General features: G+C 33.7%; 3 protein-coding genes and 1 pseudogene across 7 annotated transcripts; 1 reads left to right on the top strand and 3 right to left on the bottom strand.

Annotated features, from left to right (window-relative positions):
* Positions 1–37,736: 37,736 nt before the first annotated feature.
* On the bottom strand, positions 37,737–46,730 carry LOC107914252 (serine/threonine-protein phosphatase 5). 5 transcript variants are annotated; one of them, XM_041103109.1, is made up of 14 exons: positions 46,574–46,730; positions 46,008–46,156; positions 45,634–45,803; positions 45,480–45,551; positions 44,317–44,467; positions 41,833–41,941; positions 41,636–41,753; positions 41,166–41,313; positions 40,525–40,773; positions 39,729–39,854; positions 39,508–39,608; positions 38,407–38,481; positions 38,215–38,295; positions 37,737–38,041 (listed from the first exon to the last, which is right to left on the bottom strand). In XM_041103109.1, the coding sequence occupies exons 2-13, from the start codon at positions 46,084–46,086 to the stop codon at positions 38,236–38,238; spliced, it is 1,458 nt and encodes a 485-aa protein (XP_040959043.1). In that variant the 5' UTR covers positions 46,087–46,156; positions 46,574–46,730; the 3' UTR covers positions 37,737–38,041; positions 38,215–38,235. The 5 variants fall into 5 exon arrangements, with proteins under 5 accessions (XP_040959043.1, XP_016698599.2, XP_016698600.2 ...); XM_016843110.2 differs by having other exon boundaries at positions 37,737–37,962; XM_016843111.2 differs by having other exon boundaries at positions 37,737–37,954.
* A 15,274-nt stretch (positions 46,731–62,004) lies between these two features.
* Positions 62,005–83,635, bottom strand: LOC107914250 (callose synthase 7-like). Its single transcript, XM_016843104.2, is given in 43 exon segments — positions 62,005–62,396; positions 63,303–63,488; positions 63,940–63,990; positions 64,099–64,896; positions 65,275–65,504; positions 65,576–65,688; positions 65,884–65,967; positions 66,101–66,219; positions 66,293–66,415; positions 67,537–67,657; positions 67,751–67,901; positions 68,042–68,110; positions 68,220–68,318; positions 68,391–68,500; positions 69,055–69,206; positions 69,296–69,395; positions 69,889–69,992; positions 70,102–70,225; positions 70,376–70,539; positions 70,629–70,710; positions 70,800–70,894; positions 71,176–71,280; positions 71,503–71,589; positions 71,692–71,741; positions 71,847–71,928; positions 73,800–73,860; positions 73,973–74,025; positions 74,183–74,514; positions 74,775–74,892; positions 75,002–75,124; positions 75,623–75,643; positions 75,646–75,709; positions 75,786–75,862; positions 75,961–76,092; positions 76,654–76,777; positions 76,917–77,011; positions 77,142–77,231; positions 78,602–78,730; positions 78,821–78,931; positions 79,032–79,119; positions 79,211–79,323; positions 80,862–80,962; positions 83,054–83,635. Coding segments are annotated over 43 exon segments (5,670 nt in total). The 5' UTR covers positions 83,256–83,635; the 3' UTR covers positions 62,005–62,159.
* Positions 83,636–135,313: 51,678 nt separating this feature from the next.
* On the top strand, positions 135,314–136,944 carry LOC107914247 (hypersensitive-induced response protein-like protein 1). The gene is made up of 6 exons (XM_016843102.2): positions 135,314–135,419; positions 135,488–135,712; positions 135,781–135,901; positions 136,010–136,101; positions 136,212–136,308; positions 136,436–136,944. The coding sequence occupies exons 2-6, from the start codon at positions 135,524–135,526 to the stop codon at positions 136,795–136,797; spliced, it is 861 nt and encodes a 286-aa protein (XP_016698591.1). The 5' UTR covers positions 135,314–135,419; positions 135,488–135,523; the 3' UTR covers positions 136,798–136,944.
* On the bottom strand, positions 136,923–138,815 carry LOC107914249 (probable auxin efflux carrier component 8; annotated as a pseudogene).
* Positions 138,816–144,179: the final 5,364 nt, after the last annotated feature.

Genomic DNA, 144,179 nt, shown 5'->3' with positions numbered 1-144,179 from the left:
AGCAGCCCAATTTCGCCCGGCCCAAACGGCCCAGACCCAAACCAACCATGGCCTAACTTAAAACAATTTCAACAAAAATTAAAAAAACCTAACCCTAGGGCGCCGCATGCTAGGACCTGTTGCCACCGCCCTTGTCCCATCGCCGCACGTCCCATCTGCACCAGTGCCGTGTACCTGCTCCATCTGCAAAAGGAGAGAAAACACCAGGAATGAGAAAGAAAAATGAGAAAGAAAAACGATGTAATATGGCTATAAAGAGTTGAAAAACAGAGCAGATTGGGGGGATTTTCTTTGATTTTTCTTTTTCCTTTTCGGCAAAAGCCGACTTTACTGTAAAACAAGAAGAGTTTTCTCTTCTTTCGTTTGCTACGAACATTCAATAATAAAAAAGAAAAACAGAGCAGATTTGAGAGGATTTTATTTTCTTGTTTTGAATCTTTTTTCATTTTTTTCTATTTTATTTCATTTTTCCTTTTACATACTAAATAATAGAATAAAAAAGGGAAGAGGGACTCACCTAAAGGATCCCGCGGCCTCGGTGTCGGAAGCCCCCTTTCGTCGCCGGAATCGGGTTAAAAAGGGTGATGAACGGTCTCTTCTTTTGGGCTTTTTCAGGCTAAGAGGGCCTGGCCTTCGTGTGCGCTTTGAAATGGGGCTGAAACGCTCCTCTCGTGCAACGCCGGCCACCGTCCACGGTGGCGCTACGGCGGTGGCCACGACCGATAACCATGGCTGGATTACAGGCCTGAGAGAGAGAGCTTTTGCTCTCTGTTTGTTTTTTTTTTTAAAAATGAGTTGAACTGATTTTTTTGGGGTTTTTTTTAACATTTATACCAAATGAAAAACAACGTCGTTTCACCTGGGTGTCTCAGCGCCAAAACGGCGCCGTTTTGCGCGACCCGCGCGCGACCCGACCTATTACCAGGAGGATCCGCGTGTTTTCATTTGTTGGGCTATTTATGCCCGTAGTCCTCCCGAATTTTTGTTTGTTTTAGTTTAGTCCCTTTTTATCTTTATTGTGTTTTTAAATTTGGCCCTGTAATTTCGGCTTTGTTTCAATCTGGTCCTTTGAAGCTGTGCATTTTTGGAGGAGAAGGGAAAATTTCCCTTCCAGTCCCTCCTTGTTATTCATGCATTCAACATGGTCCTTCCTTTTACATTTATTTACAAATTTAGACCCCAAAATTTAATATTTTCTTCGATTTAGTCCTTTTCCTTGTTATTTTGGTTGTTTTCCCATTAGAATTAATCAATCTAATGCTATTATTAATAATAATTATTATTGTTATTATTTACTCATTTCTACCTTTTAATCTTAATTCTGTTATGTACATTAAATATATATATGTTTCTACAATATATATATACACATATTTTGCCAATATATATATACATACGTACATTTTTAAAGTTGTAAATATATTTTTATATTTCATTTTTTGTACATACATACACCTATATCCATATGAACATATACATATTTAAACACACTTCTATTTCATAATTTCAAAATATATATATATACGTATATCCCTACATATTTTTTATATACAGATCTATGTGTACGTACTTATGTATATATATAGATTTTTTTGTCATAATTTCAAATATATATATATTCTATATATTTCAAAATCTATATTTTTCTTACATATATTTTATATTTATAATTCATATACATATTTTCATGTATAATAGCTTTAGAATATATGTCCATACATGTTTTTCATATTTTCATAATTTTATACATATTTATATGTCTTTTATATTTTTTTTATATAATTTTGTTCATTTATTTATTTATTTAAATATCCATAATTATTTTTTTATGCTTTAGTTTTTATCTATTGTTATTTGTTATTGTGCCTACGTGATTGTTTTTTATTTATATATATTTATTTTTGCTCATATTATTTTTACTTGCACCATCGTAATAGTTATTCCATTATATATAATTTTTATCCAAATTCGAAAGGAAAATTTTTCTAAATACAAGTAATACTAGGTATTTGGAATCTTTGAGAGAATCGAGCCCTAACATATTGGGTTTCGATTTTCTTCGTTGAACCTAAATAATCGAGATTATTCTTTTAAAAATAATAATAATAAAAAGCTCATTATCGAAAATTCAATACGTTGTATCCTAGCGCATTGGATGTGACACGTTGTTTTCTCGAGACGAGAATTTTTCGAAATAAATGCAATATTCAATATTTAATATTTTGAGAAATTGTGCCCTAACGTATTGGGTTGCGATTTATTCATTTGATTTAAACAATTGAATATTCTTTTAAACTTTATTACACGAATCTTTTCTAACTCAAGTTTTAAACGATATCGGGAATTAAAAAAGGATCGTGTCCTAACTTACTGGTCGTGATCCCTTTTCTAATCCAAGATAGTTAAATATCTTTTAAATAAGCATTTTTTATTCGTGTATCGAGAATTCGAGACATTGTGTCCTAACTTATTGGATATGATTCTCTTTCTCGAATGACGTGAAATATGTTTCTTTTCCCAAAATTTTCAACGTTTTAATATAAGGATCGTATTTTTAAAATTCTTTAAAGTTTTCAGTTTTCGACATTAAGACATTAAGTAATCAACTAAGGTACCAATTTTGGGCGTATCGAGGGTGCTAATCCTTCCTCGTGCGTAACCGACTCCCGAACCCGTTTTCTAAATTTCGTGGACCAAAACCGTTGTTTTAATAAAATTAAACCGTTTATTAAAAACAACCATTTTTCGAGGTAATCCAATCACACCTCATAAAAAAGGATTGGTGGCGACTCCCATTTTTGTTTTCATTTTCCAAAACCCAAATTGACCCCGTTTTTCATCCAAAAAAATGGTGTCAACAGCTTGGCGACTCCACTGGGGACGAACACGAGAGTCAAGCCATGAGTTGATTACTTTTTGTCTTTTTGTCAAAAATCAAAAACCTAGTTTAAATATACGATCCTTTCATTGTATTTTTATCTTTATTATGATCTTCGTCATTGTGATTCATAATTGCTGTGTTTAAGTTCAGATTTATTTTTGCACATTGCATTGCATGACCGTTGGTCATACCCTTTTAAGTGGGAGTGAGAAGCTACGCCTTCGTGAGGTTTTCACCTCCGCATGGGATAGTGAATCGCTTTCGGGATACATCCGTACCTATGTCTTCGTGAGATTTTCATCTCCGCATGGCCATAGGGAAATGTATTCCCCTGAACTGAACTCAGTCCGTATGAGCCTATAATGGGTGAGGATCGAGGAATCTGCTGGTTCGGGTACCCTTACTTTAGAACCAACCCTCATATAGTAGACTTAGGAACTTAACCTAGGTAGAGCCACTCCAAACCCTTAGTATCTACCCGATTAGGTACTTTTTGTTTTCTGTGCTTGCTTATGTTTTGTACTAACCCTTCTTGTTGTGTTTTGATTATGATTGCATTACATTGCATTTGCATCTTAGGAAAGAGATATGGATTCAAATCCAATTACTAAATTAGAAAGCTTGTCATGGAATACGAATTCCTTGATAAAGTGGAAAACAATACGACTTCCCAAACATATTCTGAGAAACACAAGAATGGCGATGGAAGAGTTCGTGACCTTGCTTGGTGGCCTGGGGATTCGAGACGATTGTCCAAAAGCCTTCAACAAGCTGACGAGCCTTATGAAGATGGGCAGATGATGGATCGCGACCAAGATCAAGAAATGAGCTAGCAATGGCATCTATTGGTGAGATTACCTCAAACATGCGGATGAAGAAAAAATCGATGTTGTTTCTTGGAATATGAGGGTAAGGTCGTACATGTATCCGTTTTATGTAAGGGAATTTACTTTCTAGAAAAGTTTCCTAAATGTAATTGAATCAGAATCAATGTCTCTTTAGGCATTCATTTCATGCATCTGCATTACATTGCATCATATGCATTAGATTTTCACGAAGTGACCCTAATTATGTAAAATTATTTCAGCTAATCTGGAAAACCAATCAACCAAACATCCTTACGGTACTCGTCGCAAAGCCAAAGAAATGGATCAAAGATTAGAGAAACTGGAGCAAACGCAAAAAGAGATGCAAGACCAGTTACAGGTGCAAATGAAAGAACATATGGAAAAGATCCAGAAAGACATGGCACAAAAGATGAAGGAGTCTCAGGATGAACTAATGACTAAATTGACGCAATTAATAACCAAGGGAGTGGATAAAGGGAAAAATCCTGTGGTTTGCGATGAAGAAGGAAACAATGATGAGCCACTTTTTCTCCAGGATACATGCCTCCGTAAGCGCAAATTCAGATTGAACCACATCCACGAAGATCTTCTGTTTCGATTAGGCCTCAGCACTTTCAAGGTGACGCTTCAATACCGAAGAACCTTCAGGGCAGATCTGGTTCTAGTCCTGACGATAATCTGGTTGTCCCGGACTTCGATGAAGTAGCGGAGAAAGACAAGATGAAGGAGGAGTTGCCAAAGCAGTTTGAGGAGAAATAGAAATGGATTGAAGAGAAGTTTAGGGCGATAGAAAGTATCGACGGCTATCGGGGAATAGATGCGAAAGATCTGAGTTTAGTTCCGGATTTGGTGCTTCCTTACAAATTTAAGATGCCGGAATTCGAGAAATATAATGGGACCAGCTGCCCAGAAGCTCATATTACTATGTTCTGTAGGCGTATGGCCGGATACGTCAACAACGACCAACTGCTCATACACTGCTTTCAAGATAGCCTCACAGGGGCAGCGTCTAAGTGGTACAATCAATTGACGCGTATCCAGATTAGTTCTTGGAGGGATTTAGCACAAGCATTTATGAAACAATACAGTCATGTAGCTGATATGGTCCTTGACAGAATTACCCTTCAAAATATGAAGAAAAGCCTAATGAAAGTTTTAGGCAATACGCACAAAGGTGGAGGGAGGTCGCTATCCAAGTTCAGCCGCCACTCCTAGAGAAAGAAATGACGATGCTCTTCATCAACACATTGAAGGCCCTGTTCATCACCCACATGTTAGGAAGTGCTTCGAAGAGTTTTTCAGACATAGTCATGAGCGGTGAAATGATTGAAAGTGCCGTGAGAAGTGGAAAGATTGATGCTGGAGAAAATAATAGGAGGTCAGACTTAAAGAAGAAGGAAAATGAGGTGAGCAATGTGAACACCTACAACAAATCGATTACACAGCCAAGAAAGGTGATTACTAGTCAGCAAGGTTCATCTAGACAAGAATCGTATGTGAAGCAAGGCACTGAGAACCTTCAATTCACGCCAATTCCGATGTCATATAAGGAGTTGTATCAAAGCTTATTCAACGCACGTATTGTCGCCCCTCTCTACACGAAACCTCCACAGCCTCCGTACCCCAAATGGCACGATGCGAATGCACAATGCGAGTATCATGCGAGAAATACGGGGCATTCCATAGAAAACTGCATTGCCTTTAAGAAACTGGTTGAAAGGCTTATCAGTATGGGCATCGTTAAATTTGATGATTCCTCCACTGCGGAAAATCCATTACCCAATCATAATTGACGAGTGGAGTGAAAGCAATGCACAAGCAACTGAAGAAGGGATCTTATTAGATGTTCGCCCTTATAAACCTGGGAGTGTTCTAAAGAAACCTTTAGAGCTTACTCAGAGTAATATTCAAAACACACTTGTTGCTTTCAGCCTAGAGCAACAAGAAGTCTTTTGTGAAAAAGGCTTATGTTTGAACGTCATTATTTTAATGGAATGCATCTCTGCGATCTTTTGAACTAATATTTTTTCATTGATTATTCTTTTATTCTTCCATCCAAATCATTCTTTCATTCATAATCATACTGTGCAGATAATTATTCTTAAATTCATACATTCTTTATATATTATTTTGTACCTACAATAGGTCCCTGGATATCAACGACATGAATGACACTGCTACAGACTTAGAATCTCCTTTTGAGCGAGACATGTGTTTAGAGGGATCTCACGACTTTGAAGATGACACAGATCGTAGCTTATCTCCAAACTTGTTGAGGATGGTAGAACAAAAGGATAAACAGATCCTACCTCTCAGTGAATCATTAGAAATTGTGAGCTTGATGAAGACTAGAATTGACCTGCCTACAGAGACGAAAAATTCAAAGATGTCTTTGTATGATCATACCAGGGTATGCTTCGATTCTTATAATAAAACCTGCACAACAGCACGATGTCAGAAATTTACAGTGCGAACGATGTAATTCTTTGCCGGGGCAATACCGTTCTCGTCAATTCAGCATAGCTTTACCCGTTTGAAGTCGAGTTTCTATTCCTTCAAGATGTTGCTGGATTTTATCCCGATGGAAGAAGAAGATCAAAAGTTTCCAGTTGTAGTTTTGCCCTAAAAGGCTCTATAAAGGAAATTCGATATCAGAGAAGATCCTTTGAAGGGGATAACAAGGACTTGTCTAATCCCAAGAGTTTAGATCCGATTCAAAAAAACAAGGGAAAAGGAAAAGAAAAAAACAAAATCAAAATCAAAATGAAAAATAAAAAGAAAAAGAGAAATCAATCAAAGTCAAAATAAAAATATGAAAAACAAAGAAAAGAAAAGAAGAGGCCAAGGCGAAAAACCAAAAAGGGCGCTTTGTGACCAAAAGTGGTTTTGAGTTGAAAACCGAAAAAGGACGACTCAAATTTTGAGCACAATGGGGCATGGACATCACCATTATCGAAGACTTCTAATGGGCATTGTTTCATTTTGAGAGGCTACTTCATGAGCTAAAGGCATCGTATACCAATACAGAATTTCAGAGAAGAGAGTATTGGAGAATGCATTGAGGTTAAACAATAGCACGATAGCTGAAGTCTCAAATTAGCTCAGAAGTGGACACCACGATTCGTCACTGAAGTTCCTAGAGTTGAACATCAAAAATTGAAGGAAAATGACTGAGACTTACGAGGATCGACGTGAGAAATTACCATTTACCCTCATTGTTTGTCGAACATCGGTATTGGGGCAACACTTCTCTTTTTAGTTTACAGGATTGAGGTAGTTCTACCTATTAAAATCCCCTCGTTGCTTGTTGAAGGGATCCAATCGCAATGTGATCAGTTGGCCCTAGGAAAAGGGTTAAAAGCTATTCATCAGGGTCAGATGTACCATAAATAAATAATATGAGCCCATAATAAACATGCTCGTCTCAGAGAATTCCACAAGAGGGCTGGATGTTGAAAAAGATTCTTCCTTAACGAAAGGATTCTAAAGGGAAATGAATGCCAAACTAGGAAAGTCCCTATGTTGTAAAGAAGACCATTTTTAGAAGAGCACTGATCCTGAGTGAGATTGCTAATCCTATAAACTCGGATCCAGTCTAGAAACACTTCGTTTAAAGAAGAAGGAAGGACCAAGGAAAACCTGCAAAAGGGCACTTTGATTCAAAAAAAAAAAGAGGAAGAAGAAGAAGAAGATGAAAGAAATGAAAAATGAAAAAGTAAAAATGGAGAGGCTAAGGGGAAAACCCGCAAAGGGCACCTTAGGCCAAAGGGGATTTTAGTTGAAAACCCGAAAGAGGCGGCTCAAATACTGATCAAAATGGGGCATGAGGTGATATAAGCTGCTCAAGTTTTGTTCATATTGAGGCATGTGTTGATCTTGCCATGCCTGAATCAACAGGAAAGGATAGGCGACATCTTGGGGGCATCGACAGAGCATTGTAGATCTCCTAAACACATGTCCAACTCAAAAGGGTCTTCAGAAAGTTTGTATAGAGAAGTCCAAGCTGTGATATCTGGGGCACCCAATTCTCATGTTATTTGTTGTTCTTGGAATACTTTTTCTTTCTTTCCAAGATATACATTCCCAATTAATTCTTTTGTTGTCCTTCTTCACTATTTTCGATAATTTGTTCTTTCGAGCTATGCTCAGAACCAACTTTATTCTTATCCATTGTTATGACCTTTTTGCAAGCATTGGAATAATGATTAATGGACTAATAAAACTTTCACAAAGGAAGTTTTGCATATTACTCTGAAAAGTTTCTAAATAATACAGGAACCTGAAACAGGACTATTGTTTAGAACATGCCAAATTTGAAGGTTGGAAATTTGAGAAGGAAGAGTCTAAGTTTGGACTTTCTCTTTGGATTTTGATGACAAATGCATTGATTGAACAAAATGACAAGATGTCGTGTTGGTGGCAAAGCTTCAATGAGCCAACAAGCGATGTTTACCAGGCAAAAGGAAAAGGTCTTCTGGGAGAAGAAAATTTGCAATTGTGCATGAGCATTTGGTATGACACCTTGGGAATGAGGTAAATGACCAAAGAGTTTCACATTCAATATCATTGAATTGCGATAGGAGAAGATTGAGAAAAGCCATACCTTTCTACCATCGGGTTACAATGGGAGATTGATGGTACAAATTTTATGTCCCAGTGGATTAAACTTTGACGTGCACAGTGGGGGGCAATCAGATTAAGTGTTTCTTTGGATATGCTAGCCGAGCAAGAAGGCGGTGCAGCACGTCAGTGAATAAAGCCTTAATAAGCTTTTGTGTGATGATAAACTAAGCATTAAGGAATCATTTTCATGACATTTTGAATGTTATTCCTTCACATCTAGTTAGGAGTATTTGATTCATTTTGATCATGCCATCCTAATCATTAGGCATAATTAGGTTCATTATACAGGTCATGTTCCCTAGAGAACAGATCAGTGAAGACAGCAGATCTTGCCTTCCTGCGTTAACAGTGAAGCAGATCGAAAACAAGCTTTGCCTTCATTGGTTACAGTGGAGCTGGTTAAAGAAGTAGATCTTGCCTTCCTGCGTTAACAGCGAAGCAGATCGAAAACAAGCTTTGCCTTCATTGGTTACAGTGGAGCTGGTTAAAGACAAAAGATCTTGCCTTCCTACATTGACAGCGAAGCAGATTGAAGACACAAACCTTGCCTCTTTCGGTTGTGATAGAGCTGGTTGAAGACAAAAGATCTTGCCTTCCTGCATTGACAGTGAAGCAGGTCGAAGACACAAACCTTGCCTCTCTCGGTTGTAGTGGAGCTGGTTAAAGAAGCAGATCTTGCCTTCCTACATTAACAGCGAAGCAGATCGAAAACAAAGCCTTGCATCCATCGGTTGCAGTGGAGTAGATTGAAGCCAGAGATCTTATCTCCCTGAGATTGCAGCGGAGCAGATTAAAGACACTATCCTATTTCCCTAAAGTTACAGTGGAGTGGATTAAAATAAAGGATCTTATCTCTCTGAAGTTACAGCAGAGTAGATCGCATCAGGTCTTATCTCCTTGAGGTTACAGTGGAGTAGACCGAAGAATTTCAGATCTTATCTCCCTGAGGTTACAGTGGAGCAGATTGAAGCCAGAGATCTTATCTCCCTGAGATTGCAGCGGAGCAGATCAAAGACACTATCCTATCTCCCTGAAGTTACAGTGGAGCGGATTGAAATAAAAGATCTTATCTCTCTGAAGTTACAGCAGAGTAGATCGCATCAAATTAAAACCAAGGATCTTATCTCTCTGAAGTTACAGTAGAGCAGATCGCACCAGGTCTTATCTCCCTGAGGTTACAGTGGAGTAGACCGAAGACTTTCAGATCTTATCTCCCTGAGGTTACATCGGAGCAGATTGAAGACATAATCCTATCTCCCTGAAGTTACAGTGGAGCGGATTAAAATAAAGGATCTTATTTCTCTGAAGTTACAGCAGAGCAGATCGCACCAGGTCTTATCTCCCTGAGGTTACAGTGGAGTAGACCGAAGACTTTCAGATCTTATCTCCCTGAGATATCAGCGGAGCAGATTGAAGATAGTAACCCTATCTCCCTGAAATTACAGTGGAGCGGATTAAAATAAAAGATCTTATCTCTCTGAAGTTACAGTAGAGTAGATCACATCACATTGAAGCCAGTAATTCTATCTCCCTGGATAGCAGTGGAATAGATTGAAGATTGCAGATCTTGTCCCCCTACGTAATAGTGGAGCAGATCAAAGATGATGAATCTTATCTTCCCAAGATAGTAGGGAAGTAAATTTAAACCACGAATCTCGTCCCCCTGAAGTTACTGCAAAGAAGATTGAAGCTACAAGTCAAATCTCCCTAAAGTGCAGTGGAATGGATTGAAGCAACAAGACACAGTGGACTGGAGTGAAGCTACTTGAAGAAAAGCACCACGACAAGTCCAAAACAGGCGAGACCGGGCAAAATTGGCCTTTCTTGGTCTTTGCTCTATTCTCGTTACACAACAACGAGCAAAGAGGGGCAGCTGTAGCAGCCCAATTTCGCCCGGCCCAAACGGCCTAGACCCAAACCAACCATGGCCTAACTTAAAACAATTTCAGCAAAAATTAAAAAAACCTAACCCTAGGGCGCCGCATGCTAGGACCTGTTGCCACCGCCCTTGTCCCATCGCCGCACGTCCCATCTGCACCAGTGCCGTGTACCTACTCCATCTGCAAAAGGAGAGAAAACACCAGGAATGAGAAAGAAAAAGGAGAAAGAAAAACGATGTAATATGGCTATAAAGAGTTGAAAAACAGAGCAGATTGGGGGGATTTTCTTTGATTTTTCTTTTTCCTTTTCGGCAAAAGCCGACTTTACTGTAAAACAAGAAGAGTTTTCTCTTCTTTCGTTTGCTACGAACATTCAATAATAAAAAAGAAAAACAGAGCAGATTTGAGAGGATTTTATTTTCTTGTTTTGAATCTTTTTTCATTTTTTCTATTTTATTTCATTTTTCCTTTTACATACTAAATAATAGAATAAAAAAGGGAAGAGGGACTCACCTAAAGGATCCCGCGGCCTCGGTGTCGGAAGCCCCCTTTCGTCGCCGGAATCGGGTTAAAAAGGGTGATGAACGGTCTCTTCTTTTGGGCTTTTTCAGGCTAAGAGGGCCTGGCCTTCGTGTGCGCTTTGAAATGGGGCTGAAACGCTCCTCTCGTGCAACGCCGGCCACCGTCCACGGTGGCGCTACGGCGGTGGCCACGACCGATAACCATGGCTGGATTACAGGCCTGAGAGAGAGAGCTTTTGCTCTCTGTTTGTTTTTTTTTTAAAAATGAGTTGAACTGATTTTTTTGGGGTTTTTTTTTAACATTTATACCAAATGAAAAACAACGTCGTTTCACCTGGGTGTCTCAGCGCCAAAACGGCGCCGTTTTGCGCGACCCGCGCGCGACCCGACCTATTACCAGGAGGATCCGCGTGTTTTCATTTGTTGGGCTATTTATGCCCGTAGTCCTCCCGAATTTTTGTTTGTTTTAGTTTAGTCCCTTTTTATCTTTATTGTGTTTTTAAATTTGGCCCTGTAATTTCGGCTTTGTTTCAATCTGGTCCTTTGAAGCTGTGCATTTTTGGAGGAGAAGGGAAAATTTCCCTTCCAGTCCCTCCTTGTTATTCATGCATTCAACATGGTCCTTCCTTTTACATTTATTTACAAATTTAGACCCCAAAATTTAATATTTTCTTCGATTTAGTCCTTTTCCTTGTTATTTTGGTTGTTTTCCCATTAGAATTAATCAATCTAATGCTATTATTAATAATAATTATTATTGTTATTATTTACTCATTTCTACCTTTTAATCTTAATTCTGTTATGTACATTAAATATATATATGTTTCTACAATATATATATACACATATTTTGCCAATATATATATACATACGTACATTTTTAAAGTTGTAAATATATTTTTATATTTCATTTTTTGTACATACATACACCTATATCCATATGAACATATACATATTTAAACACACTTCTATTTCATAATTTCAAAATATATATATATACGTATATCCCTACATATTTTTTATATACAGATCTATGTGTACGTACTTATGTATATATATAGATTTTTTGTCATAATTTCAAATATATATATATTCTATATATTTCAAAATCTATATTTTTCTTACATATATTTTATATTTATAATTCATATACATATTTTCATGTATAATAGCTTTAGAATATATGTCCATACATGTTTTTCATATTTTCATAATTTTATACATATTTATATGTCTTTTATATTTTTTTATATAATTTTGTTCATTTATTTATTTATTTAAATATCCATAATTATTTTTTTATGCTTTAGTTTTTATCTATTGTTATTTGTTATTGTGCCTACGTGATTGTTTTTTATTTATATATATTTATTTTTGCTCATATTATTTTTACTTGCACCATCGTAATAGTTATTCCATTATATATAATTTTTATCCAAATTCGAAAGGAAAATTTTTCTAAATACAAGTAATACTAGGTATTTGGAATCTTTGAGAGAATCGAGCCCTAACATATTGGGTTTCGATTTTCTTCGTTGAACCTAAATAATCGAGATTATTCTTTTAAAAATAATAATAATAAAAAGCTCATTATCGAAAATTCAATACGTTGTATCCTAGCGCATTGGATGTGACACGTTGTTTTCTCGAGACGAGAATTTTTCGAAATAAATGCAATATTCAATATTTAATATTTTGAGAAATTGTGCCCTAACGTATTGGGTTGCGATTTATTCATTTGATTTAAACAATTGAATATTCTTTTAAACTTTATTACACGAATCTTTTCTAACTCAAGTTTTAAACGATATCGGGAATTAAAAAAGGATCGTGTCCTAACTTACTGGTCGTGATCCCTTTTCTAATCCAAGATAGTTAAATATCTTTTAAATAAGCATTTTTTATTCGTGTATCGAGAATTCGAGACATTGTGTCCTAACTTATTGGATATGATTCTCTTTCTCGAATGACGTGAAATATGTTTCTTTTCCCAAAATTTTCAACGTTTTAATATAAGGATCGTATTTTTAAAATTCTTTAAAGTTTTCAGTTTTCGACATTAAGACATTAAGTAATCAACTAAGGTACCAATTTTGGGCGTATCGAGGGTGCTAATCCTTCCTCGTGCGTAACCGACTCCCGAACCTGTTTTCTAAATTTCGTGGACCAAAACCGTTGTTTTAATAAAATTAAACCGTTTATTAAAAACAACCATTTTTCGAGGTAATCCAATCACACCTCATAAAAAAGGATTGGTGGCGACTCCCATTTTTGTTTTCATTTTCCAAAACCCAAATTGACCCCGTTTTTCATCCAAAAAAATGGTGTCAACAGAATATAATCAGTATTGCAAATACCGTCCTAAGTAAAAAGGTTTTCAAAATAATGCTTCACCACATTTGCCATCTAATGACTATCATAAGTGATTATCCCCAATTCATCTTCTAACTCATCAATGCGATTCGCCCTTCTCCTTTGAAAAGTAGAACTATGAAATAATTTTGTATTTTTATCTCATTCTTTAAGTCAAATTCATCCTTTCTCGTTGTTCCCAATATTTTTCTTCCTTTTCCATCTCTAAATTTAAATGGATTTTGCTATCAATAAGTTCTGCTAAGTTATTATATGTTCTATCCATACCATCCAACTCCTCAATTCTAGCAAGTAATTTTTTTGATAAGCCATTTCTAGATTTTTTTTTAATACCCAATGCCCATCTATTTAGTCATTTTCCAACAACTTAGAGCTTTTCTACTACCCCCCTTTGCAGCTTGACCATAACCGTTTAATTTCCTCATCACAAGACATCTCCATGGTCTACCAAGCCTCAAATCTGAATCCTTCGCTTCTTATACTAATTCCTTCGATCCTGGTTTGAAAAAAAAACAATGATCGGAAAAAAAGAGACAAATGTCGGCTCGTATACTCCGGGAAAAGCTCAACCCATTCCTTATTAGCAACTCCTCTATCAAGACGTTCTTTGATATTTGTTTCAGAAAGGTTACCTCACTCCCATGTAAACCATCTACCAACGGACCCCACGTCTTCTAGCTGACACTCACTCAAAACCAATCGGAACTCTTCCATTCTTTCCTCATCATGTGGCAGTCCACCTTCTTTTTCAAATAATAAAAAAATCTCATTAAAATCACCACAAACCAACCAAGGCATTAGTTGTTCACCACCAAGCCTTCTCAGAATATCACATGCCCCGCTTCTTGCTTGAGTCTCTAGAGCACCATAAAATCCAGTCAATCTCCAAATTGCCCCAACTTCTTTATCATCGATACTCATGTTAATATGGTTTTTGGAAAAACTCTTCAAGGTTTTTGAAAGCTCACTCCTCCAACCAAGACTTAAACCACCCCGAGTTCTATTAGTTGGAACATCATTGCCACAAGAAAATCCACATCGATGTCGTACTTTTCTCATATGAGAATTGTCAAGTTTTGTCTCCATAAAGAAGGCCACCTAGGGATTGTACAACTTTAGCATATGCTGGAGTCTTTTAATGCCCCATGGATTCCCCAATCCACGGACGTTCCAACCTAAAATTTTTATTGCGTTCGGTCAGCTTGCCTATTGGTAGCCATTGATATCTGTTTAAAACTAGTTGTTCCTTGCTGTTCACCTTGTCCTTTAATTCCCTCATACGTATAACTTGGACGAGCCTAAATATTTGATCTATGACGTTTTTTCCTTCATTATTTTCGATTAAGAATTCTTCATTATCTTTCTCCATATCCTCTTTTCCTCAATATAATGCTCTTTTTCCTCTATCATAAGTCTAACTAGCTTCCAAATTAATTCCCCAAGTTTGAGTAATCAGCCCTTGATTCTGATGAATGACTATATCGTCCATACCCATCTTGTTTTGTTCCTTCCTTCCATTACTTAAAACATTCCCAAAGTTCCTCTCTATAGGTTCTTCTATTATCCACATGCTAGTGTCACGGGGCTAGACCTTTCGTCTAGTGTTTGAGTAAATGCTCTCTATTTCTCTTATTCACAAAGAATAATGAAACAATGAATGGAGTGAGTACAACTGAGGGGGAGGCTCTCTATTTATAGTTGAGCTCCCCCAAAACCGACGGTCAAGATACATTTACATCGGCGGATGAGATTTAACCATATCCCTTAATTTTAGGGATTTACAAGATAAACCTTATCAAATCTAATCTAATCTTTACAAGATATGATTCCCTCTATCTTCTAAGATTAGTTACCATATTAGCCTAAGTTGCCATCTCTTCATTATCGGGCCAACTAGGCTTCAATTTGACAGGCTTGTCCAATAGCTCTTTGAATCGGGCCAGTTCTCGTAGGTCAAATAATCCCCATCTAAGCAATAGACCTCCATTGGATGCATTTGGTGCGATGGTCACGAGCTTTGAATTGCGGCCCGTGCAATTCTCCCTCACCTATTCTCACAACGTCCTCGTTGTGACTTCCAAATGGCACTGACTTGATTCACCTCGGTCTCGTCTCGACGCCTTAGCCTTTCCCTTCTTTCGGGACTTTTGCTTTGGCTTACGTCGCTTCTTCACTCGAACCGTCCTACTCATTTGTACATCTTGATGACAAGAAGTTATGTCACTCTCTTGTCCACAATCTAACTTTGCTCGAACAAAATCCTTTTGATTCACCACACTTGGCTCCGCTTTGCCCACAGTCTCTCGGCCTCTTTGCTCAAGAACTTCGAAAGGGTTCGTACATTCTTGTCAATTCAACAAGTTAGAATGCAAAATACTATCACATTGTTCGGAATGTACCTTCGCATTTACTCTGGTCAACAGTCCCACATGCATCACTTCTTTTTCCTTGAAGTCCGATGCACCACCCACCTCTCTCATAGGTGGAAGCCTTGTCGATGACTCGGCCAACTCCGACGCTTCACTCAACTTGAGCCTCATTGGTCCCAGCTTCACTGCTTTCATCGCAACTCTTTCCTCTAAGTCCGATAACAAACTAACCTCTTCCTTGGGTGGAAGCCCCTCTGATGACTCACCTTTCTTTTGACTCCGGCTTGCTTTGGACAGTTCCGCAACTCATACGGACCACGACACAATAAGCACTTTACTAGCTTCTTTTTGCTCCTCTTTGCCCTCTTGGCTTCAGCTTTTCCCTTGCTCGAACCAAGCTTCTTGGGCTCCTTGTCTGCTCCATCGTTCCCTTCGATGATAAACTTCCTCAGACACTTTCGCAACCTATGTGGACCATGACATAAGAAGCACTCCACTGGCTTCTTCTCGCTTTCGGCCTCCTTGGCTTTGACATCCCTTGCGCTCGAACCAAGTACCAAAGCCTTACCCACCGGCTTCTCCTTAAGCGCGGATTTCTTCGGACATTTCTTTAACATGTATGGACCGTCGCAAAGAAAGCATTTCAACTTGTCCCTTTTTCTCTTGGGTTTCTTCTTCCCAACTCGTGGTTTCCCATTACCACCATTGACGCCGTTGCCATTGCCATCAACAATATCTTCCTTGTGATCCATTTCACATACGCCCTTTTACTCGGACTTGGAAGACCCAAGCTTGTCTTTCCCTAGACAAAGCTTGACCACGGACTCAACTACAGTCATGGCTTCCGACAGCTTTTGGACACCTCTTGGTTCCACCTCATGTCTGACCCATGGCTTCAATCCATTCTAAAAAGCAAGCAATGCCTCTCTTTTGGTCACCTCTGAAACTTGGAGCATGAGTTCTTTGAACTCTCGAACATATTCCCCCACTGTGCCCCGTTGCGTTATCCCTTGCAACTTTGCCCGAGCGTCTTCCTCAGCAAATTCTAGGTAAAACTGTCCTTTCAATTCGCATTGGAACTCTTTCCACGTCCCAATCTCACCTTGCCTTTTATCTATGGTCCTACCTCGCCACCATAAAAGCGCAATGTCAGTAAGAAACATTGAAGCAGTGTTTACCTTAACCGCATCATCCACGATGCCTTTGGCACAGAAGTAGTTTTCCATCCTCCATAAGAAATTGTCCACATCGTATGCAGACCTTGTCCCCACAAACTCTTTTGGCTTCGGGACATCCTCGTTACTGAGTGCTGCACTTGACACTCCCTTCCCCACGGCTGCTCGGCACAAGGCTAGCTCTCCCTCGAGCTCTTCTATTCTTGTGCTCAAAGACCTCGTCGTGGCCATTGTTTCCTCCTTCAAAGCCATCATCGTGGCCTCGAGAGCATCGTTCCTCTCCGTCAGCTTCTTCCTTTGGGAATCTAGCAACTCTCGCACGTTATCCCTTTGAGAAGTGAGACACGTGGTAACAAAGTCCCTCGACTGCTCCCTCAAGTAATCAATGCTTTCCCCAAGCGCATTACCCGACTCTTTTGCGTCCTCCATGGACTCCTCAAGTTTACCTACGCGTTCCTCAACAGCCGACAACATCTCTCTCAAAGATTTCCTCGCCCACCTTTGTTCGAACTCTTCTCTTGACATCCCAACGGTGCCTTTGAACCAACAACTCGAATATTACTTGGTTCAAACCTTGCTCGGATACCACTTGTCACGGGGCTAGACCTTTCGTCTCGCAATTCGTGCGGCCTTAGGCGATCCGTTCGTCCAAACTCGCCCAAGTCAGCCTTAACTCAAGTGAGGATTCTTTTAGAACTCCTCCAAGGCACCAATTGAAGAGTGGAAGCGATTTATGCCAAAAGAAGAACAACAGAAAGAACGCTCGCAAAGTGTTTGAGTAAATGTTCTATATTTCTCTTATTCACAAAGAATAATGAAATAATGAATGGAGTGAGTACAACTGAGGGGGAGGCTCTCTATTTATAGTTGAGTTCCCCCAAAACCGACGGTCAAGATACATTTACATCGACGGATGACATTTAACCATATTCCTTAATTTTACGGATTTACAAGATAAGCCTTATCAAATCTAATCTAATCTTTACAAGATATGATTCCCTCTATCTTCTAATATTAGTTACCATATTAGCCTAAGTTGCCATCTCTTCATTATCGGGCCAACTAGGCTTCAATCTAACAGGCTTGTCTAATAGCTCTTTGAATCGGGCCAGTTCTCGTAGGCCAAATGATCCCCATCTAAGCAATAGACCTCCATTGGATGCATTTGGTGCGATGGTCACGGGCTTTGAACTGTAGCCCGTGACACTAGGTGTACCAACAACTCTCCTTAGTTTTGCTCATAACGTAATATCCTACCCATATTCAACCTCTTTTAACCCTAAATCCATCCTTTTTTGACAAAACCTGTCTCTATGTCCCAATAAACCATAAAGTAAACAAAATAAAGATAGCTTCCCGTATTTAAAATTCACATAAATCGGATCAGAGTGGGGAATTAAAATTTTATTTTTCCTTTTAAGTGGCTTCCTGATATCAAGTTGTACCCTAATACGCATAAAATTCCTATATCCTTAAAAAACTTGTTTTGTATCATGTTCCAAAAATTTACCCACAAAGTTCCCCAATTGTTTGGCCACCTGATCCGAAGAAGAACCCGAAGGGAGATCATGAACGTGTACCCAAAAATCAGAGCAAATCAATGGTATAGAGGTTGGATCCTCCCCAACCTTGAGTTTATGCAATAGAATAAGGTGGTTATTAAAAGTCCAGGGTATACCACTCATCACACGCTCCAGATCCACCTCATAAAAAATCTAAACATGTACCTTTTTTCACCTAGGTCAAATATTTGTATTCCCCCCAATGGATACCATAAATTTTCCATTGCATTTTTAGTGTCGAGAAATTGACCACGCTTGCTGTAAGACAATGGGCCACTAAACACAAATCATACACCGATGTTTGTGGTTGACCTTCTAACTCAAATTGCACTCATTCCTCCTCTTCCTCACCTAGACTTAAGTCAGCTAGTTCTTTTTCCATAATTGCTACTTGATTATGTCCTGACCAGGCTTTAAGATTTTTTTCAGAGAATAAATCAGTAATCATACCCCACCTAAAGAACAAGGAGCCTGCGATAGCAACAGCTTTATCCAAGGATTCCAACTCAGACCGCAAGGCCAATAAACCCACAGAAGCGAACTTGTTGATAGATGAAAAAAACCAGCTTCAATTAACAAAGGATAGAATTTATCAAGAATCAAAGAAGTCGCAGACAAGAAGACCAATCGTGAATCCTAGAAAAATTCTAAACAAAAGACGTGTTACATAGAGAGCAGGCCCCAGGATAGACTTTCTTATCACTTAATAGAGGATAAATTGTATTTTATTTTTATTTTATTTTATTTTATTTAAGATTATATTGTCTTTGTCAAACAATCTAATTATATTCAGTATTTATTTTTAATTAATATACCAAACAAAATTTATAACTTAAATTCAAACATAATTTTTTGATACTTATTTTCTCAACACTTAAAATTTCAATTTATCAAACATAGCCTTACTAGATAGTGGATAGGGTTGGACTATGAGTTTCAAAATTTTTTAAAGAGAAAAAGCATATTCAAAAGCCGAATAATCAAACTTTTGGATAGATTTATAATTAAATGAAAAATAAAAATAAGAAGGTAATTAGGGTTAATGATGAGAGATATATTTGGATGGTATTGAAAAAGTATTGTTTTAGGGTTGAACTGTCTTATGATAATTTAAACTCATAATAAACCTTATAAAATTTCTTGGCCCTTAATGGATACATGTGAGTTGTGATACGAGTGTAAACAGCACCCTTGCACCGGCTTACTCTAATCAATTAACTAATTAATTTTAAACTATTATTATATTGACATTAATAATTTATCCTTACTACTTCTGTTTAAAAAAAAAATTACAAAATGCTAACATTATCCTTCCACTTAAGGTTAATTAAGTAATTGAGATTTGAGCCCCAACTACACTTTCAATTCACCTTATTCCTTAGTTGTACATACTTAATTCTTTCTTTTTTTGTTAAAATATTTTATTAGTCCCTATACTTCTTCAAATTTTGAGATTTAGTCCTTGTACTTTAAAAGTTAAAAAAAATTCAATCCTCTTACTTTTTCTATTAAAATCTTAGTCCAACCATTATCGTTGTCAGTAATTTCGGTCAAAATTTGTCAACTTAACATATTTATTTTCTATCAATAATATAGCACATCATATGACAACAATCTAGCCAACATGCTAAATCGACAAATTTTGACAAAAAATGTTAACAACATTAATGATTGGATTGAAATTTTTATATCACAAAAGTAAGAGGACTTAAATTTTGACATTTTAAGTATAGGAATTAAATCTCGAATTTTGTCAAAGTACAAGGACTAACAACAATTTTTAACCCTTATTTTTTTACAAGGTTTAAATTTGCCAAAGACCCTTACACTCTTCTAAAGTTTAAAATTTAGTCTATATACTTTAATTAATCTGAGATATTGAGTCCTTATACCTTTTTTATATTTGAAAATATTGGTCCCTCTATCAGTTTTGTCGTTAGAATGGTTGATTTTGTTGTAATAAAAAAGGTAAAACAACTCTTTTAGCCCTCATTATTTACAATTTTGTGTCAATTAGGTCCTTCCTTTTTAAAAGTATATAAGCAATTACAAAAAAAGTTTTAAAAGTTAAATGTTTTTCTTTTTTACTTTCAATAAAAATATAAAAGAATTTTAAAAATATTTAATTTTATTAAAAATAATTTAAAATAAATGAAAAATATAAAAATTTCCAAAACTTTTTTTTTAAAAAAAAGATCTGTTCTTTAGTTAGACCTACCATGTGTTGGGCTATGTCCTGGGTCCAAATTTTTTTCAAGCCCAATCCCATTTTCGGCTCACACAAAAAACCAATTCCACTATTTATAAAATAATAAAAATATATTTTAATATTAATATTTTATATTTTATAATTTAATTTAATTTTTAAATATTTAATTATTAAATTGAATTCGAGTCAAGCTGGGCTAGACAAGCTACCTAGTCCATTGATAAATATATTTATATACTCCATGAATAGTAATAAGGTCTATCCAAACTTTGAACTATTTGTTCGGTCCATATTAAATTAAATTTCAACATATTTTTTTTTAGTTTCAATCAAATTAATAATATTTCAAAACTATTTTTATGTAAATTTAATTATAAGGTATATAAAATGTTAGTATAAAATAATTTTTAAATAATGATACAAACTCTAAATCGATTCAAATCAAATTTAATATATATATTTTTCAAAAAGAAACTATATTAAAATAATTATATATATATATATATAAAAACCCCATTTTGGCAAAATACAAAGGGAATAAATTAAGTCTAGAAATTTTCGTATGGTGTATTTTGAACAAAAATTTTACACTATATTTAATTTAATTCAAATCGATTTATAGTTTGTGTCATTATTTAAAAATTATTTCATAGTAATATTTTATATATTTTATAATTAAATTTACATAAATATTTTTAATATATAATTAATTTGATTGGAAATAAAAAAAATACTTGTTCAAATTTGATTTAATGGATGGAATGAATAGCTAAAAATTTGGAGAGACCTTATTCCCATTCATAGGGTAAATTAATTGACATGTCTACGAGTTGGGTAACCCGCCCGACCTAACTTGGGTCAAGCATAGACAAAGGTTTTTATATCCTAGGCTAGGTTGAAAATTGGCTGGGCTTGAAATTTTTTAGACCCAAGCCACAACTCGAGCCATGGACAAGTGTAAGTGGCTAACTTTTTTTTTGAATTTTTGGTGGAATTTTTATATTTTTCATATATATTTTTTAAGAAAAAAATAATCTTAAAGAGTATTTAGTTCGTCACTAAATTTTATATTTTTATTTAAAATACAAAAAAAAACTTTGAAAATATTTTTTAATTGTTTATGTACTTTTAAAAAGCAAGAACCAAATTGACACAAAACTTTAAATAATAGGGGCTAAAGGAATTGTTTTACCTTTTTATAACAACCAAATCGACCATCCTAATGGCAAAACTAACGGAGGGGCCAAAATTTTCAAATAAAAAAATATAGGGACTCAATGTCTCAAAAAATTATAAAAACTAAATTTTAAATTTCAGAATAGTACAGTCACCTTTGACTTATTCAAACCTTTTTACAATCAAATTGCATAGTATTTTATATTTGTTATAAAATAAAGATAGAGAGAGAGTAAAGAACAAAGAAAATACGGGAAGTAATAGAGAATGTATTTTATTGATTAATGAGATGATTACAATGCTTCTTCAAAGCCTCTATTTATAGGCATAAGAAATATAGATAAAGTAGAGATCTAATATTAATGACTATTAGAATTTAAAGTACATCAAAATTTATCTTAATCTTGATGGGCATCTAATTAATAAGATATTCATAACACTCCCCTTAGATGTCCATTGGTAGATAATGTGTCTCATTAAAATATTATTAAGAAAAATCATGTGGGATAAAAACCTAATGAAGGAAAAAGAGTACACAATCTTCTATTACAAGCTGCCTCGTTAAAAACCTTCACCAAGAAAACCCAATGGTCCAAAACATTAGTTAAAGGAAAATAGCACCACTTGTTTTTAGACTCCCCCTAATGGCAACATTACATTACATCTTTGAGTCGACGCATTCCAATCTTGTGCAGTAGTCTTTCAAATATTGAAGTTGACAATGCCTTAGTAAAAAGATCTGCTAAATTATCACTAAAACGAATTTGTTGAACATTTATATCACCTCTTTTCTCAAGATCATAGGTGAAGAATAATTTTGGTGAAATATGTTTCATTCTATCACCGTTGATGTAACCACCCTTCAATTGAGCTATACATGCTACATTATCCTCATATAAGATAGTTGGCATCCTTTCCTATAAAGGTAAATTACATATCTTCTAGATATGTTAGGTCAATAAATTTAGCCAAACACACTCTCAACTTGCCTCATGCATTGCAATTATTTCTGCATGATTTGAAGAAGTGACAACTAACATTTGCTTTGTAGAACGCCATGATATGGAAGTACCCTCACATGTAAATAAATATCCCGTTTGAGATCAACCTTTATATGGATCCAATAAATAACCAACATCAGCATAGCCAACTAATAGAGAGTTTGAATCATTTGAATAAAATAATCCAATATCAATGGTCCTTTTGAGATATACGAATACATGTTTAATTTCATTCCAGTGTCTATGTGCTGGAGAAGAACGAAATCTTGCTAACAAGTTTACAATGAAAGTTATATTAGGTCTTGTGTTGTTTGCAAGATACATCAATGCCATTTAGATATGGTACTTCAAGACCAGGAAAATTTTCATCATTCTCACCAGGACAAAATTCAATCTAACAATCATACAACCATCAAGGTACTCAATAGATGCGCTTTATCCATGTAAATTTTCTTTAAGATCTTTTTCGTATAAATTGACTGATGGACATGAATTCTATCTTTTAAATGCTCGATTTGCAGGCCAAGACAAAACATAATTTTTCAAAGATCTTTCATCTCAAATTCTTTCTTTAAATAATTTACTGCATTTTAAAGCTCTTCGGGAGTTCCAATAATATTTTGATCATCAACATAAACAATAGTTATCACAAAATCCAATCTAGACCTTTTTATACAAACACATGGACAAATTGGATCATTTTTATAACATTCTTTCAACAAATATTCACCAAGACGATTGTACCACATACATCCAGATTATTTTAATCCATATAAACTTTTCTTTAGTCTGATCAGGCAATTTTCTTGAGAAACTCTATATCCTTCTGAGATTTTAAATCCTTCAAAGATTTTCATATAAATTTCACTATCAAGTGTACCATACAAATAGTATGTGACAACATCCATTAGACGCATATCAAGTTTTTCACGTACTGCCATACTAATACGTAAATGTGATTGCATCCACCATAGAAGAATATGTCTCTTTGTAATCAATGTCTGGCCTTTGCGAAAATCCTTGTGCTACAAGTCGAGTTTTATATCTTACAACTTCATCAATTTCATTTCATTTTCGCACAAATACCCATTTATATCCTACCGACTTTACATATTTAGGTGTTTGGGCTACATGTCCGAAAACCTCACGTTTAGAAAGTGAATTCAATTTTGCTTGAATTGCATCATTTCATTTTGGCCATTCTTTTCTATTTTTACATTCTTCAATAGATTTAGACTCAAGATCCTCATTTTCTTTTGTTATTTCAATGACAACATTATAAGCAAAATTGTTGTCGACAACTACATTTTTTTTGGTTCCATCTTTTTCTCGTATTGACATAACTTATCGAGATCTCTTTATTTTCATCATTTTCATTTTTACTTTTAGATACATAAACCTCTTCTTGAGCTTTTTAATTAGTTATATCATGAGTCTCTCATAACTCTTGAAAACAATCTCCATCTAAAGAGCGAGACTTTCCATTGGGCTAAAAGGGCTTCTAAGTATTTCATTAGCTTTACTTGAAATTAATTGTTGTTTAAAAAAAGTATTTATAATGAAAGAAATTAACAAAGAACTTAAGAAAAACATTTCTTGTTTAATCTAAGAGATGCGCCTATGTGCAAACTCCAATTACCCAGCTTTTTGACATATTGAAGTCGGTCATGATGGGGCTTGTCCTAAAACACCCATTGTTGCTTTGCAAACAAATAAAAATAAAAATCCATTGTTATACGTCCTCTTTCTTATTTATAAGGTGAAACCAGCTTTTGGAGGGTTAAAAATAAAATTTGATCAAATTGCATAAAATTTTAAAGAGTTAAATTTACTATTTTTGGGTACTTCCCCTGCTGGTTTGCATGGTTGCATTGGCTACCCTAAATCTCCATTCTATTCTAACATACGTTGAAGATAAACTTCAAAGTGAGGTTAAGAAGAAGATAGCTCCGCATTCAAGTCCCCAAAAGCATTTTGAAACTAATAAAAACTACATTTGGTTATAGAAAACAATTATTATGCCAGCAAAGTGGAATTGCAGATAACTGAGTAAAAACATTTGAATTGATCTGCCAACAATGAAAGCCCATTCCTTTTCTCCTTTCCCTTTGTCGTTTCTAGATTAAAGAAACCATTTAAAATATTTACCCCTAAAACTGTTGTGTTTTATAAATAAACCCATTAAAATCAGCAAAACCCATAACTCTTCTGGCAAGTGGTCGCTGTGTGCAAAGTCTATACTCACCAAATTACATTGCAACATAAGTCTAAATTTTAGTTTTTAATAACAAATTTAGATATGCTTCCATTTGATATTAAAAAGATACAGACATGAACTGCACACAGGATTGCCACACAAAGATTCTCACACTACACCTTGACATTGCGGTGAAAAAAGAATTAAGACCTCGTTTTGTTGCTAGAAAACAATGGCAGTTTCTGTTTTTAAAGTATTAAAGCCAACTAGTTTATTATTTACGTTAAATTTGTTTTTTAAAATTTCAAATAAAAGAAATTTTAAATGGTGAATTTGACGATGCATTCCAATGTATTTGAAAACTAATTTCCTAAATTAATTATTTGTAAAAACAAACAAATAAATTTCAAGAATTGATATCTTTTGAAACTTGCTTTAGAATATCTAAATTTATGATATCCTAAAATCATAAATCCGCACTATTTAAGAGAAACCAGCTTATTTTAATTTATAATTATTTTCAATTTTTAAATAGAAGAAAAACATAAATTAAAAAAAATTAAGATATGTGAGAGTACTACAAATATACTTATAAAGTTAAAATATCCAATGTGAAATATTAGCTATAAATAAGAATATAATACAATTCACCAAAGGTAGTGTTTTTATATTGAAGCAAGAAAATATGGTTTAAAATACCTTTCCTTGGATCTGCAGAAGCTTAAGTGCCTGAAACCTGAAGCATAGTGGTTCTTTAGAAAGTAGAAACTCTAGACCAAAACCTCTACTATTCCAAAATCCCAGAATTGTTCAACAAAATATGGGTCGCTCTTGCTTTCTCTATTTACTCCTCCTTTCAATGCTTTTGCTTCTCTCCTTCTCTCAAGGTATTACTTTGTTTTCTTCTTTTCCTTTCAGAAATCTGCTTCTTCTTGGTGTATGTCTTTTTCTTTGATTTTATACTATCCTTTTTTGTTTTTTTTTTCCTTAGGATTCAGTATTAGAAAAATGATGGAGACTGTTGCGTTTGAAGAACCCACTGCTCAATTGGAGGTTGGTCTAATTTCTTTAATTTTTCAAGTCTAATTGTTAACAATTTTTAGGTGCTAAAATGGGTCTTTTTTTTTCTATGTTTGGATAGCAGGAAAACGCAGATACATCAGGGGAAATGATTGAAATCATGGATTATAAAGATCCAGGGCCAAATGTTAACCCCAGAGCTGGTTACATATTTAGCCCTCCTCCACAAGGCTAGTTCAGAGAATTCTACCCTTTTTTTTTTTTAGAAGCAAAAAAAGTGGTATGAGGTTTTCAGTATGTTGATGTGTTTTGTTTTGGTTAGAATTAAACTATTTATGGATCTTCCTATAAATGTAAGAAAATGCTTATGTTATGCTGTGTGTAGGAGCACTAATAGACATGAAAATGACATGCTTGATTAGATGAGTTAAGAATGCATGAGTTATATTTTTATTATAAGGAGAAGATAAGTTTTATTTCTTGATTGTATTATGTTAATTGCAGTTGCAAACATAAAAGAATTGTTTGACAGGAAATTATGAGTTTAAACCGAAGTGTTAATCCCTTGGAGTAGAGACAAGATAATGGGATTATGGGCACAATTTGGGTTTCGAATTTAAGAAAAAAATCACAATTTCCAATATAAAATGATTTGACTTTACTTATCTTCTTAAAATTCTCTCTCATGTGCATGCATGCCACCTTGAGGCGCAACCTGATTTTGTTTATGTTTTGTCCGTTCCTTAATTACTTGCTTTACATAGTAAACTAGATTTTATATTTTATATAAACAAGTTTAAAATTAAGATTTAGTAATTATGATAAATTTAATAAAATGAATTTATCTTATTTGTTTAATCTCTTTGGACGAATCGTTTGAAAGAATAATTGTAAGAACCAACTCCTGAAATTAAAATATCTATCTTTTTTACTTGTGAGTCAACATGCCCTTTAAAATTTTATGTTTTCAACTTTCTTCTTAGCTAATCAAGCGTGGATCCTAAAAACACCAAATCAACCTTTTAAATACACAATTTAATAAAAAATTTATTTTAAAGATTCTCTAAATTATTGTAACCACAGTAATTGAAATGAAAGTTTTTTTTTATTTGAGTAATCAAAATGAAAGTGTAAAAAAAGTTGGGTGACCAACTAGGTAGTTTATCCTTAAAATTTTAACTTAAGATACTTTTATATTTAAAACATAATAGATTATGGTGGATGTAAGGGTGTTTAAATATTATTAACAACCGGATTGAATTACAGTGGGTTTTTTTATTAAAATATTACAAAAAAATAAAAATAATATCAAAATAATATACAAAAAAGTTTATTTACTAAAATAATACAAAAAAAAGACAGCTGAATGGAGGGTCTGCCACAGGCGGCACCAATGGTGCCTGTGGCAGAGGCGGCAACAATGGTGCTTGTGGCAGAGGCGGCACCAACATGTTCGTATTTCAGTAATTTGTTCGTATTTTTTTTCCCTGATTTTATTACTTTAAAAAAATATACTATTTTCTAATTTATTATTTTACATTATTTTAGTACATTATGCTTGAAATGCATTCATTTAGTGTGTTTTTTATTGAAAGTAATAAAATCTGGGGAAAAAAATACGAACAAAGGGCCAAAATAAGGGTTTTTATAAAATTTTATTTAAAAAACACACTAAATGAATACATTTCAAACATAATGTACTAAAATAATGTAAAATAATAAAATTAGAAAATATTATATTTTTAAAAAGTAATAAAATCCGGAGAAAAAATACGAACAAAGGGCCGAAATAAGGGTTTTTTTAAATTTATTTAAAAAACACAGCAAATTAATACATTTCAAACATAATGTACTAAAATAATGTAAAATAATAAAATACGAAAATAATATATTTTTATTGAGAGTAATAAAATTTGGGAGAAAAAACAAATGGCCGAAATAAGGATTTTTTTTAATTTATTTAAAAAACACACTAAATGAATACATTTCAAACATAATGTACTAAAATAATGTAAAATAATAAAATTAGAAAATAGTATATTTTTTAAGTAATAAAATCCGGGGAAAAAAATAGGAACAAAGGGCTGAAATACGAACATTTTGGTGCCGCCTCTGCCACAGGCACCATTGGTGTCGCCTTTGCCACAGGCGCCATTGGTGCCGCCTGTGGCAGACCCTCCATTCAACTGTCTTTTTTTTTGTATTATTTTGGTAAATAAACTTTTTTGTATATTATTTTGATATTATTTTATTTTTTTGTAATATTTTAATAAAAAACCCAATTACCGCTAATTAAATTGATGGAATTGGTTTTCTTTCAAAAATAATGAATGGAACCAAAAAATTGAGCCAATTTTCAAATTAATAGAAATTTGTAACAAGCATAAAACATGAAAAATAATACAATAGTGATGTTGTTTTAGTTCAAAGAAGTTTAAAACATGGTAATCCTAAATTAAAAACATTACATAAAATTAACTCTTCTTAATTGTTATATCTTAATTTTAATTGAATTATTTTTTTTCTTTTTTGCTTTCGTCATTATATCACATTCTATTAGGTTCATATATATCCAGCTTATATTTATAATATATAGTATTTATTATTAATAATTTTGGTTAAACGGTTAATTTAGTTAATGAATTGTTTTTGAATCAAATTAATCGACAATTGAATTTTCACAAAACCTTTAACCAATCCCTAACTTAACTAATTTTAGAGATCAACCGATTAATTAAACTAATTCGATTTGTTCAGTTAATTTGATTTTAATCTATGTACACCCGAAAAAATAATGAAAAATATATTTATTAAACGTTTATAAAAATCAAATAAAGCTTTGACGGATGCCCACTAATTTAATTAGGAGATTTGAGTAATGTACAGATAAGAATAAATAAATCTACTATTTGTTTTTCTATATTACTAATTATTTGTATTTAAATAATATGTAATTTATACTAAAGAGTAATACTTTTAACTCTAAAATATGAAAATTTTATAAATATTAATTGTAATTAAATTATTTTTATAAATTATTTTCAAATATAATTATTTTAAATTTATTAACTTAAAAAAATATTAAATTAATTTTTTAATGAAAATATAATGATTTAATTGAAGGGTAATAATGTTATTTTATATGTGTTCATTTATATATTACTTCAATTTTTTTGAATTTTAAATTAATTTTGTCAGATGATGATGTTATTAGGCTTTGGCATATTCGTCTAGGGCATATGAGTGAGAACGGCATGGCGGAATTAAGAAAAAGAGGACTTCTTGATGGACAATGCATTAGCAAGCTGAAGTTCTATGACCACTGCATTTTTCGAAAGCAAAAGAGAGTTCAATTCACCAGATGAATCCATAACACAAAGGGAATGCTGAATTATATTCATTATGATCTTTGGGGACCATCCAGAGTGCCTTCAAGGTGTGACGCTAATTATATGCTGATGATCATTGATGATTTTTCCAGAAAGGTTTAGACATTCTTCCTAAAACAGAAAAGTGATGTGTTTTCCGCATTTAAGTCTTAGAAAACTATGATCAAGAAGTAGACAAAAAAATAGGTAAAACACCTCCGCACAGATAATGGCTTGGAATTTTGTTCTGATGAGTTTAATTGAATTGTGCAAATTAGAAGGAATCGTGAGACATTTGACAGTTCATTTTATTCCATAGCAAAACAACGTTGCAGAACGGATGAATAGAATAATCATGGAAGGTTCGATGTATGTTGTCGAATGCTTATTTACCGAATTCGTTTTGGACTGAAGTAACCTCTACTGCATGTTTTTTTATTAACCGGTCTCCATCCGTTGCCATTGAGAAAAAGACTCCACAAGAGGTATGGTCTGATAATCCTACTAATTATTCTGATTTGAAGATTTTTGGGTGTCTTGCGTATGCTCATGTTCATAATGAAAAATTGGAACCTAGATCCATTAAATGTGTTTTTCTTGGTTATAAGGCTGGTGTTAAAGGATATAAGTTATGGTGTCCTAAAAATAGAAAAGTTGTGATTAGAAAAGATGTTATTTTTTATGAAATTGCTATGTTACCTAACTTATCTCTTAAAAACTCTTTCAATAAATACCAGCAAAGTCCAACCACACATGTGAAGCAAGTGGAGCTTTAGATTGATCTAGGATCTACAATAGAGTCTACTTCTCAAGTTAAAACAGAAACTCAGAATAGAATTGCTTCTTCACCATAGTCAGCACCACAATATTCTATTGCCAAGAATAGACCTAGAAGAGAAATTAAACCTCAAAAAAGGCACGTCGAAGCTGATCTAGTTGCTTATGTTTTAAACGTGGCTGAAGATATAGATGCAAATTAAGAGCCATCTACTTATTCTGAAGTAGTAGCTGTAAAGATTCAGGAAAGTAGATGTTTTTCATGCAAGAAGAAATGAAATCTCTCCATAAGAATAAAACATGGAACCTAGTGAAGCTAATTAAGTGTAAAAAGGTTGTTCGTTGTAAATGGGTGTTCAAGAAAAAAGAAGGGACTCCAAGAGTTGAACAACCCAGATATAAAGGAAAGTTGGTTGCAAAAGGTTACAATCAGATTCCAGGCCTAGACTTCACAGATGTGTTTTCTCCAGTTGTAAAGCATAGTTCGATTCAAACCTTGTTTGGTACTGTGGTCATGTATAATTTAGAGCTTAAGCAGTTAGATGTAAAATCAACATTCTTGTATGAAGAACTTGAGAAAGATATTTACATGCAACAACCAGAGGATTTTACAATCTCAAAAAAAGAGGACTATGTTTGCTTGCTGAAAAAGTCCCTTTATGGCTTGAAACAGTCACCAAGGTAGTGGTACAAAAGGTTTGATTCTTTGTGACTACTCATGATTTCAAAAGAAACAGCTTTGATAGTTGTGTCTATTTTAAGAAAAACAACGATGGTTCTTTTGTGTATCTATTCCTCTATGTTGATGACATGTTGATAACAGCCAAAGATAAAGGAGAGATAAGAAAGGTTAAAGTTCAGCTTAGTAAAGAATTTGAATTAAAGGATTCGGGAGCAACAAAGAAGATACTTGGGATGGAGATTCTCAGAGATAGAAAAGCATGTAAATTGTGCCTAAGTCAGAAAGGGTACATTGAGAAAGTTCTTTGCAGGTTCAATATGTAGAATGCCAAGCATGTTAGTACTCCATTAGTAGCTTACTTTAGACTTTCATCGACTTTGTCTCCGCAATCAAATGATAAGATTGACTACATGTCACGTGTTTCATATTCTAGTACAGTGGGATCTCTTATGTATGTTATGGTTTGCTCACGTCCAGATTTATCATATACAGTTAGTGCAGTTAGTAGATACATGGAAAATCTCAGAAAAGAACACCGGAAAGCGGTTTAGTAGATTTTCAAATACTTACGAGGAACTACTGATGTTTGCTTACAGCTTGGAAAAACTAGAGATGGAGTCATTGTGTATGTTGATTCTGATTTTGCTGGAGACCATGATAAAAGAAAATCTCTCATAAGATATGTCTATACAATTGGGGGTTGCGCAATCAGTTGGAAAGCCACTTTGCAAAATACAGTTGCTTTGTCTACTACTGAAGCTGAGTACATGACGATTACTGAGGCTTTTAAAGAAGTTATATGGTTAAAGGGACTCTTTGGTGAACTCAGTAAGGACCTTCAAATAAGCATAGTATTTTGTGACAGTCAGAATGTCATCTTCCTTACTAAGGATCAAATGTTTCATGAGAGAACTAAGCACATTGATATTCGGTACCATTTTGTGCATGATATTATTGCTCATGATGATATTGTTGTGAGCAAAGTTAGTACTCATGAAAATACTGCAGATATGATGACAAAATCACTTCCTATAACCAAGTTTGAGCATTGTTTGGACTTGGTTAGTGTTCATTGTTGAAGAACACCCCTTAAAGGGTTTCATGGAAGAGGTGGAAAACTTGTTCGTTGAGAATTCGGGGTGAAAAACTTGTTCATTGAGAATTCATGTCAAGGTGGAGATTGTTAGAGTTGAGTAACTCGAATCCTTATTAAAATAAAATATAGTGGTAAAATAAAATAAAAGTAAAATCCTTATAGAACTATACTTCCTTTATTTTACAACCTTACTACACTTTATCTATTTGACATTGATTAGAATAATATTTTTTCAACCTATAAATAGATGTAGGCTAAACTCTTCTTGTATCATTGAATTCGACATTAGTAAATTTTTTTCTCCTCTGCCTGTGATTTTTTTTCCCGAAAGGGTTTCCATGTAATATCTATGTGTTCTTATTTTTCTTTCTTTTTGCTTTGCGATTGTTTTATATTGTTATTGTCGACGTTCAACTTTTACAGTCTTTATAATTTTTTATATTATTAATTAGTCCAAATAGTTAATATTGTTAACTTTTTTATTAAAACATTATGTAATTAAAACATTATGTACTTACATATAATTTGAATACTCTAAATCTTATAGACTAACACGTGGCTTCTCACTTCTTTTAGATTTGTATAATTTTTTAAAACATTATAAAGCAATGGTCAAATTTCAATTTTGGCCTCTAGACTATACTAAAACTTGAGATTTAATCTATATACTATAATTTTTTACATAATTTGCTCCCTTTACTTTTATAATATAATTAGTTAGTCCAAATAGTTAATATTGTTAATTATTTCAATCAAAATGCTGACATTAATTTTTCTTAAGAACACTATTTCAATAGGAAAAATAATTCATCATGACAATTTTGAATTGGTGTTTTTAAGAAAAATCCTAATTAGTAATTTTAATGTTGTTTTTTTATTGTTATATAACTATCAAGCGAATTTTCTTTTTAATTTCAAAATGTCACCCTGGAGAATGTAATAGTAGAATTTTAATAATGGTAACAACTGGACCTAAATTTTTAAATTCCAAAAGTAGAGGACTATATTCCTGAAAATAAAAATAGTGGATTAAATTATAAATGTACAAAATGTATAGGGCCTTGGAGAATATTTTAACATTTAATTTTTTACTCTATAATTCGATATAAACAAATAATCAACCCAACGTGAAGCGTAAGCTAGGAACTATACTAGTTTATCTCTATTACCAAGTTGACCTTTTGAGACATCAAACTCTGCCACAAATGCATTGAATTTTGACATTGTGTCAAGTGACCTAGGCCCTTCTAGCTATTAATGTAAGATTTTCAAGATCATGATATTATGCAAAATAAAACCTAATATTGCATAATTAATAATTCTTGGATCTTTAGAATGATATGATTTTCACAAATATTTACCTGGTGTGAAATTGGAGTTGGCTGTTGGATTTGACAAAAAGGAATACCCCCGACAAATTGATTTCTCCCTCTTAACCTTTTCCCTTATGTTACACTAACCCTAAGTGATGGAGGCTATAATTTTACTATAAGTTTTGTGTGTAATCCTAATAGATAGAGGAGGATCAATTTATAATGATCAACCCTTAATCTAGTACATCCATCAAGTAACCAAACAAATGAATAGGATTTAACTTTTATTAATGTAAAGGGTAAACTACACCTAAGGTTACTAAATTATTAGTAAGTTTACATTTTGGTCACTCAACTTCAAAATGTTACAAAATGGTCACTGAACTATTCAAAAGTTCTCATTTAAGTCACCGAACTATTCAAAAGTTTTTATTTAAGTCACTAGGTTATTAAGTTTTTTTTTTAAGTTTGGCTAGCGAGCTCCAAACGATGATTCAATAATTGCGATATGGTGGATCAGTACCCATCAATGAGTAGATGAACATACCTTAGATCCAAGTTAATCTAATGGTCAGTGTCAAAGATTAGATAAGAGAGTTGTTTGAATTTTGGTTCACAGATTTGTGGAATTCAAAGTTGTTTCATGAAAAAACTTAACCATAGAAGAGAAGAGGAATGAGAGCTTTTGATTGGAGTAGACAGTGCAAACAAAGAAGGCCATAATGCAACGATTTTGACAATCCAATGACTTAAATGAAAACTTTCGTATAGTTTAGTGACCATTTTGTAACTTTTTAAAGTTTAGTGACTAAAACGTAAACTTATTAATAATTTAGTGATCTTAGATGTAATTTACCCAAAAGCTAATAACTTAATCATTTTAAGTTGGCCCCTTGATTTTCAACTTAGCCTTACAATTAATAATCACACTTCTAACCTTAAAAAATAAATAGTAATTACAGTTCTCGGCTCTGGGCACATAGCTCTTTATGAATGTTCCTTCGATTTCACCTCCTTTTGGTACCCATCGAAGATTATAGGATGGAAAGCATAATGTGAAACGTACACTTAGTTGTTGTGGTTACAATTTCGCCCTAGGAAAATTTACACTCATAGGCCCATAGAAAGATGAGTGTTGTATATCAAGTAGGATCTGAACAATTTGTAGGTAGTAATCTCACATGTGAGGCAAATCTTCCAAAACTTTTGTAATCATCTTAAGTGCAATGCTAACCCAGATAGTTCAATCCTTAAAAAATATATATATTCTCTCCATGCTATATATGATTGAGATTGTATATATGCTTTCTTTTCTGAATGATCAAAGATCACAAGATGAGAAGAAGATTTTTTTTTTTAATTCAAAATTTTAAAAATGTTTTTATTTTTTATTTTTATAATTTATGTATTCTTTTTTTATTTTCTTTTAAGTTCTTTATAATTTTTTGAAATTTTTATTTTTCTTTTGAGTTTTTTTTAGAGTCAATACCAAATTAATCAAATGTGTAAATGTTGAGAGCTAGAATCAAGACTAAATTGATAAAATATGTAAATGTTGAAGGCTAAATTTTTTTATTATGCTAATTAAAAAAAGACCACATCATCTTTCCATTAATGATTTGACAGCGAAGTGACCAAAAAATTTAACATTAATAATGTTAGTATGAAATTGAAAATTTTGAACTTGGGTGGTCAAAACAAAAATATGTTAATACTTAGGTGCCCAATAGTGTAGCTTACCCTTTAATAATTAAATGGGAATTTGTCTAATTTATAATAAAAATTGATAAATTTAAAAATAATTGAGATAATAAAATAATATTTTAAAAGTAATAAAAAATAGTAAACAATTGATAGTAAAATACTAACTAATTGGATAAAATAAATAAATAAAACAAAAAAAATTAATTTATAAAAAAATCTACCATAAAATAATTTACATCATTGACAATTATAATATCTTTTTTCAAATAATTATTACATTATAATTATACTTAATATTCACATAATACTATTTGTTTGTTGATATGTTCATTTAAATCATTAAAGAAACAAAATCATAAAACAAATCTTTTAATTAACATTAATAAACAAAATTAATGACAATTCTAAGTTTATTATTAACATCAGTAAATTTATCAAATAATTTTTCCGCTACATTTGAAATGGTATTTTTTTTCCTTATATCAAGATTTTTATCAAAATGTTCATTAAACATCATAACTTGAAATTCAAAAACTACATTATAAAAATAATTTAGATCAATATGGAGAGCAATTGCAAAATTTTGACCTTTTTTGAAAAAAAAAATCTATGTTGGACCATTAGTTTAGGAACAAAGGTTCGATGTTGGGAAGATGCTTGGGTTCCAAAAGTAGAGCCGTTGATTTCCCTTGTTCCGAATATGGATAGACCAACAACTGATTGTAAACTTAGGGATATGGTTACAGATGATGGAGCATGGAATCTAGAGGCATTTCAGAATAGACTGCCAAAGGAAATCGTTCGAAAAATTGTAAACATACCTCCCCCACATCCTCTCGGGGGCTTAACAAAATCTTTTGGACTCAAACATCAAACGGGGATTTTCGATTAAGAGTGCATATCAAATGATGAAAGGAAAGATGTGGAATGTGCGGGATTATAGATGGAAAGTCATTTGGAAGTACTAGGTCCACATCGAGTTCGCTTCTTCTTATGGCTTGTACGCAAACAACGATTGCTTACTAATTTGGAATGTGTACGAAGAGGTATTGGTCAAAATACAGCATGCCTAGTATGCCATCATGAAACAGAAAATATTCTGCACGTCCTTCAAGATTGCCCGGCGACTAAAGAGGTGTGGGCGTACTTCGTTCCAAGAAACTGCCAATCCCAATTATTTTCGACTTCTCTCTTAGACTGCGTGAGGATAAATTTGAGGAACTCAGGGTCATTGTTGAGGAATGGGGCTCCTTGGCTTACGCTTTTTAGACTGTTAGCTTGACTCATATGGAAAAATAGGAATCTCTTTATTTTCCAAGGGTCATCTTGGAGTTGTTTGAAAACTATTAAAATGCAAAGTAATACAATATAGTATGAATCCATCTAGAGATTGTAATGTAGAATATGAGCATCTTTTAGGAAATAGTAGGAATGGCAGGGTAATGGATAGTTAAGAATTAGGTATTTAGTTAGTTAGGTTTTTTTCACCAAAAAATAATAATAATTTAGATAAAAAGTAAATTTTAATTATAAAATATCATAATATTACCAGGTCATTGATTGAAATGATCTGCACTTGTCATCCAAATATGACTCAGCAATTTCATTTGCAAAGAACCATGCTTTAATATTTTATTGCATTTGAGATATATCAACAATAAGATTAATATAAGTAATTATTAGTTGATGGGCGTAATATTTTAAAACACAATAATAAAATATTTATAATATTAAATCAATTAAATGGTATCGTGGTCATTGTTGATTTACTTTTTTTTTATAATGGATTTTATTTTACTTTTTTCTTATGATGAAAATAAAATCCATTAAATAATACAAAAAGATTTTTTTAGTAACTTTGTTTGATTAATACATTTTTTTAAATAAACTAACACAGCTACTTAGAATGCTAAAACTTAGTTTAATTACTATATAATTGTAACATTGATTAAGTTATAATAAAGTATAATTTAATATGGATTTAAAATCTAGTCAAATGATAATAAATGAAAACATTATTAATAAAATAAAATATTTATAGATATTTTCATTTTATGTCCTATTAGTCGGTCTACCAATTTAAAAAATTATGTAAAATAACTAATACTAAATTTTAACCGAACGATTTTTAGATCTTAATTTCTCATAGATATATGCTATTTGCCAAATTAAGATTTGTATTCAATCAAAATTATTATTTATTAATATAAAACCCCTTTAGTTTGTAAGATGTAAAATTTATCATTTCTTGAGTTTGAAAGTAGAAATTAGGAATAAATAAATAAAACTATAATCATAAGCAGTATTATAGCAAGAGTTAATATTATTTTTTTTATAACATTAATGTCATGCATTCAATTTCCATTAATTATAAGGAAAATCATTCTATTCAAAACAAAATATATTTAAAGTTAAAGATATATTTATTTAATTAAAATATTTAATTATAAAAAGAACATTTTTTTTAGTTTATTCAATTAAAATCAATAACTTTATAGATTTAAAACTTCAAGTAGAAATTTTGGAAGATATCACTATATTAATTTCATAATATATTTTGTTAATAATTAATGAATACGGTATTAAAAAATTATCGTATCTCCTTTTTTAAAAATATTTATTTCTTAATATTTTACTTTACTTGTTTACCCCACGACTATACTTAAATAAAAGAAAAACTCTACTGACAATATACCAAATATTTATTTCATGAAGATTAAAAAAAAACACTCTGTTATGTAACTTATGCCAAACAAAAATTATATAATATAATAATAGGAACATTAAAAAGAGAATTAAAATTTAATAAAATAAATGCACAATTATGGAATATTACACTGAGATAACATTGAAAAAAATGAACTAACATAAACCAACTTGATTGGACAAATATTAAAAGCCTATTTAAGTCTGCATGATTTGGGAAGCTTTCTAATTAAGAAGAAAACGGCAGCCAAGGGATTCAACAAGAAAAACTACACAAATTTATTGAAAAATTTCTAAGTATTTTAGGACACATGTATACAAAAATAGAGAGTTGTCTATTTTACAACGCGACCAGCAGAATCTTTGCCAATACCAGGAGATGTGTCTTCTTTCTTTTTCTTTTTTTTAATCTTACTGGCTTTTTTGCCCAACTTGAACTGGCCTTTGGATTGGATTAGATTAAAACCCCCAGCCTGAAATTCTTAAAAATAAAAAGAAACAATAACATAAAAAAACCATAACGGGCAGTTATCAACATTTACCACTTTGCCAGCTGCCCCCTGGACAGGAACAAACTTAGCATCAACCCGTGAACAGACATTGTATCCCAAAAAAAGATTCATACCACTGAGCAGTAGAGAAACATCGTATAGCGAACAATGGAGCTACAGAGCAGTATAGAGATTTTATAGCAAAAACCTAATTCATACGAGATTGGAGCATTACTACTCACAGAGAAAGATGTAGGGCATCACTATTGGAACATTCGGAGAAAGTTATTGGCATAAGCCATCGGTTTGACATCAGGGTGAGGCTGTGCAGCAAATCAGACATCGAAGCACGTCAGTCAAAGCTTTCATTCACGGTCTTTTTCTAGTAGGAAAACAATAGGTAAACAATAATAAAAGCAACACAAATTACTAACCACAGCTGAGAATGTAACAATATTTGGCTTTAAATCAGGGGCTTCGAACCGAATAAATGCACCCTTGTTACCCATCTGAAACAAACCGTCCAATGACTTGTATTAGACTATAAAATATTATATAAATACAACTTCCAACCTAATAATTCTGTTTCAACTTCAAACAGAATGATCAAAAGAAAGACCTAAAGGATAGTAAGTGTTGGAGGAGAGCACAGGTGAGGAGGCAGTGGAGTTGGAAAAGGCCAAATCTCATACAAAATTCTAACATTAAATTTTCTATAACAAATTATACTACTCTTAAAAGTAATATCCTATTGCTTCGACTCTTTATTTTAATTCAAATACCCATATCCGACACATCCAAACATTGGTATGAGATTATAACCCACCCAAGTCTCCCCAAATACAAGAAAAAGCTTTAAGAATATGGACATACCCACGTCATACACTCACACCCAATCCGAGTAACTTCAGTAACATAACCAAAATACTAGTGGAAACTTGATGTTCCACACACTATGCCTGAAACTATTTAATATTGCAGTGTGCTTGAAAATGACAGTAAACTACAGAATAAAATGGAGGAACTCATGAACTGGAGGACACACACATATTGCACTTGTGAAAGACCACATGCCTGAAACCATTCAATATTGCAGTGTACTTCAAAATGACCATAAAATGAAGAAACATGTGCACCGGACAACAAAGACACATTGCATTTGACAATGACTATGATGCAGGTTTCAAAGAACAGAAGCATACACATGCAGCTATCCCCAACCAATAAACCCAGACTGATAAGCTTCATACTTCCACCTCAATTGCTTTTCAATATTTGACCATAATCTGCCATTATCTTTCTGGTTCTCTAAAACAACTTGATCCAAGATTAAGAGAGGTACAAAAAGATGATGCAACTTATTATAGCAAACAATTGATACTAACTTGCTAATGATAAACAGTTAAATTAATCTAAAAACCAATTTTGCAATATGACAGACACAAGCAACTTTTTATGTACATTAATATCCATATGAGATTATTACACAAGACCAGAGGATAAAATTATGAAGTAGAAATTTGAGATTCAATTACCTGATCACAGTAATTTGGTGCAGAGAAAACAGTAATAAGTTTACCATCATGCTCAATCTCATAACCTTCATCTTTTACTTCATGAGATCGCACTACTAAATCTGCCAATTAAGCATAATATCACCAACATCAATTTCTTTCTTTCTCCCCCCTCACCTTTTCACTATAAAATAAAATAATATAAAACACATACACGCACACACAAACTATCAGATAAATACCTAGATTATTATCCTGCAAAAATCTCCTTGTCACATCTGCACCAAAAGAAAGACCCACTCCCCTCTTGCTGGGCCCTCGTCCTGGGTAAGGTTGTGGATCACTCCAAAGCAATTCACACATCAACCCTGACAAAATCAGCAAAGAACCATGAGACATAGAGTCAAAAGCGTAGTATTATTATTTAACACTACCTTTTTGCTCCTAAACTTGTTTCAACTTCTTCATACATAGCAATTTTAGATGACTGCTTTTTCATTTGCATTTTACATGTGAATTGGATTATTTATCAAGTATTATACTGATTACAAATGACAAAGTTACATATTAAAAATCATTATTTAGGTAGACTACACAGTAATAAAGTAAAATCATAATTTAATCCTAAAAAACTATTAGAAATAGAGAGCCAAAGTAATACGGAGTTTTAACCTTAACAAAAGTTTCATTCCCATTCAATTCAATCTAGAAGAAGAAAAATTTTCTCTCACTAAATTTTACTAGAATATTTTTTCTAAAGGTAGAAAGGATATCTAAGCTTAAAAAGGGCATCATAGTCTTCAAAAAAATTTCAGACCTCCTATGTCACAATTTTTATATTATATAGATAAAAATTTGGATTGTAGTGGAGAAACATCCATATCCAAACTAAAAAAGTGGATGAACAAATAAATGTTGACAACATAGTTGCAAAACTTTACCAGAAGAAAAATCAATAGTCAACGCATAATATATGAACTAGTACCAAGCATAACAGAATCTTCAGAAGTAAAGGAAAAACACAGTTTTCCAGTTTACCTTCCTCAGGAGGCTCACAAAATCGATCTATTGCTCTAATGTCAGAGAGTTTCACCCCATCAACACTGAAAAGGCCTCCATGAACGACAAAGACCTTCTGATTTATTACATGAGCCAAAGGCAAATAACAGAATACTTCCGCAAAGAGTTCCACAAATGTCTCACTCAGCTTGGACCTGACCTCACCCTCAAAACCGTAGATTTTGTTCATGCTCTTACTCTCATGATTCCCTCTAGCAAGGTAAATAGCTGAAAATTCCCAAGTTAGATGTAAAAAAAGTTAAACCAAGATTATATATATCATACTAATAGGTAACAAGTCCCGAAGATCAGTTTAGAGATCTTCCAATCAAGACCATCAATTTAGGGAGTGCCCTATCAAGAAGATTGATATAGGAGTCTCCGATCAAGATCATGAAGATCAATTTAGATAGAGATAACCTAAAAGAAGTGTTCAATAAAGCACCTTAATACTCCAATGACAATTTGGTTTAAGCACAAAAAAGAGAAAAGATGCATCTAAAATATTAGAAATTATCTGCAAAGGGACAAGGGGAGAGAAACAGGAAAAAAGGACCATGCAATTCATGTAAAGGCCAAGGAGGAAATGTGAGGCAGAGAATGACAGAAGTAGAGTTCACCTGATGGACACATGCACTTGAATGCAAATAGTGTGAGGATGACCTCCACAGAGAAAGATCCTCTATCAACAAAGTCACCATTAAAGAGATATGGATTCTCTTCAGAAGGGAGACCATTAAGCTCAAAAATATTTATCAGATCGTAGAACTACAAGAAAATGGAACAATAACACTTTAATAAACAAAAGCAACTAAAAGAAAGCAAAAGCATAAGCAATAAAATGAAGCATAGTAATTATTCCACAATGTTAGCTATATTATCATAGCTGTAAAATTTAGTTACTCAAGAAAGCATGATAGCTACCTGCATCTAACATTAATGGATGGCGACATTATATGCATCACCAAGTCTTAAAGTGCACTAAGTCCACTTTAGACTCTGTTAATTACCTTATTTGGCAAAAGCATATGAATCATGTGCAGTTGCTAGAGTTAGAGCTTTGATAATGATTACCAAGGCGTGAAATTACCTGACCATGCACGTCACCGCACACAGTTAAAAGACTGCCATCAGGAACATTAATATCTACAAGAGAGGGCAGAGCCTGCAACATTTCTCTCATTTGCAAGACAATCTGGAATGCATATCTGTACCAATAATATTATTTAGCAAAAAAGCTAGTAATATAGCAAGAACAGAATCCATAACTGCATTTACTAAACAAACCTTTTATGCAAACACTTTTGGTTCTTGAAGTCATCCATCATTTTCTTAACAAAGTCCAAAGTAACAACATCTCCCTCTATTTTTGCGCCTAAATATTGTGGCTCCACCTCTTTAACAAAAAAAAATAGCAATGTCATTAATGCACAAAAGACATTTATTTTTAAGATACTTTCAACAATTCAAGAGAGCAAGCTAAAATATTCAGTGCTTTCAAAACTGATGAGCAATTTACTTTCAAAGTTTTACAGAATGCTTTATCTGTATTTATATGAATGCTAATCAGTATAAGTTAAAAGCTTATATGCAGCTTACATATTAGAAAGTAAATGATAATGCATTAACCTCTTTCTGATGCAAGAATGAATTGCTACATTAAACTCCAAATTCTTTCAACATAAACCCATTCTATACACACTGTAAAAAGTAAATAGAATACTTACTCTCTCAGACATATGTACTGCACTTAGACATCCTCAAAGTCCTAAAATTGATCTTTTGATAATTGAGCATGTCATAGTTTTGAAAGCTTACAATTGTTCAAATTCCGTATTCAATTTATAATTTTTTTCAAGATCAATAACTATTCCCTATTACATTATAGAACTTATGCAACAATAGTCAGGAACAATATAGAAATAAACTAGCAGACAAGCCCCTTGCTAGATAAATGAACAACTCGGAATCAAATCCCATGTTCATTATGGGCTAAGGTTTTCAAATATAATCTACTATCACATCATCCAGCCACTGGTTCAGAGTTAAAACGAGGGAGAGATAAGAAGCAAAACTAAACAGAACATTTAATACTGTTATTGAGCTTAGTCTTTAAGCAAATTGGTGTCAGAACTTCTTGCCTAAACTAAACACTAAAGTAGAAAAAAAATCAGCACAGATATTATTCTGTAAAATATTACAGATGTAATAAATGGAAACATCCACTGCCAACCAGTCAGTATGTTACTAACATTTACGTACATTTTCACAGGGAAGAAAACCAGAAAAGTATTCCCAATTTCCCGTGCTTCAATGATTGCATCAAGGAATTCTAAGTAGTTGCACAAGATTTTTAATCTCTCCCTTCTGCCTTATGAAAATACAGGATAGCCGGTACCTTTTCAATTAATATTCTTTCTAAGTTCCTAGTGGAAATGTATCATCTTTTTAGTGAATTCGCCATCTTACTTCTGCAGATTGATTATTTAAACATGTGAGATTGACTTGTTCAGTACTTCAACATTTTACTTTGAGCTCAAACTATCAGATCTAAGTCAAGCATTTAACTCTTAAGTAAAGACACCACTACCAGTGGATTCACCCCACCACCATGTCCCTAGAACCACTAGCACTACTGCTTCCACACTTATGGCAACTGCTGCCCCACCATTTGTGACTAGCGCTGCCACAAATGCCACTGAAGCTGGGCGCACATGGAAAGTGAAATGGGACCTGTCCCTATCATGATGCAATATGTTAATATAAATGTTGATTAACAATATGGCAAGTTCCTCCACACACAAAAAGGACTTATCATTAAAGAAAAAATAACTAATCATATATAACTTGATATCATCACAAGATAACTCTCCCATGACTAATTTCCTTCCCTGTACATTACCAAAACATAAATCACACAAGTACAACCTAAAGTAGTAAATCAGGAAAACTATGATACTTGGAGAGTGATGATCATAAATTTCAAGAGGATTCAACTCAATGCCATATTTTATCAATGTGACCAAAAGACCACAATTTCATATAATAATAAAAAAATCAGCCTTGATACAACAAAACATTATCAAATATTTAAAACCCATTTCGCTTATCCATAAACAGATAATAAGGCTAGCAATGAAAGTTATATGAATTAACAGCTTTTGCAGTACAGTTACCTTTTACTATCTCAATTTTCCCACAATATATAACACATACCAGATGTATATAACATAGTGAATCAATCACCAAGATGATGACATGTTCCAGACTGAACAACATAAATAGTATTAGGTCACAAGCTGCATTGAAAAAATTTTAACTGCACTAACTGTTAGGCAATTCATTGCTTTATTTGTAAAGAACACTTCTTAGTTTCTCCCTAGGAAATATGATGTTGCAATAAGAGGATAAAAAGTAAAGTGATAACATCAGAAGGCACTGAAACTTAGCAAAAAAAAAGAGCTTAACTGCACATTATCTCACAAATTATACCAACAAATGACACAGAAAGATTCACAATTATTCCTAAATGATATTTTTCATTTCAAACAAACCAGGTTCCTTTTTTCTTAGAAGAAAAGAGAAACATACTATATGCCTCCTGCCCGTAGATATTTTGACATCCTATTAAAATTTTCAATCACCCATAGATGCAAACAAGAAATAGCAACTCTAATGAATATCATATTAATGTGGAAGACCATTTCTAGAAGACAAAAAAAACGTAAAGTTCGGAAATAAATGGTAGAAATAATGGGAAGAAGAAAATACTGATGGTGCGGTAATCTATGGAGTCAGCTACAGAACGCCTCTCCGACTCGGGTACAGAAATCGCTTCTTCAAATTTTAATTTCATTACCGCTTTCTCACACTCCTTTAATTTCTTGGTAGCATCAGGATCATTGGGACAAATCCTTTTGACCTGATTACAGAGGGAGGAAAATATATTTCAGACATCACAAACCATATGTCACATGTTAATGTAGAGCAATTATATGAATTTCATGGGAGAGGAAAAATAAGGCATCAACAATAGATGCAAAGTAAGCAAGGGGAATAAAGACAGAATAGAATCTATGGAAATAGGCATCACTAGCAAGAACCCTCCTCCAGGTCCTTAAATGAAATCAGCCAAAAAACCATATGTAACTTCTCTAGGCATAAATTTCACTAGAACAATCTTAGACGGGATGATGTAAGAAAGGTGGATCAATCTGCAATGAGTATTAATTGCAAAGGAACATGGCAGTATATCTCAGGTAAAACAAGAAATAACATCATAAGGCTTTCTCACTCAAAAGCAAATGTATGCATACATGCAGCTCATAAAATAGAGAACATGATAAGACTGGTAAAGTTACTCAAATCTAGAGTTACCAAGCACATCTCACCACCCCATTCAATCTCTAACACTAGACCAATCTTAGACAGGATGATGTAAGAAAGGTGGATCCATCTGCAATGAGTGTATTAATTGCATAGGAACATTGCAGTATATCTCAGGTAAAACAAGAAATAACTTCATAAGGTTTTCTCACTCAAAAGCAAATGTATGAATACATGCAACTCATAAAATAGAAAACATAATAAGACTGGTGAAGTTATCTCAAATCTAGAGTTACCAAGCACATCTCACCACCCCATACAATCTCTAATACTAGAAGGAGAAATAACTTGTTAATCTCGTCTTAAACAGAAAAAACATTCTACAACAAGCCCTAGGTGTAAAAAGGAAAAGAAAAAGAAAGAGAGTTTCTAATAAAATTAAAATTATTTATTAGAAGGGCAAAAACCTGCTACAATTATTAATGAATTAAAAAACATGTAAAAAAGATTCATGAGAAATAATTACAGACAATAGCAACCTCTGAATGAAAGAAGTTAAACAAAGACAATGAAACAAACATCTTTTTGAAATATTACAACCCCAGCACCTGTTGAAAATCCTTTAGTGCTTCCTTAAACTTCCCCATGGCAAGATAAGCTGCGCCTCGTCTGTAATAACCCTGTAAGTTAGAGAACCATCAGAACAAGAACAAAAATATATACTGCATAAGAGGCTGAATCACTTCAGTAGATAAAGCATGCCTTTGAATATTTAGGATCCACTTCAATTGCCTTAGTAGCATCCTGTATGGCACTACCATACTCTTCCAATTTGGTGTGAGCAAGTGAGCGATTGGCCCAGTACACTGCATTCTGACTATTTAGCTCTATCGCCTGTGTGTACAAGTCAATAGCCTGACCATATCTGTGTGCTGAATAAAAGAAAATCGAGAGCTTCAGCACAATTGAACACAACGAAATTGCAAACATCACTATCATAATCCTCATACATGCATTTGACTATCTACAGTCTGCACTTTCTCTATGCAGAATCAAACACTTTAACCCAATCACTATTCGACAAAACAAAATCAATATCTGTGATACTGAGATTTACATGCTCATTACATTGGTACCTTTAAATGCTTCATTAGCTTGGTTTTTGATTTCTTCAGCTCGTGAGACTTCAGAACCTTCATTTTCCATACTGGGCATAACCTTTTTATCAACTTGGTTAAATCAAGTTAAAATGTTAGTGAAAAGCTTATTTTCTTCTCACAAACCTCTGCATCATCCACAACAACATTAAACAAACAACACATTAGCAAGACGACAATGCTTGCATCTTCTGAAACAAGAGCATCCTATGTAGTAACAAACATCCATAACAAAAGTATCAGAAAAACTTCGAAAATAACAATACCTAAAACACACTTAAGAAATAACAAATCTAAAATTATCATCAAAATTTTAATAAAACAAAATAACATGCACATACAACTGGAAAAAAAAGCTAATACAACTTGAAGAAATTATTCATATCTTCTATGCTAGGATATTCAAAACTTCATATTGAAAGACAGAAATTTCAAGCATAAGCGAACAATCAAAAGCAAAATAGAAATAAAAGTTAAGAGTTGTAGGGTTAGCGAAGAATTGAGGGAGACCTAAGTGTAGATTCAGGAGGAAGAAGGAAGGTTACCTGGAAAATAGAAGATAAAAAAAAAATCAGCTGTAGTTGAGCTTTGACTGTCGAGCGAGAGAAAATGGAGTTTTTATTAGTTTGGCTGAAAGGGAAACCCTAGATAAAACCAGAACAACTTGTATTTTCTTTTTCCAACCTATTTTTTATTTATTATATTTTATTGTATTTCTATTTATGGATTGATTTGATTGTCAAATAAATTTTGTTTTCCCTGCGGAGAGAAATCAGGAAACTTCTATTCACTGCGCATGGTAAAAAATTTTATTAATATCTTTTTTGCTAAGAATGAATTGTATAGAAAGCACGGGAGTTCTATCATGACTTGTTAAATTACTTAATTTTTGAAAATTTGTTCTAGGTTTTAAGTAACACTTTTTAGCTTTGTTTAACATGTGTTTATGTAAAAGAAGAGTGTTGTATTAAATAACGTTCTGGTTTAAACTCCCAACGTCATAAATTATTACAGCTAGCTTAAGTATGAATCCTTTAGCAAACTTGTTAAATTTAACTCAAGCTTTTAGGTTCAATTGTCGTATACTTTACATAATTTTGTATAAATTGTGAAAAAGTAGAATAAATTTATTTACAGTCATACAATGGCAAGAATAAAGCAAAAATGCGTAGTCACTCTCGAACTTTCTAATGAAGAAGTAGTGTTATGATTGGATGTAATTAAAGTTGAGGCCATTTCTTATTTCTAGACCTTATACACAGTTGATGGACCCCATCTTTGTCAGTTTCCTCTTTATGGACATTTTTCGAAGCTTACTAGCCTATAATTGGGATGCTAGAGTCCAATATTTCTTCTGACGAAATTTAGTTGGCTCTTTTTAAAATGGCACCCCTAAAGGCTCTTAATTAGATGGATTCCACTCTAAATCTTTCCAGTCACAATGGCCAGTTACTGTTAGGTCAATCTATCAGGTTGTTAAAGACGTGTTTAGTAGTTAAACAATTGTTCCTTTATTGAATAAAACCTTGTTGGTTTTGATCTCAAAAATTAATAGTTCAAAGGTTCTATCTCTTTTTCACCCCATTAGTCTATGTTTGATGGTTTACTAGATTATTACAAGGGTCATTGTTAATAGGTTGAAGTCTACTATGTTACTCATATTGCCCTAAATTAGACGAGCTTTGTAGCTGCCTACAACATTACAGACAATATTCTTTATGCAAAAGGTTATTCACTCGATACGCACTAGTAAAGGGAGAGCAAGATGGATTGTTATCAAAATTGATCTGAAGAAAGCTTATGATTGTATCATTTGGGAATTTATAAAATATACACTAGTTGAGGTTGGTTTTCCAATAGGGTCAATTCGTGCCATCTCACACTGCATTTTGTCCTCATTGATGCAGATGATTTAATGTTCTTTTATAAGCTAACTTGGAGAAGACAGATCTTTTGAAATACGCCATTAATCAATTTTGTTATTATTCGAGACATCAAGTCAACAACCAAAAGGCGAAGGTTTTTTTCCCTCAATGAACTATCTACCTTAACTAGTACTCACTTAGGGTACCAACAAATCTCGAATTTGGGCTTCTACCTTGGCTTTTCCCTCTTTCATGATTGATTGAGAAAAAAGACATAATAATTTGTGATTGATAAAGTCTATAATGGCCTTAATGTATGGGACTCTAAGACTTTGTCAATGGCATGTATAGTTACACTTGCCAAGTTGGTCTTTATGCTAGTGTCAAACTATTTCATGCAATCAACACTTATTCCTAGTGGGTTCTATGTGAAAATAGAGAAAACAGTTATAAATTTTATCTGGGGCCCTACGAATGGTTTAAGGAAGGTTACTCTTATTAAATGGTTGGATTGTTGTCAACCCCCTCAAGTGAAGATCTTACGCTTTGAAATTTAAATATGCAAAATGGTTTCTTCTTTCTCAAATTGGGCTTCTATTAACTCTCGAAGCCAAATGATTTCTAGGTCTGGATGACGAGGTACAAATTGGGGGATGGATGTTGAAGTCAATAGATTGAAGGTAGTGCTCTTTTGTTTGGAAAATATTGTAAAAATCCGATTAAGAAAACAATTATTTTGGTTACAACGTAAATTTAATTTTTTTTCTTAAATCGAGTTTATTGTGTTATTTATAGCAATAAACCTAAATCGAGATATACGTATGCTTTGTACGATGTGGACTAAAGTTGATATTGACTTTCAACTAAACAACCTTATCCAATTCACGGAATAAAAATAATTTATTTACTTTCAATGGGAAAGTAAATTCTATCTATAAATTGGTAATTATTCAATATTCCCAGAAAATAAAATTTATTCTTTGTAAATAAATTACTACAACTTTCTGAAAAAATAATGACGTTTACGAAGTGTGTAATTAGGTCAATCGATGATTTCTACTTATAGAGAGAAGTACACGAGTTATGCTTGAATAAGTCCTGATTAAATAATATTATTTTAATAGAAAATACAATCCTACTCTAAGTAAAGTAGAGGGGGCAGCGACATGCCCTTATATATTACTAAGGTTGTCGCCTCTCATATGTTACATGAGGCTTAGTTTGAGTCTCTCATGTATTGAGTCCAATTATATGTGTTTCTTGTAACATCCCTTACCCGGTTCGATCGCCGGACCCGAGCAATAGGATGTTACGAACAAATACCAAACAATTACATATAATTATAGCTCAAAAACTCAACTAAATATCATTCCATCAGTTAAATCAATTTTGGGTTAATATCGAGCTTACAAAAAACTTTAAACCAACCTGACAAAAGACATGGATTAAATTGAAATTAAAATGAAAAGATGGTAAAAATTTGCAAACAGAGGCCACACAACCGTGTCCCCTGACTGTGTGGGATGAGACACACGACTGTGTGGGTAAGCCATGTAACAACTTGATGTTGTGTGGGCCAAAAGTGCAAATAATCACAAATAAGTCACACTACCGTGTTGCCAGGCTATGTAACTCTCTGTGCCTGTGTGCAACAAAAATCAACCAAAACCTACAAGCCACATAGCCATGTTGTAAGTCGTGTAAGGCACACAGCCGTGTGCCAGGACATGTGTACCTGGAAAGCACCTTTCAAAACAAGTTATTCAACCTTAAATCACCTATGCCACAAGCTACCATTTAAACCACATCTCAACCAATTCAAATGCATCCAAATCAACCAAAATCATCATTTATATCGACCATCCTAAGTGCCTAATCAATATGCCACAATTGGCATCTCAATCAACAATTTAAAATCAACCAAAAGACCACATACATGCCAACCCATTAAGCCTTGAATGTCACTTTCACTATCATCTAATCGAGCACCAAATAGCCATTCAAACAATCTCATGTTTAAGTATCAAGCTTACCAAATCATTTCAAATATACCTAAACTTATAACTAATCTTTGTACACCTATTTTCTAGTATATAATTTAGACACCATCAAAGCAAACAAATATATAAGTCAAACTTCTCATCAAGATATCATCTTCATGACTGATGTCATCATACGCATATTTACATAAACATAACCTTAAAATGTCAAACTCACTTTAGATATAACATTTGCACAAGCTTAAGATTTCTTAGGTACATGCCACACATAACCAAGCCTTAATATGGTCAAAAGACTATCGATCCAATATCGGGATAGTGTGAGCTTCGAACGATTCGCTTGACTTGTTTCGCAAGTTGACAATCTATGTAACGCCCTAATTTATTTAACTTTATTTCTGTGGATTCTGTCATAAATGAGTATCTGCTTCAGTGGTTAAGTGTTTTGGGTGTGTGTTTGAGGTCTTAGGTTCAAGTCTCACTTTTGGAAAATATGTTATTTTTGGTCTTAGCCTTATCCTTTTTAGGTGGGCTTATGTTATATTCTTGGTAAACTCATATTAGAATGAGCTTGTTGGTTCGAGTGGTAAGGTGTTAGCTTGCCCTGAGGTTTCGTGTTTGAATCCCTGTGTGAGTGTAGATGATAATTTTTGTTTTGGTTGGCTGATAAGAGGTTTGGTGGGACTGAAAGTTTGTGGTAGTTGAATGAGGTTAGTGGGTAAGATTCTATGGGATTGTGGTTGGTTAGTGGGAAGTTGGGTTGCTAGTAGGATTTTATTTTTGGAATTAAACAATTTTTATTTTTTTTCCCAAAAATATTTCTCCCCTTGTTTTGAAGTTTTTTTCTCTTTTCTTCTTTCTCTCTTCTGACGTTTTTCCCTTTCTCTATAAAACCTCTTTTCTTCTTCTTTTGATTCAGTTCGCGAATCATCCGTTCAATCGTTGCAACTTGGATTTTCGGGTTCTTCAATCGGCTTGGTAAGTAGAGCTTCGCTTATCTTTAACTATTAGTATTTTGGGATGCTAGCAATGTTATTTTGTAGCCTTTAATTAGTGGGTCTTGCATTTAGGAGAAGTTTGTGAAGCAGGGAATTACGCTCAACGGCCTAATCCGTGATAGTGGTGGTTGTCATCGGCGGTAAGTTTGTGGGTGTTGTTTGAATTTTTGTTATGGATTCATAAATTAGTTGCTGAAATGGTGTTTGGTATACTATTTTTATGTAACAGCCCGATTTTGGGTCTAGTCGGAACAGTGGTTTCGGGACCACAAATCCGACGAGGAAAAATGAAATGGCCTAAATTTTCAGGGGTGTCGGAACGGTGATTCGAGATCACTAAATCCTACAAATGAGTAGAAAATATTATTAATTTTGTGAGTATAAGTTAAATGTGATGTTAAGAAAAATTTTGAAATAGTGAATAGTGCACTAGAAATAAATATTAAAATAATTAGAAAAAAACAAGGTATCGAGACCTCAGAGATTTCAAACCGAGCCATAAATATTTTTATAAATATTTATGGAGTGTTAAAAAGTTATTATTAAAGTTTCGTTAAGAAATTTTAAAGTTCCGATAATTAATTGAATAAAAAGGACTAAATTGTAACAAATGCAAAATTATGGGAAATGGATAAATAGCTTAAATGATAAAAGGAAGAGGGCTTAAAAGGCAAATAGACCCAATGTCTATTTGGGCTGGACAGAAAAGGCATGAAATCAGTAAGAAAGTAAGGAGAATTAAGGGCAAAATTGGAATATTGCAAAATTACTTAATAAAGCTAGGATCCAAGTGTAATTATCTAGATTTCTCTTTATTTTTCTGCATTCTCATCAGCAAAATCACCATAGAAGGGTTTTCTTAAGCTGGTTTTTCATATTTTTACTACAACTAAGTTCAATTCTTGATTATTTCTTGAAATTTTTGTGTTTTTGTGAGTTTTACAACTAGGCCCACTTGTTGAATTCATTAGTTTTTGATTCTATGAAAGAAGTTGAAAGTTGCTATGAATATGTGCTGGAAGTATATGATGATTTAGCATGGAATTAGAGCTTTAAATTGTTTATATGTTGATTTTATTGAAAGAATTGAATAGAAAATGAATGTTTGGGACCTAATAGTAAAACAAGTTAGGGTTTTATGAGGAAATTCTAAATTTCAATAATTATGAATAACTTATAATGTCTAGGTAAAATAATAATTGAGAAAACTTAGCTTAATTGAGGGGTTAATTGTGCAAGGACTGAATTGTATGAACTGTGAAATTTAGGGCAAAATGGAAATCAACATTTTGCACTAAAATAGTTTTGGACAGTAGCAGTGGTTTAACTTTGAAAAATCACCGAAAATTGTGGGAATCGAATTAGAGAATGAATAAAATATAAAATTAAAGCTTATTGAGTTTAGTTTCTCATAGAAGAAACGGTGTAAGTAATGAAATTGTAAATTATGAGATATAATAAATTTTGTGAGACAATGTCAGAATGATTTTGGGTTCCCCTGTTCTGACTTTGGAAAATAAAAAAAATTGAAGAAAAATAATTAGGGTCTTAAATTTATATATTTAAAATTCTGAATGAGTCTATTTTCAATAGAAACAAATGGAAATATCATCCGAATCTCGTACGAGGAGATAATTAATTTTTAGTGAAGAAGGGTCGGAACTGTCTAGCAGTGAAACATGAGAGGCTTTAAAGAATAAACTGTACTTACTGGATAAGCCAAAAATTATGAAAACTTTATGGTAAGAAGATATCTGATTCTAGTTTCAGATAAAATTAACGAATCTTAATTTGAAGTTTCGTAACTCAAGATATAAATAATTGAGTGACTCTGACTCGAATAGACAGATTTGAATTTACTTATAAGTAAATAGTGAAAATATAGTTAATGTTATTTAAGCATGTTATATACATTAAGGATATGGAATGGAGAAGAGGAGGAGGAAAATTGGAAAATATATGAATGACTTGTGTATAAATCGGTCATATGTTCGATCATAATTGATAAATGTTGAATTAGAAATGATGTAATGTTTTATTTCAAATAGTTACTATGAGATTGATGATGATCTGATTTTAGCTAAATTAAAAGCTAAAGCGATGTTTTCATTGCAAAATTAAGAATTTCATAAATGTGCTAATGAATGACATAATCAATAAACGTTGAGTTAAATGGTAAATACGTATTAGTATTGAACTTAATGATATTGAATTGTATGAGAAGTAAATGGAAATTTCTATTGCTAGTGATATGATTTCAATTAAAAGAATTATTGTGATATTGAAATGTATATTGGATTGAGAAATTGATTTGAATTGTGAACATGAGAAATTATGAATTGAATGAAATGGAAATGAAGCATTGAATTGTTAAGACTTGTGAATTGCATGAATATAAATCGGATCTCATAGGCCCTATTTATTATGAATATAATATTTAGAGGATATATTGTGAAGAATTATAAAAGCATGTTAAAAATTTGAAAGTTTTAATTTAGATGAAATTTTATAATACAATTAAATACGTTTACAAGTGCATATGTTCTGGTAATGCCTCACACCCTATTCTAACGACGGATACGGGTAAGGGGTGTTACATTTTAGGTTTTAGAGGTCTTGGGATTGTTGTAGCATCAAAAATGAACTAGATGTGGCCTGTCAATGCCACACGGGAGTGGGCCCGGTCGTGTGCGACACACAGCCGTGTGACGGGAAAGTGTGTGGCCGTGTGGGTCAGATGGGCTAGGCCAATTTGGGCATGTGGGTCAGGCCGTGTGGACCACACAAGCAAGGCCAATTTGGGCGTGTGAGCCACCCGGGCATGTGGGCCCAAAATTCTAAAATTTTCCCTAGGGTCGTACGTGTCGTTCCGATCGACTGTGAGCCTTCCATAGGGTCAATAAAGGCAAAACAAACCCTAATGCATTAAACTTGTTTTTCTGATAGACTGATCTGAGTTTAGGAAAACTGATATGTATGTCTGATTGTATTGTATAAACATGTATGATATCTGTATACGAGCATGCGGGTCATGTTAAATCTGTTAAATATGTATTTTGTTTTTGTATATGGGGTGGGTTCTCTTTGTTGGAGTAAGTGTCATGTGAGGCGATAATTCGTTGTTATTATAGTAGCAACCTGCAAATTATTCTGATAAATGTCGTACATACACTATGTGGTGTGTAGGGCTGGGTGGGTGTTTTATACCCCACGTGGTAATCCTAAGACATAGGTGGGTCGGTGCGACGGAGTCTCAGCGGTGACGACTAGTTCGCGAATTGTTTTGATTAACGGTTTTTGTTTAAAATCTGGGTTATTTTTTAGAGTTTTGTAATATTAGGACTCTCTGGACTGTTTGTTTTCATTTTGGTTTTGGATGTGTTTTTGATTTTTATACTGCGATGATTGACAAAACCACAGTTTTACACAAACAAATATTTTTTTCCGAAAACACAAACTCGGTTTTCAACTTTAACAATATCAAACTTCCGTTGCAAAAATAAGCTTTCTGAAAGAGAAGATTAACAATGTTTTCCTTAACGTAAATAATAATATGTTTGATAAAATGTGGATTCTTTTTAGTAACAATTAAATGTAAGAAATTTAACATAATAAGATTGATTTCAAAACTCTTTTTCGTAACACTCCCAGATTCAGCCATAACGTCTAGGCCGGGTTTGGGGTGTTACACCAAGTTAAATTGCCAAAATCACAACCAAAACACATGGCAACATTAGCCAATATACCTAACATGCCATTATAACCAAAATTTAACAACCGAATGTACCAAAAGAGCTGTTGGATAATGTGATATAGCTCCGACAAGCTTCTAACTCGAACAAGCTTCTAATTCACTATAAAACACAGAAAATAACACAGAGTAAGCATTTAATATTAGTAAGTTCGTATAATATAGAATATAACTTACCATTTAGTCATATAATAGGTAAGTAAACAAGCATATCCCAATATAATTTTGCCCAATGCCTAAGCACATATACACCAACCATGTTAGCCATATAATTACATATATAAGCCAATAAACATAGATGAACATAACCATTGATCAAGTTCCATATACATGTATAATCCATTTCATTTTTCCATGTATCATGTAACCACATTTTTCATGTAAAATCATATGTGTTCCTGTAATATCCTGTATCAAACTCTTACCATTTCGTATTAGAATATTGCCCGTTGAACCGTTTAAAATACCGTTGGATACTCGGGATAGCTCACACATAGTGTGCTAGCTCATATAATTGTAATCCGTCAATTCATGTACATGTATGCTCTTACGAGTTGTGAATCAGTATGCTCATTCGAGCTGTAGATCGATATGCTCTCACGAGCTATAGATCGGTATGCTCTCAAGAGCTATGGGTCAGAACATAACTACACGATGCTGATCACACGAGCTGTGGAGTATCTACAACACATGCAGGACCTCAGCCATCGGTAGGATGTTCAGGACCAGTACCCAAATTATGTAACCCTAATGACATGTCATCTGTATCCTACAGATTCCTAAGGTTGAAACGAGACTAGGTATTTGTCAAACTTCGTTAGATATGCAACCATGTATATTTATAAAAATTCACCATTCATAAATAATTCAATATAAACATATAAACACAATTTAATCACACAAACTTACCTCGACGAGTATACGTAGATACAGAGATAATTAATTCAAGACTTTCTCTTTTCCCCGATCTAAAGTTGTACGAGGTCTGTGTTGATCTATACGGATAAATTTAACTCAATTTAATATATAATTCATTCAATTTAGCCCAAAATCATATTTTAACAAAATTGCCATTTTGCCCTTATACTTTTAATTCCTTTGCAATTTAGTCCTTATCTCATAAAAATAGAAATTCATGAAATTCCACCACAACCCACTATAGCCGAATATCAATTAGGTCCCTATAAAGCCCTATATTTCATTTATTTCACAATTTAAACGTGTAAAATTTCTATTTTTCAATTAAATCCCTAATTGATAATTTCAACAAAAATCACTTAATAAATGTTGTTTATCTAACAACAACCATCCATTTTCTATCATCACACTTCAAAACTAATGTACATGCATCAATGGTAAAGCCCTAACAGTTTAACAATTTCACAAATTAGCCCCCGGGCTAACTAGATTAAGCTACAACGATCCCGGAAACATAAAAATATTTAAAAATGGGACAAAAATGCATACCTAATCAAGCAAGACAAGAATCACCGAATGTTAAGCTTCCATGGTTCTTTTTCTCCTTTATTTTCGGTTGAAGATAGAAATAAAAGATGAATGTTTAGTTTAGTTTTATTTATTTTATCATTTAATTACCTAATTACCATTATAACCTTTTAAAACATTAATAATTACACTTATGCCAAGCCACGTACATCCACTATCACTATTTATGGTCTAATTACCATATAAGGACTCTTACTTTAAGGTTCTATAGCTATTTAATACCTTTAGCTACTAGAACTCAACTTTTACACTTTATACGATTTAGTCCTTTTTATCAAATTGAGCATGTAAACAGTAAAATATCTTAACGAAATTTTTATACGCTACTACTATCATACTGTAGAAAATAAAATAATAATAATAAATTTTCTGACTTCAGATTTGTGGTCCCGAAACCACTATTCCTATTTCACTAAAAACGGGTTGTTACACATAATACATCCTATTTCAAATTAATGTCAAACATTATTTTCATTTCATAATTTGATTTTTCAATCATATTCATATTAGATCATATGAACTTCATTCCCATATCATATCAATTCATCTTTATATTAAATATACAACAATTGCCAATTTATTTTCAATTACTACTTCGTTTCATAATGCAAATTCCAAATCAAATTCATCAATTTGTCACATTTCCATATTGCACCCCTAGGCTTATATAATCGATTCTCAATATACAAATGTATCATTCGATCATCATAACAACTCAATATAAATTTCATTTATTCCATTTACATTATACATGTCCCTATTAGCCTGACTCGAACTCGGACTAGGACGGATACACGGATCCAACCAACACACCGATTTGGCACCCAGTGCTTGATGGATAAATCTGTAATAATGAATTGCGCCTTGTGTTGGTCGGTAAAATCGACAAATAAATGTGCCCAACATTGGTCAGTATAATTGGCAAATAATGTGCCCAACAATCCTTGACTCGTAGTCGTATAACCCTAAACTCTTTCTATCTTCTGGCATGCCAATTATACCCGACCTTGCCCGAACAGTTAATAGGGTAACATTTTCTTACATTTATTTTCAATCAATTCCCCATTTCATTATCATAATCTCAATCAAACAAATTTATCATTCTCATATATATATATAAACAACATAGTTCATCACAACATAAGTCCAATTTCACATTTCAAATAACATTCAATATTTTCAAATTTATTCAATTCAATCCTTAGCACAAATAACCAATCAATAATTCTCAAATATGATAGCATTTCACTTAACATATCCTATTTCTGTCCAATTTAAGGTCATTTCGTAATAATTTCAATTTAATCATCTATCTCACCTTTTTGTACTGAATCGTAAACAATTAAAATTTCAATTAAACATAATTACAATTACAATTACAATTCTAAATGCATAACAATTAATAAAAAATATACCACATGAACTTATCTGGTCAAGACAGCAAACAAACGACTCTCTAAGGACTAATTAGCAACTTTTGTCATTTTCCCAATTATTTTCAATTTGGTCGAATTTTCGATCTATTCAATAATTCGATTCAATTTATCAATTCCAAACATATTATATCTCCTATTATAAATATATATCAATTTAATTTTATTATTCGAATGCCCCTAAACTTTTGCATTATCACTGTTGTCCTTATGCAGTTGTTGCTCATGATTATCCCGTAAGACTTCAAATCATAAGCCGTCGAAGGGATTCCCAATCGACATATCTTCTTGGCCCCCTCCATACGGGCCCTGTGTTGTGCCTTCCTCTCAACCAACATTCATGACCCATATTGTTCATTCTCTACCCATGCATGGACATCCGGTTCCTTAAAGTTTGTGCATTACGAACAAGTGCACTATCCGAGTTCTCTTGGTTAACTGAGGGAAAGGTCTTTCAGTCTATAACCGTAATGCCATCAACCAATGAAAATGTTTGGAAGTGACTCATACTTGACACATTGAAGTTTCCCATCAATCCACAATTTGGACACTAGAGGCTTGCTAAGGCCAAGACACACAACCACCTAAGCAAACCGTCCATAGGAGCCACTATTAGTATTGTAGTCAAATTTTACTACTAGTTTCATAATACCACTAATAGCTCAAAGAAGACATTTCTTGTACAACTCTGCAGGTAAGTAAGGTAGACGAATCCAAGCAACCGACTTCTGAATATGATCTTGAGTAGTTGAGAATGATGGGGACCATGGCTGTACTGTGAGGTATTGACCAAAAATTACCTAAGGGCCTTCCGTCAGCGCCTTTGAGTAGTCATCATCATCATTAAGAAACTTGACTAGGTAAAAATTGTTTTTCCAAATCCATCACTTGAATCCTTTTGTCTCGACTTCTAGAGAGGCAAATAGTTTATTAAGGAGCGCATTGAATGTAATCCTTTGACCCAACAACTTGATGACGACTGTTCACACCATACTCTTCCTTATAAGATCATGAATTCGATCTAAGAAACTAATCGAAAAAACCCCATCAATGGTACATGTCGGCACATCCCCATCTTGCAAATCGAAATCATCCATGTCTAGGCTTTTAAACTTATTTTGAGACGACCCAAGAAGAGTGTCCCGAAAAGATGCTTGACGAGCAGTCTCATTGTCTATATCCACACCATTGCGATCAAGTGTTGGATATCTAGCACCTAGTGGCGCCTCTTACTAAAATAAGGGATAAATTTCAAAATTATACGTGAACTTGGTTTAATGTGCAATTCTATACTTGAACTTTGATTTTATACAATTTAATACATAAAATTTTGATTTGATCTAATTCTCACAAATTATTAACACAATTATTGATATAACATCATTTTATTTTTATATATTGCATGTACAAATAGTTATAATTATCAAATATAAAAATAAATTAATGTATTTATTTCTTCAAATGTGTATGATGAATCAAAATTAAAATTTCATGAATATATTTGAACCATAATCAAAATTTTATGTGTATAATTACACCACTCAAAGTTTATATATCAAATTACACATTAAATCAAAGTTCATATATAATTTTAACATTTATCTAGAGATAATTTTTTTTCTTTTATCTATATTTTGTTCTTCCGACTCTAACATCAACTACATTTGTATGACACATTTAGATATAAATTCTAGGGTAAACTATCAAAATAGTCACTTTTGTTTGTCTCGCTTATGTTTGAAATATTACGTTTTAGTCACTTACGTTATCGTGTTGTAACATTTTAGTCATTGAGTCATTAATTGCCATTAATTATGTAACGGTAAGCTGACATGGCACGTTAATAATCATTTCAAACAAAAATTTTAGATTAAATTTTACAAATGGTCCCTATATTTTTTCATTTTGAGCAATTTAATTTTTTTTCTTTTATGTTCTTTTAACTTTTCTTTTTTTCCATTGTCTTCTGCTTCTCCCTCTGTTTTTCTCCCTTCTTCATTTCTTTTAATGTAATTTTTTTTATGTTTACCATTTGTTAAAACCAGAGGCGAATCTAGGGGGCTGGTAGGGGCCCCAGTCCCCCTAGAATGAAAAATTGCTATTTAAGCCCTTTAAAAAATTTTAAAATTTTAAATTAGTAAAGGTAAAATTGTACTTTGGCCCTTAAAATTTTAAAAAAAATTGATTTAATCCTTTAAAAATTATAGATATATAGACTATTGATCGACTGTTTAACGTCACAGCAATAATGTGCAAGTGTACACTGTCGATGCAAGTATAGTAGACAGATATGAGTCTGTCAGATATGGATCCCATGAGGATGATTGTTTTTTGTCTATCAATGTCAGTGCAATAAATATATAGAAACGAGATAAATTGTGAGAGTAGTTGTCGAAGCAATAACTTGAAAACAATAAGATAAAATATGATAATGATAAACTGGGATCCCCAACGTGAATATTCAACAGAATACTAAGTGCTCATAAGGTATAAAAGGATAGGTGATTGTCGATGCATTAAATTGCAATGAATATCTTACCAAGCTTAACTTCTATATTTAATCTAAGACTTAAACATGCACATTAACCACACCTTCTAATGATGGCAATGGAACACTATTAAGAACAAGTGGATTAAATTCCTCTAATCCTCAAGCAACTTCTGTTGTCATGCTTGTTAGCTTAAACTATCGCTGCACTTTCCAGTGTCAGTGACCGCAATAATACTTCTATACTAAAAACATTCAAACCCTAAGATTAAACAGTAAAAGCAAGATTGAATAAAATAACATTTAACCCAGAAATTATGTGTACTTCCGTACAAACATGAAATAGAAAGTAATAACCATCATTTAGAAAAGAAATATAAAAGAAACAAGTGGAAAATACTATTCCTAGATAGTCTCGACTTGAATCTCTCCATTCCCTCTTGTGTCGCACTCAGGGGTCCTCGTCAGGAGCTGATCTGCGTCCCTTTCATGTCGGTTCACTCGTAGGTGACTTAAGCCGCCATAGTCAAAAAGCTTCAAAAGATAGGTTGAAGAAGATAACACCCCCAAAAAGCCTCCCTTTTTTTCCTATTCACGCGAATATTTATATTCTTCAAATAGCACAGGTGTCCTTTCATCAGAATCATGCTACCTCTGTACGTACAAGTTGCTTGTACCAGACTAGACAACTCACATTTTTTTTGTTCTTATCCGGACAACTGTCAGGTGCGGCGACAATTCTGAGCGCAATCTGAAAATACTCATGTAGCGACATCGGTATCAAAACATGACAAAATTAAAGATAAATAGGCTAAGATCCACTGAGTTATAAAATGCAATTTACTGAACTGAAAATGCTAAAATATGTGCTAAAGATAACTAAATGAGGACAAGTTAACCAATAAGTAGGGAGAAAACATATGTTCTTTCTAGTAATATCAACTATTAAAAATTAAAATTTCCTTCGACCTCCCTAAAAAAATTTTCTGGCTTAGCCCTTAGTTAAAACTAGTCCACAAACTCACCTCACTCGAAAACAATTAAATTGTTAAAAAAAATAAAAGTATAGGGACTAGTTTTAACTAGCCAAGTGTTTATCATACTATATTATATAACCAATCAATTAATTAACAAGCCAAGTGTTTCCTTTTTTTCTCTCTCACACCCTCCTCCATCGTTGCTACCTTAGGTCTTTTGTGAGCGGCCGTTCGGCCCTAGAGCGAGTGCCGCTCATATATCTGACCGCCTATGTCGGTCCTTTTACTTTTGCTATTCTTTTCGGCAAAATAATTCAAGCAGCCACCCTTTCTTTTGTGTTGGGTTACCTTCGCCAGTGAAAGGCGGCAACTTGCTTCCCTAGAGGATTTTCCCTTTTTTCCGCCACTAGACAAGCTCCAATTTTCTCGGCTTTTGTTTCATACATTCTGGTGAGGTCATAGCGCGAGGAGGCGCACCATCATTGTTTCACCTTGATGGGTCGGACACGGTGATGTCGATGATGTTGCACCGTACCAGAGTTGGTTGATTGCTGATGCCCTCTCAATGGCGTTGGATGAAAACCCGTTGATGTCCCCGACGTGCTCTACGATGGAGACAGCAATCTTGGTGGCTCTACCCCAAACCTTGGCTCCTCCTCTGAGGTGATTTAGCTGGTTGTATGCTGGATAGCCCTTTCAGATTTGCTCTCTCCAGTCATCCCCTTCCCATCTCCTTTGCAAGTGACAGTGACAGCGGCTGGGAGCTTAATGATATTAGATGTTTATTTAAAAGAGAGTATAGTTTTATGAGCAGAAAAGTTGACTAGAATCCAATCCAACTTTACGTTAGATATATATCGAAATAATTGCAATATATGCTACTCATACTCAAACGAAAATGTTGGATATAATTATATTTTAGTGCATGTATATCTACTTTTTTGAATATACATACAAATTGTCTTTGAATTGCCCCAAAGTAAAAATGTCATTAATAAAGATAAGAACACCATAGTTTAAATTTAACAAATGAAATTAATAGAGAAATTGCTCCATCTGTCTCTGTACATTACCAAAATCACAATATTACATAAAACAAACAAATTAAAAAAATCATTTAGGTGAGGACTTGTCTTTCCTGCCAGCAAGAATGATAGAAATTTGAAGACCTCTGCTAAAAGCTTGATTGAAGAGGATGCGAGTCTGGAATTCAGATACAAATGGAAGCCATGACAAAATGGCTATGGGCATGAAAAGCAGCAATGCCATAATGTAGTCATACGCCCTGCTCATCTCCTTCATAAAATTCCGCATTAGCCCCTTCAACCATGGCCTGCATGCTTGCCCAATCTTCGATTTTGGAAGCACAAATCAATGGAATGTCATGTTTATTTGTTAATAATTATACATTAAAATTATAAGGCATGATTAAAAACAATTTATAAGACATGACAATTCTGTTAGGACTGTAAACAAGCCACCAGTTTCGGATCAGTCATTGTCTGAGTTAAGGTCAAGTTCGAAAAACTGGAGCTATTGAGGGAGCTGAATTCGAGTATCTTATTGTTTGACTTGAGTAGCTTGCAAGCCTAATTGAGTTTCTTTTTAATATATACTTTAATATTAAATTAATACTAAACATTTCAATTCAAACTTGAACTCGAGCTCGAGCATAAAAAATCAAGCTTGAAATTGAGTATGAGGATTTTACTGAAAAACGAGCCTAATCAAGCGAGCTCAAACAGTTCAATTTTAAATTGAGCCCAAACTTTTAAAAGTGAAATTCCATCGAGCTTAATCCGAGCTTCAAGTCTTGAATTTCGACTTGAGCTCGAAGGCAAGCTTCTAAGAACTTGAACTTAGCTCGACTCGATTACACCCCTAAATACTATACAATTTTGGAAAAAGCCTAATACGTAAATTGGTCTCTGAACTGTCTTTCAACAATTTAGTGTCTAAAAAAAATCACAATTGAGTATATGAAATTTATTTTTGTCAAGCAAGTTAAGCCAATGGATTTAAGCTGTTTTGTAAAATGCTAATTTAGCAAGGTTGATCAATACCAAGACATCATGTGTGGGGTCTATGCTCAGCAATTAGAAAATACTTTGACCTTACATGTAGTGACTTAGTATGAGTGAACCATGCCATGGAAAACGTAGTACAGGTTTTTTCCCTTCAGATACCAAATCGAGAAAAGGTGTAAAGTTCAGGGGCTATTTACGTATTAAACCTTTAGGAAAGATTGAAACTTACAAGAAGAATGCCCCAGCCCGTGGGCAAGAAGGCAAGGACAGCAGCCAATAGATCTGATATAGTGAGGCCATATGTTTTGGATAAGAGTATGGTTATTCCCAAGCAGGCAAGAAACAGAAATGCTTTGAGCATTCTGAATACTAGCTCAAGTTCTATTCCCAGCAGTTGTCTACCAACCGATACTATCTGCAGCAAAATACCAAATCAATCTGTCAACATACAATACAGAAACAGAAGAAAAGAAAATCTTATATATGAGTTATTTCTAAACCAAAAATATATCTAATTACGGATTAAAAATAATATAAGAGAGAGCATCCTTGTAGGTGTATGCAAGCAAAAATTCATGCATAGGCTAGACTCGAATATAAGACAACAGAAAACACGATACTAATGGATGTAGGATAACACCACTTAATACTCTTCCTCACATGTAGCTCAACAAAGGCCTATACATGGACAACCAAATTACAAGCGCTTAGGCAGCAACAACAGAGCACACCTGGGCTCTGATGGAGATGCCCAGTTTTAATAAGACTACAGGAAACACAATTCTTAATAGGTGTGGACACCAATTGAGAAACATTTAATTATATGCTTCCGCTCCTCTCCGCTACAAACTAGTTTCATTCTGTACCTTTGACAATAAGAAAGCTGCTGCGATAACACCCCAAGAGAGTCCGTAAACCTGCAAAATTATAGGTTAAAACAAGATCAAAGAGAGGATGATCTTTAACCTAAATGATGTTTAATAAGGCAAGAAAAAAATTATATTAGTGAAAATAGCAAAATGTACCCTCCAACTCCTACTGTGATGAGCTATGTCAAGGTGGTAGACAATTCCATATTGATAGACAAAGAAACGAAGTGCAAGAATAATTTCAAGCACCCTTCCTCGTATATTTGTGTATTTAAGGTGCTCATGTTCTCTTTCCCACCACGATTCCCAACTTTTTTCAGGCTGAATACCAATACCTCCGCGAAATCCCATCCAACGCTTCCAATCTGCCCAATCATCCACCGTCTTTTGCCAGTCAAAACCAGAAGGGTTAAAGACAAAGGGAGCAAATAGCCAGGACCCAACCAAGAACCAAATCGAGCAGGTGATAAATAAATAAAGACTTGAGCGGCGATATGATACACCATAAACTTCGTATACAACCAGTAGTATACCAAGTTCAAAGCCTTTCACAAAGTGACTTCGTGAGTACAATCTATAGTTATCAGCAAACTTGGCATGAAAAACAACAAATCCACGCCCAGTAGCTCGATATTTAGAACCTCCATGCAAGATTGTTCTCCCAAAATAATGGGCTTTTGTTCCAAGCTGAAATGTAAAGAATACAGAGGCTAGCTGCAGCTGCATGATGATAAAGTCAGCCAGAGCAGTGCGGAACCCTTTCTCCAGGCTAATTTCCATAAGCATAGGCAAAACCAATAACAAACCCACTTGAAAGAGCGACTGAGGAATTAAAGCTGCTTCCAGGGACTTGTTCTGATTTATAATTGACTTCTCTAGGATCTCTTTTTCCATTCCACTCATAACCAAATACAAACGTCCATAGAGGAACAAATATACTGTAAGCACAGTAACCTGAAACAATGCAATGCCAAAAACAGAGGAATAAATGTTTATTCACATTGCAAGAGTGCGGGAGGCATAAAAGGAAAAACAAACGTCAAATGATATGAACCAGCCTTGTAGCTTGATGCTATGCTTTATCTCATTAAAAAAGATAGAACCAAGTAATAAGTTATAGTATTTATGGAGTGAGTTAATTTCTGAAATGACTAATTGTAGACATGCAAAGAAATACTGCTTCGCAACTGAGGAAACAAAATTAGCCCTTCCCCCAAAAGTACATGCTATTAGGCTATATAAATGATATTTGATCACCTGAACTTTATCCATTTACCAGATATTCAAGTACATAAAACCACATAAAGGAAGAAATTAGTTCGGTTTGCTCACCATGCTATTAAAATAGAAACCAACTGTTGTAAAGTAAAATGATAGCATTCTAAAGAAATCAAATCGACATCCAAGGCGATACACATCACGGCTAAGTGTTTGCTCTCCATTTCCATTTGCAACTTTAGCCTCAAAAGATGATATTTGATTCATGCCCACATCACGTCCCTTTCCAACTTGGATGTAATCATGATGTGTTATATATCCCCCTCGGAGAGTTGAATTGAACCCTGAAACCTCTTGTGGAATTAGCCAAAATATTAAACTTACGGAATTAGTTGGATTAGTTGCTGATGTGTACCTGCAAATATATCTTCACTTAAATTAATAGTTTTTGAAGCTTTGCTAATGCCACCCCTTGTTATGTGGAAGATTCTGTCAAATATGTCAGGGTGACCATAATGGAATCTTACCCTGCGAAGATGAGATAATCATGGAAACTATACTGGTGTTAATTTTTAGATGGGCCCCCAACCTAAAACCAATTGGTAATAGGTGGAGAGGCCCCTGTTATCACATTTTAACTAGCACACCATGTGAATATTAGCAACAATCAATATACAAAATTTCCCAAGTAAAAATTTAGTCAAGATGAAAATTTCAGGGTACCTCAGAGGACTTGCTAAAAAGCGTTGGCTGATAGTCACAAAGCTAGTCTCTTGATTGGACATAAACCAAGCAAGTGACGAAACACTGTCAAATTAAAAAAATACGAACATGTTAGTATCTAGACATTGTTCTGTGAAATGATTGGTTTTTGACTTGCTTGTGCACATCATTAAACAAACCAAGATCAAAATCTATAATCACAACAGGTAAGACTAACCTTCCAGTAAATATATGCTCCCTTAAACCTAATATTGTAGGTTTCCGTTGCCAGTGACAGGAGTGTTCAAACTCTTCCAAAACATTTCTCATTTTAAAAGCCTCTTCGAAATAGTTATCCTAAAAAAACAAAATATTAAATGGTGTTCTAGAACCTTACAGACCTATCTTGAGAAGGAGAAAAAACAGCTACCTGATTCATGTCTATAGTCTGCAAGGCTTCTCCTCGAGTAAAAATAAGGGCATGGTTTTGGTTTTCAGGTTTTCCTCCACCAATTTTTGTTGGAGGACCTGGAAGTTTGATGCGGTATATTTCCTAGACATACAACGAATAATCCATGTAAAAGGATGTCGTAAACAATCACATATGTTATTAAATTGACATAATCTTATGGCCCAATAGATCTGCATTGGACGATTGTCTTTGATAAAATATATGTGCCAGATACATAACTATCAACAGAGAGAAAAAAGCAAATTGCTTTCACTATCATGTCTATGATGTTCTGAAGCAAGTACATTGTCATTGTAAAAATTCATAGCACCATTTATTAGATTGGTATCAAATTATTAGTCAATCATTATGTTTGATTGTCAAGGAAATATTTTTACTTTATTTTGCCCTATCATCAGTTGAGATTTTTGTATGTGCACTTCTTCAACTTTAATATCAGAAGTTTGATGAAGTACTTCAACAAAATGGATGATGGCAGTTAACTGTTTGAGCTTGTAAGGGATTTTCATCATAAGCAAGAGAATGTTGTGTCCAAATCAATAAAAAAATTGCTAATCTCTAACATCTATAAACTTCTTTAGGAACTAGGCAGTAATTGAGTTTCTTCCCTATTAAGAACCAACCAAAGAAAGCAGAAAAGCTAGTGGAAGCTGGAAAAATATAAATAAATTATAAATTGAAACAAAGATTAATCTTGCATATCTCTACTACTATAGAGTTTCATATCAAGTTTGGTATCACAAGTGACGCCTAGTTGGAAAGTTGGCATAAAAATTAAAGTAAAACTATAACAAGAAAATAAAACTAGGAATATTAATTTCTTTTTATATATACATTTAAAACAAGAGTTATCCACCTCCTAAAGTACCTAATTTTAAATGTGTAACCTTTTTATCCCACCACATTTTTATCAAATAACTTCTACTTTCATTGTAGAACACATTTTTTCCACCTAGATAGTGTGCCAAATCTAGTATGTATAGCAGTGACAGGTTAAAGAATGCATTGCCTCATCTGGTTAACAACTAGCTTCACTCAACCTCAAGCATGCCCTATTGGGTTTAAATAAACCATAAATGGGATGGGGATGACTTGGATAGCAAATAAGGTTGGAAGAATTGCATCCTAGCAATCAATCAAAATAACACACAAATTTAACAAAGAAAAAGAAAAATGAAGATCCTGATAAAACAAGCACTTACCCTTTCATAGCCATCAAATTTATCACCTCCCTTGACAAGAACAGAGTAAAATGATTTTTCAGATTCTCCATTAACAGTCTCCTCTCTTTCATCAATATAGGCAACACGTAAAGATGGATGCCTGTACAATATTAAAATGACGAATGATTCATCAAAAGTTTTAATTTACATGGAAACTTTTGGTCTTATTATGGGGTATTAACAGGTAACATACATAAGCATGAGATCCAGAATGCTTCTTTGACAACTTTGATCATGAGAATCATCAGAATTTTTCAGAGTTCCATAGATCTGACAAGATACAACATAGGTGAATTTTAAATCAGGCAGAGCTTGCGCTCGAGCAGAGTCCTCTTCCCTTGAAGCTGCAAAGTAATATCTAGTCAATAGTTGCATGGCATGATATTTGGTGGTAACAACCCTAAAAGATACAAGACCTTGAAATGTAAAAATGAAGATAACAGTTCATATTTCTAACTGAATGCGTGTCTAGAATGCCACAAACCATTATGATTAGGTAATTCCAGGGCACATTGGAGTTCTAGGGCTTTCCTGTAGTACATCATCCCTCGCACTGACAGAAACATATATGATGATGTTATCATGTAAAATATATAGAAATAATCATCCACAACTAAAGTTGGTTTATGATGGATTGCTAAGTTGACAATCATTATGCAGACCTGATCTAAAAAGTGTCTGTCCTCTGTAAGTTGCCCAGTTACAGATATCCTCCTTGCTCTCTTGGTAATGCATTCGCTCCCGGAAGTTGGTCCATTCATCTAATTTGGAGACAGTACTAGCTTAATAAGCTCACGTTATTGCAGATGACGACAAAAATAATAGTAACTCACCTGGATATATCTTCTGTAGGTAGAACAAAGTTGATATCCCATCCTCGTTTTCTTTATTAAGCTCATCACCAGTAAAAAGAATATGTTCCGAGTAATATGGAGTCAAAACACTGACATAATAAATTGAGAAATAAATAAAAGTTAGATTAGAAAGAATAATTACAAAACACATCTTCTCTAACAACCATAAAGGTCCTTGACCAATTTCTAGATTCAAGATAATAATTTCCGTGGCATGACCCTGCCAACATTATTCTTTCAAGAAAAAGAAAAAGAGAAGAAGATACTCCTCTCCCAGTAAAAATGTCACAGTTGACATTTTTGAGGTCAAACTTTTTAAACTTTGACTTCAATTCTTTTAAATATTTAATTAATTAAAGTTTGTAAGAAAGGTATATTTAAAAACTACTTCGAATGTTTTTATAATATATTTTTTCAATCTTTATCCATAATAAAATTTAAAGAATAAGAGGTCAAAGTTGAAAATTTTTTACCAATAAAATTCAAAATGTGACAAATTTAGTGGGATAGAGGGAGTATTGTGACAAATATTTGGAAGAAGCCATCAGTCCATTGCTTTTACATTGATTATCAACGAGTCACGTAAGATTCCCAAGCTGTCATTCAGTGTAAGAACATTGAGAAATTGTAAATGGTCACTGACCTGAAGGAGCGCATATCACTAACTTTGGGCGCAGTTGGCATATTCATAAATAATGAATTGGCAAAAAAAGTAATACGGCGTCGAGCCTCTGAATTTCGAGGCACATCAGCAGCAGATTCCTTGAAAGTCAGAAGAAAATGGAGCCTAGAGACCTATAGAGAATTGAAGAATAGGATAATAAGCAAATATCAATTAGCAATATTTCAAACTAAAAAAGGATATGTAAAAGAGGATTCATTGCCTTGTCCTTCCAAGATTTGTGCCGTATATCCTGAGTGTTAATCTTTTCAAAACTCTGCCCATCTTTGCTATTCTGATAAACAGAAGCTCCTTGAAGAGCTCTAAAGAGAGGAGAGGAAATTCATTGCCCATGTTAGTGGTAAAGACTCGTTCAATGGTATAAGAGTTCAGCAAATTACCTGGTTCAAATTTCAAAAACTAGCAGATTTTTGTTTCACAAAGACTGATGGTTGCTTGATTACATCTAGGATGGCTTTTTTTACGGGATTTCATCAAAAGTACAGATCTAAATTTGAGGCTTCACTAGTCAAGTTGTGGTTGCTAATCCCAATCATAAAATACCATGAAATCTGAGGGTAAATTTGAATTTGTTGAGCTATGGATACTACTGGTTTTATATTTAGAATAAGAACATATTTTCTTATCTCCTTACATAATGATAAAGCTTTCTGTTGTAAACAGTCTGCTGAGCATCTAAAATGATTCTTTTTTCTTCGTTTTTTCATTTGCATTTTAGGTAAGGCAGTTAAAGTATCTGATCGGAAAGAGAGAAGAATTCTTTTTGATGCAAAGGTTATAATTTTCAGTTCTTACTTCTGGCCGTTAATCATAACATCATGTGTAACAGTATCCATGATACCCTGCAGAGCTTTGGTTATCTGGGCCTTGTATATTTCATCATCCCAATGATCAGCCATCTGTAACAAACGAACTCAAGTAACAGAGTGCTTAAATGTATGCCACTAAGAAAAAGAAAGCAGAGGAAAAACACAAAAGAAGAGAACACAGATTAAGCTCAATTTCTACCAAGATCTTTAGCCACTTCTCCAACTTTACACTGAGCAAAGGCATACCGCTCATCTTGAATTCTTTCAGAAACTTCCCCTGTTGTAGACTATTAGATACTTCATCATAAATCTTCAGTACAATCCTATTCCAGGATGAGAAGAAGGCAAAATTTAGAAGATGATTAATTGAGACAAAAAACAAGGAATCTCTTAGATACAAAGTTAAATTACTAGAGGATATTTAGGACTACATCTGTAAGCTCAAGCCAATAATATGAACACTTCGACCTTACTTCTTATCAGCCTCGTCTTCCAGAAGGCCATCTATAAGACATTTGATCGTCTTATAACATTCAACCACCGCTGAATGCATGTAAAAGTCACTGTTGATCAGTTTAATCAACTTGGCATCCTCCTTCCTCTTAGAATCTTTTGCTATGTTCAATGCAGCAGGAATCTGTAAGACGTTGCATGGGGATAATCTATACATAAACAACCTGCATCACATGGAAAAGTAAACCTGAAAATATACTGAATAGTGTTTACCTTACTAGCTAGCAAGAAAAGTGGCCACCGAATCACAGAGTCATCGCTTGAAGAACATGGGACAAGCAACAATTCTTGATCCCTGGCGAATTTTCAGGCAAGAGAAAAGGCGAGTCATCATATAAATCTTTATATTTCATCTGGAATAAAGTGTACGAAAGAAATCCTCACTTATTGCTAATTAGATCCTCCTCACGCATGGAACAAATGAATTCATTCCACATTTGAGAAAAAATTGCCATGTTCTTTTGTTCAATTGAATTATCCTGCCATGAGAAGTATTTTAATTTATCCAAAAGAACAAAAGTAAAATCAGGAAAAGGATCAAAATCTTCATATATAGTGATGATAAGATACCATATCGATTGATAGCAAATGCTTTTTTTGCTAAGCCAAAGAGATTTTATTAAAATTACAGAAGTGGAGAAAAAAGAAAATTGACAAAAATTATATTTAGAAGTTTTTTGATATCTGGAATGATGCACAAAAATCTTAAACATTTAAGAGAAACCGTAGATGATGCTAGAATATGCGCAATTGGCATTACCGAGAGTTTTGTCTTTGAATCATGATGTGCTAATGGCAAAAAACGTTCAATAAAAGCTCGAGGTACGCTTCGAAATCTGGATCGCAGCATCCCAAGTGTACGTATCTATTAAATAATCCAATGAAAGCAAAAATTTAAGAAGGTAATCTCCCTAATGTAACTTCGCAAATCAATGCATACAAACTTTAGAGTTTCCACAAAATCATACTTGCATACATACATGTGCACAGGTCGCAGAGTGTATGCATTTATACATGTGCACACATTCGTATACTCAGTTTTTAATTATCATATTTCTAGTAGCTTGAGCACAAGATTACTGCATACCTCACCCACGTGTCGGAAGGCTCCAAGAACCCCACCAAAAAGGGTAGAAAAAATGGCATACCATATTTGAGCATCCATAAAATAAACCTATGCATGAGTAAAACACTCAGATAATGAAACAAGCTATTAAGCAACAAGAATTATGATCATGGCATCAAATTTCCCATTACAAGGTTCTTAAATGCTTACCAAGATAATTGGAGCCCATATTGCTATAAGAGCTCCAACATTATGAGCAACTACAGAAGGTTTAGAATTTCAATTACTAGATGCTACAGAAAGATATAAAAAGAGAGTAAAATAATCACAAGGGAAAATAAAATGTAAAAAAAGAGGTATATTACCATTTGGAACAATCTTGTACAGTAGATAGTTTTCGACATGCATATCCAAAATTTCCTTGGTTGGTCGCACAAGTGGAAAAATCTTAAAGTGAAAGCAAGTAATAGAGGTTAGAAGCAACCTTTATTTGGTTTTAGCATATTCTCAAGAAAACTAATTCATAAAAACTGACACAAGTGTAGAAAGATCAATAGCAGCATAAACTAGCAATCTAGCTGCAGGGGGTGAAATCACTAATTTCATGTTTGTGGGTGGAGGGAGAAAAAATATATGTGGAAGAGACTTCTATGAAAAATACAAGAATGAAAAAAGAAACTTAAAAAAAAAAAATCCCCAAATATTTTTTCTTCGGTAATATATATTTGCAGAACTTTCTTGGATGTTTAATGTTTTAACAATTAAAAGTACAAAAAGCAGAAAAAGAAATCAACAGCAAAGCTCAAAATGGAAAGTTAGTAACCAATTATAAAACTTAACAAGTCAGATGCAACATTATCCTAAACGGAGATTTCTATAACGGCCAAAGTAAAATTTGTTTATTTGCAAACAAGGTCTTTCAAAAGTGCATGGGGGTAAGAGGAGGCCTTTGCCAGCTCCTTTTGGCTTCACTTCTGCCTAGTTGTGATCCTGCAGGAAGTCAAGAACTAAAGAAACCAAAATTCTTTTAACTACTATAATTATCACATATTTTATCTGGTATATTCTTTCTTGACACCTTGGAAAAAAAAAAGGATAAAAACCTCCGTAGAACAGCAAGAGGATTTTAGCATGTTGCAGAACAATGCAAGTGATGGTCAAACTACTTGCATTCTTCTCCAACAAGCTTAAATGATTATCCTGTTCCCTCTATTCCTTTATCAGCTGCAGTTCACCATTGTGTTTATATCTATTGGAGTAAGTTTCAGTCAACAAAGACAATAAATGACTGGCAAATTTCTTTATTACCTGCAGTAAAGAAAGATCCACATCCAAGACAAGACTCCATAAAAATATTAATTATATTTTTCCCCAATAAGGCTATATAACATTATGTTTTCCCAAATCATAACTTCATTTCATATGACCAGTGACGAAATTCCAGATTATGATCCATACGGTTAAGTGGTGTTATGCAACCTCTATTATGTTTATGTATTGGGTTACCTATGTCTTATATCAAAGTTGGGTCCCTCTGCCTATTGCAAATTGGTTTTAGTTTGATGCTTAACATGGGATCAAAACTATGTTCCGGTTTGTTGTTCTTCCTGTCTAACCCCAAGTGGGGTTGATAACTCTTGGAGAGGTTGTCTACATGTAGTCCCTTTGAGCTACGCATGAGGAGTATTAACTGGTACTATTCCGCATCTATTAAGTAACTTTTTTGTGGTTGTATATTAAAGTTGGGCCCTCCACTTGTTACCAATTGGCTTTAGGTTGGATTCTTGAAAGGACAGGAGTTCTTAAAAGAATTAGTTCCGTCGATTTCTTCTGCTATTATTCCTAAATTCAAGAATAAGAACAGATAATTTAACTTGTAAAAGAAGCAACAAAAATCAAAGAATGTTAAGAATTATGCTTCCCTATCTAGATTTTTTCAATTAAGATGCATGATTATCATACATATTAGATTACTAGATGCTTTAGAGGGGAAAATAAAACACAGAGCATCCGGCTATGGAAACAATTTATTTGGCATCAGTTAAATTGAACCTAAAATTACAAATGCATTTTCAACCAACTCCAAGTAGTAAGAATTTCGTAGTTTGCTTTAATGTTGCATGCCAGTTTTGACTTACTAAGTTTCATTTTAAAATAAAACATGATAAACATCATATACCATGAGGGTAAACGTGTAAAATAGATAATCACATGTAATTATGAACAATGATTAATGTAATTGAAACCAATATTTAGCTAATTTTAACATTTAAGAATTTTGATCTTCAACTGATTCGTAAATATAAAGGAGATATCACCTCAACAAAATAGCTGAATGTTAGCTTGATGACTAGCAGCATAATCCAAAACATCGTGTACCTAAGTGCATTCAATAATTCTGTCAGTGGAACAAGTTTAACATGAAGCTTATATAGAAGAGCCAGAAACATTGTTGAGAAAGCAACAACCAAAAACATTGTTTTTCTCTTACTTTAAGAGTGAGAAGAAGTCCTCATGCATGCCTCTTCCCACATAAAGTTTAGGCTGGAGCAAAGAATATATATGCACAAAAGTAGAGCAAATTTAAGCAATAACATAAAGGTGGAAGATAAACGGGAATAGAAGCAAATTTGCATACAACTGAAATAACAAAACGAAAGCACAAAAAATGTCAAACATAAATAATGCTTGATATGCTTACCTGATTCCACCACATAACAAGAGTAACTATCCGCCAGTTTGAAAGCTCCAACTTTTTCCGCAAAAGTGGAAGCACAAATAATACAGTAGCAAGTAAATCAGGTATCAGATAAAGTACGATGAGATAATTATATAATGACTGGTTTTGCATATTCCCAGTCCAGTGCTTTAGGAACTCGATGACCCCAGTTGGATTCTTCACAGAAATGGAATAACCTATTGGCAAAATCACGACCCAAATAGCTCCCATGATCAATTTCAAAAGGTACCGCAGTATTTGGTTAAATTCAAAGCTCCTCCAAGCGTTGAAAGTAAGAGCTACATCCAGAACAGCTGCAGAGAAGGAATAAATGCAAAGATGAAAATCATGAACTCACTCTATTAAACGCCTGTCATTAAGTTAGGGTATAACTGATTGCAGAACTTGTAAGTGTATTGATATATAAACTTTATGAATAGCATTGTTCTAAAAAACAAAATTGTGAATAGCAGGCAGGAACCATTATCATGAATAAATGGTATTTCAAATCATGGACATTTATATAAGACTGCTTCTGTACCTACAGTAAGTGTCATATGGAAATTTTTGTTACCTTCAAAAAGATTGAGAACAGCAGAAGTAATGAAAATGCTTAACAGTCTTCTTAAGAAACCTTCATCAAAAACAGTATAAACAGATCCAGAACGCCTCCATGCAACTATTACCATAGCCTGAAATATAAAATAAATATATAAGAAAAGGAAAGAAATATACAGATGCAATCAACTGATTGTGTAAAAGAGTAAGAAAAATTCAAGACAGAAGGTTAAAAAAGACTACCTGGAAAGCCACTACGAAGAATATCCACATTCGGTGAAAACTTCTATATAAGTGCAGAAACGTGCGGCCTTCAACAAAGTTGGTTTTATGCTTCCTCTTCTCAATAATGCATGGATTAACAATCTGAAAGGGACATATGTAATTTAAATAAAATCTTAATAAAAAGAATAAATTGAAAGATACTAATAGAGATTAATTTGACAACAAAGAGAGCAAGCTCATATGTTTAGAAGATGCTGAGCAATATATTTCACAGCTTCCAAATCAACATAGTTCAAAAGACTCAAAATCACAATAAACTTTTAGTTCACAGTGTGCATGCAAGAAAACAGAATTAGAAAAAATTGTGAAATTTCGATAAAGGTGATCATGATAAACAATGATATAGGAACATAATTTTTTTACTAACATGACCAATTTACTAACTAACAATCCTTCCAAACTTTCATGCTTGCACAATTAAGATTTTTCAATATCATCTCTCCACAAAAAGAAACTACTATGAACTAGAACTTTTTAACCTAATTTTATTGAACAATTATTTTCAAATTAATCACCTAAGAAAATAAAATTTATGGCTAGCATAGATGAAGGCCGCAACTAACAGGGAAAAGAAGCTACCTCATTTGGAAGTGGTATTTCATCAAGATGCTGAAAATAATATTTTCACCTTCTCTTCTCCACCTTAGCATAAAGCAATTTTCAGACCTAGAGAAAACAATTTTCAGGATTCCAATTATCTATTGGTGCAGACAAAACCATATTCAACATTCAAGAAGCTCACCAAAAGAACTCATTTAGATCATCGTAGTTGCTCCATGTAGAATGGCTTGCCCTGCCTTCTTTATTTTTTCTTGCTTCCTTTCCCACCAAATCATATCAGAATTTAGGTTTAAAGTTTTTTTTTAAAAAAAAAAAAAGGATCAAACAATTTTCCAAATAGAATAAATTATAATTACCTTAAGCAGAACCTTGTAGATAGGTGTTATGACAGTTCTTAAAAAGTATTCGTGGTCAGGCACTGCTGTTTGGTTTGCGTCACTAACAGGATGTACTTTGCAAGATAAAGTTTCAAAAACATCGCTTGCCATCTTCAAAACCAACAATGTAATATTAAGCATGCCACTTTTAGAATGACTAGATTCTATAAAACACTGACAATAATGAGAAAGGGAATAGTTATAACATGGAGTTTTGACCATGTTATCAGTATGGGAATTTTCAGGTTCAGACTTGAGCTCAAGACAAAAGTCAAAAAGGCTAAACAAATACCCTCTTTCTTATGCATTTATGCATTTTAACATAAATTCGTACACTATAGACCTATAAACACCTATGATATTTTAGTTTAGATTAGATTTTGGATGACAAGCGCTAGAATTTGAGATATTAAGTATATAGATTTTTCCCCCTCTGTTAACTCTTTCGGGTTCTCTCCCTAGTTCTATTTTTCTACCTATATTTCTCCTGAATTGCTTCTGGCCTTTAGACTCTGATTTCCCCTCTAGATTTCCATATTTCCATCTCTTTCCTCTATTGATCTACACCATTCCTATTAGCTACCATGCTGTAAACTACACACATCATAAAAGAATGACTAAAGATTAATTATGCACTCGAAGCAATCCTAATATTAGTGATAGGAAACATACATTGTGGAAGATATAGCAAATACATTCAGGCATGAACCGTATATTTGATGCTTCACCCCATATGAGAAGATAAAGTCCAATATAAATGAGTTGTAGCTGTTGTACTGCATAACCTTGGGGATACCTACAAAGTTAAAAGTTTCAGTGAACATCATAAGAAAAAAGAGATCAGTGTGCTAAATTCCTGGCATAAGTTTTCATAATAAATTTAACTTGGTAAACAAATTGAAAAGCTTCGTCTCATAAGCACAGAAAATATATACCTTTTAATATTCGGTTCACGATGCATATAGTAACACCATGATTCATAATTCTTGAATATTTCATCAGTTAAATGTTGTATGGTAAAACTATCAAGCTGCAATAAACTTGGCATTAATCATCAACATAAGATGTCATAATAGTGTTAATCAAAGCTGCAAAAGCGTAAATAGAGAAGTGAGACTCAAAAAGAAAGCATGAAGCTGCAGAGAGGAAAAATGATTTACCTGATAATAAGTTTCAAGATTCCTACTCCTCACATGAATGTTGGCAAGTAGCAATATTAGGTGCTCCCTTTGATTTGCTATATTCCCTTTCTTCAATACCAAAAAGGATAAGAAAACATCTTGTTATTAGATGAAAAGGAGCCTCCTTTTATTTTTCTTTTAGAAAATAACATTCATGATATAATTATCAACAAAAGCCATTGAGTCAACCTGTCTACAGAGCAGGTTACCCACCCAGCCCAAAAAATTGGCCCAAGTTGGGCCAAACTGGACTTGGAATTTGCAATTTATGCCAGCTCAGCACGAATTACTATTCATTGAATAAAAATTAATATAAAAACATTTTAATCTTTTCTAAATCGTAAGATGAGCTTTCAAGCTGGGTATGGGTAAGGAAAGTAAAAAAATTCGAGCCACATCACGGCCGGACCACCACAGGTCTGCTATCAAGTTAAAGAATCCTTTGCTTCATTATCAAAGCCTCCCTCAAAGGTAAGACATTCCTAGATGCTTGAAACATGCACACATGAACTTCCCTCATTTAAACAAACTTTGACATGGCCTTCATAGTGCAAACAATGTTTGACATATCTTCGTGTAATGAGGAAAAACAAAACCAAAAGAAAACTTGACATCTTTAAAAAAGAAGAAAACAGGAGAAAAGAACTCCATAATTCTCTATTCCCACAAAATACTGGGTTCAAGAAAACTATCACAAATGATCAAGAGTTTTAGCAAGCAACAACTATCCATGGTGTTTAACTACCTATCTAGTCATTTATATTGTTGCAAATATGAGGGTGTATTCGATAAAAGTGAATAATTATAGTTTAGATCCAAAGGGTTTACTGGAAGCATCCTGGAACTTTTTGGTCCCAAAAACCAGACTGCTGTTGCCTTCAGAGAGTAGAGAACCATATATTCTTGAACTCAATGATGGAAAAACTGAACTAGTTTAACTAGCAAACAGCAGGCTGCCCAATCTAGTATGGTATAAAGAACTCGGAACATCATGAACTGGCAGAAAACCAGTTTAACCAGTAAAAGCAGTTTTATATTGTTCTTTTTCTTTTTGTAGTTGATGAGATTTGAACCTTCAACCTCTAGTTTTTTTAATAAACACCATTTCATTGAGCCAAGATTAATTATTTACTCTATTTAATATATATTTACAGTTAATTTATTTTTAAATACTTAAAACTTTTATTAAGCCGTCTGGTACAACCACTTGAACTAGAGAATTGATCTCCAGTCTGGTTTTCTAACCTTGCTTGTACTGTTATCTATTGCCTTGATGATTCTATTATTAACAAACAGTCAGCCTAAGTAACATTGGACCTTAAAAATAAAGCAAGCTTATATAGGTTAAAATACGTACAAGGCCAGAAATGCATATTGGTTAGAGCGCAAGAGCTAGTATTAAATAAAAGGTGAAATGAGGTAAGAATTTGAAGCATTACCTGAAAACCATAAAGAGACAATAGCCAATCAAATATGTCATTAACATATAAATTGACATCTGAACCTGAATGAGCTATGGGCATTGGCAGATTCTCCACATTACGTATGGCTTGAAATGGAACAGTGATCTGTACAAGCACAAGGGATCACCACTGTTAGAACTACAATTAATGAGAACAAGTAAAAGCAAGATAACATAATACTGCATAATAAACTACCTCAGGGAGTTTCATAATTGGCGGTTTTATCCCAACAGCATAGAGCGGAAGAATGTTGTAATGTTCATATTGTTCCTTTCTGCTCTCCAGTTCTTTAACATATTTGACAGTCTGTCAAGCCAAAATCAATTATGAAGTACTTTTTCAGTCCTCGCAAGTGTAAATGAACCCTGAATCTTGTTTAATGATTCCAAAATTAGATGAATCAAACCTTATAATCAACTTGTGAAGAAGGTAACACTGTTTTCAACACATCACGCAAAACCATTGCAATCTGATAAAACTTAGCCATCTCCTCCCTTTAAGAGTAACAAATAGAAGAAGATAAGGGCAAATAACCAATATGCTAAGCTAGATTAAGCATGTTCATGGTTCAAAGTAAGGCCTCACGGTTGCTTTGTATCTTGCCCCTCTTTAATATTTTTCTCATAGAATATCTGATAATACAATTGGGTTTCCCTTTCATCTGTTCTTGCAAGTTGACACTTTATTTCATCTTTTTCCTGCAATGCAAAAAAACAACCTAAGGATTTTGAAGCACAACACATAAACTAAAAGTAAAAACTACAATAACAAATCTTACTAGTGGGGATGTATTCCTACTCTTAAATGAAGGGAAATACCGTTAATATTCAAATTTCTTAATTGCAATATTACCTTAACACTAAACAACTATAAAGAAAAAGAAAGGAAAGGAAGGTTAAGGAAAGGAAATGATATGTGTGTGTATGTATGTATTTTGTTTGGATAGTTAAAATTAGTAAAAGAAAGGAAAGTAAAGGAATTTTCACAACCTTTGTTTGGTTAAACTGTGGAAACGAAAAGAAATAATTGATTATAATGATTTTTTTTCCAATTATATCATTTTTATAAAATAATATATATAAAAATTAATGGGATAAAAATGGTATTTCACATATTAAAAATTTTTATTTCCCTTTCCCCAGCTTTTTCCCCAAATTGGAGTAAACAAAAACTGAGTATTTCAAGGGAAATCAAAGCATATTCAACTCCCTTTACTTTCCCTTTCCGTCCTTTCCCTTGTTTTAGTCCAATCCAAACACAAGGTAATGGTGGCTCCACATATCAAATGTTAAGGAGGTAACTTCTCCTTAATAAACCCTTATTAGCCCACTAATTAACAGTCTCTAAATCATTCAGAGATTCAAGTATCAATTTAGGATACTATAGAAAAATCCATTTCTGATCCCACTAAATGATTATGTCTCTAGTTCACAGATGATCTCATGACCGATTATTATTGCTCATGGATTAACAGAAGCATTTTCCTCTTTATGACTAATTAACCTAACTACCCTTGTTTGTGATAAATAAGTAAATATTATTATAAATATTAAGGCAATTATGAGAAACAAAAAAGCATCCAAAGTACCATAAACAAAACAACTCAAATTAGAAGTTTACATTGCCAGGTAATGACTCAACAATAGGCTTTTAGTCTGTAATCGATATAACAGTGATCAAGTTCACAATAACAGTGATAAATCAAAATCACTCTTCAACAAGGATGCTAGCTGACACTTAAATTATCTTTCATGTTACAAATTGATTTCAAGTTTCTCAAAGAGCAATATCTAGCTACTTTTCCTTTAGGTGTCCAAATAAAATGAAAGCTCATAAATAAACAGAAGAAATGAAACTTCTTTCTTCAGTTTTCCTTTTAGCAAAGAAGGAAAATGCATTAGCTAAATATGCAAATTTCCCATGTTAAATTTCTTGCAATCACCATATAGCAATAGTTCTTTTGTTAATCATGATGATATATAATCGGTATTCAGCCTTGATATGAGATAGTTAAAAGGAAACTTTGGCCAATAAACCGCACAGAGAATGTCAACAAGATAAAGCATGAAGTTAATAAAACATAAACAGAATATGTATTCCTCTTTGTATGTGACATCAGAAGAAGAAATTAATATTCGAAATGTTAATGACATCGAACATGAATTGATAAAACATGAACATTCTTTCAATTTCAAAATGGAAAACAGTGGACAACTAATAGCACTACAAGATATACCTCTTCTATTTTAGTTGACAAATATGTCTTGAGCTGGCGAACACCGCGTCCACTGGATGCTGGGTCCATCCTGTCAGCCTCCTTCAATGCATAGACACGGCCTAATCATACAAAAAGTAGCAAAGCCTAAAAGAGTAAATTCCAATTCTAGCAAGCATACAGAAATTACTTTATGCCACACATTTTGTAACATTTTTTTAATTCTTATATCAGAAGATAACAAGAAAACTTGATAGGTTGGTTACAATTAAATAGAAACAACACAGCGTCACAGATTTTATAGCAACATCCCATTCATGAGGATCAAAAAAGCCTTCTTGTAGGCAAAATGACTGATAGCTGTTTTTGCTTATCCCTGTCGTCTGAAAGATTGAAACTTAGTTAAGCGTGTTAATTATGAATGAAGCTATAAGGAGAAAATAATTCATGTAGCTCTCTCATGACTAATATAACTAGTTACTTGCTTTTCAGCTTTGCTTTGGAAACAAACACACATAAAAAGGCATTCTTATATACGTAATTATTATTAGATTCCTTCACTGTGAAGTTGAATAATCGTTGGATATTTCAATGTTTGAATGGGGTTCATGCCAAATGAAGCACAGTAAGCAATGATCCACCGAAAGTCTAAAAAGAAATTATAATTAACTCCTATTGGTATATATCCTCTCAACACAGCCTAATCAAAAGCCAATTTCCAGAATGATAACAAGGGACACATTATACTTCCTGTGCAAAAACTAAATAAGTTAACATTGGTAGCAATAACAAGATTCAGTTCTAGCGTGTATATATATAAAGTAGGAGCCTACCACATTGGTTGGCATCTTCAATTTAATTCGGTGTTGTTAAAGTGTGCTTTAGCTCCAAACAATAAAACTAATTCAAGCCCTTTCAAACTAGGTGCACCTTCTATCAAGCGTGCATTCAGTGCACTTAGGCAACTTTTGTAAGGAAGTAGGTGCAAAAGAGGCCTGCCTATTTAAAGTTCTCTTTGATTTCCTTTATTTCTAATACGTCCAACTCTCTACTTAATGTTTGAATCTTCAACAACAAGCATGGAATCATAAGGATATCATGCATATTGACCAACAAAAGAAAAGAAAGTTTTGCATGTTTTACAGGACAAATCAGAGAATTATTTGGAGTTTATTGTCAAATTTATATATACTTAGCTTATTTTATATGTACACCGACATACAAAAACTCAAAACTAAGATATTGTGCCTTACTTCAATGAAACCAGCATCCTTTTTTTATCTTTACATCTCAGGCAATATAAGGGTCCTAGTGCTTCGCACACTTCATGACACTGATTTAACCCAAACACTCTTCTTTTGTAGCATAGTATTAGAGCTCAAAATATTTGTACCTTAATAATTTATGCAAAGTTTTAAGGTATGCATCCAGCATCCATCCTGAAAATCAAATTGGCTATAGCCTGAGATGTCTCTATTGTATCTCAGACCCCCAAAACAGCCAAATATAGTCAAAGGGAGCTTTATCAGTTTGTCTTGCCTGACAAGAAAGATCAGAAAAATGTATAAATAAATTTCTTTCCTTGCCTATGACATATTTCAAATCACTCCAAGAGTGAAGACGTCTATAGAAAAACTACGGTTGCCTTTAAGAACCATGATATTAAGCATTCAACTTAAAATCAATTTGCTATCGACAGAGTCGCCGATTTGAATATAAGACAACAGGAAACTCAAGACTTAATAGATATGGAATAACACCACTTAAAAGCGAGATGCAATTTTTAGTGAAGAATTTGAAATACCTATAGATATTTGAGAAAATTGAGTAACTTTGAAATATATAATCAAATGAATCTTAACTAACTTATACGTAATGCACAATCGTGTACATTTCATTCTCACAATTTATATATCAAATGAAATCCGACTCTAAAAATCCAGATTCATATTCCCAAGCATAGCACAAGTCTACTATCATAAGATTATTCTCATTAACATTAATGAAAAGCTCAGTTAACGAATTCCCTGCAGCTATCAAATTACTATTTGTCAAAATATCTTCACACTGAAAGCAACTGCTAAAGGTTAATATTATGATGTAACTAGGAATCATAATAAGTAAGGTAGTCCACTCCTTAGGAAAACCCATAGTTTACTATTTAAAAATAAAAGCAAAAAGAATATGAGAAGTTCAATCAGAAATGAAGTTACAGAGATGGGCAACTCTGGGATTATCATCCTGAATCTCGTTGGCGACTCGAAGAATGAGAGCAATGGAGGGCAAAGATGAGGGAACCATGTCAGTGTCAACAACCGAGTTCCCGATATTGCTAGGAAGATCAAACATCATCCCATGCGCCTTCGACATCCTCCGTACCGGCGGCGACGGCTTCGTGCCGCTCGAACTAGCCATGCTTCAAATTTACAAAAAAGGCAAAACCCAGGAAAGTGCCACAGTGCGGCAGAGGTGTTGTGATTGACACTGAATTTAAAGCAAGAAAGAGTGAGAATCATAGTTGTTTATATAATAGTACGAGAAACCAAAGCAGAAAGAAGATTTTTATGACAGGGCTTGGACGTTCTTTTCGCTTTTGTTTTGCAGCTTTGGAATCTAATTCTGGGATAGAGAAGGAAGGAAGGAAGGAAGCAACGTCAGTTTGCAATGAAAATATGATAGTGTTTTTGGTTGGGGAACTTGTCCTGTGGGTTTGGAAGCGGGAACTCAGCTTTACTTTCGTCTCTTTTGCTTTTTGCTTTTTATTTTTTTAGGCTTCACTGTTTCAATATTGTTCATTTCGTGTTTTGAAGGGTTATGTATTTCTTTTCTTTTCCTTGTGACAATGTGTTTGTTATTTAAATCATACAACACCACACCCCACATAAGCAAATCACCAACACTCATCCTAAGAAAACAAACATACAAAAACAACTAAGAATCAAATTTGAATTATAAATTTTTTTAGATCTAAATATATGAATTAAAATTATAATTTTTCATTTTTAAGGCAAGCCTCCTACCTGCTCCTTGTATTCGCTCTTGCCCAATAACATAGTACAATATAAAATCGACAATCTTTTTGTTGGGTAGGATTCATATTTCAGTCAAATTTGAGAGATAATCTCTCAGTTAAACTCTGTTATTTGCTTTAGTCGAACTCTGATTAGTCTAGATTATTTTATTATTATTTGACTTATGGATTTAACCTATAAATAGGCTCTTTTACAACCTTAGAAAATACACCCATTAAATATTAGAACTCATAACACTTTTGGAGAATTTTGTGTTTACGTTTTGAGGGTTCTTTGTTTTTGGGTTTCGGGGTTTAGTTTTTTATCTCTATCTTTTGTACTCTTCATTCTTTTTTCCATTATAGTAAATTTATCTTTGCTCGTGGTTTTTTATCCTCTTTGGAGTGGTTTTTCCACGTTAAATTTGTATGTTCAATTTCTCAATTGCTTCCGCTATTTTTTACTTGTTTGTTGCTTAATCCGGTCAATCCCCAACAAGTGGTATCAAAGCTAGTTCAGTTTTCATAGGTCAACCCGCTTAGAGATGGCAACAACAAGGTTTGACATTGAGAAGTTTACTGGTGTCACAAATTCCAATCTATGACAAGTTTGGATGGTGGCAATTCTAGTTCAGATCGGTCTAAAAAAGGTCGTTACCGGGAAAAAGCCTAAGAATCTAGATCAGACAAAATGGGAAGAGCTTGATAAAAAGACCATGTCTGCAATCCAGTTGTGCCTCACGAATAGGGTTTTGCAGGAGGTATTGATGGAGAAAACCTCATTCACCTTGTGGAAAAGGTTAGAAACTCTTTATGTGACTAAGTCTCTAGCTAACCGTTTAGTGTTGAAACAATGTCTATTTACGTTTCGCATGAACTAAAGTGAGCTTCTTAGAGATCACATTAGTCAATTTATTACTCTTTTGAATGATTTAAAATAATGTTGAGGTTAAGATTGACGATGAAAATCAAGCTATGTTATTATTGGGCTATTTACCCTCTTCATACAAGTCTTTTAGGGATACCCTGATTTATGGCAGAAACAAACTCTCGTTCGAGGATGTGAAGGGTCATTTGTTGAGTAAAGACAAACTCAACAATGAGTTTGGTTCAGATAGCAATGCAGATAAACAAACTTCCATTTTGGTAGCATCAAAGAAGCGAGACAAAATGTGTCGCTATTGTAAGCAGTTAGGTCACGTTAAAGCATATTATTATAAACTGCGAAATAAAAGGGCTGCTGAGAGTAACTGTTAGAGTTGAGTGACTTGAGTCCTTGTTAAAATAAAATAAAATAAAATGGTAAAATAAAATAAAAGTAAAATTCATACAAAACTATACTTCTTTTATTTTACATTGATTAGAATAATGTTTTTCAACCTTACTACACTTCATCTATTGAACATTGATTAGAATAAGGTTTTTTCAACCTATAAATATATGTAGTCTAAACTTCTCTTATATCATTTGAATTCGACATTAGTGAATTTTCTTTTCCTTTACCCATGGTTTTTGCCAAAAGGGTTTTCCACATAAAATCTGTGTGCTTTATTTTTCCTTTTCTTATTACTTTACGATCGTTCTTTATTGTCATTATCAACATTAGTTTAACAATCTGGTATCAAAGCTTTTCGGGCTGCTTGTCTCGATCACAATAATGGCGACATTAAAGTATGATATTCCACTGTTGGATCGCAACACTAGGTCCGCATTGTGGCAGATAAAGATGCAGACAGGTCTTGCGCAAATGGATTTGGAGGATGCCTTACTAAGGATAGGTAAGATATCTTCGACATTAACAGAGGAAGAGAAGAAGCATAAAGATCGAAAGGTTTTAAAGCAATTACATCTGTATTTTTTGAATGAAATTCTGCAGAACGTGATGAAAGAAAAGACTGTTGTTGCATTATGGGAAACGTTGCAGCAGCTATGCATGTCAAAAACCCTAACTAGCAAGTTGCATATGAAGTATTGTATTTATGCTCATCGTTTGGAGGAATGTGCGTTTATGCACGAACACTTAACTATGTTTAAAGAAATTCTCTTAGACCTAGAGGCCATAGAGGTTTAGTATGATAAAGAAGATTTAGAGTTAATTTTACTTTGTTCATTTCCCCCGTCTTATTCAACCTTTAGAGATACAATTTTGTATAGCCGTGAATCTCTCACAGTTGATGAAGTCTATGCTTCCTTAACCTTGTATGAAAAGATGAAACATCTTGTGGTTGAATCCGACTATCAGAGATAGGGTCTCATTGTTCGTAAGAGACAAGAACAAAATATTGATGATAATCGTGAAAGGACACATGAACAGAATCATCGCAGTAAATCTAAAGGTAGATCGAGATCTTCAAACAGAGGTAAAACCTATAACTTTTACAAGAAGAAATGACACATTAAATCTGAGTGCTATAAGTTGCAGAATAAGATCAAAAGGGAGGCTGTTAATCAAAAGGGAAAACAATTAGAACAATTTGGTGAAGTTGATGTTGTAGAAGACTACAACGATGGTGAACTCCTAGTTGCTTCTATCGACAACTTTAAAGTGAGCGAGGAGTTGATCTTTGATTCTAGTTGCACCTTCCATATGAGTCCCAATCGGGATTGGTTTACAATATATGAAATAGTGTCTGAATGTGTTATTTTGATGAGAAATAATGCTTCATGTAAAATCGCAGGTATTGGCACAATCAAAATTAATATGTTCAATGGAATCATCAGAACACTTAGTGGCATGCAACATGTACAAGAATTGAAGAGGAATTTGATTTCATTGAGTACTCTTGATTCAAAAGGGTACAAGTACACAGTTGAAAGTGGGGTTCTGAAGATTAGCAAGGGTTATATCGTTATGATAAAAATGCAGAAAAAGACTGCCAAGTTATATGTTTTGTAAGGTTTTAATGTTATTGGTGATACAGCGGTAACTTTGTCTTCCTTGTTAGGTGGTGATGTTACTAGACTTTGGTATATGCGTCTAGGGCATATGAGTGAGAATGATATGACAAAATTAAGCAAAATTAAGCAAAAGAGGACTTATTGATGGATAATGCATTAGCAAACTATAGTTTTGTGAGTGCTGCATTTTTGGGAAGCAAAAGAGAGTTCGATTCACTAAAGGAATCCATAACACGAAGAGAACGCTAAATTATATTCATTCTAATCTTTGGAGAGCATCTAGAGTGCCTTCGAGAGGTAACGCTAATTATATGCTGACGATTATTGATGATTTTTCCAAAAAAGTTTGGGCATTCTTCCTAAAGAAGAAAAGTGATGTGTTTTATGCGTTTAAGGCTTAGAAAACTATGATCAAGAAGTAGACAGGAAAATAGATAAAACACATCCGCTTAGATAATGGCTTGGAATTTTGTTCTGATGAGTTTAATGAATTGTGCAAATTAGAAGGAATCGTGAAACACTTAACAGTTCGTCATACTCCATAGCAAAATAGATTTACAGAACGGATGAATAGAACAATCATGGAAAAGGTTTGATGTATGTTGTCGAATTTTTCTTTATCGAATTCGTTTTGGGTTGAAGCGGCCTTTACTGCATGTTTTTTAATTAACCAGTCTCTGTTCATTTCCATTGAGAAAAAGCCTCCATAAGAGGTATGGTCTGCTAATCCTGTTGATTATTCTGATTTGAAGATTTTTGGGTGTTCTGCATATGCTCATGTTGATAATGGGAAATTGGAACCTAGATCCATTAAATGTGTTTTTCTTGGTTATAAGGCTGGTGTTAAAGGGTATAAGTTATGGTGTCCTGAAAATAGAAAAGTTGTGATTAGCAGAGATGTTATTTTTTATAAAACTATTATGCTACCTAACTTATCTCTTAAAGGCTCTTTCAATAAAAACCAGAAAAGTTCAAACACATATATGAAACAGGTGGAGCTTCAGATTGATCCATGATTTATAGTAGAGTCTACTTCTCAAGTTAAAATAGAAACTCAGAGTAGAGTTGCTTCTTCACCATAGTCAGCACCACAATATTCAATTGCCAAGAACAGACCTGGAAGAGAAATTAAACCTCCAAAAAGGTACGCTAATGTTGATCTAATTGCTTATGCTTTAAACATGACTGAAGATATAAATGTAAGTCATAGCCATCTATTTATTCTGAGACAGTTAGTTGTGAAGATTCAGGAAAGTGGATGTTTGCCATGTAAGAAGAAATGAAATCGCTCCATAAAAATAAAACATGGAACCTATTAAAGCTTCCTAGGGCAAAAAGATTGTTTGTTGTAAATGGATGATCAAGAAGAAAAAGGAACTCTAGAAGTTGAAAAACCTAGATGTAAAGTAAGGTTGGTTACAAAAGGTTACAGTTAGATTCCAAGTGTAGACTTCACAGATGTGTTTTCTTTAGTTATGAAGCATAGTTTGATTCGAGCCTTGATTGGTATTGTGGCCATGCATGATTTAGAGCTTGAGTAGTTAGACGTAAAAGCAACGATCTTGCATGGAGAACTTGAAGAAGATATTTACATGTAAAAACTAAAGGGTTTTACAGTCTCAGAAAAAGAAGACTATGTTTGCTTGCTGAAAAATTCCCTTTTATGGCTTGAAATAGTCCCAAGACAATGGCACAAGAGGTTTGATTCATTTATGATTACTCATGATTTCAAAAGAAGCAACTTTGATAGTGTGTTTATTTTAAGAAAAATAATGATGGTTCTTTTGTATATCTACTCATTTATGTTAATGACATGTTGATAGTAGTCAAAGATAAAATAGAGATAAGAAAGGTTAAAACCCAGCTTAGTGAAGAATTTTGAGATGAAAGATTTAGGAGCAACAAAAAATATACTTGGGATGGAGATTTTCAGAAATAGAAAATCATGTAAATTGTACCTAAGTCAGAAAGGGTACATTGAGAAATCTCTTTGCAGGTTTAATATATAGAGTGTCAAGCCTGTTAGTACTCCATTAGCAGCCCACTTCAGACTTTTATCGGCTTTGTCTCCACAATCTGATGATAAGATTGACTACATGTCACGTGTTCTATATTTTAGTACAGTTGGATCTCTCATGTATGCTATGGTTTGCTTACATCCAAATTTATCATATGTAGTTAATACAGTTAGTATATACATGGTGAATCTCAGTAAAGAACACTGGAAAGTAGTTCAGTGGATTTTCAGATACTTACGAGGTACTATTGATGTTTGCTTACAATTTGTAAGAACTATAAATGGAGTTATTGGGTATGTTGATTCTAATTTTGCTGGAGACCTTGATAAAAGAAGATACATCACAGGTTATGTCTTTACTATTAGGGGTTACGCAATCAGTTAGAAAGCCACTTTACAAACTACAGTTGCTTTGTCTACTATTAAAGTTGAGTACATGGCGATTACTGAGGCTTGTAAAGAAACTATTTGGTTAAATGGACTCTTTGGTGAACTCAATAAAGACCTTCAAATTAGTACAGTATTTTGTGATAGTCAGAGTGTCATTTTCCTTACAAAACATCAAATTTTTCGTGAAAGAAAAAAGCACATTGATGTTCAGTATCATTTTATGCATGATATTATTGCTCGTGGAGATATTATTATGAGTAAAGTTAGTACTCATGAAAATCCTACAGATATGATGACTAAGTCACTTCCTATAACAAATCTTAAGCATTGTTTAGACTTGGTTGGTGTTGATTGTTGAAGAAGACCCCTTAAGAGTTTCGTAGAAGAGGTGGAGAACTTGTTCATTGAGAGTTCATAGTGAAGAACTTGTTCATTGAGAATTTATGTTAAGGTGGAGATTGTTAGAGTTGAGTGACTCGAATCCTTATTAAAATAAAATATAGTGGTAAAATAAAATAAAAGTAAAATCCATATAGAACTATACTTCTTTTATTTTACATTGATTAGAATAAGGTTTTTCAACCTTACTACACTTCATCTATTTGACATTGATCAGAATAAGGCTTTTTCAACCTATAAATAGATGTAGTCTAAAATCCTCTTGTATCATTTGAATTCGACATTAGTGAATTTTCTTTTCCTCTACCCGTTATTTTTCCTAAAAGGGTTTTCCATGTAAAATCTGTATGTTTTATTTTTATTTTTATTATTACTTTGTGATTGTTTTTTATTATCATTATCGACATTGGCTCAACAGTAACAAGGAAGATGTAGTTGGTGCTAATTTGGCCGATGAAAGCAGTGATGATTTCTTATTAGTGTCAACGAGCGATAGCTCCAAACTTACATCTGAGTGGATCCTAGATTCGGGATGTTCTTTCCACATGTGTCCCAACAGATAATGGTTCTCCACATACAGTTCGATTGAAGATGGAGTTGTGTTCATGGGAAAAGATTCATCTAGTAAGATAATTAGTATTGGTACTGTTAAAATTAGGATACACGATGGGACGATTAGGACACTCTCAGATGTCAGGTATGTACCTGATTTACGAAATAATTTCGTCTCCTTGAGTATTTTAGAATCAAAAGGTTGCAGAATCGACATTGAGTTGAGCGGCATTAAGGTGTCTCATGGGGCTTTCATTTTGTTAAAAGGTAAAAGAACCGATAGTCTTTATATTCTAGAAGGTTTTATAGTGACCGGTGAAACTAGACGTCCTTCGTCTGTTACGGGGTCAAAGTCAACTCGTTTGGAACAGAGTTGTAACAACTTATTTTTTAATGGTGTCAAAAATAGTGGTTTTGATACCACAATTCCAATGTGTCGGTCCATAAATATTAATTATTAAATATTTACGAGATCATTAGTGCTTTATTAAATTTTAGTTAATGAATTTTAATGTTTAATTAGTTAATTAAAGAAAAAGGACTAATTTATAAAAGAGGTAAAACTTAATCACTATTGATTCATAATGATTAAATGGTTTAATTATTATATGTGGAAGGATTTAAGTGGTAATTATACTATTTTATATATAGTAGGACGGTTATTAAGTAAAATTTATACATATTATATGTTGATTTTTAAGATTTAATTAATAATAAAGTAATAAAATATTAAAAAATAATGGGTCATCTTCCAAAAACATCATCTTCCACCGATTTTTGAGTAAGAAAACCTCTATTGAAGGGTTGAAGGTTTGGTTATGGATAACCCTTGCATGTAAGTCCATTTTGAGTTCATTTTTTTGTATTTTTTATATTTTTGAAATCGTTGTAACTAGGTTTTACTCGTACCTCTATTTTTGAAATTGCTAAATGTTTTAAAATGTGCCATGGATTAGTTTGAAGGGTTTATGAAAGTTTATGATAGATTATTAAGCTTGGTTGTTAAATAGGGCTATTTTGTAAAAGAACATTTGTTGATTTTAATGTTAAAGAATTAAATCGTTTAAATGGTAAAATTTCATGGTATTATTGTGAATTAATGATAAATAGAGGGTTTTTTAGGAGCCTTAGATATTTGGTTGGCTTGGGTTGTGTTTAAATAAGGTTAATTTTGTAATTTTTGAGTTTAAGGACTAAATTGTATAAAATATAAATGTTTGGGGTCAAATGTGCAAAATTATAAATAAGAAGATATATGTATTGAATTGAATAATATATGAAATTGATGTTAATAATTGAAATAAAATTATATTATAGATCAATAACAAGTTGATAATCGAGGAAAATAGAAGGTTGCAGAATAGTCTCTAGACTTTTGACATTACTACAGTTTAGCCCTGGTAAGTTCATTTGGCTTATTTTAATAGATATTTTAAGTTGTACGTTAAATATAAAAATGATTGTTGAATACCTTGGTTGAATACTTGATGAGTCTTTAATATAAATTAAGATAATAAATTGTTTGGAACTTATTTGAAAATAATGTGATTTGAGCCAAATGAACGTAGGATAGAGTATGATTAGCATGTCAATAGGTTATAGAGTGCACTGTACGAGATTGATATATGAAGGGGCGATGATTCCTGATTTATGTTTATATACTGAATATACCAAAGTTCAACATTTGTTGCGAACTATTGAGTTATATTATAGTGATCCTGGCGTGCTACCGGGGCGGATGTATAGCCTTCGGGCTTAGCACTTAGTGCCCAGGAGTGTTTTTGGAAGGATGTTAGCCTACAGGCTAGGAACTTGGTGCCAATGTGTGTTTTCAGTTGGATTGGCTCATTTGAGCTCTTGGTGTGTTTCGGGTGGATAACTGTGTACTCATATCCGTTATTCTCGTTCATCGAGCAATATTTTTAGTGTATCAATACTTTAACGTGTGGCTAAGCCAACCATATGCATAATAAATATCAATCTATCATTATAATTAAATATCATAATAATATCATCCTTATCTTTTTAGTTCATATTTGAGTTTGAAACCTCTAGGTTGCTGTTTTTCCTCCTTCACTACTAATTTGATGCATATGAACTCACACCAACTGAAACTTTCCTCACCTTTCTTGAAATAGACAGTAACAACTCTGAAAAACATATCATCGATCCTTAGTAAATTTTCTTTTGTTTTCAGATGTTTTGTTCATGAATTCATGTTAGCATTATGGCTTGTTATTGTATGATCTCGTATGATTATATTCAAATGTATCTCGTACTCATTTGTGTATAACTCACCTGTTATGAATTGTGGTTGACAGGAAATACTGATTATTAATATTGTTATTTAAGTTTTCATGTTATTTCGAAAAGTTTTATTGTTTTACTTGACGAACTTACTAAGCCTTATAAAAACTTATTCGTGTTATTTATCTTGTTTCTTTGCAGATAACATTTCGTGGAAATCAGGTGATCTGATCGAGTCAAAGAAATCACACTATCTAGATAGCTTTTAGTGGGTTTGAAAGTTTACTTTTGGTTGTATGGCATGTAATAGGTGTTTTGTTAACGTCTTGATTACTAGTTACTTGTGGTAGTTGCTATACTTGAATAATTTTGGTCTTGAAATGATTTTGGTTTATGTGAATATATGTCTTTGATATTTGGCTTGTAATGGTTCATAAATAAGTGTTTTTTTATCATTTGGTTATATGCTATATTGAATGACTATACTATGATAGAAGTAAACTTGAATTATATGTATGAAAGGTAAGATTGGCATGTGTTCTTAGTAAAGAATTATTGGCTTTGTATACAACTTGGTTGAAAAATTGAATTGTGGTGTCATTGAGGGCACATTGGTTAGGCATGTGTTCGTCGATGTTTTGACATGTTTTGAGCTTGTTTAATCGTGTTTTGAGTAAGTCTATTATATAGAAATTAGGTTGCTTAATGTCCAAGTAGGCATGTTTTGGTAAACTTTAATTTGAAGGTAAAAATTGGAACACACGACCTAGAACACACACCGCTGTGTGTCATTGTTGCTTTAAGTACAGGTTGGTCCACACGAACACAGAGAGTTGCATAGCTTGGCGACATGACCGTATGACGCCGACCTACACGGTCATAGTGAGTTACACGGTCGTGCGGCCTTATATTACACGGGCACAGTTAGTTACACGATCCACGTACACAGGCGTATGAAATAGACACAACCATATTTCTGAGCCACACGGCCGTGTGACCCCTATTTTCAAATTTTCCAGGTTTTTATGTTTTGTTTCAAAATGACCCGTAATTATTTTCTAATTATTTTTAGGGTCCTGTGGGTTCGATTTAAGGTCCATAAATTTAATTTTACCTGGAATTATATGAGTTATGGAATGTCATTAGTTAGTTTTGTATAGTTGTTTCTTTTTGAAGTTAAATGTTTTGAACTGTACTCTAACACACTATAACCCTAATCCGACGACGGTGATGGGATAAAGGTGTTATAGGAGGCAACTTGGTTATAAGTGGGAAAAAGGTATGACCGTTTCGTTGAAGAAAAGTTCTCTTTTGGATGCAAGTTTTGAAAAGTTAGGGCACTATGTTCGTGAAAATCAGACCCGAGTTAGTTTGATTTGGCAGTGCACAAGTCAAAGGCTAGAAGCCTTCCAGCTTCTAAGCACAGATTCGACTCAATTAATTCCCTGTATAGTTCAAGATAGGCCCGTGGTGGGCTTTGGTAAAAATGGCATTGTGGAAATACGAGTCAAGGTGGAGATTTGTTGAGTATGACTCATATTTCAGTCAAATTTTAGAGATATTCTCCCAGTTAAATTATGTTTTTTTTTTGTTTCAGTCGAACTTTGATTAGTCTAGATTATTTTATTATTATTTGACCTCCAAATTTAGCCTATAAATAGGCTCTTTTAGAACATTAGAAAATACACCCATTAAGGATTAGAACTAATAACACTTTTGGAGAATTTTGTGTTGAAGTTTTGAAGGTTCTTTGTTTTCAGGTTTGGGGGTTTAGTTTTTTATCTCCATCTTTTGTACCCTTTGTTTTTTAGCCATTGGAGTAAAATTATCTTTGCCTGTAGTTTTTTATCCTCTTTGGAGGAGTTTTTCCACGATAAATTTGTTTGTTCAATTTCTCAATTTCTTCCGCTACTTTTTACTTGTTCGTTGCTTAATCAGATTGGTCCCCAATAGTTTTCAAAGAAGAACGGTTATACAAGTTTTCCATGATCGAATGAGTGTTGATTTAAGCTTAAAGATATGCCATTTCATAAGCTCAACCATCAATAGTTTTATGATGTGTTGATAGCTAAGTAGTTCTACATTAGTTTCGGTCATGTTGGTCAATGCATATTGTTTCAATAGTAAACCAAAACATCAAACTATACTTTCTACATGGGTGAAAATACTAGCTTATATTAGTTGTATTGGTTCATTTCGCCCAATTTTGATCATACTAGGCAGAACAATGTACATTTGGTAGTACAAGAATAGAGTTTAAAAAATTGATAAAATTATTTCTTTTATCATTTAAACTTTAATAATATAAGAAAGTAATAAATAATATAAAGAATTATCTGAAAATAAATATTTTATATAATTGATAGTTATATTTTATATTTGTGAATGATGAATTTTTATTTGTGAAGTTTATTGATGAGCAGTTTATATAGTTGATGGATATTTTATATTTGAAATTTATTTAATCTAGTTCATTTGATATTTTTAAATACTTTTTATATACATGAATTAAATATTTTTAAAAAATATATTGATAAAATTAAAATTATACATCGGAATAAAATGATATTGATATGTACCATTTTCTTTGAAAAACTATAGATCCACCACTGCAATACCAACTACCTTAGATGATAATGCTTGAACATAATCACCAGATAGATGAAAACCCCATGTATAACTGTAAAGAGACGATAAAATAACAAAACAAGATTGTCCCTTCCCGAAGAAATCAAAATAAAGCAATTCTAGCTCAAACACTGCCATGGGTAAATATTGTCTCCTCATTAGATGTAAGGAGGAAAGCTCTACGCAACTCCCCCAACAAATAACCAGCAGCAACCCATGAAAATAGGCAACACCCTCATAAATCTTCAACCAAGGTCCTGCTCCAACCCTTGGTTAAAGCTTCATCGTAAATTGTTTTTTATAAATAAATGAGGAGTCACCCACCTCCTTAGATGCATCCTCTCTTGCAACGTTGCTGCTTATTTTGTAGTTCATTAACTGCATTCAACACTATGTAGAAGATTCATATTTTGCTTACGTAACTCTATTTCCTTTTAGCTAGGGGTGTTCAAATGGTTAATCGATTGGTTAACCGAACCAAATTAGTATTAACTAAATTAATCGAACTTTTTAATCCTTTAATCGTTAATCGAATCAAAATTTTTCAAAAAAAAAAATTAACTGAACAAAAATATTTTGGTTAATTCGGCCGGTTAACCGAATTAACTGAAATTTATATGTTTTTTTTGTTAAAACAAGTATAAAACATATAAAAAATAAATTAATAATGTTCATTTATCCGAATTAACCGAATTAGTAATAACATAATACATATAATACATAATATTATTTATTAAGTTTGTTAATACGGTTCATTACCCGATTTCAAATCGAAATAACCGTGAAACGAAATTCCAAAAAACCTTTAACCTACCTCTAATCGAACTAGCTCAGTTAACTTACCAATTAACTGAATTAGATTGGTTCGATCAGTTAATTCAGTTTTAACCGAAGTTTGAACACCTCTACTTTTAGCTCTCCCATCTTCATTCTCTCGTAGCATTAAATTTGTCCACTTTCTTGGTGTGTAACAAGCTTTTAACTTTTTTTCCCTTTTTCACAGATTTTCACTTCCTCTGTGATATATGACTCTTTAGAAATAGTAGGGCTTTGCAATCATGAGCTTGCAAATTCCTTATCCCTTGGATCAAGTCTTCCTAGAAATTTCAAACTCTGGGCCTTATTTCCTCACTACCGCCCTCTAGTTGAACTAGGGCTTTACTTTTAAGGAACCCGTCCTAGTGAGAATACAGACCAAGTAGATGTCTTCCCAAAATATTTCTTATGGGCTATATGACTGGCCCATTTCCATCTTAGTCGGCCTATACCTTATTCCTGAAAAACCACCATCATTGCACTCTCATTCATTAGATTGGATCATTATGCCATCTTGTCGCCTTAAATTCCAGTTGCTTTTTCTTCTTCCCAGTTGTAAAGACCTTATCTTGCAAAACTTTTAGTGCACTAGATTCACCTACATTTGTTATCTAATTTGTTGTCTTGTCCTTCACTGCCTTATCTACAACATAGGCATAAGTTCCTTTCCACTTTGCATTATCTTGCTTTGCTAACAAAAAAGTTTACCTTTTCTCATTCATTATTCCTGCAGTTCTTGAATCCAATCATCATTGATCATTGTTCTTGTAATGCCCTAATATTTCTAATTTTGTTATTGTGAAAATATGCACAAATATCTGTCTGTTTCAGTGGTTAAGTGTTTTGGGGGTGTGTATGAGGTCCCAAGTTCAAGCCTTGACTTGGGCAAATTTGGGTATTTTTATGAATAAAGCCTTATCTCTAGTCAGTAGGCTTATAGTTAAATGTCGGTAAAAATATATTAGAATGGGTCTGCTGGCCTTGTGGCTAAGGTGTGTGTTGGTGGGTGGGAGGTATGGAGTTTAAGTCCCTACTCGAGCAAGGGAATAATTTTTTGTTGCTTGGTTGTGTGGCGTGGTGGAGTCCAAGTCAAATTGAAATTTCAGGCAGCGGAGTTGTTGTGGGAGGTTAGGGAGAGAATTAAGGAGATGAATTTCTAGATTTTTAGGCATTATCTTTTTGTTTAGTTTTTTTTAAAATATCAGACTCTTTTCCACCTTTCTGACGTTTTCTCTCTTCTCTCCCACTCTCAATTTTTGGTTTTCCTCTTTTTTTTAAATAATAAATCCTTGTTACTGAATTTCCTTTGAATTCCCCTTCCGTTTTCGTTGTCTTTCTTCATCTTTTCCCCTTTGTGCAAGCGTGCAATTATGTTGTACGGTAAGTTTCCATTTGATTAAACTCGAATGTTACTCTGGATAAGGGATTAAGGGGTGTTTTGTTGACTGTTTGAGAGTCAATCGTGAGGCTAGAATTAACATTCGTTGATTTGACTCGAAGTGGTGATCGTTTGGTAAACGTATAGAGTATGGGTTTTCTTGTGTTGTTTGGGTGAGTGGTTTTGGATTTGAATTCTTTCTTAACTTTGTTGAACTCTTCGCTAATGAGGAATGGTTATTTTTATAGTAGCAAATCATTTCGGTTGCTATCTCCCACAGGTTGTTATTCAGAGTAAGTGTATTGAAAGGCTTTAAGCCTAATTTACTGGCAGTTCAGCTGCAAACTACTGTTTTGTACTGCATTCTGTACTACTTAGAGTGTAGGGATGGGTGGGTTGATTATATCCCCACATAGAGTGTAGGGTTGGATGGAGATGATGTGTAGAGGCTAGATGGGTAGGATTTTGCTACTGCATAACTGTTACTGCTATTGATACTGTGATGGGATAATACCTTACTGCATTTTTGACAATGTACTGAGATTGGCTAAGGCCCAAACTGTCACTGATACTGAAAATGGCTTAGGCCCAAGACTGTTCAACTGTGTATTGTGAATACTGATTTTTTTTTGTTTCAACGAGATTACACACTGAGTTTACGTGAAATTACCCTTTTTGTTTAATGGGCACAGGTAATCCCCAGACTTAGACGGTTCGGTATGACGGAGGACTCAACAATGACCACAACAATTTTTGGACTTCATGGCTTTCAATTTATGTTTTATGATTTAATTATTATTGGTTATTTGGGTTGTAATTTAAGGACCCTTTAGGACTTTAGTTTTAAATTTTGGGTTTTTATTTATTTATTTTAATTTATGGATTTATACCTGCTGGCGTAGGAAATTCGGTTTTCAAAAAGTTAAAGTATTTTCTAAACGCATGATCACATAGACTGTTTTACTAAAGCTTCCGCAACGAGGGATGTTTGAAAAAAATGTTTTAAATGAATAAAGACGTCTTCCTAAGTTCTAATAAAAGTTTAATAAATATAATAACATGGAATGTTTTCAACGTAACAATAGGGTTTCAAAAACATTATCGTGTGTCATTGCCAGATACGGCCATAACGTTTAGGCTGGGTTTGGGGTGTTATATTTTGTTGTATCAGAGCCAGGTTTCTAATCTCGGCTGTGGATTATGGGTTGTAAATTTGGTCTTTGAAAAATTTATTTTTAAATTATTTGAAATATTTCTAGTGAGTATGTGGTGCACCAAGTCCCCGGCGCCTATCCTGTAAGTGTTCTGAAACTGATACATGCTATGATAATCTAAAACTAATAAATGTTATGATATTCAGAAACTGCTGTAGGTAGTATACTGTGAAAACACTCTACATAGTGTATATTGAGACTGTAGCAAAACTGATAGAGACTGTGATTTACGAAAATCACTCTGAATTACTAAAACTGTTAATATTAAACATCTGCTAGTAAATACTAAAACCAAAACTGATGCATAAAAATTCATAATACAGATAAATCAGAATAGACATGAACACACGAGGTATTCGTGGATGAGGTACTCAAGGCCGAGGTAGATGCCGTAGAGGGGTTCGATTTGAGTCCTCTTCCTTGGGTAATATACCGAATTTGAACACGAGTGAGATGCTAGTGTCGCCTGTTACTGAGACTGAGTCTCATGATCACATGGCTGGGGACGACGAATTGTCCAGGCTATGTTGAGGATATTGGAGAGGGTCGCTGGGCCTAATACTGGATCTGGGGGTTATGGGTCAGTTAAGGAACGGCTACGGTTCAATAGAGCTGAGCTCTTCAAGGGTGTCACTGGGGTTTCCCCTAATATGGCCGAGTACTGAATTGAGGCCACGTAGAGGATCATGGATGACCTAGATTACACCACCGAGCAGAAATTAAAGGGTGCAGTCTCGCTGCTGCGTGATGACGCTTATTAGTGGTGGCTTACTGTTAAGGAAGGCATTCAGCCCGAACATCTGACCTGGGAGTTTTTTAAGGCTGCCTTCTAGGGGAAGTATGTGGGAGCTCGTTATGTGGATGCTTGTATGAGGGAGTTCCTGAATCTAACGCGGGGAGATCGATTAGTGGCTGAGTATGAGGTCGAATTCCTACGACTAAACCGCTATGCGCGAGGTATAGTGGTGACTGAGTATGAGCGTTGTATTCGCTTTGAGGATGGCCTCAGAGATAATTTGAGAGTCTTGATAGCTCCGCAGAGGGAGCGTGATTTTTTTTTCATTAGTTGAGAAGGCGAAGATTGCCGAGGAGCTTAAGCGCGCTGAGCGCCAAAACTGCGATAGGGAGAGAGGTAGGAACAAGAGGGATTCAGAGTCCTCGAGTTCTGTACAGAAGTTTAAGAAAAAGGCCAGAGTTGATAGACCAGTTAGAGCTAGTCCCCTTGTTACTACTACTGGACTGCAAGCATGTGTCGATTATGGTAGACGCCATTAGGGAGAGTGTTAGAGAAAGACTGGGGCGTTTCTGAGGTGCGGATCATTGGATCATCGTATTAGGGAGTATCAGTTGAGGGCCGATCAGATGCAAGCTTAGGGTACTGGTACTGCACAACCACAAAAGGGTAGTAAAGCAGCCACCGAGAGGCTGTGGACAGGTCAGAGGTGGTAATGGTATATGTCGTGAGCAGAGAGCATCGTGCAAAGGTGCTAGACAGGCTGAGGCGAGACAGCCGACACGAGCTTATGTTGCTTATCACCGAGAAGATAGAGATACTACAGACGTCATCACGGGTACATTATTTATTCTTAATGTACCGTATATTATTTTGATAGACATAGGGTCTACTCACTCATACATAGCTAGCAACATATCTGAAAACTTGGGGATTCTGGTTGAGAGTGCTTCTAGTGAGGTAACTGTGCTGAGCCCGCTGGGGCAATCTGTTAGAGTTAGCAAACTGTACAGTGATGTTCCTTTAGAGGTTCAAGAGATGGTATTTCTAACTAATTTGATGGAGCTTCCGTTTGGGGAGTTTGATATGATATTGGGGATGGGCTGGTTGGTCAAGCATCGTGTCAGTTTAGACTGTGCAACTAAGAGGGTCGTATTAAAAACTGAGGAGAGTACTGAAGTAGTTGTGATTGGCGAACGTCAGAATTACTTGGCTAACGTAATATCTGCATTGGTAGCTGAAAAACTGGCTCGTAAGGGATGTGTAGCGTATTTGGCCTACGTAAGTGTTTCCGTTTCTAGGGACTCTATTGTGAATGACATCAGAACTGTAAGGGATTTTCTGTACGTCTTTCCTGAGGAGCTACCGTGTTTACCCCAAAATCGAGAAGTGGAGTTTGGGATTGAGCTTTTCTTTGGTACAGCTCCGGTGTCTATCACTCCCTATTGAATGGCACCGAATGAGCTTACAGAGCTTAATGCTCAAATTCAGGAGTTATTAGATCATGGGTTCATCTTCTCTAGTGTGTCTCCGCGGGGAGCACCGGTACTGTTTGTTAAGAAAAATAATAGATACATGATGATGTGTATTGACTACCGACAACTAAATAAGTTGACTATTAAGAACAAGTATTCACTTTCGAGGATTGATGATTTATTTGACCAGTTTCAAGGGGCGTATGTGTTACTCAAAAGTGACTTACATTCTGGGTATTATCAGTTGAAAGTTAAGGAGGCTGATGTGCATAAGACGACATTTAAAACTCGTTATGGTCACTACGAGTTCCTAGTGATGCCATTTAGACTGACTAATGCACCAGCAGCTTTTATGGATCTGATGAACTGGGTGTTTCAGCCCTACCTGGATTGCTTTGTAGTGGTGTTCATCGATGACATATTGGTTTATTCAAGGACTGAGGATGAGCATGATGAACACCTTAAGATTGTTCTTCAGATTTTGAGGGAAAAGTAGCTCTATGCTAAGTTCAGTAAGTGCAAGTTCTGGTTACGTGAAGTAACATTTTTGGGTCATGTGGTTTCTACTGAGGGGATTCGAGTCGATCTTCAAAAAATTGAGGCTGTATTGGATTGGAAGCAACCTAAGAATGTGTCTGAGATTTGTAGCTTTTTGAGGTTGACAGGTTATTACCGACGATTTGTGGAAGGATTTTCACTGATCGCATCACCATTGACTAAGCTGCGACGTAAAGTTGTACCGTTTGACTGGACTAATGTGCAACAAGAAAGCTTTGAGAACCTTAAGATTGTATTGACTGAGGCTCCTATTTTGGTACAGCCTGAACCTGGAAAGGAGTTTACGGTTTATAGTGATGCATCACATGTCAGTTTGGGATGTGTGTTGATGCAAGATGGTAAGGTGGGTTGCATATGTGTCTCATTAGCTTAGGACACACGATGCAAAATATCCGACGCAAGATTTGGAGTTGGCTGCCGTAGTCTTTGCATTAAAGATTTAGAGGCATTATCATTACCGTGAGAAGTGTATCATCTACACTGATCACAAAAGCCTCAAGCATCTCCTTATTTAGAAGAAACTAAATCTAAGGCAGCGAAGATGGGTTGAGCTACTTAAAGATTACGAATGTACCATTGAGTACCATCCTGGCAAGGCCAATGTGGTGGCTGATGCATTAAGTCGTAGGACTATGACCGATCTGAAAGTGATGTTTACTCGACTTAACCTATTCGATGATGAAAGTCTGTTGGCAGAACTTCAGGTCAAATCGGCATAGATTGAACATATTCGAGGTAAATAGTAGGGGGATAAGTCTCTCAAGTTGCATTTTCGTCAGGTTGAGAATGGTTGTACTACAGACTTTGGGATAAACAGTGATGGGGTATTTTGTTTCCGCGGTCGGATTTGTGTACTGAATGATGAGGATTTAAGGTAGTCGATTCTTAGAGAGGCGTATGGTAGTCCCTATGCTACGCATCTTGACGGGAACAAGATGTACCGAGATCTTCGGGAATCGTACTGGTGGCCAGGTTTGAAGCGTGAGGTTACTGACTTCGTTGCTCACTGTTTGACTTATCAGCAGATTAAAGCTGAGCATCAGTTATCTTCAGGTTTGCTGCAGCCGATTAAGATGCCGTTATCAAAATGGGAGCGAGTAATGACGGACTTCGTTAATGGGTTGCCTCTAACACCCACTAAGAAGGATTTTTTCTAGGTCATCGTGGATCGATTGACCGAGTCTGTTCACTTTATCCCGGTAATGATAGACTTTTCTCTTCTGAAATTAGTTAAGCTCTACATATTGAAAATAGTGAGACTGCATGGGGTACCTGTTTCGGTCATTTTTTATAGGGATCTTCGTTTCGCATCTCGGTTCTGAAATAAGCTTCATGAGGCTCTGGGTTCAAGATTAGACTTCAGTACCGCTTTCCATCCTCAGACAATTAGTCAGTCGGAAAGGGTGATTCAGATACTAGAGGACATGTTGATGAGCCGTGTTATTGATTTTCGAGGCAGTTAGGTGGAGTACTTGCCATTAGCGGAGTTTGCCTACAATAATAGCTTTCAGTTTAGCATACAAATGGCACCTTGTGAGGCATTGTACGGTCGTAAGTGTCGCACTCCTTTGTGTTGGACTAAGTTGGGTGAGCAACGTGTCCTGGGTCCTGAGTTGGTCTCTGAGATAGAGGATAAGGTTAAATTGATTCGGGATAGTTTGAAAGTGACTTCTGACGGATAAAAATCTTATGCGGATTTGAAGAGGCGTGAGATCGAGTATTTTGTGAGGGACATAGTTTTTCTTAAGGTCTCGCCATAGAAAAAGGTTTTGAGGTTCGGTTGCAAGGGCAAGCTGAGCCATCAGTTTGTTAGACCTTACCGCATTTTGAAACGCGTGGGACTTGTCGCTTATCGGTTAGAGTTACCTATAAAGTTAGACCGCATTCATGATGTATTTCATGTCTCGATGTTGAGGTGCTACCGCTCTGATCCCACACATGTTGTTTCTGTTAAGGAATTGAGGTTAGGCCAGACCTGACCTTCGAGGAGGAGTCGGGTTAGATTTTAGAGCGTGACGTAAAGGTCCTTCGAAAAAAGTCTATTCCCTTAGTGGAGGTTTTGTGGCGTAATCATAGTACTGAGGAGGCCACGTGGGAGCCTAAGGATGTGATGCGTCAGCAGTATCCCCACCTATTCTGATTAGGTAAATTTTGAGGACGAAATTTTCTTTTACGGGGTAGAATTGTAATGCCCCAAAGTTTCTAATTTCGTTATTGTGAAAATATGACTCAAATATCTGCCTGCTTTAGTGGTTAAGTATTTTGGGTATATGCATGAGGTCCCAAGTTCAAGCCTTGACTTGGGCAAATTTTGGTATTTTTATGAATAAAACCTTATCTCTGGTTAGTAGGCTTATAGTTAAAAGTTGGTAAAAATATATTAGAATGGGCTTGTTGGTTTGGTGGTTAAGGTGTGTGTTGGTGGGTGGGAGGTTTGGAATTCAAGTCCCTACGTGAGCAAGGGAATAATTTTTTGTTGCTTGGCCGTGTGGCATGGTGGAGTCCTAGTCAAATTGAAATTTCGAGTAGTGGAGTTGTTACGGGTGGTTAGGGACAGAATTAAGGCGATGAGTTGCCAGATTTTTAGGCATTATCTTTTTGTTTAGTTTTTTTTTCAAATTTCGGACTATTTTCCACCTTTTTGACATTTTCCCTCTTCCCCTCACTCTTAATTTTCAGTTTTCCTCTTTTTTTTATCTAAATAATAAATCATTGCTGCTGAATTTCCTTTGAATTCCCCTTCCGTTTTCGTTGTCTTTCTTCATTTTTTCCCTTTTGTGCAAGCGTGCAATTATGTTGTACAGTAAGTTTCCATTTTATTAAACTCGAATGTTACTCTGGCTAAGGGGTTAAGGGGTGTTTTGTTGACTTTTTAGGAGTCGATCGTGAGGCTAGAATTAACATTCGTCGATTTGACTCGAAGTGGTGATCGTTTGGTAAGCGTATAAAGTATGCGTTTTCTTGTGTTGTTTGGCCGAGTGGTTTTGGCTTTGAATTCGTTCTTAACTTTTTTGAACTCTTCGTTGATGAGGAATGGTTATTTTTATAACAGCAAATCGTTTCGGTTGCTATCTCCCTCATGCTGAGTAGTGGTGGAATTGTGCGAAGATAGAAGGTTTTTGGTGATCTCGAGATTGCGTAAGCAGCAAAAATGATACAGGTGTGTACCCGAAATGAAAAAAATGAGATTCGGTGAAAAGCCAAAATTGCTTGTTGTCGAGAAATAAGAGAAATAAGAGAAAATCATGTGAAAAATTATAGATATTAAATTTTATTGAGTCTAAATTTAATCTTGGAACTGTATTAAAATAGTTTTGGACAGCATCAGTAGTCTAAATCTGAAAAATCACCTAAAATAGTGGAAATTGAGTTAGAGGTTGAATAAATTATGAAATTAAATTTTATTGAGTCTAGTTTTTCATGGAAGAAACAGTGTAAGAAATGAAATTGTAAATTATGAGATATATTGAATTTTGTGAAATTAAATTTTATTGAGTCTAGTTTTTCATGGAAGAAACAGTGTAAGAAATGAAATTGTAAATTATGAGATATATTGAATTTTGTGAGACAATATCAGAATCGTTTCAGGTTCCCCTGTTCTGACTTTGGAAAATCATCAAAAATTGTAAAAAAAATAATTAGGGGATTAAATTTATACATTTAATTCCTTAATGACTCTATTTTCAAGAGAAACAAACGGAAACATCATCCAAATTTCGTACTATGAGATAAATAATTTTTACTAAGGAAAAGTTGAAGCTGTCAAATAGCACAATAAGGATAAATTTGAAGATTTTACTGTACTTATTTAATAAGCTATAAATTTTAAAAATTTTGTGATAGAAAGATATTTGAGTCTAGTTTCGAAAACATCAAGTGGATTTTGATTTGGAATTCTGTAGCACAAGATATAAATAATTTAGTGACAATGACTCAAGTAGACGGCTCTGAATGATCCTATAAGTAAATAGTGAAAACATATATGAATATTTAGCTAACATGGGTTACATTAAAAATGAATCACATGGCCAAGGGAAATTTTGGCCGAGTGGGCCACACGGGCAGACACGGATGTGGGGTCCCATTATTACTGAAATGATTTTAAGATTGCACGGGTCGCCCAAGTCGACTGTCAACCTACTGTAAGGTTAGTAAGCGCTACTTAAACCCCTAAATGTGTGAAATTAACTGAATGATACCTGTACTGAGCATTATATATACTGAAATTGCATAATAGCATATCATCCATGGTATGTTACATTGCATTGCATTGCATTGGGTTGAGGGTTGTTATTCAGAGGAAGTGTTCTGAAAGGCTTTAAGCCTAATTTTCTGGCAGCTCAGCTACAAACTACTGTTTTGTGTCGTATTCGGTACTACTTGGAGCGTAGAGATGGGTGAGTTGATTATATCCCCACATAGAGTGTAGGGTTGGACGGAGATGGTGTGTAGAGGCTGGATGGGTAGGATTTTGCTATTGCATAACTGTTACTACTGCTAATACTGTGATGGGCTAAGGCCTTACCATATTTTTGACACTGTACTGAGGTGGGCTAAAGCCCAAACTGTCACTGATACTGAAAAGGGCTTAGGCCCAAGACTATTTAACTATGCATTATGAATGCTTATTTTTGTTTGTTTATGCGGGATTACACACTGAGTTTACGTAAACTCACCCTTTTTGTTTAATGGGCATAGGTAATCCCCAGACTTAGACGGTTCGGTGCGACGGAGGACTCAGTGGTGACCACAGTAATTTTTGGACTTCATGGTTTTCAATTTATGTTTCATGATTTAATTATTATTGATTATCTGGGTTGTAATTTAAGGACCCTCTGGGACTTTGGTTTTAAAATTTAGGTTTTTATTTATTTATTTTACTTAATGGATTTATACCTACTGGTCGTAGGAAATTCGGTTTTCAAAAGGTTAAAGTATTTTCTAAACGCATGATCACATAGACTGTTTTACTAAAGCTTCCGCAACGAGGGATGTTTCAAAAAAAATATTTTAAATGAATAAAGACGTCTTCCTAAGTTCTAATAAACTTTTACTAAAGATAATAACATGGAATGTTTTCAACGTAACAACAATGTTTCAAAAATACTATTGTGTGACATTGCCAGATACGACCATAACGTCTAGGCTGGGTTTGGGGTGTTACAGTTCTCTTGCGCTCTTTGATGGTGTATCAATACTTTAACGTGTGGCTAAACCAACCATATGCATAATAAATATCAATCTATCATTATAATTAAATACCATAATAATATCATCATTATCTTTTTAGTTCATATTTGAGTTTGAAACCTTTAGGTTGCTGCTTTTCCTCCTTCACTACTAATTTGATGCGCATGAACTCACACCAACTGAAACTTTCCTCGCTTTTCTTGAAATAGACAGTAACAACTCTGAAAAACATATCATCGATCCTTAGCAAATTTTATTTTGTTCTCAGTTGTAGTGGCATGAGGTGTATTTAGAATCCTCCAAGTTACCATCTTTAGCCATGCTTTCAAGAACAAGTGATTGTACATCACTGACCATAAAGCATTACTTGAAACCTTCTTTCTATCCCTATCATCCTTGAAAACAAATGGGAACAAGTTCTTTTCTAAATCATGGACTTTGAAAGTCCCTTCGATAGGTCATGCCTTCTTAAAAATGGGTTGTCACGCCTCAAACTTGGGCTTAGTAGTTTCGAGGATAATTTAAGGATTTTAGCTCAAAATGTGTTTGGAAATACGAAGCATGGTAAACCAGAAATGTCTTTGCCTATGGCCTTTAGAAATTAAATCAATTTTTAAAAATAGTGTAGAAAAGACCTTTAATTTTAAAATGTGGATTATTTTGAACAGGGGGTTAAAATTAGGAGTACCACAAAGGTAAATATACCAAAGTTCAAAATTGACCTATTTCTTCCCCCCACCTACAGTAAACTTACAAAAATTATTCCCCCCACCTCTTGTTGTCGTCCCTTAATTTTCTTGAACACCATTCATTTAATTTGCTATCATTTATCTTATGGGTTTTCTCGGATTTACTGTCAAACATTCGTTCTTTCCCCAAATAAGGTAATGTTTTATTTTCCTATTATTTTTATGGTATCTAGCCTTTTAAATTGAGTTTTTATTCATTGAATCAAAAGTTCTGAATAAATGTCGAAATTTGGGTCATTAATTGTGAAATTTAGGATTTTAAATGAAAACGATGTCTCAAAGTGTTTTTCAATTTTTTTGATGTGAGTAGAAGGTTTCTAAACTTTCCCTAAAGTTTTGTTGATAGATTCTAAAATTTTATTGAGTTTTCGTAAAAATGGTCATTGTACGTCGAAATTCCAGAACCATGAATCTGTGTAGTTTTATGTAGCTTGAAGGTTAAGAATCATTCTTAGATAAATAACTAGATGTTTGGAATCTGTGATAGCCCGAAATAGGGCCTAATCGGAATAATGGTTTCGTAACCACAAATCCGAAGAGAAATAGTTTAATTTTATAAATTTTTATTAGTTGCTGATTGATTGAAATATTGTGTGAAAATATGGATAGGAAATTTTAATGATTTAGTGCCTAATTGAATTTTTAGGACTAAATCGAGAAAAATGTAAAGTGTGTCTAATTAGTGATTAAATGACTTAATTGAATTATTGCATGAAATTGGAAGTGTTTATGTGGCAATTAGACCATGAATTAGTGTTATGGACACAAAAAGGTATTTCTAGAAAAATATCTAAGTAATGGGTCAAGGGCATTTTTGTCCAAATTGAATAAAAGACAAAACAAAGATGAAAACAAGTGTTCATCTTCTTAAAATCAGACGTTTGCTGCCAAAAAAATTCATGTCACCATAGCTAGGGTTCTTGAACTTCCTAAGCTCAATTGTAAGTGATTTCTTGCCCCGTTTTTAATTATTTTCGTATTTTTATGCTTATTGAAGCTTGAATTTCATGTTTCTACTATTTAATTTAAATGAAATTAAAGTTTGAAAATTGACCCATTCATGATATAATTGAAAATTGATTAGTGATGTTAGATAATGAATGATTGAAGTGTTAATTACAAGTTTTACTAGATGAATTTTGATGAAATTGTTGAAAAAGGGCTAAATTGTGAAAGATGGTAAAGTGTGCATAAAGTTGTGATTTTATGAAATTGAGGGCTGTTATGAGCATGAAATATGATTTAGTGAAGTTTGAAATTTAAAAATTTAGTGAATTTTATTTTTACGAGCTTAGGGACAAAAGTGGAATTTTTGAAAAGTTTTGGGGAAAAATGTAAATTTGCCAAAATGTTGTGTATGAATTGTATTTGAATGAAATATTGATAAAATGTATTAAATTGTGTTAATATAGATCAAGAAAGAAGAAATAGTGCAAGTGATCGGGGAAAAGAGAAAGTTATCGACTAAATTACAAAAATAGTCGTTTTGCATCCGAGGTAAGTTATATGTAAATAATAGTTATATTTGTATAAATTGTGAATTATATTTGATATGTGAATTAATATTGAATGTGGAAGGAAAATTGTTCATGAATTATTCAAGTGATAAAGTGTTGAAAATAAAGTGTTAAGTGTAAATTCCCGGTTGAACTTAGGAATAGAATTGGATACAAGTGACATGTCACTAGAGACCAGTGTTACAGTGTTACAGTGTTACAGTGAGTCCCGGGTGCTGGGTGATCTAGCATGTGTTGCAGACACCTGACAGCTTGTGTGAGCAGGCCCGTGGACATTTCCAGTGTTATTGATCAGTGGTAGCTTCGGCTACATTTCTGTGGTAGCTACGGCTACATATCAGTGGTAGCTTCGGCTACATATCAATGTGGCACTTATGTGCTAAATCTCTACGTATCCGTGTATATTCCAAGTGTTCAACGGGATTAATAATGAATTAAAGTGAATATGAAATGTTAAGTGTGAAAATGTATATGCAAGTGAATTGGTAAGATTGTGCATGTGTAAGTGATTGAAATTGCTAAGAAATGTTTTGATTAGTTATATGTTAAAAGTGTTAATTATTAAACGAGTAATTATTGTTTACATGTAACTTACTAAGCTATTTATAGCTTACACCTTTCTTTCTTTCCATTGTTTTATAGTGTTTTGAGCTTGCTCGAATTGTGGATCGTCGGAGCTCGTATCACACTATCACAGCCATCTCGGTATTATGTGTTTTCAAAATGTTTAAAGTTATGGCATGTATAGAGTCTTAATCATTTTGAGTATGTCCATATGATATGGCTAAGATTAGTTATTGAGATGGTTAGTAAAGATTATGTTTTGGTTATGTATGTGTAAATGGTAGCTAATACAAAGAAGCAGTTTCTTTGACAGCAGCAGTGACGTGAATGTGAAAAATCACCATAAATAGTAGAAATGGAATTAGAGAGTGAATCATATATACAATTAAAGCTTATCAAGTCTATTTTTACATGGAAGAAACGGTGTAGGCAAAGGACTTCTATAGTTTGATATATTTGAATTTTAGTGAGGCAGGGTCAGAATGGTTTTTGAAGTCCCCTGTTCTGACTTTAGAAAATCATTATAAATTGCACAGAAATAATTATAGGTCATAATTTATATGTCTATATTCCTTAGTGAGTCTATTTTCAAAATAAATATACTATAACCTTATATGAATTCTGTACAATGAGATAATTGATTTTTAGTGGCAAGAGGTCAGATCTGTCGAGCTGTGAAACAGGGGATACTTTAATGAATAAACTGTACTAATTGGCTAAGTAAAAAATTCTGAAAATTATATGGTAAGTGGGAATATGAGTCTAGTTTCAGGGAAAATTTACAAATTTAAATTTTGAGTTCTGTAACTCGATCTATAATTAAATTAGTGACAGTCACGCATGTGGGCAGTTTTATTATGAATAGTGAATTTAATTTTAAAAGCACATTTTTATTCTCCGAATTGGTAAGTTAAATTGGATGACATCTCGTACTCGATTCCGGCGACGGTCTCGGGTAAGGGGTGTTACAGAATCGATTTTAGGCAAAGGGAATGAGTAAAGATTGAGATATTTGGGTTTTGAATTTGCAAGTTGAAAATTTCAATTCCAAGAGTAAGGAACCTTAGACCTGCGGTTTTTTAATTGTTTGGGCGTGTCTATAGCTATATTAGTGCATGAAATCATGCTTATTTGGTGGTTTTCCGAGCATTCACTAAGATTGATTAAGCCCACCCACACTTTTAAACCTTGCAGACAGTTAGCTTTGGGGTGTGAGTGGTGCGAAAGTTCCAAGGAAGTGATCCAAGTTAGGCTTAGTAAATTGAGTAGGTGACGTTATTATTCTTTTATACTATGGAAATAAAGGTAATGTGGCTAAAATGTTGGCTGGATATGCATATTATGTCTTTAATATTTTGATTTGTTTATAGACTTTTAGGATTTGATGGATGTTAATCACTATTCTGTTGGTTTTGCTTTGGTTGGAATATTTGTGGTTGAGATTTTTATTTGGGACTATAATTATGGTCATTTTGATGCTGAATGATGTGTTAGTTGAGGCATGTTGAAGGGTAAACGTTTGAATGTGTATTATGCCCTATTTTGCTCTAATTTTTGCTATTTTATACAAAAGTATCGATAATCAATGCATTAGTATTGATACCTCCATGTTGAAACGAATATGCAGGAAGTCAATAGCTTAATTTGGTATCGATACCAATTCTTGAGTATCGATACTCGAGGTAAAAATATAGACACTTTTTGAATTGTATCGATAAATTGTTAGGTTTTAATTTTTGCAGAGAAACAAAATGCTAAAAAGGTGCCGATTTTGTAAACGGTATCGATACCCTTTATGAGAAATATCGATACCATTGAGTGCTATCGATACCTATGTGACTTGTTTGACAATTTTTGTTAAGTGGTTTTAAAGCATGCTTCTAACTCGTAATATGGTTGTTCAATGTATTTTTAGTATTATTAACATTGCCTAGGGTATTTTTGGACTTAAAAACTCCTATAAATGTTTAAATATGATGATGTTCGTATGCCAATGAGATGTGGTGTAATGTGTGATGCTGTGATGTTGATGTAGCATCCTGATACTCAGGCTCGATGACTGGGTCGGGTATTGGGCATTACATGGGCCACAGGGCCATTTCTTACCTTTCTATTAGAAACAGCTCTCTCGAGCATGAAATTTCATGAATACGTTAATCAATTTTCACATCAAATTTCAATTCTAAGTATGATTTCCTCTTCCAAATCTCTCACAGCTATGTAGTTCATGATTATTTGGTTATCACTATCCAAAAGTGATGAAGAAGATTCGAATGATAGACAAATCTTTATGATATGAGAGATTATGTTGGCACTGAGGAAAAAAGATACAACCAAGAACCATCACCTTTTTTGAACTATGTGCCTCTTAACATTTACGAATTAGTCATTGATAGTGTCAATTAGAAGAGCATCATTTGGAAGAGTTCTGTTGAAAAAGTGCAACAATAGTAGATAAACATCCAAATCATTGTAGTAGTAGGTTGACCAAAATCTTGAGCAATATCCTAGTAATAGAACATTACAAAGTGCTTTTCTCTATTAGGTGTGGACACATGTCACTTATTATTTGTTAGACCTTGGACATTCAAAAATAAAGCTAACCATTTTAGATGAGTGAACGAAAATAAGTTGGAGACGAATAGAATGAAGATGATCTTGTCGAATCTTTTAAAGTGGAAGGAAAGTCTTTTTTAACTCTAGAACACTCGAAAGAAAAGAGCTTGAGAGTGCTGATAAATATTCTTAAGTTGTATAATAAGGGAGGGATAGTGGAAGAAGATCAAGATCAAAAAGTGGAAGAGGATCGTATTCAAGTGGTTCAACTTGAGAAATAAACACCAAATTAATTTAGGAAAACAACGAAAAAAATAACAAAAACAAGAAATTTAATAACAAAGAGTAAATATTCAAAACAATAAAAAAATAAATGAAAAAAAATTAAAAGGGGGAGATGGATCGAATAAATCGATGGATATGATGGATAGATGGATAATTGTCCAATTGAACCTTTTGAGATATAAACCCCAACAAACTCAATTAATGTCTCTAATCAACCCTCTAAGAAATAGTTCTTTGACAAATTGAAGGATGAAGAATGAATTTCCATGACTCTTTGAAGAAAATTGAGAAGAAAACTATTAAAAATCACAAGAAAAAAATCTTGCACAAAGAAACTAACTCCTAGAGTTGAAAACTTTATTAATAGAAATAATTGTGTTTCTAATGAACAACGAAGAGGCTTTTATATAGGCTAACTAAGTACATTCAAATAAAACTCTTAAGTATACTTAAATTCTAATTAATCTAAACAATAAGTAGTTTTAAATTAAACTTTCTTATTTGACTAAGAAACGTAAAACTCTTTAAAAACTTAAAATATTTAAAAAATATTCAAAATTCGGAATAAATAAATAATAAAATAATAAAACTTAATAAATATTATATTTGACTTATATATAATAAAAATTAAACCTAAAAATCGAACCCAATATGATTTAAACTCGAATTTAAAGCTCGAGACTCATAATTTCCGTAATAATCTTGTCTAGAAATTCTGCTCGTGCAGTCTTTGTAACACCCCTTACCCGTGACCGTTTCCGGAGTCGAGCACGAGGCATTACTTAGCTTATCTTACCAATTCGGAGCATAAAAACTAGGTTTGAAAATTTTATTTCATTATTCGCAGCAAATCTGTCCAATCGCGCAGTAGTTACAAAATTAATTATAACTTGAGCTACAGAACTCGAAATTTAATTCCGTAAATTTTCCCTGAAACTAGACTCATATATCTACTCACCATAAAATTTTTAGAATTTTTGGTTCAGCAAATTAGTACATTTTATTAGTTAAAATCTCCCCTGTTTCACCACCTGACTGCCCTGACCTCTAGTCACTAAAATAAGTTTTCTCACTGTAGGATTTTCATATGAAATTCTTACTTGTTTCTACAGAAAATAGACTCATTAATGAATCTAAGCATGTAAATTTCAACTCATAACCATTTTTGTACAATTTGCAATTATTTTCTAAACTCAGAACAGGGGACTCCAAAAATAGTTCTGACCCTATCTTACTAAAATTCACATATCTTAAAATATAAATTTCCTTTTTCTACACCGTTATTTTTTCATGAAAATAGACTCAACAAGATTTAATTTCATATATCATTCACCCTCTAATTCATTTTATACTATCTTGGGTGATTTTTAAAATTCATGTCACTGTGCTGCATGAATTCTGTTTCTTTGCAAATTTTTATCCTTTCATGATTTCCATGCATAATTTATCACCTAATCTTTCATAACAACAAACACCTTCATCCTTAATCATTTTAATAACCATACATCATCAAATACTTACACATCACTCATTAGCAAAATCATCATTACAAACATACAAAATAACTAAATCCCTATACATGCCATAACTCAAACGTGTTTCGATATAAAATACCGAGCAGTTGTAGTTGATAGTGTGGACGATCTCCGACTTCTTTAGGATCCTTGAAGTAGCTTTGCAATACTATAAGAGAAAGAGAAATAAAATAAGTAAGCATAAAGCTTAGTAAGTTTACTAAAATAAATAACAATATTTAACTTAAATAATTAAACTCAATGTCTATATCTCTAGTTTACTCTTTAGTTAATCTCATACTAGTTCTCTTACTTGTTTACTTAGAATACTTGTGTGCATAACTTACTCAATCCTTGCTGCATCGTTGAACAACAATTGATAGTATAATAAGTTCTTAAGTCTTACAACTTACCTGAGCTTGCCATTTACGCTTTAAACTGAACTTTCATGAACATGATTCGTTTACAAGCCCGTTGAGCTACATTGGAATAATAAGGATACTCGGGTCTCTTCTGATAATAACATGCGAAAGCCATGTCCCAGACATGGTCTTACATGGGATGTTCTCGTGATGGTGCCCATGCCATGTCCCAGACATGGTCTTATAGGGGACCTCTCATCTCGGTGCCAACGCCATGTCCCAGACATGGTCTTACATGGGACCTCTCGTCTCGGTGCCCATGCCATGTCCCAGACATGGTCTTACAGGGGACCTCTCATGATCTTAAGGATGCCAATGCCATGTCCCAGACATGGTCTTACATGGGATCTCTTTACCCAAATGTCATGACATTCGTATCCAGTACCATCCTTATGTATCAACGGGACTTTTAAATTTTAATTCTCTATCATTTCATGCTTGGATCATCATCAAATAAATTCATAAAATAAATTCATAATTGCTGGAAATTAACAGCATTAATAATAAATATTGAAATATTGCATTTATTTACCGTAAACTTACCTCGGTACCAATTATAGCCAAATTCACCAACTTAGTCTTCAACTTTATTCTTCCCTTTGTCTAACCTCGAGTTTCGTACTTCTTGATCTAAAATAGTAAATTTAACTTATTTAATAATCACATTCATCAAAACAGCCCTCGACTCTAACTTTTTCAAAATTACAATTTTGATCTAAAATAGTAAATTTAACTTATTTAATAATCACATTCATCAAAACAGCCCTCGACTCTAACTTTTTCAAAATTACAATTTTGCCCCTAAACTTTTACATAATTACATTTTTTCCCCAAGGCTCGGAAATTAAACTTCATCTCTTATTCTTATGTTTTATAACATTCTGAACATTTTTCCCTTCTATGGCAACATCAAATTCCCACTCTAACATGTACTTATGAACATTAGGTATTTTTACCGATTATGTCGTTTTACTCGTTTTCACTTAAAATCGCTTAGCAAAAGTTGTTTAACATAATTTATAGCTTCATATTCTATCATAAAACATCAAAATAAACACTTTTCACCTATGGGTATTTTCCAAATATAAACCCTAGGTTAAATTATTGCTAGAATAAGCTAAATTAAGCTACCGGGATCTCAAAAACGTAAAGAACATTAAAAACGGGGCTTGGGATCACTTACTATGGAGCTTGGAAGCTTGAAAACCCTAACTATGGCTTCCCCCCTTGCTGATTTCGTTCATATGAAGAAGATGATGATTTTTGCCATCTTTTTCCCTTTTAATTCATTTTAATTACTAGATTACCAAATTGCCCCTAACTTAAAAATTTTCTATTTCACTTATCTCATGTCCATTTTTGTCTACCAAGTTACCAATGGTATAATTACCATATAAGGACCTCCTATTTAAAGTTTCATAACAATTGGACACCTCTAACATGTAGAACTCAACTTTTTCACTTTTTACAATTTAGTCCTTTTGACTAAATTGAGTGCCCAAACGTCGAAATTTTCGAACGAAATTTTCAAAAAATCATTTTGTGAAATTGTAGACCATAAAAATATAAGAAAAATAAAATTTTTCTCATCGGATTTGTGGTCCCGAAACCACTGTTCCGATAACCTCAAATTTGGGCCATTACAGTCTTCACTAAAACTGTCATAACTTGAATTCCTGAATTGAAAATTGAGTGATTGAAAATGAATTTCGAAGATAAGAGATAGATGTTCAAACACTATGAACAGATCTCAACCCAAATATGCTTGGATTTCATCCAAAAATTCGTTGCAAGTCGACTGATTTTCTAAACTTAAAAATTGACAACTTCGGTGAATGGAATTTAATAATTTTTACCCCATCTATACATATATCATAATACCTATTCATATTGGTCACTTATTACTTAGTAAGCTATGGTAGTTTGATAAGAAAGTGATACATGATGGGCATGAGAACTAAAATTCTTTTGTGAAATAGGTAACACTCCAAACTCGGTCTAGGCGTCAAGACCAAGTTCGAAGAGTTACATTGCCGTTACTAGAAAATCCAGCTTTTATAAAACACAAATAAAAGAAAACCATTCGACAAATTATAACAATTATAAAAGCCAGTCGATCATTCAACAGTATTAAAAAGTCATATTATTAAGGAATACTGAAATGACTAATAATATAAATAAATGGTGATAAAGCAGATTGACTAAGCTTCCACTACACTGACCCGATCAAAACTGTAATTTACTTGAAATTCAATCAACAACAAAATGATTTGGGAACCCAGTGTATAATCGAAATAGATTCAACTAGAAGTACAACTATAATAATAAATTCTTGAATCTCAAGTTCCAATCGGAATAAGAGAATATCCAATACAGATTTAACGTATCAGTTATATGGTAGAGCAATTCCAATTCAGATATACAATAGATCAGAAACAGAAGTAGTTATTCCTACCCCTATCCATTACACATCATCTCCGACCATCCCAACACACCGTTAAGGGAATTTAATGCCCATCCAGCCCTACACACCATATAGTGTCGGTCCGACATATTCAATGAGATGCAAACTAGCTGCTAGATCAAATTGCGATAAAATGCCAGATTCACATCTAAATCGTGGCTTAGCCACTGAATCAGAACATATCACTTCCTCCTTTACATAATTCTCATCCAATGTAAATGCAGATTTCAGATGTCAAGAACGTACACACAGTCATTCAGATTCAATTCATAGTTAGGTGATGCAGATTAATATCATTAACAGTCATCACAATCAGTATGCATTTATATAATCAACACATCAGTCTCAGATAATCAAATAGCACTCATATGGTCTAATTCAGATCATAAATACACTACGGAAGGCCTACGTTTGCGTTAGACGACGCTTACAACCTTAGAGATAACTTTCAAATCTGACCCACACGTTTGTGTGGTTCCACACGACCTGGCACACGCTCGTGTATCAACCCGTGTGTCTTACACAGCCTGACACACGCTCGTTTTGTCTTCTCATGTGGTCCTAAATTGTGAACAGTGATCACACGACCTGGACACACGCTCGTGTCTTTGGCCCATGTAGCCTCTAATAGCAACAGTGAGTCACACGGCCTGGACACACGCCTTTATCCCTACCCCTATGATCCTTATCTTGTAATCAGTGAGTTACACAGCCTGGACACACCCTCTTGTCCTTAACCCGTGTGATCTTTATCTTGTAATCAATGAGTTACACGGCCTGGACACATGCTCGTGTCCTTGTCCCATGTGAACCTTATACTAACATGACCATACACGACCTGGACACACGTCCGTGTCCTTTGCCCGTGTGGCTCATATTTGGTGGACAGTGTGTTATAAGGCCTAACACACGACCTGTCATATGGCCATGTGGCATTGACAACCATGTTTTCTGGCGTTCGAAATTTGCTAAAATTGGGTTTTTGGTACGCACCTAAAGTGATTTCGAAGCAGTAACAACGTAAAGGATTTCAAAAGCCTAAAACGACCATCCAATAACTCAATCAACCAATTTTATCAACAATAATGCACAGTTATACGTAAAATATTTATGTTGAAATTTTCGACATGAAACTTTCAACGAAATCAACACTTACCGAAAGATCAACAACTACTACTTGAATTGATGTGCTGAGGTTCCCTACTTCTGATATCCCCACCTAATAGGGAAACCAAACGATTGACTATTAGAAAATTACATGATACATTCGAAACACCCAATTCAGAACATGTTACGAAGAACAAAAGGAAAAACCGCGAAAATAAACTAATTGACAATGAAACTTACTTAGTAACCCTTCGATCAACGAAACTAATAGCATAAAACTTCAACTAGTCCTGTATTCACTTACGATAGTAATCAAAATAAAGAAGAAAGAAGAAGAAAAATCACAAAAGAAAAGAAAAGTAAAGAAGAAGAAGAACAAAAGAAAATAGAAGAAGAATAACTAATGTTATATCCCAATTAACTACCAATCAGATTCTTAGCATTTAGCAAAAATGTTCCCTATTGCATACTCTGAAACTTGAACACAGGACCAAACAAAATACAAAAGCTTAATCAGTAAACCAACAGCCTCATTCTTAACACATGTTTACATTGAATTAAACTTAAATATGTAATTCAAGGATAGATATTATTTTATAATAAAATAGCAAAACTTCTAAAGATGCTACTCAAACTCCTGACCTCGATCACATAAGCAAAGCACATAACCACAAATACAAATACTCAAATACGACAGAATCCAATAGTCAAACATTCAATTTTTTGGGGCGTTACAAAATTAGTAGATTTGTCACAGTTATGTCTTTGACACTGTAGGTGTACGAAGACTAATTTATGCTTAAGATAATTATTTGTGAGAAAAGCGAAATATATACAAATGCACAAAAGAAAGGGGTTGATCTTAAGAGAAAAACAAAGAAAATCATGTGTAAAAAGAGAAAAGAAACCATAAGAATGAAAAAAAAATAAGGCTTGACTTTAGTAGAGAGAAAATAGAAAAAAAAATTTCTTTGTAAAAGGAAAAGAGAACAAAAGTTCTTTTAATACCAACAGACCAATTGTCGTGTTTGCATGTAAACAAGGTTAGTATTTGGCATATTAGTAGTGTACTTTTTTTTCCATAAGCAGTTTTAATAGTTTATTATGTGTATCTTTTTTTAAAATATTTATTTTTTAATATTATATTATACTTCTTTAGGACACTTGTCAATTCATTGACCTTATTTGTGGGGTTTAAAAATTTTACTAGCAGTGTACTGAATATTTTTCATATAAATAAGTTTTTTTATTATTGTTAACCTTGACTCTTCTTTCATGAGTTATTTTATTATTATTTTACTGTGATATGAAAATGTCTTTCTCAAAGATGGCTAATGGTTTACCACAAGTAAGAAAGATAGAAAATCAAATCGACTTTATGCTTAGAGCTTTGATCCCAAATCAACCTATAATTCAAGACAAGGTTAATGTACAGAGGTTAGTAAATATCTCAAAATCTTGAAATATGATATAAAGGCTTAGTTGATGATGCGAAATAAGAAGGAGAATGAGATTTACAGAAGAAAGTTGAGGAGTTCTTACAAAAAGGATATATTTGATTTCCAAATAAAAAAAATATTTGAAAGATATAACTAACTCCCAAACAATTTTTTCTTTTCTAAAATATATGGGATTGATGTAAGAATAAAGTTGATTAATTTGTTATTTATCCTATTTTTTAGTAATCAGATTTATTTAATTTAGCATTTTATTAATTGTTATCAAATAAATAATGTTTATCAATTAAATTTATTAATATCATAATGTTATTTTAATAACATGGAATAAATGTTAAATGCATTAAGAGTAAAACTTTTTTTTGAAATTATTAACACTAAAACTTAGTGTGAAGTTATGCCTTGCATTTTCGGACCAAACAGTGTGTGGCATCGCAATGAGGAAGTGTTCTTTGTCCTGACGAACAATTGACATCGTGACGAGAAGAGAGCCTTCCTCCCGACGACACGATGCCCCTCGCCCCGACGACGTGAATGCCGTGTCATGATGAGGCGACGTATTTCTCAAGTTTCTTGATTTTCTTCTCTCAGTTAAACTCTATTTCAGATTCCCACTTAAACTCTTATTAACCTAGGGATATTCAAGTCATATATGCTACGAATTTCAACCTATAAATAGACCTTAGTTACCCTAGGTTTGATATAACAGAAATATTTAGATTGAGAGAATTTTGTTCTTTGTTTCGAAGAGTTTTTCTTTTGAGGCTTCGAGTTTTCTTTTAATTCTTTCCATCTTTTGTATTCTACTTTATTATAGTGAAATCTCCTTTTACCCGTGATTTTTTTGTAACAGCTTGTTTTCAGTGGTGTCGAAAATAATGGTTTCCAGACCATAATTCTGACGTATGGGTCTGTAAATATTATTTATTTAATATTTACGAAGTCATTAGAGTATCGCATTAAAGTTTAGTCTAATAATTTTAATGTTTGAATAGTTAATTGAGAAAAAAATGATTAAATCATAAAAGCCGCAAAAGTTACTCCTATTGATTTTTATTAATTAAATAGCGTAAATAGTAAAAGTGGAAATTTTTATGTTGTAATTAGACCATAATTAAATATTATGGACGGTTGGTGATGTTTTGTTTTAAAGTTTCTTAGTTGAAAATGTAAATTTATAAAATAAGGTAATTGAAAAACATAAAAATGAATTATCATCATCTTCCACTTAGTCATTGTTAAGCCTACAAGGTTTGGCCAAGCTAGGACCTTTGCGTGTAAGTTATATTCCCACCCGTTTTTCATGAATTTTATGTTTTTGAGATCGTTGTAACTTAATCTAGCTATCCCAGGGACTATATTGAAATACTGTTAAAGTTTTGAAAAGTTATCATTGATGTTCTTAAAGCTTTTTAGATGTTAATGGTTGAATTTGAAGCTTAGTGTTGAAATAGGACTATTTTGTAAAGTGGATTTGGATAGTTTTAAGTTTAGGGGCTAAATTGAAAGCATGTTAAATTTGGCATGAATTTATTGTAAAATTTAAGTACTTAAAGGCTTATGGGGATGATAATGAATTCAAAAATATGGCTTTGGGATTAATTATGAAAAATAAGCTTGTTTCGGTTTAAAGGACTAAATTGAATAAAATGTCAAACTTTAGGGAAATTGCAAAAAATATTAATAGGAGGTCATATGCATTACATTACATTGTTATAAAGTAATTGAGACTTATAAATTGAAACAAATCATTGTATAGATCAAGAACTGGTAGATAATCGAGGAAAAGAGAAAATTGCAATATAGACCCTGACACTCCTATCTTTGTTGTTTGGCCCTGGTAAGTTCATATGGTATAATTTTGTGTATTTTGGAATGTTGGAACATAGGATGAAATTAAGCAAAGCACAAAAGCATATCATAAATTAACAACAATTAAAAGTTAGAACATAGGATGGAACTATTAATCTTAATTTCAACATCAATCTTATTATCAGTCCCCGCATTATCTTCATTTTTGAACTTCTGGTGCTGAGAAGAATTATTATGATTATCCCTTTTACGATTATTATAAAGCTACTTACTACATCTACGTCAAAGATTACATCTTTATATATTGCTACATTTGCTTTAGGGAATGTAGCAGATCTAATACAACGGGTTTTATGGTTTTTCATTTAATAGTTCATTATTTAATTCAACCATAAGTAAACATGAAATTAATTCACAATATATCTTAAAACCTTTTCTTTTTATGGTATTATTATTTGTAGGAGCACATTTGAAACATGAAAAGTTCAAAAAAAAAACTCTAACAAGTTCTCATTAGTAATATTATTCTAACATAATTGAGAGTTCATCTTAAATAATGCAAAGTTATACTCATAGATTTAAAATATGTAACTTCAAGCGCATCTAATCATAACAAGCTATAGATAAATTTATCATATTTCAATGTGCATATATTTCTCTTAAATTAATCCACAATTCAAGTGGATTGTGGATCTTTCACAATCAAAATCCAATCTTTATCTTTTTCAAAATAAAGATGGGCATCTAAGTATCATGCATAATATAATTCAATAACTTAATCTTTCTCTATCAAAAGATGCAAATATTTATAACAAAAGTGATTCATACTAATTTTTTTTTCTCATTCACAATCTCAATGTGAGATCTATCATAAGGAATATCTTTTAAGACAAAATAATTTCTCTGAGATTGACTAGAACATAATACATTAATTATCACTTTGTTTCTTCAGACAACAATGTATTATCTCTCCTAGAGCCTTGAATTAATTTTTTAATACAAAATATTAGTGTGTTTCATCGCCACCTTGAACATAGGGTAACATTATATTAGCTCTTTTGGAGTCTTAAATTAGTTTTGTACTACTAAAGTTTAATTTGTTTCACTACCAAATAAAAAAAATGTTTTTTATCCCTAAAGATTGTATGCATTGTTGTGTTGTCTACGAGAAATGTTTCCTTCCTTTTAAGGAATATTAATAGATTGATAAAAATATTTAGATGCACGACAAGTACATTTCATACATTAAGAACTTCAGTTATTTCTCCTCAATTTCTAGTTGTGAACCCTTTATCATATTCACAATTATGCCATTCAAATATATTATTACGCTTGCATTCAGGGAATGTGATTCAATATGACGGGCTTCTATACGTGCAAAGTAACATTAATATAGTATATAATAATTAGAAAACTTTAGGGATCATATGTAACTAATCAGATAAAAAAATAACCAAATGATGAAGTTTGATAAATAAAATCTCAACATTGATATATTAACTCTTATGAAGCTTTTAACTAAATTTGTATTACCAAATATTTCAATAATATTGGTTTGTTTCAGTACCACATAAGATAAATATTTTTTACCTGTAAGGACAATGTTCATTGTTACAAAAATATTTGGGTATACAACAAGTATGTGACCAATGATATTTCATTTTACATTGGTAACATAAGCTATCTTTATCTTTTGAAGGGTTATTTTAAGAACTCTTATTATTCTCTTTTTTATTACTATGTTTCCACTTCTAGTGGTTATTCTTATGCCACTTATCATATCCATGATTGTATCCTTTAAATTTATTTTTATGCTTGCATTCGCGAAATGCAAAAGATCTAATAGGAACTTTAGAAGTCCGTCCTACTTGGACTTCAACAATAGTAGGTTAACAAGTACTCCTCATTACAATTTTAACAAAATTTCAAACATATGTAATAACAAGAATTTAATCATCAAATATTCAATTATCTAAATATCATGCATAATTTAACTCAATAAAAATAAACTCTAGTTTGAAAAAAACTTTAAAGTAATATTTTTTTAGCTTAAGGGTATAAAAAGCCCTCAAACTTCTTAAAAAAAAAGAATTAAGCCCCTCCTTTTTTTTCACTCAACTGGGTACTTGAACTTTCAAAATGCATAAAAAAAGACACTCAAAATTTTGCAAAAAAGCAATTAAGCCCCTGCTCTTATTAAAAATTAGAAAAAATAATAAATTTTATAAAAATGTATTAAATTTTAATAAAATTTAAAAATTTAAAAATTATTAAAAAATATAATTTTCTATAAAAATCGTAAAAAAATAAAAAATGTAAAATTTTATAAAAATCATAAAAAATTAACGACCCCTTTTTTCAATTAAACTTATCACGTGTCGCAACACAGTGTGACATGTGACAAAAAATGATAAAAAAATTCAATAAAAGTTATAAAAAAAATTATAAAATGCTTCTTTTGGTACGATAATTTTTATAATTTTTTTACAAAATTTATATTTCTTTACATTTTCTATAATTCTCTTATGAACTTATAAAATTTTATAATTTTTTTATATTTCTATATATTTTATAATTTTTTTACTATTTTTATAATTTTTTTCTAATTTTTTTTCTAATTTTTAATATTTTAATATTTTAATTAAAATTTAATAATATTTATAAATTTTATACAGTTTTAATTTTTTCTAATTTTTAATAAAAGCAGAGGCTTAATTACTTTTTTTGAAAAAGCTCGAGGGTCTTTTTGATGCATCTTGAAAGTTCAAGTACTCAATTGAGAGCAAAAAAAAGGTAGGGGCTTAATTGATTTTTTTGAAAAGGTTTGAGGGCCTTTTTGATGTATTTTGAAAGTTCAAATGGCAAATGAGTGCAAAAAAAGGGGGGCTTAATTGCTTTATTTAAAAAAGTTGATGGTTTTTTGCACCCTTAAGCCTATTTTTTTTTCATAAAATAATTTGCCGAAAATAAGAAAATAGGAAACAAAACATATGAATTTTTATTATCAAGAGGATTATTTACAATATTTCTCCAAAGTCTATATTTATAGACATAAAAAGTATAAATAAATTAAATCTCTACTTCTAATGAATATTAGAGTCTTAAAATTCATCAAACTTATTTTTATCTTAATGGACATCCACTTAATGATAATACATTCAAAACACTCCCCATTGGATATCCATTGGTAGATAATGTGCCTTGTTATACTTTACTAAGATAAAAACTCTGTAGAAAAAAATTTTAGTGAAGGAAAAATAGTATAATTATCTATAATATGCATATCATGCTGCTTCACTAAAAATCTTATCAAGAAAACTCAGTGGGACAAAGCCTTAGTTAAGAGAAAAAGAGTGCAACGCGTATTTACTCTCCTCTCATGACAACATCACATGATATCTTATATTCTATGTATTCAATCTTGAATGTTAACTTTTCAAATGATCACTTGAATAGATTTGCTGAACATTTATATCATCATCCTTCTAGAAGTCATGAGTGAATAAGGCTTTTAGGGAAATATATCTGATCTTGTCAAGACTTCTAGAAATCCTATGATTGGTCTGGTAGTCAAGAGTTGTTCACCCAGGTTCAAGCCTCTGAAAGAGCAAGTAGGCCTTTATTTAGGCACCTTCCTTTAGACATAGTGATACGAGCCAAGGAGGTGACACTCAAGGGGTTGTTTTTCCTAGTGGTCCAATCACTCGAAGCAAGGCACGACAATTAAAATCAAAGATGAATGCTTTTGTCCAAGACTTTGTTGCTACAAATTTAATTCATCATGTTTGTGACGTTGACAAATACGGGAATGCAATTCACTGGACCAATCTTGGAATAGTGAAAGCCCATAAATTGGTGGATTAATCTTTTATGTATCTTATTATTATTATTATTTACTTAATTCTCATTAGTTGGGACACATCACTTATGAGTTAAGTAATTTTATTGGTTAGGTTATTATTTATTTATTTTCTTAGATAATTTTAAAGAGTTTTATTAGGATTTCAATTACTCTTGAAAGAGTTTTATTAGGATTTCAATTACTCTTGAAAGAGTTTTATTAGGATTCAATTACTCTTGTAATTTGCCTATAAATAGGCTTGCTTTCTACACATTAGAGAGGAGGTGGAATAAAAAGAGAGTATTTTGTTTTCTTCCAAATTTGTGTGAGGCAAATTTTTGAGAGTAGAGTGATTCTTCTCTTGCTATTTAGTTTGGAGTTTGTTACTTTCGAGGGTATTTCGGAGTTACAAATATTCAAATTTCTTTCCCGTTCATCGGTGTTTCTAGAGGTGCTTCTTCTAGGAGTTTCGTACGGAGCCGCTCAATCATTGGCATTTTTGGTTACAAGTTAACCAAGGGTTCCATAGGGCAAATCTATCCTTTTTTTTCTTTTATTATTATTATTTAACTAATTTTATTTATTCTCGTTTTATTTCTAATTTGTGTTTCTCTTGTGTCTAGATCCGGGATTTTGCATCACATAGTGTGTGCATTTGTGGTGTGAGTATGTTTCTATTGTGTGTATGATAACTGAATTCATAATTGTTGTTTTATTTTATTGAAGAATAAATTGATGTGGTTTGATTGAGTGCAGTTAGGTGACGTCAAGAGAATTACTGATCTAGTTTAAATAGCTCACAAAATCGAGGTTGTTGACTTGAACTGTATTATTCTTGTTCATGAGACTATTGGAGCCGTGGGAGTTGATCTCGAGCTTGTCAAGGCTATTCCTTGACCTCTACAACCGACTTATCATTGAGTGGAGTGGAATCCATAATTTGTGAGCAGTTCGGAATCGAAATTGAAGTTGTGTTTGGGCTAGAGTTCTCTTTATTAAATTTATTTTTATTTCAAAATTCTAATATTCTATTTTATTTTATTGTATTTTGATTTTATTATTTTATTACATTATATTTTAACCCCTCTTTATTTTCACAAGAAACTCACTGATTTTAAGGAATCTTAAAATCAGTTAGATCCACCTCTTTGGAATCGACCCTACTTCTCTAATAATGAATTTAAATTTTAGTTTGAGAGTTGTTATTTTTTATGAATTTAGTTTTGTCTTCTTAATTTTTAAATCAATGGGAGTGTTGCGCGGAAGCGTGTGAAAGAGTAAAATTATTGTACTGAAAAATCACACTAAGTTCAATTCCCAGGAAAGAGAGGTGGATCACGAGGATCGCTTACATACCAGATCTTTCCTAGCCAGAATATCCCTCTATCGTAATTTAATAGCACAATAAATCACTACAATAACACTTGCAAAATATGCAGAACAAAAAATAAAGAACACTAGAATTTTAACGAGGTTCAGCAAATTTTGCCTACGTCCTCGGGCACTACCAAATATATTTCACTCCAAAAATACAAGTGAAAGTTTACAAATAGGGAGAGAGAACAATTGCCTTAAGTAGAGAATGGCAAGTGTGGGATGAAGAAAGTAAGAAATGGTTAGGCCTATTTATAGTTGAGGTTCAAGGATCAACTTGCAATGTCCCTATACAATTAGGGACCAAAATTGCAATTATCCCATGCCAACTTTTAACCCAACTTGCCAACCAATATTTACTTTCTACTTTCGGTGCCCACCCTTTTTGACTTTTCAAACAATGGGTGGGTTCCAATAATCTCCACCTTGAAGATTTGATTAGGATAATCTTATCTTCACACAATTCTTTCTGCCTTTGACAACAATACTTGATAGTGCCTTCTTCAACTGTTAAACTTGCAGGATATTAATCAAGTTCAAACAATGTTCGAACTTGGTTGATGTTACCACCTTGGTCATCATATTTGCGGGATTATCTGCAGTCTTGATCTTCTGAAGACAAATTTTCCCCTCTTTAATAATTTCCCGCACAAAATGGAATCGTACGTCGATATGTTTTGTACGTGCATGATAGACTTGATTCTTTGCTAAATGAATAGCACTTTGACTATCACAATACACGTTAATATGCTCCTGAACCAACCCCAAGGTTTTAGCCATACCTTGTAACCAAATAGCCTCCTTTACAGCCTCTGTTACAGCCATGTACTCGGCTTCTGTGGTTGACAATGCAACTGTAGACTGTAGTGTAGACTTCCAACTTATTGGTCCTCCAGCAAGTGTAAACACATAACCGGTGGTTGATCTTCGCTTGTCCAAATCACCGGCATAGTCAGAATCAACGTACCCAATAACACCTTTACCAAGTGTATTATCCTACTTGAACAGTAATCCAACATCCACGGTCTTCTGAATATACCGTAGAATCCATTTCACAGCTTGCCAATGTCCTTTTCCAGGATTATGCATATACCTGCTCACTATACTAACTGCCTGTGAAATGTCGGGTCTTGTACACACCATTGCATACATCAAGCTACCCACTGCATTAGAATACGAAACTTGCAACATATATTCTCGTTCCGTATTCGTCGAAGGAGATAGTTGTGCAGAAAGCTTGAAATGAGAAGCCAACGGGGTACTTACAGGTTTTGTCTGCTCGTTCATGCCAAACTGCTGTAGTACCTTTTTTAAATACTGCTTCTGAGACAAGCTAACTCTATCATGAGCTCTATCTCTCCATATTTCCATGCCGAGAATCTTTTTAGCTTCTCCTAGATCTTTCCTCTCAAACTCGAGATTGAGTTGAGTCTTCAATCTTTCAATCTCAACTTTGCTCTTAGATGCTATTAGCATATCATCAACATATAAGAGCAAGTATATGAAAGTTCCTTCTTGTAGCTTCTGAAAATACACGCAATGATCAAATTTACTTCTTGTGTACCTTTGCCCTTTCATGAACTGATCAAATCGCTTGTACCACTGCCTCGGAGATTGCTTCAATCCATAAAGCGACTTTGTCAGTTTACAAACCCAATTTTCTTTTCCAGCAACCTTGAATCCATCTGGCTGAGTCATATTGATTTCCTCTTCCAAATCACCGTGTAAAAACGCGGTCTTCACATCAAGCTGAACTAGTTCAAGATCATATTGCGCAACCAAGGCTAGCAAAATCCGAATAGACGAATGCTTCACAACTGGAGAAAACACTTCATTGTAGTCTATTCCTTCTTTCTGAGCGTAACCCTTTGCTACTAATCTAGCCTTGTATCGAATTTCATTTTTATCGGGAAATCCTTCCTTCTTTGCATATACCCATTTGCATCCAATTGCCTTCTTTCCCTTGGGTAGTGTCACCAACTCCCAGGTCTTATTTTTATGAAGAGACTGCATTTCTTCATTCATTGCTTGCTTCCACTTTACACCATCAGGGTTACTTATTACTTCTGTGTAAGTAGAAGGAACATCATCATCTGTAATTGGAAGTGCATAGGCCACTATATCATCAAAGCGAGCAGGCTTACGAATCTCTCTTCTTGGCCTTCTATATGCAATTGAATCTTGTTGCTGTAGAGATTCTTGGGTAGGAACCTCTTCATCATTTGTCCCTTCAATATTAGCTGGATCATCGTTAACCTTTTCAAGCTCCACCTGCTGCAAAGTACTACCGGTTTTGTCATCCTTTTGTGAATCTTTGTACTTCAACATGGTTGATTCATCAAAAGTCACATCTCTACTGAAAACAATCTTCCTTGTATCAGGACACCAGAGATGATATCCTTTTACTCCATCAGTTATACCCAAGAATAATGTTTTCTTTGCTCTTGGGTCTAACTTAGATTCTTTTACATGATAATATGCAGTGGAACCAAATACATGCAAAGAATCATAATCAGTAGCAGATTTACCAGTCCACATCTCCATAGGAGTTTTTCCATTTATTGCAGCTGATGGCAAACGGTTAATTAGATGGCACGCATATGTAACTGCCCCAGCCCAAAATTCTTTGCCCAATCCAGCATTGGACAACATACATCGAACTTTCTCCAGTATAGTTCGATTCATTCGTTCTGCCACCCCATTTTGCTGTGGTGTATCCCGAACAGTGAAGTGTCGCACAATGCCCTCATCTTGGCATACTTGTAGAAATGGATCGTTTTTGTACTCAGTACCATTATCTGATCGAAGTCGTTTGACCTTTCGACCAGTCTGAGTCTCCACCATCTTCTTCCATTTCAGAAATGCATCCAAAACTTCACTTTTTCTTTTCATTAGATACACCCATACTTTTCTTGAATAATCATCAACAAAAGTAACAAAATAGTGCATACCTCCCAAAGAAGCTACTTTGGTAGGTCCCCACACATCACTGTGAACGTAGTCCAGAATTCCTTTCGTATTGTGAATTGCTGGACCAAATTTTACCCTCTTCTGCTTGCCCAGAACACAATGTTCACAGAATTCCATTTTGCAAGAATTTGCACCTTTCAATAAGCCTTGCTTCACCAATGTCTGCAAAGCTTTTTCACCAGCATGTCCCAATCGCATATGCCATAATCTGGTAGCCTCTGAATCTACATCTTTTGTAGAAACTGTTGATGTTGATCCAATAACTGTACTTCCTGTAATAGCCCGATTTTAGGCTTAGTCGGAACAGTGGTTTCGGGACCACAAATCCGATGAAAAAAAAATGTAATGGCTTGAATTTTCAGAGGTGTCGAAACGGTGATTCGAGATCACTAAATTCGACAAATGGGTAGAAAATATTATTAATTTAGTAAGTATAAGTTAAATATGAAGTTAGGAAAATTTTTGAAATAGTGAATAGTGCACTAGAAATAAATATTAAAATAATTAGAATCCAAATGAGGTATCAAGACCTCGGGGATTTTAAACTGAGCCATAAATATTTTTATAAATATTCATGGAGTGTTAAAAAGTTAGTATTAAAGTTTCGTTAAGAAATTTTAAAGTTCCGATAATTAATTGAACAAAAAGGACTAAATTGTAACAAATGCAAAATTTTGGGAAATGATTAAATAGCTTAAATGATAAAAGGAAGAGGGCTTTAAAGGCAAATAGACCCAAGGTCTATTTGGGCTGGACGGCAGAGGCATGAAATCAGCAAGAAAGTAAGGAGAATTAAGGGCAAAATTGGAAAATTGCAAAATTTGCTTAATAAAGTTAGGACCCAAGTGGAATTATCTAGATTTCTCTTCATTTTTCTGAATTCTCATCAGCTAAAACACCATGGAAGGGCTTCTTCAAGCTGGTTCTTCATATTTTTATTACAAGTAAGTTCAATTCTTGACTATTTCTTGAAATTTTTGTATTTTTATGACTTTTACAACTAGGCCCACTTGTTAAATCCATTAGTTTTTGATTTTATGAAAGAAGTTGAAAGTTGATATGAATATGTGCTGGAAGTATATGATGATTTAGCATGAAATTAGAGCTTTAAATTGTTCATATGCTGATTTTATTGAAAGAATTGAATAGAAAGTGAATGTTTGGGACCTAATAGTAAAAGAGTTTGAAGATAGAGTTATATGTGGAAATTCTGAATTTCAATAGTTGTGTAACAACTTATAATGTCTAGTAAAGTACTAATTGAGAAAATTAGATTAATTTAGGGGTTAATTGAGAAAGGACCGAATTGTATAAACTGTGAAATTTGGGGCAAAATGGAAATCAACATTTTGCACTAAAGCAGTTTTGGACAGCAGCAGTAGTGTAACTTTGAAAAATCACCAAAAATTGTAGAGATTGAATTAGAGAATGAATAAAATATGAAACTAAAGCTTATTGAGTCTAGTTTCTTATAAAAGAAATGATGTGAGCAATGGAATTGTAAATCATGAGATATAATAGATTTTGTGAGACAAGGTCAGAATGAATTCGGGTTCCCCTGTTCTGACTTTGGAAAATCATTAAAAATTGTACAAAAATGATTATGAGTTATAGTTTATATGGTTAGAATCCTTAATGAGTCTATTTTTAGAAGAAATAAGCTAAAACATCATCCGAATTCTGTACAATGAGATAATTAATTTTTAGTGAAGAGTGGTCGGAACTGTCAGACAGCGAAACAGGGGAAACTTTAAAGAATAAACTGTACTATTTGGCTTAACCAAAAATTATGAAAATTTTATGGTATGAAGATATGTGAGTCTAGTTTCAGGGAAAATTAACGGATCTTAATTTGGAGCTCTGTAGCTCCGGATAAAAATAATTTAGTGACTCTGACTCGGATAAACAGCTTTGAATATACATGTTAGTGAATATTGAAATTATGGTTAATGTTGCTTAAGTGTGTTATACACATTAAGGATGTGGAATGGAGAGGAGGAGGAGGAAAATTGGGAAATATATGAATGATTCGTGTATAAATGGTCATATGTTTGATTATAACTCATAAACGATGAAATATGAATGATGCTTATTTTTGTGCATTATTGGTCATGGTTTAAGCTCATGTGTGAAAATAAAGTTTCATAGTATGTGTGTATGGTATATTCAGTATATGATTTGGCATGAAATAATACCATGAATGGTTTATGAATTAACACATGTTGGTAAGCCTGATATATGAATAAATGATCAAATTGAGCGGAACGCCGGATTTGAGTACTTCTGATCAAGTGACAAAGTGATAAGTGGTAGCTTTAGCTACACTTATCTGATCAAGTGACAAGTGGAAAGTGATAAGTAATAGCTTCGGCTATACTTATCTGATCAAGTGACAAAGTGATAAGTGGTAGCTTTAGCTACACTTATCTGATCAAGTGACAAGTGGAAAGTGATAAGTAATAGCTTCGGCTATACTTATCTGATCAAGTGACAAAGTGATAAGTGATAGCTTCGGCTACACTTATCTGATCAAGTGACAAGTGAAAAGTGATAAGTGATAGCTTCGGCTATACTTATCTGATCAAGAGACAAAGTGATAAGTGATAGCTTTAGCTACACTTATCTGATCAAGAGACAAAGTGATAAGTGGCTACACTTATCTGATCAAGAAACAAAGTGATAAGTGGCTACACTTATCTGATCAAGAAACAAAGTGATAGGTGGCTACACTTATCTGATCAGGGACAAGTGATAAGTGATCATACGTAAGACCATAGTTATACTATGGCAAAGTGAAAGTGAAGTACTCAATTTTCCGTGACCGTTCCCTAATTTGATTAAGGATGGTAAGTGACAAATGGGCCCAAAAGAATTAAAGTAAATGGATAAGTGGTAGTGTATTTATATTAGGACGATGTTGTTATTCAAACTAAAGTGATATTTTCATTGCTAAATTGAGAATTTCATAAATGTGTTATTGAATGGTATAATCAATAAACATTGAGTTAAATGGTAAATACGTATTAGTTTTGAATTTGATGTCATTGAATTGCACGTGAATTAAATGGAAATTGCTAGTGATATGATTTAAATTATGAGCATGAGAAATTGCGAATTGAATGAAATGGAAATGAAGCATTAAATTGCATGAGTATGTATCAGGTCTCGTAGGCCCTAATTATTATGATTATAATATTTTGAGGATATATTGTGAAAAGTTATAGAAACATGTTAATTATTTTGAAAGTTTTAATTTTGATGAAATTTTATAACTCGGTTAAATACGTTTACAAGTGTATGTGTTTTGGTAATGCCTCGTACCCTATTCCGGTGTTGGATACGGGTAAGGGGTGTTACACTTCCATTTAAAAAATACAAGTTATTTCTTCTTGTGCCTTTCATCACCATCAGTTGCCCAGCTACTACTTTTAGTAATCCATCTCTCAAAGTGATTGTGAGCCCTTTAGATTCTAGGGCACCTAATGAGATGAGATTTTTCTTCAGGCTAGGTACGTAGCGAACATCTGTCAAGACTTGGATTGAGCCGTCGTGATTCTTCAATTGGACTGTACCCACTCCCATTGTCTTACAAGCACTATCATTGCCCATAAGAACAATTCCACCTTCTAGCTCTTTAAGACTAGAAAACCAGTCCTTATTAGGACACATATGGTAAGTACATCCTGAATCCAAAATCCACTCATCCGTTTGACATGCCATTGCCATGCCAACCAAGCTAAAGTCTGACTCCTCATCATGCTCCGCTACACATGCATTAGAAATAGCCTTGCCCTTTTGTAGCTTAGGACAATTCTTTTTCCAATGCCCTTTTTCACTGCAAAAGGCACATTCATCTTTGGCGGGTCTCCCTTTGGACTTTCCCCTTCTACCAGATTTGCTGCTGTGTGAACGACCTCTTACTGTTAAGACTTCTGCGGTTGTATCTCTGTGATCTCTTTTATCTTTCTTTCGAGTCTCAGATCTATACAACGCACTACAGACTGCATCAAATGTGATCGTGTCCTTCCCATGAAGCAATGTGGTGGTAAGATGATCATATTCATCAGGAAGGGAATTCAACAACAATAATGCCTTGTCTTCATCTTTAAATTTCTCATCCAAATTTATCAAGTCTGCTAAAATTTTATTGAATGAGTTCACATAGTCATTCATCGATATACCGGGTGCATACGTGAATCGATAAAGTTTCTTTTTTATATAAAGCCTATTTTCAAGACTTTTTGTTAGAAACTTTTCTTCCAGTGTATCCCATAACTTCTTCGCTGATGTCTCCCTCATGACAGAGTACTTCTGCTCTTTGGCCAAACATAGGCTGATTGTACCACACGCCTGTCTATTGATCTTGGCCCACTCCTTGTCATCCATCTTGTCAGGTTTTTCTTCAAGGGCTATATCTAGCTCTTGCTGACATAAGACATCTAGGATCTCACATTGCCACATACCAAAATTATTGGTACCGTCAAATTTCTCTACTTCAAATTTTGCATTTGTCACAGTAGTCCTTGCTGATGACGATGTTGCTGCCATTTTTCTCCTCAATCCCAACTACTGTATACGTGAACAGTACCGTATACGTGAATAGTGTTGTATACATGAATAGTACCATATACGTGAATAGTGCCGTATACGTGAATAGTACCGTATACGTGAATAGTGCCGTATACGTGAATAGTACTGTAAACGGTCGTATTCCCCAAGTACGAACCTGGCTCTGATACTAATTGTTGCGCGGAAGCGTGTGAAAGAGTAAAATTATTGTACTGAAAAATCACACTAAGTTCAATTCCCAGGAAAGAGAGGTGGATCACGAGGATCGCTTACATACCAGATCTTTCCTAGCCAGAATATCCCTCTATCGTAATTTAATAGCACAATAAATCACTACAATAACACTTGCAAAATATGCAGAACAAAAAATAAAGAACACTAGAATTTTAACGAGGTTCAGCAAATTTTGCCTACGTCCTCGGGCACTACCAAATATATTTCACTCCAAAAATATAAGTGAAAGTTTACAAATAGGGAGAGAGAACAATTGCCTTAAGTAGAGAATGGCAAGTGTGGGATGAAGAAAGTAAGAAATGGTTAGGCCTATTTATAGTTGAGGTTCAAGGATCAACTTGTAATGTCCCTATACAATTAGGGACCAAAATTGCAATTATCCCATGCCAACTTTTAACCCAACTTGCCAACCAATTTTACTTTCTACTTTCGGTGCCCACCCTTTTTGACTTTTCAAACAATGGGTGGATTCCAATAAGGAAAAAATTTAGGAAAAGGTAAATATTTTTTTTATCTTCTTAAGCTTTTAACCTAAATTAATTATGAAAGGAATATATTTGGTTGTGAATTCTTTGATTTCTCTTCACTGAAAATCTGAGTAGTTTTATGTATGTAAATAAAATAAAAGGATATAATTTTATGGCATTAATCTCTCCCTCTTTTCTTTATGATTATTTATGCAGGTAATGTTTGCAATTTCCGACCTATATGATCCTTCATAATCTTATCGGAATTTGAACTAAATTATATAATTAGATTGATTGAATTAGGCATGATGACTGTGTCATCCTCAAATTAGATTTTAAAATTCACCTCTTAATTTCATTAGTTTCTCGTTGTTGAAATAAATGATAAAATCAATGCTTTGATGTATCCATCAAACTAACCCAAGAAAATTTACCAAAAATACAAAAAAAGATACCCATCATTAGCCTCATTAAATTATTAAAAGCAGCATTGATTCCTTCTTCAAGGATTTCTACATCATTTGACAATTACGTATACTACTCTGTCCACCATTATAATTGGTGTCTGCAATGGGATTAGGCTACACTTTCATTGGTTCAAAACCTGGACTATAATTTTTAAACATTAAGAAAAAAAAATGATTATAGGGAGTATGAATCTTTGGATTAATACGGCAAACACAATAAATCATGAAATTGACCTGAATCAAATTTTATTCATTTATATCATTTTTATTTTTAAATTTTTAACAATATATATATACTCCTTACTAATAAATAAAAAATAAAATATTTATTACACTGACTATATTTTGTTAGAATTGTGTCACCTAAATTTTTGTTAAAAAAATAAAATATAATGACAAAATAAAAGAATCTCTGTAAGGTTTAAAGATATAACTTTTTAGAGGTACGGATCACGTTGCACAAGTAGAATTCGTATATAACGTCGAAACTCCTCTTGCATCATTCGTTTTTCAATATTAATGAATTTCTTTTTCAATATTAATGAATTTCTTTCCAGTAAAGGTTTCACATTTAGTTTTAACATATCTAATTATTAATAAATAGATTTGCTTGATATTTTCTAGCCCTATATCTAGTCAGATGTTTGAATGGCATTATTTATATCATCCTTGTTTTCTTTCCTCTCTTCAAACTAAACTTTAAAGGTATGTTCTCTTGACATCCTTGTCCGGTCGTATGTATTGTGCTTCTTTTTTATGTGTTTCTTTTGTAGTTTGTTGTTAGTCCATAGGGAAAAACAAGGGAGGGGATGGGCAACCTATTTTGTTGTGTCCAAGTAGACCAATCAACCGTAGCGATAAAGGAAAGATTTGGCAAGTTTGATGAAGTTCTAGAGCCTGGATGCCATTGTTTACCTTGGTGTATTGGGAGCCAGCTTGCCGGCCATCTCACTCTGCGTTTACAGCAGCTTGATGTGCGTTGTGAGACCAAGACTAAGGTTTGCAACCATCAAATCCTCGCTTTATACCATTTATGTTGGTTAGACTCAAAAAATTGTTGGTGCAGGACAATGTATTTGTCAACGTTGTGGCATCCATACAGTATCGCGCCCTGGCTGAGAAGGCTAATGATGCTTTCTACAAACTTAGCAACCCCAGGACTCAAATTCAAGCCTATGTTTTTGATGGTCTCACAAACAGCTATCTTATTGCTTTAATATCCTTCTTTAATTTGTTGCCAAATGGTAACTTGGATTTTCTTCTTTACCTTTTTTTTTTCTTTTCTTATTCTGTAGTTATTAGGGCAAGTGTTCCAAAGCTGGATTTGGATGATGCTTTTGAGCAAAAGAATGATATTGCTAAAGCTGTTGAAGATGAGCTTGAAAAGGTAATTCAAACTATCAACTTCTTTATTCTCCAAACGGCTTGTGAGCCTGTACAATCTTGATCTCCGTGTAAAATTTTTTGATGGGATATTTGATGATTTGTGATTAATAGGCTATGTCTGCTTATGGATATGAGATTGTCCAGACCCTCATTGTTGATATAGAACCAGATGAACACGTGAAAAGGGCCATGAACGAGATTAATGCTGGTGAGTTTATTTCTAAATCAAACATAAGCAAATCATTATAAAGCTCTTATTGTGACATCTAATTGTTCCAAAAATTTTGATGTGATCAATGATTAATTATTGGTAAGAGTTTTGATATATATGACAGCTGCAAGGATGAGAGTTGCAGCAAACGAGAAAGCAGAGGCGGAGAAGATTATACAGATAAAGAGAGCAGAGGGAGAGGCGGAATCAAAGTATCTGTCAGGAGTGGGGATTGCAAGGCAACGACAGGCGATTGTGGACGGTCTAAGGGACAGTGTGCTTGGGTTCTCAGTCAATGTTCCAGGGACAACGGCTAAGGATGTTTTGGATATGGTCCTTATTACCCAGTATTTTGATACCATGAAAGAAATTGGTGCTGCCTCTAAATCTTCATCCGTCTTTATCCCTCATGGACCTGGTGCTGTTCGAGACATTGCCACCCAGATTCGAGATGGCCTGCTTCAGGCATCTCACCATCATGAATAAAGGGTCAGACCCAAACTCAATTGTAATAAAAAGTCTTAAAACCAGGATACGGTTTAGTGTGTTTGAGTGAAATCTATATTTAGTCTCTCTGCTTAGAAATATGAAATGTAATTTGCTATGTAAAGTTAATGAAAGTGAACTTTTCCATTTATGGTTTATGATTTAGAGAATTTTCTCTTCTTCTTTTTTCCCCAGCATACAAACAACAATGTTAAACAATTTCCCAGGAAACTAGCAGGATTTTCCAGGAATTTCACAATGCTAAAACAAGATAGTAGATCAATGCTACAGGTAAAGCAATAAGCATGCCAAATATCACCCTGGAAACAAACAACAACCAAATCCTCATCAGTCAAATGGATCCAAATCAAAACAATAAGAATTGAAATGTTGATTGCCCTGCGCTTAGTATATCCGGATGAAATTCGAATTCTTTGGCGAAAACAAATGGAACTACTCCTGGAGGAAGAGCTGCCTGGAATATGTAGATTTGGGGGTATCAATGTTTAGCTTTTTCATCCCTTTGAAAAATCAAGATTAATGGAACAGTTACTAACCTGCACGATTCCCACTCTTAATAATCTGCCCGAAGTCCCAAGGCAGCTGAGGATGCTGCAATTAGAGCTGGACCAGCCATGACTTTCATGACCATGGCTACTGCTGTCATTCGTATACCACATGCTATTCTGCTACGCTGTGATGCCATAAATAGACCTATATTAAGTGGGAAGAGCTGGGGTTAGGATCAATGACCGTGTTCAGTAACTGTAACAGGTACTCTCACTTCCCCACGCACACACAGTCAGGTCTATCATATGTGGAAGTCCTGGGTTCGAGCATAAAGAGGCGCACTTTTGAGAAATATAACCTTGAGAGAAGTGAGAGTACCCAAAGAGAGCAATTCTTGATTGTAATGTACAGGCAGTCGTTACAGTCACATAAGCAATGCTATTACGGTCAACTGTGATGGATATGGACAAAAGCGAGAACTAAAACTGTAATCCTACCTAAACTGATCATTGACATACCAAGTCCTCCGCTAGCTAATATTGATAATGAATTCTGAATAATGGCAGGGAATTTTATTTCCCACCTACAGAAGATAATCCATTTTCAGCAAAGTTGAAGCAAATTTACAGTCACGAAATAATCTATCAAAGATGAACATCGTGTTGTTTGGCTTAATATTTTATGTAATCTAACCTGAATCGAATGCCAGCCCAAATGAGACCCAGCCAAGCTGCATGAGTGTTGGGATTTGCCACCAGCTTCTTTTCCACAGTCAAGAAAATGAGCATAATCTTGGATTTGCTTGCTCTGGTTTCTGCCTCTTCTTCTCCTCTTTCCCTTGTGCTTCCGTGTCCTCTTATTTCAACAAAGATTAAATAGTGATATATGTCGATAGAACATTCATATAATTGTATGAACTTGATGCTGGATAATATATGTCGGTATAGTTTATGAAATTGATCCATGTTTATATTTCATGCAAAGTTAAAAAAGTTTACCTATGTCTTCTGAAGTTGATGTAATCTCAGAGGCTGGCTTTGCAGCATTGAACTCGAACATGAGCAACAGTAAATTATACCAAATCAAGCTTTGAAGAACAACAATCTGAGCCAGTAATCCGGCCGGTTCGTCACCATACATGGCCTTCAACAACGGTATCCCCAAGATCAAAGTGTTAGGCAAGGTCGATAACGAGAAGCCAGTTATGATAGACGGCTCACCGCCCCGAGATCGGAGTTGTCCAACGGCAATCAAAACAACGAAGGCGAATACTTTCTGAAGAAAGTCGGCAAGTACGAGTTTGATGTTCATCTTGTGAAGGTTGCTTTCTGAGATCACTTGGAAAGACAGTAGTGGGATTGAGAATTTAGCTACGAACTTGTTTATGCCTGCACATTGTTGTGGTGTAAAAAGCTTCCACCATTTACGGAAATGTAAGCCAAAATCAAGGCGAAGTATAAAGGAACAGTGGCTGCAAAAACATGGTAGATATCTGCCGGAGAAATCATGGTAAACTAGTTATTATTGAACGATTTTTTTTTTCTTTTAAAATGTACTGCTTTTGGTCGTATAACCTTAGTAAAGAGTAAAGACTACCGCTATTCACATTCTCATTGAGTAAAATTACTTAAGAATTAATTATTGGTGTATTTATAATTCTTTTGGAGATTTAATGGGTAAAGTGAAAAGAGAAAGAATCAAAGTGTAAATATTAAGACATAAATTTGTCATTGTGTCATTTTATTATAATTCTTTAATTTTTCAATAATTCACTTTATTGAACAAGATAGGCACTATAAATAAAGCCCTGACTTGATAGCTTACAGTGTACAAGGCTTGAGAAGTCAAAATGCTCAAGACGAAGAATAATAAAACACTATTTAACACGATATAAAAACTAGTACAAGTCACAACAAGAAACAAAACACTTAACAACACAAAAACTCTACATGGACGTGTTTGATCACTCCACACTGGCTCTACTATAATCTTTCACTCAACTTTATACCTCTACATATCTATTTCTTTAAACATATCCCAACCTAAAGATTGATGAATTCATAAGCACCCCTTCATAAAATTAGGCTCATTCTTCACTACACCCTTTTCTTTCCCTCCTCCATCAATCAATCAAAGTCTCTAATATCTCATTACATGGTTCTTCTATCATCTATTGTGAAAAAAAAAAGCTAAAAATTCCTTCAACCCTAATTTTTGTATCTCTTTCACTATTCACTATCAAGATAAGATTGCGAGAAGAAAGAATCATCTTCATGAAACATTCAACTTAATTTTCACTATTTATCCTCTCAATGTTTAATGTAAGAATCACATGATTTCACAATCTTACGAAAAATAAGTTATGCATAGATTCGCAAATAACCACTTTATATGTACCCTAATTCTATTGTTGGTTACAAGATTAATCAGTTCATTAATAATTACATAATCATCATAATTTATCAATAATTTGATGAGCTTGGTGACCCTTCAAGCCTCCTTTTGTGTGTGTTTTTTTTAATTATCCTATGATTTTGAATATCAAAATTAGTAAGGGACTTATTTGTATATTTTTCCCTTTTGTTAATCGATTTCTCAAGTTGTTGACTATCAATCTCAACCAAAGTGTATCCTCAATCTCTTCAAAGGTCTTCATTTTCCTTATTTTTAATTATGTACTGCTACTCTTTTCAATTATATTTTGGGCAGCTCATCACTATTTGTTCCATTAGTTTCAAGGCCACTATATATATTTTCATCCTTTATGGATTTAATCTTAACTTAATTGATTGTGTTGACTCTAAAAAATTTAAATTCACATTAATTAAAAATAATCATGAAGTATCACGATCTAGTGTTGGTGTATTAAGGTCTCATTCATCTCAATTAATTGCTTCACTTACCATTGTTTCTTGACAACTACCTCCATATAGATCCTCAACATCTATTCCTTTATCGATTCATTCTTGATCAAGATCGATACTATGCTCCCTTTTTTCATGTTCCACGTATAAAATCCTCAAAAATAGCTAATTAAGTTTGCCCCATTTTCTCTTTCATTATCTCCACCAACGACATGAATATATTCCTCTACCTTTCCTAACTTCTTTCTTCGATCAACAAATCCACTTGATTTAGTATCCGATAGCAATAGAAACATGAATATATTGTGCTTTGTATTTTGGGAGAATATCTAATGCACTATCAATGCATAAATCACATGCACCATCAATTAATAATAACATAACAATTAGAGGTGCTCATAGGTTGGACCAATATAAGGTATCTAGATCAATTTTTCAAGCCCGGGCTCCATTCAAAAAACGGGCTTACTTTTTTTCCCAAGCTTGACCCAATTTATGAAAGGTAAATCTAGGCTCGACTCACCCTACCCATATTTGTTATTTTAGATTAATTTTTATTTTAAAAATATTTTTTAAAAAATAATGCGATAAATGCACTAAAAAATACTAAAATAAAGGTTTCTAACACATTAAAAAGGTATTTATATTAAAAATACTACAATAAATATAATAAATATTTTATTATATTAAATATAATTTTTAAAATTTTATATTTTGGGTTGGGTTATTTAGTTGGGTAAATTTTTTTTAGGTTTTAGGTAATGAGTTTTATTGTTATTAGGCTAGTGATTTAATATAAATATATTTAATTATTATTTAACATATATAATTAATATAATTAATTTTTATAACATAATATATTTGGGCCAAACTCAGGCCAAAAAACTTATTCAAGGCCTGACCCATATATAAAATACCCATATATAAAATGGGTCTTAAATTTTACTCAAGCCCATTTTTTGACATCGTATTTTTGTCCAAACCCTCTCATTTTTTGGGTAGGCATTTGAGTTTTGGACAGGTGATCCGACCCATAAACAAGTTTAATGACAACTCATCATTAAATTAACAAAAAAAATAGTGGAAGATTAATAAAAAATACTAATAAATTTATTTAGACATAATTAATTATAAACAAATGCTAAAACCCTAAATCCTTGAACTCAAAATCCTAAATATAAGAGTTATTAATATTTATTTATAATAATTACTTAATTACAATTAAATAAAATTATTAGTATTTATTTATAAACCCTCTATATCTTTTTAAGTTAACGATGATATGTCATATTATTATTTGCATGTAAATTTGGAAAAAAAATCAATCAATTAATAAATATGGTAAAATAAGGGCAAATTATCAAAAAAAGCCATTTTTTTCAAAATTTACCGAAATGGGCCGATTTTTTGATTATTTACCGGAATGGGCCATTTTCCGGGAAATCGCGCCCATGTCAGCGCGATGTCAGGGTACGTGTCAGGACATCGCGTCCATGTCAGCAGGTCGCGCTGACGTGGACGTGCTGTCCTGCCACGTAGCGCGTTCCTAGGGACGCGATTTTGACGTTTTTTTCACGTTTGGTTTTTTGGCTTTTTAGGGTTTTTAGGTCTCGAAATAAATTATTTCGAGTTGACGTTTCTGGTCAAATAGTATAAAATCGCTTCTACCAGGATGCTATTTGAGAAGAAATTGTGAAATCGCGCCCTCGTGGACGCGATTTTGCTACAGTAGGTCATGTAAGAAATAATTTTTTTGACGTTTCTGAGCAAATAGTATAAAATTGCCTCTACCAGGATGCTATTTGAGAAGAAATTGTGAAATCGCGCCCTCGTATACGCGATTTTGCTACAGTAGGTCATGTAAGAAATAATTTTTTTTTGACGTTTCTGAGCAAATAGTAAAAAATCGCTTTTACCAGGATGCTATTTGAGAAGAAATTGTGAAATCGCACCCTCGTGGACGCGATTTTGCTACAGTAGCAAGTTTGGGCTGAGGCTATAAAATAGGCAGAAAATGTTCTTAGAATGTATAAGTCATAGCAGAAACAATTTAGAGAGGCTAAGAAAGTTAGAGTTTCAAAATGAGTGAACGTATTAGCGTTGTTATTTACTACGATGGTGAGGTTTGCCACACCAAGAATGGTGTTGTTTTTTTGTCGGAGAATACGGTGCGACTATCATTTAACCAGAACATAGATTTGACAGAACTTCGTAAAAGAATTAGGCGTAAAATCTTCGGAACAACGCCAATGAAAGTTCTGTCAATCACGTATCGATTTTGTTCTTATGTTGATCCGGTGACATATGACTCGTTCGACATAAAAGGTGCTCATAGCTTGGAGGCAATGGTGCATACTCATCTTGCTAGCGGAGCAACTTATATTGAGTTATATGTACAATTTACGTCGCCAACTGATGTACTTCCGTCTGGTGTTCGAGATGTATACACGACCCCTGGCTGACACTCGGTTAGCGGGTTACAAAATACGGAACAACCCATGTTCGGTAGCGGTGTCGAATGCATATCCCCCGCAAGACATTCTGTCGGTGGATGGGACATGTACGTCAGTGACTCGACGTTTGATGCTGGAAATAAGTACTGGGGAACAGCATCAAGTTCTAGTGGATGGCAATCTACATCCAATTGGGGACGTTATCAAATGCCCAGAAGAAGGGATGACGTACTACCTACAACGTCAACCGGTGAGGGGACGTCGTATGCTGCAGATGATTGTGGGTTAGAAGATGACTCCGATGTGTGTAATAAGGCCCAAACAGCCCGGGTCCAAGCAAAACAAAAGACAGTCCAGTTACAAGCCCAACGACATTACAGGCCCAAAACTAACCTAAGCCCAAACAACTAACCCAAACCCCAAAACACTGAAACCCTAGCCGCATGTTCAACGCCACAAGCCCCAGCAGTCTCCAGCGTCGCGCCTAACGTCCAGTCGCAGCACAACTCGGAGATCGGCCTCCCCACGCGTATTTACACTCCACGAACTCCTGCAATCGTGGACTCAAAGAGTCCGATTGAGATAAAACTACAAAAAAATAATTAGCAGATATTTTATTTGTTTTTTCTTTTCGATTTTTCGGGCTATAAAAGCCTTTGGAAATCTGTAAAGCAAGGTGGGGGGAATTCAGTGTAAAATACGAAAAACACAGAGAGAATATTGAGAATACAAAGAATATTTTTCAAAAGGTGATTGTTAGTCTTTTTAGAGTTATTTTCTTTTTTTTCGATTTAGTGTTAAAATATACGGAAAAAATAGAAAGGAAAGGCTTACCTTGCCTTTGAATCCGCTCCAAATAGGGTTAAAAAACCCAGTTCGGCGAGCCTCCGGCCACTAGTTGTGGTGAAACCACGGCGGACGGACGGCGGCGCAAGGAGCTGTGACGAAACCCTAGCAGAGGGTGTTTTTGCTTTTTTTATTTTTTTTCTTTTTCCTACTGCAAAAATGAGGTTTTAGAAAAAAAACTGCTTTAAATAGCATATCAAAACGACGCCGTTTTGTCCAGGCCCTGACCCCCGCGGTGACCCGACCCGAAGGGGAGGATCCGCGCGTTTGGCTTCAAAGGGTAAATTGCGCATTTGGCCCCTCTCTTTTGCAATGCGCCCCAAATTAAACCTGTTTGTTTTTTAAAAAAATTAGGCCGCATATTTAATCCGCATTTCAATTCGGTCCCCAGCTGCGCAACGTTTTGGGAGGAAGGGATAATTTCCCTTTTGGTCCTCCACTGTTATGCGCGTATTCAAGTTGGTCCTATTTTTTAAAATTTCTTTTAAATTCCCCCCATTTTTTCGTTTTTAATTCAATTTAATCCATTTTTTTTAGTTTTATCACAATAATGCCATATTATTATTTTGTTTTAGTTTATTCATTACTATAATATTATATATTATTATTATTATGCGCATATGCAGGTTAATATGTATATACTTTAATATTTTAAATATATATATCTATTGTATGCACATGGTATTATTACTTTGTTTTCATAGTTTTT

The sequence above is a fragment of the Gossypium hirsutum genome, chromosome D10, assembly GCF_007990345.1.
Source record: "Gossypium hirsutum isolate 1008001.06 chromosome D10, Gossypium_hirsutum_v2.1, whole genome shotgun sequence".
In the NCBI taxonomy this organism is placed as follows: domain Eukaryota; kingdom Viridiplantae; phylum Streptophyta; class Magnoliopsida; order Malvales; family Malvaceae; genus Gossypium; species Gossypium hirsutum.
The sequence above is the reverse complement of the archived record's forward strand: the minus strand, read 5'-3'. Positions and strand labels throughout refer to the sequence as shown.

Coding starts and splice junctions, on each gene's coding strand:
- LOC107914252 (XM_016843108.2), bottom strand. CDS start 46,086: ATGCCCAGTATGGAAAATGAAGGTTCTGAAGTCTCACGAGCTGAAGAA. Junction 41,942..44,316: donor CATAGATTACCGCACCATCA/GTATTTTCTTCT, acceptor TTTTTGTTAAAG/AGGTGGAGCCACAATATTTA. Junction 38,482..39,507: donor CACCAAATTACTGTGATCAG/GTAATTGAATCT, acceptor GGTTTGTTTCAG/ATGGGTAACAAGGGTGCATT.
- LOC107914247 (XM_016843102.2), top strand. CDS start 135,524: ATGGGCAACCTATTTTGTTGTGTCCAAGTAGACCAATCAACCGTAGCG. Junction 135,902..136,009: donor TCAAGCCTATGTTTTTGATG/GTCTCACAAACA, acceptor CTTATTCTGTAG/TTATTAGGGCAAGTGTTCCA. Junction 136,102..136,211: donor TTGAAGATGAGCTTGAAAAG/GTAATTCAAACT, acceptor TGTGATTAATAG/GCTATGTCTGCTTATGGATA.